This window comes from Gigantopelta aegis, chromosome 4 (assembly GCF_016097555.1).
Source record: "Gigantopelta aegis isolate Gae_Host chromosome 4, Gae_host_genome, whole genome shotgun sequence".
In the NCBI taxonomy this organism is placed as follows: Eukaryota; Metazoa; Mollusca; class Gastropoda; order Neomphalida; family Peltospiridae; genus Gigantopelta; species Gigantopelta aegis.
In genome coordinates this window covers 50,275,618-50,397,221 of record NC_054702.1, presented here as the reverse complement: position 1 = coordinate 50,397,221, position 121,604 = coordinate 50,275,618, and the positions used below count along the sequence as shown (strand labels likewise).

General features: G+C 35.8%; 3 protein-coding genes and 1 long non-coding RNA gene across 6 annotated transcripts; 2 read left to right on the top strand and 2 right to left on the bottom strand.

Annotated features, from left to right (window-relative positions):
- Positions 1 to 4,745: 4,745 nt before the first annotated feature.
- LOC121370670 (GDP-L-fucose synthase-like) lies at positions 4,746 to 50,734 on the bottom strand. Of its 3 annotated transcripts, none has more exons than XM_041496060.1 (10): positions 50,638 to 50,734; positions 22,070 to 22,223; positions 19,667 to 19,781; positions 19,129 to 19,257; positions 15,893 to 15,966; positions 12,220 to 12,353; positions 10,681 to 10,812; positions 9,999 to 10,078; positions 7,018 to 7,117; positions 4,746 to 5,572 (listed from the first exon to the last, which is right to left on the bottom strand). In XM_041496060.1, the coding sequence occupies exons 2-10, from the start codon at positions 22,204 to 22,206 to the stop codon at positions 5,517 to 5,519; spliced, it is 957 nt and encodes a 318-aa protein (XP_041351994.1). In that variant the 5' UTR covers positions 22,207 to 22,223; positions 50,638 to 50,734; the 3' UTR covers positions 4,746 to 5,516. The 3 variants fall into 3 exon arrangements, with proteins under 3 accessions (XP_041351994.1, XP_041351992.1, XP_041351993.1); XM_041496058.1 differs by lacking the exon at positions 50,638 to 50,734 and adding an exon at positions 38,407 to 38,530; XM_041496059.1 differs by lacking the exon at positions 50,638 to 50,734 and adding an exon at positions 26,847 to 26,929.
- On the top strand, positions 41,256 to 44,963 carry LOC121370671. The gene is made up of 3 exons (XR_005957717.1): positions 41,256 to 41,488; positions 43,335 to 43,485; positions 43,950 to 44,963. It is a non-coding gene; the product is annotated as an uncharacterized LOC121370671 (long non-coding RNA).
- A 15,886-nt stretch (positions 50,735 to 66,620) lies between the features above and the next one.
- On the bottom strand, positions 66,621 to 80,430 carry LOC121370668. Its single transcript, XM_041496057.1, has 4 exons — positions 78,851 to 80,430; positions 74,407 to 74,811; positions 71,309 to 71,422; positions 66,621 to 70,120 (listed from the first exon to the last, which is right to left on the bottom strand). The coding sequence occupies exons 1-4, from the start codon at positions 79,557 to 79,559 to the stop codon at positions 69,126 to 69,128; spliced, it is 2,223 nt and encodes a 740-aa protein (XP_041351991.1). The 5' UTR covers positions 79,560 to 80,430; the 3' UTR covers positions 66,621 to 69,125.
- Positions 80,431 to 85,281: 4,851 nt separating this feature from the next.
- Positions 85,282 to 117,787, top strand: LOC121370667 (G patch domain-containing protein 11-like). Its single transcript, XM_041496056.1, has 6 exons — positions 85,282 to 85,437; positions 89,802 to 90,031; positions 95,411 to 95,664; positions 104,294 to 104,485; positions 105,039 to 105,120; positions 115,091 to 117,787. Exons 1-6 carry the CDS (start codon positions 85,379 to 85,381, stop codon positions 115,147 to 115,149), a joined length of 876 nt encoding a protein of 291 aa, XP_041351990.1. The 5' UTR covers positions 85,282 to 85,378; the 3' UTR covers positions 115,150 to 117,787.
- The last annotated feature ends 3,817 nt before the right edge of the window (positions 117,788 to 121,604 follow it).

Genomic DNA, 121,604 nt, shown 5'->3' with positions numbered 1-121,604 from the left:
AGACACAATTTAACCGATACGCCATGGACATTTCTTGACTACATGGGTACTAGTATCCGTAAAGGTGTGAAGATTGCTCATTTGCTGAAACTTGTCGCTGTTCTTTAAAATAACCTTTTAATAGAATCCAGTTTAGGCGACTGCTGGTTGCATTAGACAGACGACCGCTTATTACATTAAAATCTTTTGGTAGGGAAAAAGTGGCCGCTTATATAGGAGACCGCTAGGACAGGTTTACCTGTATTATTTTATGATCCTCACCAGTGTACAATTTCGATTACACATGCCTGACAATAGAATTAAAGTTATATGCATCAGCAGTCAGCTGTTCATGTGGGCCTACTTTTAGTGCCAGACACTGGTGTTATCCGAGCTAAACTGTCTGTCCGTGAGCCTGTCGCTTCAAACTCTGACATTTATGGAAATATTTATTATCTATGAATAGGTGTTCCCAAGAGTTCATCTGTGATTGTGTACAATGCAAGTGGTCACTATAAGGTGATACAGATTTCGCCTTACAGCGACAGGCACAGAGAAATCAACCTGGTCAAAGCAAAGTTTTGGCTCACTTTGCCCACTCGCGTGAGCCCTGTCAATTTATTCACAAAATAGGGCTGGGATCTAGCTCAGTCTGCAAAGCACTCACAGGAGGTGCTTTGGTCATGAGATCTGGAAGTGCAGATTAAAAACATTGGTTGATTTGGTCGACATAAAATGTTACAGATCACTTCCATCCTAAATTTCAAAATTCACATGCCTTTTGTATTATTGTGAATTAGAGTGAATAAGTACATATTTTTTATTACTGGGTATACATGTAATCTTTACAAACAAATTTAGACATTTAAAAAGTTCCATGCTAATTTGCAGCACGAGTGGGGAAAATGTCGCCAACATAAGTAAGACATTTATCATAATATAGGCAAAGGATGCAAACTTTTGGGAACAAAACCGGCTTTTCATTAATTATTACAAATATCACATTTCATATTGAATATAATTTTTATTGATGAAAAAAAAAAGAAGAAGCTCTAACTAGAACAGTTGTTTTGGATTTGGATGTACATGATTTGGGAGTATATATTGGGAAGAATTAAATTATCCTGTCATCAATTTAAGTATCTATGCCAAAAAAGAGATTTTACAGCCCTGGAGCTACATGATTATAACTTCATTCAGAGTAAACAAAAAGGAAAACACAGTATCACCAAAAATATATTTATTTTATCCCACAGTTAATAAAGTGAACTATAAAGTGATAAATCCTTGTCAGAAAAATAGAGTAGGGCATTAAAATAGCAATGTTTGGTATGAAAATGATACACAATCAAATTTAAACCAATACCTCTTCAAGCACTCGATTCCCTACTTGCCAAGTAATGCCATGAACATGTTAACACTGAAGTACATGTGGAGATGTGACAGAAAATGGCAGCACATGTAGGTAATTTCTAACCATTTCACAAACTGAAATAAACTGATGTGTCATTGGACTGGACATGTTGAGCATTTGTCCAGAAATCAAATGATGGATATTACAATGTCCACTTTGGCAATACTCGGTTAATAGGTTATTAGATACAGGATGTTCTAAAAATCCTCTAGAAAATTTTGAATGCAAACAATCTAATTAAAATTAGCTCCACTATTACATGTGGATCTAAAACCAGCCAGCTGGAACTCATGTCCACCAATCAAAACCTTACTTGCAGAATCCTGCCAGTGAATTAAAAATAATTTGAAAACATTCCGAATTATCCTGATGTTATACGACATGTTTCGTGTGAATTACGAATGCCTTAAAACATGTTTTATTTTATAACATAAATAATTTGTAATGTAAAACTGAAGACTGATTTAGTTAGGTTTTTTTATAAATAAATAAATAATTTTTAATGTAAAATTGAAGACTGATAACCCACACCGTACGCATTGGTATGGTTCGCTGTACTGCGGCCACTAAAATAGACTCGCCCGATATTTTTAGAATTTGTATGCTCCCAAATAACGTTATAAAAGGCGAAGTGTGATTGGTCAATATTTAAATTATTATTTACAGACGAAATGTTACCTGGACATTGGGGACTACGCAGTGTTGTTAGCAATCCGATTAAAATTAGTTCTACTGGTCTAAATAAGGCATTCGTAATTCACATGAAACATATCGTATACCCTCAGGATAATTCGGAATGTTTTCAAATTATTTTTAAATCACTGGCAGAATTCTGCAAGTAAGGTTTTGATTGGTGGACATGAGCTCCAACTGGCTGGTGTTAGATCCACATGTAATAGTGGAGCTAATTTTAATTAGATTGGAATGCAAAAACCCATACAACCAAAAGGTTGCCAGGGAGCTTTGGGAGGATAATGCCATGTGCATCTAGTTCTACAAAGATTATACACCCCAAACAAAAAAACAACCCCTCCCCCCACCCCCAGCTGGATATGGATTTTACATTACATTAAGTTATAGTTCTCCATCCATCCATCCATCATCAGTATTAGATTTAAAATGCACAAAGTGGAGATTTCATAAACTGCAATTTTCATTTGATAGTCATTAGACACCCAGTAAAAAGGAATAAAAGAAAACAAATGAAAGGATGTTTAACGACACCACAGCACAGCACAAAAATAAAATGCTTCTTGGGCATCAAGAAAAAATAACCCAAAAAACAAAACATGACAATTACAACACCAAAAAAAAAGAAGTGATGGACCAATCATATCTAATACTAGCTTTTACACGTGTATTAATGACAATACAGAATTTATAATAGGTGGTTTCTAAATCTAAATGGAACTTTAATCACATTTTAAATGCCGAATAAAGCTTTAACACATTGTTACAAGTACAAATGTTTGTTCTGAATGCAGCATACTACATGTGTGACACAAACTATTTAAATAAAAATTACTGTGATTTAGTAAAGGAATGAAACTCAGCACGAATAATAGTACATGATGTACATGATGACGTGTACTAAAGAATGCAATTGCTGTAAATCGATTATCACTTGGGTTACAATGATTTCACAAGCACATGCAAAAATCTTGTTTATAGAATGTTCTTGTACACTGGCATATTTTACAATCATAATGGCCATCGTTCACGTATACATTTTAGCCTGTAAACTAACAAATAAATGAGTCGCCTATGCATTTTTACAGGAGATAAATGCTTCGAATACTGGTCCACAGTATTAGAATCAAAAAGGCCTTTAATGAAACAAAAATAATTAGACTGAATACCTGTACACAAACAATACATTCAGAAAAATTAGTTTAAACCTAATATTAATATTAATATTGGTATGCATTTTCCCAAAGATCACAGATTAGGTATCTGTAACATGCATAAAAAAAAAGGTTCAATAAAATAATCTTTGTTAAAAAAAAAAAAATCTTACAATTTGGTTGCAAGTAAACATTTTTTTCTCCAAAATGCTAACCACTGTTTATAAACATTATCCAATACCTAAAGAGGAGTACTCATGAACCCACAAATTCAGCTTTTGCACATGATATATATACATGTAGATCATCCACTACAGACCATATTTTTGCACATGATATATATACATGTAGATCATCCACTACAGACCATATTTTTGCACATGATATATATACATGTAGATCATCCACTACAGACCATATTTCTGAAGCAATCTTAGCACTATGAAATCATAAAACCATTGTACGCTATCATGTCACTATGGCATGTGCTAAAGTGACATTATTGCCTATGATGGTTTTGTGATATTGTAGCACTAACATAGCTTCAAAAAATCCCTAGCCAGTATTACATTTCAATAATTAAATGATCAAATTGTCTGCTGCAAAAACACAACAATCGATCGATGGATATAAACCTGAATAAAACTACTACAAACTACCTTTGTTCTGCGCCAAAAATTATATATTATGCAATATTTTTACTTCCATGAACATTTATAACAATAAACAACAAATATATGTAGATTATATATTAAGCATAAATAATTAAAAAAACCCAACATTTATTAATCACATTTTATAATGTAATATACGTGTGACCAATGTAGACATGGTTTGATCAGTTTGAAAAAAAAAACCCATACATATTAATACTTAAAACATTATTATTTATAATGGTATATATATTTTTAAAGACTATATATATTTTTAAAGACAAAATTATCTGTTTCTTAAAGTACGTACCTATTACCTATTTAATTTTTTATACCCATTACAGATTTTATGTTTAATACCCATTACATATTTTATTTCATGAATATAATTTAAATTTTAAAAAAAATGCAGTTGGACTTCATGCTACAATAACTTGCCAAGTGAGTTGGAAGATGTGGCAATTTGTATGTGCCATTAGTTTATCAGTAAGTAAACACAAAATAATAATAATAATTGGTACAAGTCTTTTTGATACACATGCATTATCATATTGCTTTGCTGAAAATAACCTTCAAAACCGGTCATTAACAAGCAAGTCCAATGACTTTCATGGAAGCAAATTAAACTAAAAGGTTTAATGTTAAGTTTAGTTGTCCCACAAACCCATACAATATTAGTAACACTAAAACACAATCCACACAATAAAGCTATGTCCAGGAATGTAACTGTTTTAATTTTGTCTGACAAATGAGAATTTTTTTCCCTCTTAACTCTTTGTCTTATATAAAGGATATTATCTTATTTAACACTTTTAGAAAATTCATAATTAATATTTGCATTGGTTTTATTTTCAATGATTTAATCAAGAATAAAAGGGGGAAAAAAGCTATTTTTTTGTCTGTGTACAGACCATGATCATGTGGTAACGATGTTCCAGTGATCAAGACAACTGAAAACTGATAGGTGGAGCTCTGTCCTTGTGATGATTGATTATAAAATTCATTATTCAACTGTCACGAAAAATGTTAACGGTAATTGTTCCTCCAGTTTAGATGTAAATACAATGGGACTGACGTTTGTTTTCATATGTACATACACAAAAAAGGTACCAAATAGTGATTATAGGTAGACTTATCAATTTGTAGGGTCAATCCTAATAAACAAGACAATAGGGTCATGGTCATTATAATTAAATATCATGTCAGAACTATCACATTCCTTCATTACCATATACATGTAGGTAAATAACCTTTTTCCTCTGCATGAGGACATTGTAAATAATTTAACACATTTAAGTACAATAGCTCATTAAATTAATAAAACTTCTTTCTGAGTAACAACAGTGCTGAATATCATGACACATTAATTAGGAACTCTGTCACAACACATGAGCTATGGCACACAGGCTAAGAAGCAATAGCTCGAGTATCCGGAGAATCCACCTGGTATCTCCTGGTACAAACAAAATCCTAACAATACAACATACTAACAGTAATTCATTAACTACAGTCTGTCAATGGATTTCCAAATACAGTGATTGTACTACAGTCTACACCGGTGCATAGAAAACAGGAAACCAAGCACAAGTAACACATAGTAGTCCCACAGAACTCATTCTAGCAAATTTACTTCCTTGCTATATCGTAGTTCTTTACAAACCAGTCAACTGTCTCTTTCAGGGCTGGAAAAAAAACCCAAAAGAAAAACAGTGAAATAAATTGTAGACAAAACAATATACATATACTGAGCAAATGATAGATATTATGTTCTTTAAACTGGCATGGCTATTCATAAAGCATGGAACATAATGAATGAACAAACAAAGGAATTAATATTAAATGACATCCCAACTCAAAGATAAATCGGCTGTTGTGTGTTGACAAGTGTATATGAATGAACGAAAGTCAATCCCAAACATTTTGCCAAAACAGTATATGGAGACTTTTAAGATGTATTTTCATTTTATTTTAAAATTTTATCATTAAAAATAGTTTATTTGTTAATACTAAGCACAAAGTTAACAAGTTAACATCAATGAAAGAACCAACAATCCACAACATATAACAAATATTGAATGAAAAACATTAAATTTTATAGTCAAATTTAGAAACGGTGCATAGATAAATCTGTCATTTCAAACAATTAAGTAATGATCACACTAAGAAAAACACCTCTGTAGAATGACATCCAATAGCTAATGATTAATAAATCAATGTGCTCTAGCGGTGTCATTAAACAAAACACACTATAGAATGAAAATATATATATAGTGTGTGTTTTGGTATCGTCACTATTATATAAACAAGGAATAAAAATTGTAATATGCTCTGACAAGCATAATACATTATTTTTTATGATACTGAAGCACATGAGGGTAATAATCTCTTTATGATACATGTATAATCTCAAGCTTAATATGTCTTTTTTGTAAACATGATACTTAACTATAATTCCAGTCAGCCATTACTCGATATTCAAATGACATATGAATATGTGATGCAGTGTCTTTTTGAATGGAAATGTCAAACTTAAATAAAGTCATTTCAAATATTCTTACATAAAATTAAAGTAGTGTTTGACATTTTTTATGTTCAGAACACTGGACAACTTTCGATGTAAACTAGCTATTGAATTTTTTTTGGGAGAAGACTATTAATGCATTCGGCAATTTTGGAGTGTCGCCGTAGTACGTTCGCTTATGTCAATAAACATAGTACCGTGACCCAATTGTTTTACATCTAATTTGCTAATTTATTAAATTCTGAGATCTGAAAAACATCATACATATATTTATTACATTGGATAGGCTATCTATTATATGATAAATATAAAATGCCTTTAATAAACACATTTTAAAACCCTCATTTGACACCGATGATTGTGTGCTGTATTAGCCATTCTCAAAAGGAAAAATCTCCACAAGAATGTTACCAACCCTGCACCACTGTGAGAAACAGAACCTGCAGGAGAGCACAGAACATAAGAGGTACAATCATTTAGCAAATCACAAAGCAGGAATAACCAGACTCCCAATCAAACGTTACAGTGTTTTGTATTTTCTTCATAAATTCAAATCTGGCAACATCTTCCAGTAAACACTTATCACAGCTAGTAAACTGAACTTACCTTGTTTTATTGGTGTAAACTTGAAGTCGGGATTCAGTTTCATCAGTTTTGCATTGCTTGCCGTTTTCTTGAACTGACCATCGGATTTAGTGGTATCCATCTGAGCAACATGTTAAAGAAAAACTAAAAACGACACACTCAACACATTTTATTTACAGTTATATGGTGTCAGACATATGGTTAAGGACCACACAGATATTGAGAGAGAAAACCTGCTGTTGCCACTTCATGAACTACTCTTTTCGATTAGCAGCAAGGGATCTTTTATATGCACCATCCCACGGCATTTGATATACCAGTCGTGGTGCACTGGCTGGAACGAGAAATAGCCCAATGGGGATCAATCCCAGACCAACCATGCATCATTTCATATTCAATGGTGTTAACAAACTATTAATTTGTTGTAGTATTAGTCTATTTTAAACAGCAATAAAACTCGCTTATTAGTCTATCTCGCCTGTAAGTCGACTCCCCCAATTTCAAGCAATAAAATGTAAAAAAATTATTGACCAGCTTATATGTCAACATAAGATTTTGCCAAAAACAGTGAAAAACGTCTTACAAGCATTTTCTGGTTATGCATATATTTTCATCTATACACACATACATATATATACTTTCTTCTTCATGTCCAAACATAGCCAACGATCTATGAATGATTCATCCATCGCTACTGCCCGAGTACTGGTACACATGAACTACATTGTTAGTTTGCCGTTTCCTTTATTATTCTTGGGAGCACTTTCCATACTAGGGCTGCACTTTGTAATAACAGCAAATACTGCCCAAAAAAAAGAAGTAAAGTTTGTTTTATTTAACGACGCCACTAGAGCACATTGATTTTTTATCTCATCATTGGCTATTGGACCTCAAACATATGGTCATTCTGACACTTGTTTTTAAGAGGAAACCTGCTGTCGCCACATAGGCTACTCTTTTACGACAGGCAGCAAGGGATCTTTTATTTGCTCTTCCCACAGGTAGGATAGCACAAACCATGGCCTTTGTTGAATCAGTTATGGATCACTGGTCTGTGTAAGTGGTTTACACCTACCCATTGAGCCTTGCGGAGCACTCACTCAGGGTTTGGAGTCGGTATCTGGATTAAAAATCCCATGCCTCGACTGGGATCCGAACCCAGTACCTACCAGCCTGTAGACCGATGGCCTAACCACGACGCCTAACCGGTCAAATACCGCCAATGTCAGTTATATTTATAATTTAATTGTTGAAACTGAATTAGTGTCAAGACTTCAACTGCCATCCCACCCCCCCTAAAATATTTTGCTAATACCGTATGTAACAATGCGTTTTATTCAGTCAGTATATTAGTGATATGGCTATTATGGGGGTGGGGATGAATAGATCAAGTTTAAGCATTATGACAGTACTGCTAAAGCAATACATGTCCCATACCAAACTCAAATGTTTTTCTATCGCCTAAATTCAAGGCCATAATTCTGTGAAAAGTGGGTAAATCACCATAAAAGTAAAACTTGATCAGTATTAGTACAAGATAAAGGTATATACAAAATTCATATCATTATCTTCAGACGTTGCAAAACAAAAGTCTGGAAAACTAACTTTTATATCTTCTAAGTTCAAGGGGTCATAACTCCATCGAAAACAGCTACGGTCTCACTACACAGATCACTTCCAGGTGAGAGTTCATTCATCACGGTCCGTTATAGTTCCTAATTGTGACACATGTTATGGTTCACGTATTCACTTCTAGGAAATGGTGAAGAACTAAAACAATATGTATGTTTAATGATAAGCCTTCTGGCTGTATTTTGCCCATATCATTTTGTAATATTGTGCATCGACCTTTTGGGACATGGGTATATAGCGCAAGAGACAGCCGGAGTGAATCGGTTAATGAACCACCTGTTCGGACCGGTACTACAGCCAGATGCGGTCATATAGCAAAAAACTGAGACGGAAATGTTCTCAATTTTGGAGTGAAAATAAATGCTTATATAAGTTTGTTCACAATGGTGTATGTTGTTAGTGCCAACGAGAACCCATTCTATTGGCAATGTTCATTTGAAGTTGGGCAATTTAACATGGGTTTCAATGGCAGATGACATCTGTGTAGTGAGACCTAAATTGCCATGAAAGTCAAACTTGATCTGTAACAGTACATGATAAAGCAATACACAAAATTTCAGCTCAATATCTCAAGGCTTTCTAAAAACACCATCTGAAAAACTATATGTGAGACAGACAGACGGCGATGAAACCTATAGTCTCCTCTGGTTAGACCGGTAGGGACTAATAAAATGGTAAAGATGTTAACCCAAAACTCGCACTTTGCAGCAGTTATTATTTACTTCTGCAAAGGCTATTACTTTCAGTTTAAACACTGCATCGTACAAACTGTGTTTACATTTCAGCATTAAATACCCATGTTTGACAGAGTTATGGTCCCTGAACTTAGGAGATACAAATATTTGTTTTCTAGACTTTTTTTTCCGCAATGCTTCAAGGTATTGAGCTGAAATTTTGTGTATAGCGTTTATCATGTACTGTTACAGATCGAATGTGACTTTCATTATGATTACGACTCTTTGATTGAAACTTTTTTCCTAACAATAGCTAGTTCCGAATTAAAGGGTTTTTTCATTTCACGCTAATATAGATTTAAATCCCCCCATGTATTTATTTATTTATTTTATTTGTTTATTTATCATTTTATTATGTGTTTTAACCATTATATCTTCTTTCTTCTCTCCTATATTTCCCAGTCCTTTCCATTATACGAGTCATAGCAATTTGTTTTGTTTTTTGCCAATCTTTATACAGAAACATTACAAATGCATTTATGTATTAAATTGATATATATGACTGTATAACATTATTATACCACAAATTAGACATATGTACTTTGATGTAAGGCCATGAATTCAAGGCTCCCCAACCTAGACATGGTTATTCTGTATATAATATGTTTCCATTATCCAATCACAAGACAAGGATACAACCACTTCTCCCTTGAAGTCCATGGCCTCAATAACCATATCAGCAGCTTCTTTGATCGACACTTCGTCTTCTTCACCCACTTTAACATACAACATATATTTTCAAATTAACAATTTCAAAAATATTTCTACAATCTGACAACTGACTTACCTCCCTTTACACTCAACACATAACAAGCCAACTATTTTAGGATGCTTTTCTCCAAATGTTAACATTTAAAAAGATAAAGAATCAACCCAATAAGGTAGCCAAAATATAGAAAGAGTGGCATCTTGTATTTAAACAATAATTTTCCTACATTTTTGTGGTTTCATATATTCAGGTTCAAGCTGTTGTCCTGGGCATCTTGGCTATCTGTTCAAGACAGGAGTTAAATTAAAGTAGTTGTTAGTCAGAAGGAAGTCGGTATATTGGCATTATACTTTCTAACACTGAACTGTGAACTTATTGTGGAGTGAAGTCTGTAATGGAATAAAACAACTGAGTTTTAAAGATGAGGAATTTGCATTTAACATTTTAGTGAGTGAGAAAATGGAGCATCACCTGGCATTTCAAATATTAAAGAATGTTGGCAACCCTCCTCGTTGCTCAAGTAGGTGATCAGTGGGACCCAACAGACAATAATGATGCTCTAAAATGGATGAAGCAACATGAAGAATAATTTTTATCTATTTCACTTACCTGACAGAATGATGGGATCTATTTCTTGGTACTCCCTTAGAACCCAGAGAAAAAGCCGTGCTAAGTCTAGGGAGTAAATAAACTGCCGTCTTGGAGATCCGGTGCCCCATATTACAAATGGAGTCCCATTTTCTGGAGAAAAACAAAATCAGAATGTTTACGGTTCTCTCTAACATGCAGTTTGTATATTATACTAGACATAAATAATTTACAAATGTGTAAATTTTACTACAGTATTTTTTGTTTTTCTAATGCTAATTCAGTATAGGTGGGGGTTTTTTGTTTGGGGGTGGTGGGGGGTGTTGTTTTTACCCTTCAATAATATAACCAAAGAATAGATTATAAACAAATAATAAAACCAAAAACCAAACTAGATGAATTGTCTAATTAGGCTTTTAAAAAATAGAGGGTTGTTTGAATCCACTTTTTCTAATCCTCCTCCATTTACAAAACAAAAACACAGCCACATGCCTTAAAACTCTACCTCAATACAAGCAGATATTACCAATATCGATAGTATTTGCTTGCTGTAACCCAACAAGCTCATAAAAATAGCTTCAAATCTTTTTTTAAAGCCTTAAATTCTTCATTTATTAAAAAACAGTCACCAATTGACCCAACAGTATTGCAAACCAAATTTCGTTTCAAGGAAAGAAAGAAAGAAATGTTTTATTTAACGACGCACTCAACACATTTTATTCACGGTTATATGGCGTCAGATATATGGTTAAGGACCACACAGATTTTGAGAGGAAACCCACTGTCGCCACTACATGGGCTACTCTTTCCGATTAGCAGCAAGGGATCTTTTATTTGTGCTTCCCACAGGCAGGATAGCACAAACCATGGCCTTTGTTGAACCAGTTATGAATCACTGGTCGGTGCAAGTGGTGTACACCTACCCACTGAGCCTTGTGGAGCACTCACTCGGGGTTTGGAGTCGGTATCTGGATTAAAAATCCCATGCCTCGACTGGTATCCGAACCCAGTACCTACCAGCCTGTAGACCGATGGCCTACAACGACGCCACCGAGGTGGTGTAACATTCAGGATTAATTTAGTTTAAAAAATTAAGTACAGTATTTAATTTTACAAATAAAATACATTGAAAATTAAGTATTTTATTTAAAAATTAAATTATTTTTAATATTTAAATATGTATTGAGATAATCATTCATAGTTTGTTTGTTTTATTAAATGACACCACTCACTAGAGCACACTGATTTATTAATCATCAGCTATTGGATGTCAAACATTTGGTATATATGACATATTGTCTTACAGAGAGAAAACACTGCATGTTTTTAATTTTCACATATATCATGACCTTTGATATAACAGCCGTGGTGCACTGGCTGGAACAAGAAATAGCCCAATAAGCCATCCGACTGATCATTCATAAATGCAACTATAAGCTTACAGTTTGTAAAAAATGAAACAAAATGCAAAAACATGTCATTTGGAAAAGCAATACTTATATGTTGCCTTTTGACTTTGTCAAAATGAGAAAATAAATGATTTAATCTAAATATACCCACTCTTTGATTCATACACTTTGTGTATTAAACCAGGGAGCACATGTCCATCCTCCAGATTGAAGTTGTCATGGGGACCAAACACATTGGTGGGTATAACAGCAGTGAAGTGACAACCATGTTGTTGATGGTAGCCTCTGAAAACAGAACCTCAATGTTAAATTCTAGGTATTAATGTTCAGTTAATGTTTTACGACACCTCAGGACAAACAAAATAAAGGTTAATGCCATTGATAAATAAATATCATTAAAACTCTAAAGTCTTAATTAAAACATATTTGGAAACAATGATAAAAACTTTAAGTAGCCCTAAAACCCAAAATTCCAGAAAACTAATTAGTATAAAAAAATAAATCCCTCGTGCCCTATAAAGACAGGTAGTTGATATATACAGGTACCGGCCTTGGTGGCATCATGGTTAGGCCATCAGTCTACAGGCTGGTAGGTACTGGGGTTGGATCCCAGTCGAGACATGAGATTTTTAATCCAGATACAAACTCCAAACCCTGCGAGTGCTCCGCAAGGCTCAATGGGTAGGTGTAAACCAGCCTCGGTGGCGTCGTGGCAGGCAATCGGTCTACAGGCTGGTAGGTATTGGGTTCGGATCCCAGTCGAGGCATGGGATTTTTAATCGAGATACCGACTCCAAACCCTGAGTGAGTGCTCCGCAAGGCTCAATGGGTAGGTGTAAACCACTTGCACCGACCAGTGATCCATAACTGGTTCAACAAAGGCCATGGTTTGTGCTATCCTGCCTGTGGGAAGCGCAAATAAAAGATCCCTTGCTGCCTGTCGTAAAAAGAGTAGCCTATGTGGCGACAGCGGGTTTCCTCTAAAAACAGTGTCAGAATGACCATATGTTTGACGTCCAATAGCCAATGATAAGATAAAAAATCAATGTGCTCTAGCGGCGTCGTTAAATAAAACAAACTTTACTTTACCATTTGCACCGACCAGTGTTCCATAACTGGTTCAACAAAGGCCATGGTTTGTGCTATCCTGCCTGTGGGAAGTGCAAATAAAAGATCCCTTGCTGCCTGTCATAAAAGAGTAGCCTATGTGGCAACAGCAGGTTTCCTCTAAAAACAATATCAGAATGACCATATGTTTGACGTCCGATGATAAGATAAAAAATCAATGTGCTCTAGTGGCGTCGTTAAATAAAACAAACTTTACTTTGATATATACAGGATGTCATTCTGTAAGTTTGAAAAGAAGCTTGCAAGCTAGGAGAATGGGATTTGTTAGTATTGCCAGGCCTCTATGTTAACTTTTCCATCAGGCACATACTTCTATTTTTTATGTAGATACAGTCGAATCCACTTTATTGCATATCGGTTTATAGCATAAATCAGTTATTTGCACAGAACCATTTAGCATTAAATCAATACAAATTATGTCGCATATTTGAATAGCTTTACAAAGACAAACATCGGTTAATTGCATATGAAAACTCGTAGTGCTTATAGCAATGTGTTCAAGTGTTTATTGCAGTAATCCTGGGACCATTATTGCATCATTTCAGGATTTCAGGTGTGATTGGTTCTTTGTTACAAAATTACTAAAAACAATACTGACAAAGGAACTCTGGTGACAGAAAACAGAAACTTCCCTGCAGTAGTGGAATAATCCTTTGTTATTTTTATGTGCCCATGCCTTAGCGTAAAGCCTTTGATAAGGCTGAAAGATAGACTTGGCCAAGGCAATTGTGTCCTAGAATAAATTTAATAAAGATAATTAAATAGGATTAGTTTTTATTGTATTTTGTATGTCACATTTGAACCACCGTATTTTAAATTTTTAAAAATAAAAACTGCAACTAACCCATCACTGGCATTGTTTTCAACAGAAAGAAACTTACCATGTCTGAGGTAAAACGTTCACAACTATGAACTAATCCAATTGTCCACCCTTCTCAGTGTATTACTAGTTGTCAATTAATTCATTGTTACAGCCACTCAACAGTTTACAGTCAGTCTATGTGATAGCAAGTGGCTTGCTCCATGAAAGAAATAAACATCATTTTTGTTTTTCACTTGGGAAGGCTACATCAAAGAAACTACCAGCCAGAGTGAAATTGACAAGTGTTACAATGTTTTAATCTGTTACACTGCATTGAGGGAGAACTTTGATTTGATTTCATGTTATTACATTGATGTTGAATCTTTGTATTTTTCTTTCAAGAGGTTTGACCCTTCTGAACTTAGCAGAACAAAATATTTTTAACTCAAAGCCAAATAAATTATTTTTACAACATTCATATTGGGTCTTTGTTTCTAGAGTGGGGAAGGCAGTCTAGTTTGGGGGGAGAGGAGGGGATAAGCCAGAGTCTAGTTTGGGGGGAGGGGAGGGGATAAGCCAGATTTTAATCTGTATATGGAATAGAAAAAAAGGCTTGCGTTCATTGCCCCCCCCCCCCCGACATTTGCCCCTTTTAATATGAAACAACATTAAAACATATTCAATAAAACAATATTTTATTCAATACTACATGACATAATTACAAAGCACTTTTTCACAATGGCCTATGCCCTTCAGGGTGGTTTTCACTTCAGTCTGATACAATGGCCTATGCCCTTCAGTGTGGTTTGCAGACACTTATCACCAGCAACATACTGGTTACACATGGTGACCAACCGCTCCTGTAGCCGTTTGGTGTGGCGACGTACTCTCTTTTTGGGGGGCTGGCCAATATCACTCAGTTGCAGTGTTCCCTCTACAGTGGAAAAGTCCTTGCGCAGACATTCAATTAAGAGTCCATATTGTGGGATGAGCATGGAAAAAAACCCCACATACATTTGTGGGGGGAGGGGGGAAACAGGCTTCTCCCCCGGTTCCTACAGAGGATAGGAGGGGCGGTCACAGGCCTGGCTTACATCGTGTTAATAATTTAATTCATTATTAAATATTTTACATTTTTTAATTAATTAATGAAATAAGCAAAATAAACACTACACTTCTTATATTTTGTTCAATGCACAATAGCATCTCTAACAAAATATACTGTAACACTGAAGCTGAAATTGGTTGACAATTAACAGTTGCTAATTTAAGCTATTTATTTCGCCTGCATGTGGAAATTGCACTCTGCCAACTGCAACGTGAATATTAGTAGCTAGACATAGCATCAATAAACACAACCGCAGATTTGTAACAATGCAAAATTAAAAATATTTGATCTTACATTTATATTGTTATATGTATAAACAAATGAAACGCATACATGTATCGGCATTCAGACAATGTTCTGCAGTTAAGAGTAAGATAGACTGTCCACAAGGCATTTGTAAAGTTTACCGTTGGTTATAATCTGGAAGTGGTGCTCTATTGGATAATCGGTTATACCGGATATTGGCATAAATTTGACACGCACCAGGGCTATGCAATTAAGCGGATTTGACTGTAGTATGAAATGTTTTAGTCTCCAAATAAAAACAACTGGACGCAATGTAGTTAGCAACACTTGGTATAGAATGTGAGAGAATTTTTTTTTAGCACTTCAGAATTACTAATTTTCCATTACTATCAATGCATCTAATATATACACTTTCATACAAAAGATCATGATGCAATGCGTGGAATGAGAAATCATTCAATAATTTAACTAAATGTGAACACTGGTAATTAGTTAAAACTTTGTTTTGTAATTGTGGTACACATTAGAAATAAAAAATACCTGTTCTGAACATCAATCAAGCGTTTTGCATAGGAGTAGCCAAAATTGCTGCTATGAGGGGGTCCATTGTGTATCTAGAAAAACAAAATAAAAGACAGAATATAATTGTAAAAATAGTTATTAATTTACTATTTTCAGGATGTTTAGAACATTTATGAAAAGCCTAACAGAATAGCAGGAGAAAAACCAAGATAATACTATTTTAAGATAGGACTAATATTTATAATTTGCAATAAATGGTCTGTTACCTATACTTTACAAGCAGAATAATATATATCACTTAGCACTTTAGCTGCTTTCACAAAATCACCAAATCTGAATTTATGTTGAAGTTGACAAATGTATTCCATGATATTTCCCATTAGTAGCAAGGTATAGTTTATATGTGTTTTCTCAGACAGGACAGCACATATTGTGGCCTTTGACATACACATCACTAGGGTCTCCACGAGTACTCTAGTACTCGGGCACGGGTCGAGTCTAGCAAGACTCGAGTCCGTTCACAGGACTCGAGTACCCGTACAAGGTGGAATCAATTATAATACACTGGACAATGTAGGACAATAATTTCAGGCTTAGATAATCAACGATATAAGTGACACAATAATTATAAGATCATGCGCTAGTTTCTTTTTTTAAACTGGCCGTCCATACATCATAACACTAAATATATCAATCGGTTTCTAAATGCAATACAATGACATGATTTGGCATCCATGTTCAGCCCTGGAATTAAAATGCATAATTCTATTTAACTTTATTCTTTAATCTCATCATCATCTAGTGTAAATGTCGGGTACTCGGGTCCAGGTCGAGTTTGACCCTCGAGTACTCGAGTCCCATATTTTGGATTCGTGGAGGCCCTACACATCACTGAGAATTTTCCCATTAGTAGCAAGGTATCTTTTGTATGTGTTTTCTCAGACAGGACAGCACATGTTGTGGCCTTTGACATACACATCAATCAGGCTGCAAAATTACCGTGTTCGCATCGCAAAAAGCGATGCAGAATCTTGCGATCGCGATGCAATATTGTAACAATGACTAGCAGTTTGCGATGCATGTTTTTTGTAACCAAATTGATCTTTGAATTGAGATCGCTGGATAAGAACGCACTTAGGGGTGTCGATTTTCCGTGATCGCAGCCAAGGTAACTGATTCGCCAATGATAAACATTTTAAAAATTTATCTCAGTGTACAACCGTCTCGCGTGTGTTAGTATTTCAAATAGAAAATAGTCGGAATACGCGGAGGATGTTTGACGTTTTAACAAGAACAGTGACGTAACGTACTAGTTGCTACGTCATCGTGGTAACCTAATTTGCAAGCAGCTATGACCTTGTACACTGAACTTGTAGCCTACCGTGCACGTAAATATATTATGTTCACGAATTAAATATACCGCAAAAATTGCGAACATGCTGATAGCTCCGCAAATTTAATTACGCATTAACTTATTTCCGATTTAGCGTTGAATAATGCCTATAGATACAACACACATAGCGCGCACTTTATTTTTATCGTCAAATTACCTGCCACATGGTTTTATACTACAAGTGACACTCGGTGCTATGCATGATCTGCGTTCAGCGATAGCCAGTAGTCAAAATGTCTGATAATTATTCTGACCGGTTTAACTTGTTGCGTAAAAAACAGTCTGGCAAACATTAGCGACAAACGGCTGGTTGAACTCACGTCTGGTATCTCGTGACTATGAGATTTCAGTTTGTTGTTTTTACACTGATTATTCTTATATTCGATACATACTTGTGGCTTTCGTTATTTGTAAACCTGAATGCTACCTATGAATACTACTAATAAATAGTATTTGGTCTAGTTTGTGATTTTTCAAGTTTTCTGCATCATGTATTATCAGACATACATGCGGACAAGACTAACAGCATGCAGACCGCATAACGAGAATGTCTCGAGTATAATTATATCGTAAGTGAAACTGTCATTGAAAGGAGTTCAGTTGATATTGGTCGTTTTTATTTTATTATTGGCAAAAACTATTGTGAAAATGTAAAATGAAAGCTTGATCGCAAATTATTTCAGCGGCGAAAATGTTTGCGTATACATACGGTATTATCGACTAATTAACAGCTTGGCGTTTTTAATTTTCGAACTGCCTCGGCAAATAATGTTCCGGTAAAATACGTATATATATCGTTTAAGAATTGTCAATTTTCATAACAAAAATGAACACCGAATACGTGGGAATGATCAGCCAAATGAGGAATTTTTCTCGGGCTACAATTGCACTTTGGATCAGACATACAAATCAACTCAGGAAAGACTAAAAAATCACTTTGAACAAGTTAGATGACCAAGCTGCTTAGCATAACCATTGACATACATTATTCAGAAATATGTTGTACTATAAAAATTAAACCCTGACATTTCTATGCTATTTTCTATATAGCCAAAAGAAACCAAAGTGAGATTCTCTGGGTGTGTGTGTGGAGGGGGAGGGGGGGGGGGGGGAAGGCAACTGCCCCCCTTGACCTCCAGAGGATACGGCCTTGTAAACAAGTGACAGTGATGACCCTTCACATGTACTGTTCTGTACTTGTTTTATTTTGGGGTAAGCAGCCCACAATACAGATACATATATAAGAAATATGCAATATTATTGAAAAGAATGTTTTTTATTCATGTTTACTCATTTTATTAAAGTGCTAATCAAATTCAATAGTTGCTAATCAATTCTCCATCCAGTAGGGAAAACTGCTAATCAAAATTTTAAAAACATATTGCACCCTGTCAATGAGCATTTTCCCATTAGTAGCAAGGTATCTTTTGTATGTGTTTTCTCAGACAGGACAGCACATATTGTGGCCTTTGACATACACATCAATGAGCACTGGCTGAGGACACTCAATGGGTCTTCTGATGAGGGTTGATCATATAACCCAAGCACTTTAGGCAAGTGTTCTACCAGGTGAACCAAGTGAAGAAAATGATGTAGCACAGGATGGAACAATGAAAAAAAAGAAGAAGTTTTAAATTCCTAAGATGAAAATGAATTACCCAAATTTTATGCAAATCTAGCAACAACAATTTTTTTTTTTTAAATCCAATTTAATATTTTGGACACTAGAATAAAAATCAATCATATGTGCAATGATACTAAATATCAAAAAGTCACTACCACCAAGTCAGGTTCCAGGAAAACTATGACTAATTAATGTATGTTATGTTTTTAGTTTTACAATTGCTAAATCAAAGCATACCATTGTTTCATCAATAGGGTATGTTGTTTTGTCTGGAAAAATGCAGGTCGACAAGCAGGACACAACTTTCTTGACATTGTGTTCAAACGCAGTCTGTAGAACATTGTCATTGATCTGGATATTGGTTCTCTGAAAAAAAAACATATTAAAAGAGAATTGTTTAAAGATGAAGGGTCAGTGTGCTAGCTCATTTAAATATATTTAAAAAACAAAGAATTAATTAATGATTTAACTCATGATAACAATAGTGGGTTTCTATTCTTTACACAATGAAGGGATAAGCATGACAAATAAAAACAGATGAAAGTTTTATGAATTTTGTGTGCCTCAGAGAGTATCACAATCACTTTTTAGTTGTTTGGTGACCGGCCAATAAACAAAATCTATTCTGCATAAAACAGTGCATCATTATTAATCATGTTTAAGATTCTAATTCATCTTTAAAGTTTTCATGGTGACTCGATGGTTTTGTTTAAACCACACAGGATGGTAAACTGTTGAGAAGGGGTATGTGTAAACTTGTATATATGGTACTCACGAGAAAATCCAAGTTGTATTTGAGATTTCTGAACAGTCCTCCCACCATGGCAGCCAAATGAATCACATGGGTGGGTTTGTATTTAGCAAACAAAGCTTTTGTTTGTTCTTTATTTCTGAAATTTAAAATAATAATAGTAATAATATTAATGTCATTCTATTTGAAAAAAACGTATTGCATATTTAATAACTATGGACAACTTCCATTTCTTTTTTCTTTCTTTCCTTCCTTCTGTTCATATTTTAAATTGCATATTGTCATCGATACATGTGCTATAAAATGTCTAGTAAGATGGAAAACTTGTATCTACTGCATTTGTCTTTCAATAGCAAAACAATATACATATACTTCAATCAACAAAATTTAACTAAAAAGCCAATTTCGGAATTAGCACTTCTAAATTAATTTTACTTGACAGTTAAAATAAAAATATTCCTAATCAAATACCATATGTGTAGTTCAGCATCATAAATGTATAAATTTGTATATGTTTAATCTTAATAAATATTTTATGCATATTAGTGATTGTAATTCATATTGCATGCAAACATTTCTGTTAGCTGGCCTACATGCAAGCCTAATAGAAAAGTTTTAAGAAAAAGTTGAATCAGCCTGCATTTATCAGTGCTATTCGTACTATGGTCATTTTATACCATCATTCAGTCATTTTGTATTGTAACATAAAAATTAAATTTATGAAGGTAAATTGCTACATGTATATAAAGAAATGTTTATTAAATTTTTTTGCTGTGGTATATTATTATTCTCCATTTTTATTTTGTGATAAATTGATGTATGACAATATAAATTTGCTAAAATTGTGACTTAATACACAAGATAAAGTGAGAATTTAAAAAAGTAATTAATAGAAAACATTGTTTTCTTCATTCAGTTATATTGAGGGGTGGGATGTAGCCCAGTTACAGTCAGTGTACCACTACTGGTATATCAAAGGATGTGGCATGTGCTATCCTGTCCATGGAAAAATGTAGTGGGTTTCCTCTCTAGACTATATGTCAAAATTACCAAATGTCAAACATTCACTAGCTGATGATTAATAAATCAATGTACTCTATTGGTGTCGTTAAACAAAACAAAACGCTAAAAGGACTCAAATAGATTTACGGCACCCATCCATTACTTGGACAGTGCTAAGTGACAACTAGTACGACTTTTTACAGTGGTACGAAACGACCAGGCAGTATGGTACAAATGGTACAAAATGACAATGGTACGAAATGACCATGGTATGAAACAGATGGTACAAAATGACAATGGTACGAAATGGATGGTACAAAATGACCATGATATGAAGTGGATGGTACAAAATGACCATGGTATGAAATGACTGATTAATTTTTATGATTCCATCTAATAATCTCACATTTAAAGATCTTACTGGGATTTGCGAAAGCATGGAATCCTACAAAAGTTGCAGACTGCAAACTGTGCTACTCTCATTAAACAAGCATACATGTCCCCTATGCACCCCACAAATGTTCTCATACCTTTAAGTTTAAGGGCCACATAACTGTCTAACAATGAAAATTCCATTTCTTGAATATGTGTAGTTATGGCCCTATAAACAAATAAACATGACCAGGCCACAGAGTCAAAAATAACAGGCCTCCCAGCCTCTTGTACATATTAAAATATAGGAAATATAGGAATTTGCATACCAAAATATAGGAGTTTTATAGGAATTTTGAGGTCAAATATAGGAGTTTTATAGGACAATTGGGACCGATTATCATAATTATAGGCATTTTACATGGATTTCTAAAGACATTTACATTACTAATGGTATGTACACAAGATACCATCTACTACTTCAACAAATATATACCAAGGCTTACCAGCAGTCCATGCCGATATCCAGGATACTTTGAAAGTTGGTATATTTTGTATCAGTAATACATCCTCCTCACCTTATCAGGTGAGCAGGATCTTGATACAGATCTCCCACATTCAAAGCATCTTCTGAATTTCTGACAGGCTGGCTGCCTTTTACTGCGAATATAACTCAGTAAAATACTTTATTCATCAACATTTTGGCAAAGCAACTGAGTCAAATATAGGAAATGAATCTCAATATAGGAGTTTTATAGGATCCTATAAAAAATATAGGAAACATAGGAGGTCTGGGAGGCCTGAAATAAGTAAATCATTATGAAATTCAAACTTGATCTGTAATTCAACATGATAAAGCTATGTAAATTACATTCTAGCTCCATATCTTGAGGCATTGTGAAAAAAAAGTCTGGGAAAACTGTACGTAGGACTGTTGGACAGGCTGAATGACAGACAAATAGAAAGATGAAGATAAAACCTATAGTCCCCTCTGGTTACATCATCATCAAATTGTAACAGCAATGTATAAATCTATAACACATGTATACATACGCCAAGTCTGCCTCTTTGGATGACACAAAGACCCATTCTTCATTAGGCTTACGACCTTCCCTTTCAACAATGGTCTTTATAGCCTCTCCAATCAGCCCTGTTCCACCAGTGACGAGAATCACTTTCTTTTCTGCCATTGTGTTAATAACTAAATCTGAATAAAAATAAAGGTACATAAACCAATATGTTTAGTAAAAAACATTTCTGTCTTGCACATTGTCAGTTATATGAAAAGTTTATGCTTATCATGACATAAGTATATGTAGATTATGTCTTTGATATGATATACATACATGTGTATGTACGTGCAGGGCTCGAACTTAATGACTTCACTGACGGCTATTGCCATAGTGAATATGAATTACCGATGGTCAGGAGCTTTACTAATTGCTTTACTAATTTACTTTAAAATTGCAGTAGGTAAAAAATTCTTAAATTCGAGCCCTGTACATTTACTAGGATGCTGTTTTGTAGCTGCCCAAACTACACAGTGCACTACTTACAGGACACATGTAGAATGGTGCACCTTACAGACAGACTATGCAATTTTAGCATTTACTATAGGGCTACAAGGAACATGTTGTTCAGTATCGCTTAGCGATTCGCTACACAAGTTTCAGAGATCGCTACACAATTATAAAACATTAAACAGTAGTTGCTAATCAATTTTCAACTGACTAGAAATATCGCTAATCAAGAATGTTTGCTGGACTAGCTCTGTCACTCGCCAAAATCACCAACTGGGCAAGATAAAGCAGTAACAGAGGGACATTTTAACTACTTTTATACATAAAATTGTTCATAATTACATTTTTGTCATAACAACTTACTTTTGGATTGGTTTTGTTGGCTATAGGTTCCTTTACACTGCTGCATAAACATATTTAATGCAACTCTATTTTAAATGGCATAAATGGGTTTTTATTTTTATTTTTTTAAATCTGCTGTGCTAGGCATCCAATATTGGAACTAATATAACAGAAATCAAGCTAACATATGTATAAAACAATAATATAAATCTGAAATACATCCCTCATTAATTACATTTTTAATAAAAAATAAATTCATAGTAATGGGATACATTTTGTGGTATAGCATTTTTTATTTATATATGACCCATTCCATGAGTCCAAACTGACTTACTAGTATATATCATTAAATATACAGTAAAAATATAGTTTAACATTTTGTTTTGGATCAACTGAACACTATATCGAAGTACAAATGTATGTGAATTGCTAAATTTACTTAGAAGATCAAGCGGCAACAGAGGTACATTTTAGCTAGCTACTTTCATACATAAAATTGTTTACCGTATATTATAGGGGCCTTTCAAATATTACGTAACGCTATTTTTGTTAAAATTAGACACCCACCCACCCCTTGTAACGCCTCGTAACACTATACCATACACTCCCCAAAATATTACATAACGCTCGGATATACTCCCCTCCAACACACAGACAAAGCAACATGGCAATGTTTATTTATACTCATGTGTACTACGATGACGTCTTTAAACTGACATATTGCTGTACGATGGAATGGACGAGCTCACACAGAGTTCTTGTTGTCATGACACGACACGTTTAAGAGAAAACAAAATTGTGTTACGTAACGCTGTTCAATACACCCCCACCCCTTGTAATGCCACATATTGCTTGGACTTACACCCCAACCCACTTAAGCGTTACATAATATTTGAATGACCCCATATCAACAACGGCACCAATGGCAATTGCCGTCATTGAGATATAAATTGCCGTACGTCGAGAACATGATAATGGTAAAATGTTTACACCTGGTGTACATTAGCTGCCAGTATATAGTATACAGTATATATTAGTATATTTAAAATAGGTCTACATACAGTAAAATAACCCTTCAGTTTTATTTATTTGCTGAAAGTCTTCTTTTCTTTTTTCACAACAGCCATGCATGGGCAGGCTTTAAATTGCCATATATATATATACTTACTCAGGGAAAAAAGTTCCTGTGCATCATCAAAATTTCAGTGAGACTTACATTTTTAATATTTTAAAATATTGTTTTACATAGATATACTATTTATCTGTTAAAAGTACAGTGACCCTCTCCTGCCTTCTGAACCTGAAGTACGGTCTACACAATGCTTGGTGTGCCGTCAGTGATGATTTAACAGAACAACGTATTGATGTACGGTCATGGTCGTACTTTGTGATCACTTAATCGGTTGCATACAGTTCTTCTACTGATTGGCCTTAACTCATGGATGTATTGGGATGTTAACCTTGCCATTTCCAAATGATTCCATATGTGAACCCACTTGATATTAACGATTTGTCAACATGACTCCCTAAACATGGAAGATCCTTAGTATCCCTAAACTGTTGAGAACATCTCTGCAGACATTGCATAGTGTTCTGATGAACACCAATGAACATCAAAATGACTTGCAATAATGTTTGTGCCATTCTAACCTCAATCATATCCATCGTTTGAAGAAGTTCATTTTCTTGGGAGGTGTGGCATCACACTGATGATGATCAGATGCCAACAAAACTATTTTTCTGAGTGATGATAATTCATACAATAGTTTTAGAGTCCAATGATAAGAAAAATGACGTCAAAAAAGTAGCTAGTAATGCAACTTGTGATCACAAAGTATGAACAGCTCGTGCAATTGACAGGACATAGCTGGAATATCGAAGGGAGCTAGCTAGTGGTTACACGTTTATTTACTGAAATTTTAATGACCAGATTTCAAGTAAACTTTTTTCCGCGAGTATATATATATATATATATATATATATATATATCTATGTTATTACCAGTGTTTTTCAGTATCGTCAATATCATATATCAGGAATAAAAGTTGTATTATGCTCTGGTGAGCATAATACATTATTTTTATTCCTAATATTTGATATTGACGATACCGAAACACATGAGGGTAATAATCTCTTTATCATATAATCTCAAGCTTAATACGTCTTTTTATAAACTGTACATGCAACTTTAATTCCAGTCCACCATTATTAGATATTCAAATGACATAACAATATGCGGCGCGGTGTCAACTTGAATGGAAATGACGTCAAACTCTATGGGTGCCCATGCTGCCCTGTAAAGAAATGTTTGTTTTTATTCGTTTTATTGTCCCCCAGCTCATTTTGACAGTGTTAGGGTTGGACTGCCCTGATTCATCGCCACACAAAATATTAATTAGAATATAAAAGTTAAATATTAAAAGTTCATGACTTGTACCTATAGTAGTATAGCAAGAAAAATGCTAATAACAGTATTACTACTACTAATAAATTTTGTAGTAAAAAAAAAATTTGGTTCCTGTTAAAAAATTAGGGTACTATAGGTAGGAAGCGAAAACTTTACTTTTTAAATCCTTTTTTCCCCATCTGGAGCTAATATTTGCTGAATAGTATTCCAGATCATTATTTTAAAAGCTGTTTCTGTGTTACAATACATACTCTAATCAGAATCTGCAATTTAAATACCACCCAAGTCTAATATTATACTGTAATATTATTAATTAAAAGAACATTATAATTCGTTCACTGAAAAAAACAGTTTAATATCATATCGGACAACGGCAGTGCTTAAAATAAGGAAGTAAATTTTTTTTTTAAATAGCAGGCCAAATGTGTGCTAAGAAATAAAATATGGCCTTCTGGAAATAGAAAGGTTGGTTTGTGAAAAGTTAGGACCTCTAAGATGTATTTCAGAACATTATAGAATTAAAATATTATAGAATTATTTAAATTCTTATTTTTTTTAATCATATAACTTTTTAAAAATCATTCTATTAGTAGCTAGACTCGGCTAGTAGTCCTGAAATTGTTTTAAATTCTACTTCTGTTTATGTTTTATAACTGCAATCAATGAATTTTATGAATTATTATAAGTACATGTTTTGTTGAACAACATACATGTTTTGATAAAACACTTATGTAAACTTCACTGATACATATGTCGTGTAACAATGCAAATGTTCATTCACTATTATTTGAATCAGGTGATTGTTTGTGCAAATGACGTAGTTTTGATAAGCAACACCATTTCCTCTAGCTGCTGTGCATTTTTATGGATCATATTTTATGAAAGTGAATGAAGGGAATATGTCTAACATTTATGCTGTCGGTGGAAATGTTTAATTTTCGCCAACAGCTGTAGAACATCACTTACAAGTAAGCTACTGGCATGAAGTTTCCTATACGGTTTCTTTGGCCACCGACCGAGTCTCATGTCATGATTAGCGAAGATTTTTTTTTAAAATCAATGTATGCAACAAAAATCGTACGTTGTTGCATCGTGTGTGCTAGCCTGCATGTTGTATGCAACTGAAATTGCTCCAATCAAACATGTTTGATTTTATTGCATGGAATTGCATCTAATTGCACACTGTCGCAGTCTTCGACAGGAAAGGCGAGTGATCACTCCCGCTCTCCTCCACACTCGCCTGGAAGGTTTTGGGAGAGTGGCAAACTGATCACCTCTCACTAAAATATTTAATGCATTTTATTTGACACATCATGCGATTGCTCCACTAGAACAATTTCAGGAGAGTAATCTTCAGCTCGCCTTGATTTTGCTATTGCGAGAACACCTGCCGAAATTAGGTCCCCAACGAATACTGGAATTACTGACATAATATATATAAATACTTATCTAATAATGAAACCTAGGCTTATTCTAATGAAAGCTACGCTCGCTTTTAAATTTTACTTAATTAATATTATAACATTAAAAACGATATGTTGACATTTCACTTAGGTCATACCTTAACTGTTAGCAAACCGATGCGTTGTGATATCTCCAACACAACAAAGGTAAATGACGCCAAATGCCACGCGATGAAATTACTAGACTGGTTTTATATCACTTTTAGGGTGTTGACGATCACGATTTACCGTAAATACTTCTCTCTTTTTTTCTTTTTTTTTAAATTTTATTGTCCCCAGAAATATAAGGCAGTGTCAGGGTTGAGGTGCCCTGGGCTCACTGACGTACACATATTTTAATTATATTTCATACATATATATATATATATATATATATATATATATATATACACACACACACTGTATATACAGACTATTTACATGTACACAATGTCCATGTTTAAAACATATACTGCATTAAAAAAACTCTCTCATCCATTCACCTACTCACCCCCCCCCCCCCCCCAACATACACACACACACACAAATATCCATGTACATCAGTTTTCATACATGTCGGTAATTAGTTTTAATTATTTCTGGGAGCAAGAAAGAAGAGAAAGAAGAAAGGGGAAAAACGAAATATCAAAGTGAAAGAAAAGAATAACGGGTTGCAAATTTTATCTTTTAATGTTTGTCTCTAAACCAGTATGTTAAACTACAGTTGAAAAAGTTCATGTAAAATTGTCAATAAATAAATTATACCATTTCTTCCAATATGTTTCAAAATATTCGTATTCACAGTTTTTAAGCAGAATACCCCTTTGAATTTCTAATTTGTTTTTAATTGTCCGTTGTAATGATCGTAAGTTCAATTTTTGTGTTTGCAGTTTTATAGAACAAATATAATATTTTATATTAATAATCATCCAATTTACTACACTTCTATTTCTTTCATTAGGCAAACCAAAGATAACGATATGTTTATCAAACGTAATATGTTCACCCATAGTATTTGTTATCCAATTTGCAACAGATTACCGTAAATACTCGATTACAAGCCGGGTCATCATTTTATTATTATTATTTTTTAAATTATTATTTTATTTTATTTTATTTGGAAAATATTCCGTATCCTGCTCCGTGGTTTCGCCACCACTCCTTTACTGGTCCGGATAATTACAATGGGAAATAGTCTAACTACATACGTTTACAAGGATTAAACACCTGCGGGGGGGGGGGGGGGGGGGGGGGGAGGTTCCATCTGGTCTCCTATCTGGGATCCGCCTTTGAAATACACGTTAAATGCATTGTTATGTACTGTCCTATCTATTGGTAAAGAGCATAATACAAAATCACTCTCTGCTTTTCGAATAATGACAAATTTATATGGCAACAAATATTATCAAACATTTATTTGTGGAGGAAAGACAGCTAACACTTTTTTTCTTTTTTTTGTCGCCCCATTTCGGCTGTAGTACGAGCATAAAAATCTTAAACTATTTTAGTAAGTGTTTCCCGATTTTTAAAATTAATTTTTTTTTTTTTTTTATTATTTATTTAATATATATATATATATATATATATATATATATATATATATATATATATATATATATATATGTACATCTCTCTCTCGCTCCTCGCTCTCTCTCTCTCTCTCTCTCTCTCTCTCTCTCTCTCTCTCTCTGTGTGTGTGTGTGTGTGTGTGTGTGTGTGTGTATGTATATGTATATATACTCGTCAAAAAAAAGTATATTAGCTGTGGGGAATGGTTATAATATACAATGTATATGATAATAGTGAATTAATTGGGCAAATGTATTTGGGTTTTATGACCACCAAAGATCTTGAAGGACCATTGGGTCAGAAGTGAAATTTGAAAGTTGACGGGTTTTTTTTTTAATCAATAAATTGCAAATTTAAACAATAAAAATGACTTAAAACAATAACAACTGTTTGATCAACAGAATGAAAAAGATTGACAGAAATAATGTTCCACAGTGGTTAATGGACCTTCCTGGAAATTGTCAAAATTGAGAATGATACCCCACGCACGTGTACGGGGCAACTGCGTGATGAATGTGCAAACTATGGAATGTGTTTCGGTGTGTTGATAAACAGATCTGAACGTTCTTTACTAGGATGTCTGTGGTCAAAACGTATGTTCGGTCTAATAGTTGATATTAACATTAATATTTCAGGTTCCCTACTTTTTTTTGAATAGTATATACATATGTATATGTATATGTATATGTGTATATATATATATATATATATATATATATATATATATATATATATATAAAATAGACACACCTGTGTTGTATGTAGGTACTACGGGTAAATGAATAGTTAATTTCCAGATTCGGCGGCTCTAACCTGTTACTCTGCTTCGTTATACTTGTCAAAACATTCGTCTCTCCTATTTTTCAGACTTTGCAGCTTGCAAGCCTTATATCTGTTATACAAGAAAACGATTATTTCAACTATTACTAGAAATGCGATCATGGTTTCTATGGTCATTATTTCAATTACTTCAGTTTAATTAATACTTTTTGCTCACGATTAGACTAATAATGCGTTCGAGTGAATGGCTAACGCTTTTCCGCCGTGAATTAAGTTCAAATTTCGAACAGTAACCAATCTAATTAAAATTAGCTCCACTGGTTAATTACTATTTATAAACGGAAGATATATAGGAGAAAATATAAAGTTCATATATGAAATTATGCAATACACAGAAACATATAAAATACCAGGTCAGCTATAATTAGTCGATTTTGAAAAGGCGTTTGACTCCTTATCCTGGAAATTTATTCAAAAACCTTTAAATTGTTTTAATTTTATGTGTTCAATAAAAACCTGAATACAAACACTGTATAAAAATTCAGTTTCAGCTGTAATCGAAAATGGACATCTATCAGAAAGTTTTAAGTTATACACAGGCTTGCTGACAAGGCGATCCGTTATCGTCCCACATGTTTATAATATGTGCTAGCCATTTTAACACGCAATAACACGAATATTAAGGGAATTTATATTGATGGAGAAGAATATCTTATTTCACACTATGCAGATTAGGGCCTCCACGAGTCCAAAATATGGGACTCGAGTACTCGAGGGTCAAACTCGACCCAGACCCGAGTACCCGACATTTACACTAGATGATGATGAGATTAAAGAATAAAGTTAAATAGAATTATGCATTTTAATTCCAGGGCTGAACATGGATGCCAAATCATGTCATTGTATTGCATTTAGAAACCGATTGATATATTTAGTGTTATGATGGATGGACGGCCAGTTTAAAAAAAGAAACTAGCGCATGATCTTATAATTATTGTGTCACTTATATCGTTGATTATCTAAGCCTGAAATTATTGTCCTACATTGTCCAGTGTATTATAATTGATTCCACCTTGTACGGGTACTCGAGTCCTGTGAACGGACTCGAGTCTTGCTAGACTCGACCCGTGCCCGAGTACTCGAGTACTCGTGGAGACCCTAATGCAGATGATACTACTTTTATTTTGGATGGATCTCCCGAGTACGGCACACTTACTACTTTAGACTGCTTTGCAAAAATGTCAGGTTTGAAGCTAAATTATTCTAAATCAAAGACAATATGGATTGGCAGAAAAACGTTCTCAAATTAAGTCTTTCATCAAACAAGATGGATATAAGAATGGGGTTCAACTAAGTTTACTTTATTGGGAATTCGCTTCTCTTTAAATTTAAAAGATATAGTTAAAGATAACTTTGAACCAAAAGTATTAGAAATGGAAAGTACAATGAAAATCTGGAGTGCACAAAAATTGACGTTATTAGGCAGACTCACTGTTTTAAAAACATTAATAATACCTAAAATAATAAATTTACTAATTTACTAATATAGTTTTATATGGGAAAATAAATCAGAAAAAATAAAACGTGAAACTATAATTCAATATTATCAAAACAGAGGATTAAGAATGATTAATATTTCAATATATATAACAGCTTTAAAATCAACATAGATAAGAAGACTATTTACAAATGATTCAAAATGGATACATCTTTTTTCATCTATTACAAATGTATCAATACATGATTTAATTATATATCTGGGGATCAATTTGTTAGCAAGAAAATGCAAAATATAAATAATCCTTTTTGGAAAGATGTTCTTGAAAGCTGGAGAAAAATTCAATGTGAAGAAATCATTGAAAGTATAGACAACATAGTTGGTATCAATATTTGGCACAACAGTAAAATATTAAAAAATAAAAAACTAATTTATGGTGAAGTATAATATAATAACGATTTTTTTTAGATTATACGTCTTTAATTAAAGCAGAAAAATGTTTCACTGAAAAATATGGAAAATTAAATTATCAAATTGTTTTCCCTAATTATAAACCAGTTTATCCCCCAAAGTTAAAGCAGATTTTAAAAGAGAAACAAGATTGCAAGGAACAATGTAAACTGCTACGCAAAACATTACAAATTCCAAAATCACAATTAATTCATTAAGGGAATGGAAAATATATTATAGCATACCCTTTAAATGTACCAGAGATACAAGTTTGCGGTGGTTTCAGTACAGAATATTACATCGAATATTGCATAGATACCAATAAATGTACTTTCTGTAATCTGCTGCCAGAGACAATGGAACACTTATTTTGTGATTGTCATTTTGTTAAAGAACTATGTAATTTTATTGCAAATTAGATAACAAATACTGTGGGTGAACATATTACTTTTGATAAACATATCGTTATCTTAGGTTTGCCTAATGAAACAAATAGAAGTGTAGTAAATTGGATGATTATTAATATAAAATATTATATTAGTTCTATAAAACTGCAAAAATAAAAATTGAACTTACGATCACTACAACGGTCAATTAAACACAAATTAGAAATTCAAAGGTGTATTCTGCTTAAAAACTGTGAATGGTATAATTTATTTATTAACAATTTTACATGAACTTTTTCAACCGTAGTTTAACATACTGGCTTAAAAGAAAATTGCTGCACCGTTATTCTTTTCTATCTCTTCTGATATTTCGTTTTTCCCCTTTCTTCTTTCTCTTCTTTCTTGCTCCCAGAAATATTTAAAACTAATTACCGACATGTATGAAAACTGATGTACATGAATATTTGGGGGGAGGGGGGGGGGGGGGGGGGGGGGGTGGGGGAGGGGGGGGGGGGGGGGGGGGGGGGCAGGGGGAGTAAGTGAGTGGGTGAGATATTGTTTTGAATGCAGTATATGTTTTAAACATGAACATTGTGTACATCTAAATAGTCTGTATATATATATATATATATATATATATATATATATATAACATATATATAATATATTTAAAATATTTGTAAGTCAGTGAGCTCTTGGGACAATAATAATATTAAAAACAGTAGACAGTAGACCTTACAGTTGATCCACTTATAGAAATAGAGCTAGTACAATCCGAAGTAGAAGATATCTTAAACACCCTTAATACATCCAAATCATCCGGCCCCGACTTTATTAGCAATAGATTACTTAAGTTACTAGCTAAAGAACTTTCATACCCTCTAACACGCTTGTTTAATCTATCATTACACCATTCCATTTTCCCCTCAGATTGGAAACTTGCTAACGTAAATCCTATTCATAAAAAGGGTAGTATTCATGAACCAAGTAATTATAGACCCATTTCACTTACAAGTAATCTCTCCAAACTTTTCGAAAAATGCATTTTTAAGCACATTTTCAATTTCTTTAGAATAAATAACACCATAACAAAATTCCAGTCTGGCTTTATTCCTGGCGATTCAACTGTGAACTAACTAATTGATTTTTATCATTTTATTTGTCATTCTATGGATGAAGGGAAAGAAGTTAGAGCAGTATTTTGTGATATAAGCAAAGCATTTGATCGAGTTTGGCATAAGGGTCTGATCTATAAATTAGAAACTGTTGGGATTTCGGGAAAACTCTTATTATGGTTTGAAAGCTATTTATCTGATCGAAGACAATGTGTAGTACTACAAAACCATTTCTCTCATACTAAACCCATTTCCGCAGGTGTTCCGCAAGGTTCTGTTCTTGGTCCTATTTTGTTTTTGGTATATATAAATGATATTGTTAATGGGATTACTTCAAATATTAGATTGTTCGCTGATGATACCTCATTATTTATTACTGTTGAAAATCCTGAACTATGTTATAATATTTTAAACTCTGACTTAGAGCATATTAACAAGTGGGCTAAACGGTGGCTTGTTAAGTTCAGTCCCGAAAAAACCGAAACCTTGTTGTTTAGCCGAAAAATTAAAACCCCCAGCAATCCTAAGTTATTTTTAGACAACGTACAAGTATCAGAGGTTGATGTCCATAAACACTTGGGCCTTACATTCCAGAAATCTGCGGAATGGGATTTCCATATACAAAATATTGTAAGTAAGGCCAGTAAAATGGTAAATTGTCTTCGATCCTTTAAATATAGATTATCTAGAAAATCATTAGTAAAAATCTATAGATCATTTATTCTTCCCATTTTTGATTATGCCGATATTCTTTGGGATAATTGTAGTCTCCAACAGGCATACAATCTTGAAAATATACACTTGGACGCTTTGCGTACAATTTGTGGTTCTGTCCGGGGAACATCTCACGAGTTACTATATAGCGAAACTGGTTTTATATCTTTATCAGAAAGGAGAAGTCGCCATAAACTATGTATGATGTATAAACTTTCTAATAACTTGCTCCCCACATTCTTGACATTACAATTACCACGCCCCATTTCTGCAAAAAACCCATATTACACTCGTAATGTAGATCGCCTCCTTACATACTTTTGTCGAACTAAACTTTTCGCGAATTCCTTTTTTCCTTCCGCAGTTAAATTATGGAATAATATAACGTCCGATATTAGGAATTCTTCATCGTTAAATAGATTTAAATCAGAATTAAATAAATCAGACCCAATTGTACCGTGCTACTTTTACGATGGTGATAGAAGGCAACAGATATTACATAGTCGACTCCGCTTGGGAACTAGCGATCTAAATGGTCATAAATTTGCAAGACACGTAAGTGACAGTCCATTTTGTACTTGTGGACATCTTATTGAAGATGCAGAACATTTTTTATGTTATTGTCCACTATATAATGTAATTCGTAATACTCACCTGTCAAAATATCACAATCTTAATTGCAAGACTTTATTATTTGGTGACCCAAATTGTAGTACCCACGAAAATAGTGTTATATTTAAATCTGTTCAAGACTTTATAATTAATAGCAAACGTTTCGATAACTAACCATTAATTATTCCTCCTTCTCCCTTCCCAACTGTGACTAAATAATATCATATCAACTACCTATTTTTATTTTTCCTTTCTTCTCTCTCTCTTCCATTCTTCTCATCTTAGCTAATTTGAATTTATTAAAATTATTATACTATTTCTGTCATCTTGATGTATCAAACTTGTATTTAAAAATGTAGGGAGAGGCCTTAATATAGGCTCTTGCCTGTTGGCCAATCCCAAACCGCATTTTGACGGCAATAAATATTGTTTAAACTAATATTAAAATAAATAAATAATAATAATAATAAAATAAAAAAAATAAAAATAAAAATGAAATAATAATAATAATTAATACGCACTCAAAAAACCCACAATTACCTGTAGATCTAACAGCACCCCGTTGGAGCTCATGTCCAGATGACCTTTCATTCGACTAATCAAAACCTTACTTGCAAAACCATGCCAGTGATTTGAAAAGAATTTGAAAACATTCGGGATTATGCCAAGAGTATACGAAATGATTCGGAAACTAATTTCAATATAAAATTTTATATAAAGTTCGTTTCAAGACGAAAAAAAAACAAAAAAACGTGATGGTATAGATATAAAATCTGTTTATACTAGTATACAATCCTGAGTTTATTACTGCACTTTTCCCCCAGTTTTTTAATGTTGAAATAGACCAACAAGTTCGCCTATTGCATAAATAGTCTCATCCGATATTTTTAGAATTTGTATGCTCCCAAATAACGCTATAAAAGGCGAAGTGTAATTGGTCGATATTTAAATTGTTATTACCCCCCCCCCCCCCATTATCTTTTGGACTATGGTCATACCATCAAAATTTCTAAATCATATCAACTGCCCCCCCCCCCCCCCCCCTCATCCAACCCCCAGACTGAACAGTAACTAGAATTCATGGATCACTTGGGGAAAGCCGTTTTTACTTATAGGCTACACCACTAGAAAGCAAAAATGGGCATTCCCAGTGACGTATAAGTAGAAATATATGTATGGTGTATGTAGGCCTACACATATCGGTTTCCATCCCCGCACCCCCCCCCCAAAAAAAAAAAAAAACCAAAAAAAAAACCCCAAAACCCCACAACCCCCCCCCCAAAAAAAAAACCCCCACAGAAAACCATCAACAACAAAAAAACAACACCCCCCCCCCCCCCCCCCTTAAAACACCATGTATCCCTCTTTACTTATTATAACGTGGTATTTACAACAGAATAATACTATTTTGCACCTAATATGGGTATTACCCATTGAAAATAAGGTCGAATGCCTTTGACGTAGCGACATGGGGTGGGATTTAGCTCAGACGATAGAGCGCTCGCCTGAGGTGGTTGCTTGTAGGATCGAACCACCCATGTCGACCCATTCTCTAATTGTTTTTCACCAGTGCCCACGATGGTAAATCAAAACCCGTGGTATTTGCTGTCTTGTCTGTTGGAAAGTGCATGCAAAAGATCTAAATCAATGTGCTCTGGTGGTGTAGCTTCACAACTGGTGTAACAAAGGCCATGGCATGTACTATCCTGTCTGTGGGATGGCGCATATAAAAGATCCCTTGCTGCTAATCGAAAAGAGTAGCCCATGCAGTGGGGACAACGAGTTTCCTCTCTCAATACCTGTGTGGTCCTTAACCATATGTCTGACGCCATATAACCGTAAATAAAATGTGTTGAGGGCGTCGTTAAATAAAACATTTCCTTCCTTTCTGTGTGATGACATCTGTTAATCAAATATTACCTGTCAGGTAGCCTGTCAAATTATCACTTAGTATCACTGACAAGTATCTGATAGTATCTGACAAAACTACCATGGTCACTTAATCTTGTTTTACTGAAAAGGAATGGGGAGCAAAACGAATATTGCAGGAATTTTCTAGAAAACATTGGGATGTTAGTCTGTACATACACTATCAAGAAAATTAAAAATACGCGATACCTGATTAGATGGCGGAAGATTAATTAAAGCTGCTGCCGCTAAATTGATACAGAAAAACAGTTATGATTTTTGTCACAATTAAAAATATTTGAATGAGTAGTACACACGTTTTGAAATAAGATTTAAAAGTGCGAAATTAATTTATGGTCATTTAGTAAAACCCCACAAAAACCCCTATATTTAACACAAGAAATGGAAAGTTGGCATTTACATTAACGGTTGTGATATATACATACATATGCCAGGACTAAGAAAACAAATAGGGTTATTCACTTACGTAAAGAAACATTAAAACAAAATGTATCCAAAAAATTCCGAAATACATCACTAGAAAGGGAAAATGGGCATTTCCAGTTTTCACTGAAGTTAAAATGTAACGCATGCATGAACTAACAAAACAAAACAAAAAGGGTTTTTTTACGTATGCGAAGAAAAGAAATCTCATTTTGAAAAACCCGTCCGATATACATCTCTAAAAAAAGGTAAATGGGAATTTCCACTGACATTGAGATCTACATAATTATGTATATCAACTATGAAAAAAACAGGATTATTAACTCGGAAACATTTTTCAAATATTTAACTACACAGCACATTTTAAAACTATGGCTAATTAACTTATGTGGTTATTACAAAACATGTAAATAGAAACAGAAAGCAACGATCCTGACCACATAGGCTACTGCTATCGTTTAGCAGCAAGTGCTCGTTTATATCACTTTGCTTTAATAGCACTCCAGTAGGCCTACATAGCAGGTACTGTTCTAAAGGTGTCAAATTTGATCTAGAATAGCCTTTGAGATAAAAGGCTACGTTATTATGTATTTTTACAAACAGTACTCTGGCATATCAAAGGCCGTGGTATGTGCTATCCTGTCTGTGGGATAGTGCATAGGCCTATAAAAGATCACTTGCTACTAATGATAAAGTGTAGCGGGTTTCCTCTCTAACACTGATAAAATTACCAAATATTTGACATCCAGTAGCCGATGATTAATGAATCAATGTGCTCTAGTGGTGTCGTTACACAAAACAAACTTCTGGGGTTTTTTGTGATTGTCGGGCACTTGTCGTTTTGAGACGGCCCCTGGAAGACGGAATGGCTGAGAGGGCGATCATGTGACGCAACGTCACGATATAGGTCGGCGAACTTAGAATTTCAGGGCCCGGTTGTTCGAAACCTGGGTTAGCGTTAACCCTGGGTTAAGTGCCTAACCCAGAGTTAAATTTAATCACCGATTGAAAAATGCGTTGTTCGAACGTTGGTTAGCGCTAACCATGAGTTAAATATACCCTAACCCTGGGTTAAAGTTAAAGCAGCTCTGACCTGCAGTTAAATGTCTAACCAGTGATTAAGAGTGGCGAATTTTATTCCATTTGTATGTTTAGATGCGTTTTAAATGTAAAATTGTGCTGAAATAAGAGTATCGGCATAAATTACAGTGACGTCAAATTCCCGGGTAAAAATAATGAATGACGTAGAATAGCAGGTTCATTGATTTTATTTTTGGATTGTGAGGGTGGAAGGTGATCAGTATCGGGAAACACATCGATCTGTATTAAGCGTCTCTTATCATTAAATTGTCCATTAAATAACAGTATGAAGAATTAAAACACATGATCCAAGTCATTCGTCAAAGGTACCAGACGTTTCGTACCAAAGCCAGTTCACCCCAAGTCAGTTCGCTCCTAGTTTTCCCAGGCGGGATCTAGCTCAGTCGGTTGAGCGCTAGCCTGAGGTAGTTGCGTCATAGGATCGAATCACCTCAGTAGACCCATTCTCCGATTTTTAAAATATATGTTTTGCTGTCTCAACTATTTCTGAGTTCGCCCCCCACCCCCTCCCCCGTTAATATGTCCAATATTAAATAAAGATGATTTTGGTGAAAGTTGTTTGTTCGTTTCACCAAGAGGATCAGGAAATTAGGTTGCTGCTTTGATGATAACACTATTATGCATGCCTCACGCGAGGTCCAAATAGAGCGACGTCACTTCTCTCACAAATTTTGAGATGCGGAATTTTTTTAACAAGAGGGAGCCTTGATTTAAAGATAACAACAAAATACAGTAGAATCTCGTTTGCTCGACCTCAGAAGGGTCGATCACACCGCAACGCTCGAACCAAAAACGAAGTCCCGAGTTTTTTATCCGGTAAACCCGTATATTAACTGATGATTGGTCGAATACGTCCAGAGTCGACTATAAGGCTTCGCTCGAACTAAATTATCGGTCCCTTCTGTGTTGTGTTATTAGCTATATTTCCCTCGAACTGGTGATACATCAAATATCAAATGGAAAACCACCGAAAAGGACCAACAATTGCCGCGCTTGCGCAGTTGGTTATTACAACCAGGATTATAATAATTTAGGCGGAACGAGTTATATAGATGGATCGGAGAATCACGACATTAGCCAATCAATCCTTTCTTTGCCATACCTGTCATGTTGTGTGTTCAGCCAGCGGCTGTCGGTAAAAATCTTTCAAGTACAGCTAGTGTCACGGTGCCTTTTCGATGAACCGTGATACCAATCAAACAATTCTCGGAACCGGCGTGACGTCACACGGCCTAGTTACCGATCATCCGGGTCTTTGGGGGTGAAGCAAAGCCTTAGTGATTACTGGTTTACATAGAATAAAGTTATCGTATTAAGTTTTTACATGCCTTACATATTGTCATTTATTTTCTGTAGCTAACACATAGTTGCAATACGTCTTATGTGTATTATAACAGCTTGGGTTGCCATATAAGAGAAACGAACAACGAGAATCTGAATTAGTATAATCTATATTTAGTACCGATGTGTTTCCGTGTACTTTGAATGTCGTGGGGACAGGGCAGGTTGGGCAGAATATAATTTTTGTTGATGCAATTTTCAGGTAATGTTAATTATAAATTTTAACAATTTTGAAATGATAAGATAATTATTAATATAATAATTATGATGTGGGCTACAATATATATAATTTGTATTTATAATAAAATTTGTATGCATGATTAAGTTAATTATTTTTATGATTTAATAATTATTTTATTTCCAAATAATATGTAATAATTAAACAATGGCAAAATTGTTACTTTACAAGTTCAAAATTACCATAGTATTATTGTCATATCTTATTATATAGATGTATTGGCAACAGTATAATGTTCCACTGAATACATTCTTTTATTCTTAAAACAAAATACAGTTTCTTGAAATAATGAAATGCTTTTGTTTTTACAGATTGCAAAATTACCACATGATGTTGCCCTTCCTTACCGGTTGAATGCAGGCAACAAAAAATAGCAATAATAAAATGTAGCCATCCTCAGACCTTGACATCTAGGGGGAGCAATATCTCTCTCTACTTACCCATCACACCTGAGATTAGTTTCAAGGAGAATAATATATAGTTTCCTTTGGCATGTGAATTTATATGCATGTAGTATCAATATGGTAATATTTTAAATTGCACCCCATAAACTACATTAGTGAGCAAATAATCAGTTCCTTCAGTTATTTTCATGTCGAGGTCTACAACCTAATAAAACATAAGTGTTACCTCGTGGACCAAACATGGAAATGTTTTAATAATAGGGTTTAACCTGGTATATTTAGTAATAAAACACAAAAACTTACCTGAGTAAATAATGGTTAATATATATATGTATAATATTGGTGTTGTTTTATATCTAGTCACAATGGATATTGCAGATATTTTCTTGTTCAGTCTTGTGCTGTATTGGAATTGTTATTGCAGTTCAATTTAAGTAATATCTACAAAACTAATTTTTAATAGTATACAGCTGAAGAAAGGAAGCAAATATGGTTGTTAATAAACTGATCTATATCGGTATGCCTTCTACTAGACTACACATATTTAACCCAAGTTGCTTTTAACCCGGGTTAAATTACCTCATGTAAATGCACTTATGTAGCATATTCAAGGAAAATATATAAATGAGATAGTTAAATGCTGTATTCTCCATGTCAAACAGTGTTCTCAAAATGGAAAACAAATATCAGATATGGCAGTTGACCATGCATTTTATTGTAGGTAATTTCTAAAGCAGATTACACACACACACAAACACACACTGAACTGAGAATACCATGAAACTACATATATATGTAAAAAGGTAAGTCCTCGAACTTGAACAAGTAAAATTTACAAATGTACCACAACCACCAAATTACATTGATCCACAATAGAATAGATTTTTATGTATTTTTAGATTTATGTATATGTATGTGTATTGTTTTCCCTAGCTTGTTTTAGCACGGTGCAGCACCATGCCTCAATAGTCTAGCACCATCTTGCCTTAATCAGTAATTTTTCACTAATTAATTCTAAAATTGCCTTTATGAAACACCCAAAAAGGTATTATTAATTAATAAAATATGCCTTTTACATCTTTTGCCATTCATTTATTAAAGCAAGCACATAAATTACATTAATGTTTATTTCAATTAATTTTTGTGTATTTTTAATTTTAAAAAAAGTGCCCCTAAAATGGTGAAAATGCCCCAAAAGTGTTTGGTCTACCATGCCTTTACACATTTTAGTGATTTCCCTAGAAATGTGGCATATATATATATATACTGAAACAAAGGCACATACATTATTTACCCTCTGCACCAAAGTAAATACTAAACGCACGGAGAGGGGTGTAGGGGTGGGGATGACCTATATTTTCTTACTGCAGGCCTGCTACAGACACATTTGCAAAAAAAATAATAATAATAAAGTTTAAAAAAGAATTTAGGCCTATATTATAATTATTATATGTGTGTAATTTAGCAGTATAAACTTTTATTTTAAAATTAAAAAATAAATAAGATGTAGTAGCTGTGGTATAGCAAAATAAATACAAGTATAGATAATATCCAAGCAACTAAGATTAAATGAAAAATAAAGACCACACAAATTTAATGATAAAGGAATATACTCTTTATTCAAGAACTGGATGCATCGTTTTGTTGGGGGGTTTTCATGGAAGACGATGGAATTGTGTATTTTATTTACAGTATAATGTGGGATTTTTATCACTGCACATGCTTTAACCATTTTGTTTGCTAAATTAATCTCTGTTGGTGTCAACAAGCAACAACATTAAAGTCAACGTAGTCGCATTCTGTGAGGGAAGCCATGGAATTCCATCAGGTTTGTCGTTTTAATGACCCTACCCACAAGCGGCGAAATTTGTAAAACGATATTTTTTTTAACATCATGTTATGGTTTATGCAGCCAACTGCACAACATGTGTTGGGCATCGTGACCGTTAACTGTTGTAAATGATCGACCAAAGTTGCCTCATTTCACTATCAAACCATACGTAACTAAGGAGAAGCTTCACCGCGTCACGTGATAAACAATGGCGGCCAGGGGTCGAAGTACCCGTATGTTCGGTTCCGAGAATTGGCCTCGGCGGGAACGTTACTCTGAACACGTCTACCAGACCAGTTTTCAATGAAACCAGGGGCGAGGTACTCGGGTATCATCACTTCGGCAAGGGCTTCTGCATCACACAATCGGAGTAATTTCTAATAAATCCTTTGACTCTGATATTTCGTTATATAACACATTGATGAAATGTTTACGTTTGCAGTTACCAAAATAATATGGTAACATGTCGTTTCGCCCTTATTACTAGTTCACCCGAGTCGTTTTGAATAGGGTTGATTCGTACCTCTAACCGAGTCGTTTCGCCCCATGTTTCGATTCGCACTAATTTTTATTTTGTTAATAAAGTACATTTATTTATTGATTTGTCCTATATCCATTGATTTTTAGATGTCACACATTGCGTGTTTATATTTACAGATAAATATAATATTATAATTTTGTTTATTTCCAGTATCATTTACTCAAGCCATATACATGAAATACGTACAGGCCTTAGATAATATACAGACAATGTATAATTAATTTATGAACAGTCACACTGCATACTACTATATGTGCTGTGGTTTCTTATTAAATATACTACATACACAGCTGAGGTTAAACGACTCGGTACGAATGAGATTTAGGGCGAACCAACTCTGGGTGAATAGGACTAAGGGCGAAACAACGCAGAGTTCGAAATGGTTTTAGGGCGAAACGACCGGATTCGAATAATACTAGTATGTATCTAATGCTTTCGAGACGTTTCGGCCCCGCTACACATTCGACCCCAGACGTTTCGGCCCCGGTTATTGTTGTTTTATAAATCAAATTATTCAGTCACTTGTGTTTTGTTATTAAATTTTATCGTAAGTATTGTAATTTCTTTCTCTCGTTCTCTTTCTTTTTTTCTTTCTTTCTCTCTTTTTGTGATTATTATTATTATTTTTAATTGAACATAATATCCGAGTGTTAAAGAATAAATAAGAGCCAACCAACCAAAACTGTATTTAGCTTTGATAATCCAAAAATGAAAATGAACAGGTTTTCTTGTTTGTGTAAATACAATTTAATAAATTGCAATAAATTATTTTGCGTTTGTTCTACTTAATTATATTATGTAGACCCTTCCCATAATAGGGGCGCTTTACATGTGGCTAGAATTGGAACCACTGATGTTTGACGTCAGTAGGGGTTACATGTGTACAGAAATTAAGTACGATCACAAAGAATGTTTTCCATGCGGAGCACTCACTCTGGAGTCAGTATCTGGATTAAAAATCCCTTTCCTCGATTGGGATCCGAACCAAGTACCCACCAGCCTGGAGACCGATGGCTTAACCACTGCGCCACTGAGGCCGGTAGGTAAATTGAAAGTAGCATCATTAAGACATGTTCTAGTTCAGTTCAGTTCAACTTTATTTTCGTGCTTATATCCCATTAAAGTTCAACCAAGCTATCCTGGACACACATCTCAGTGTTCTAGCATTTAAAAGAAACAGCAAAAACACATGGATGCACAATTCCTGAACCTAGTCTGAGTTGTTTGTGATGGCATCGTGGGTTAGGTAAGTTCTGTCTTGTATCACTCTCTACCGCTTGAATCGTTAAGCGTAAGTTTCGCTTCCTTATTTTATCACCATATCATTTATCAGTGATATTCTACATGAACGTGCTGACGTACATGTTTATGTGTGTATGTGTGTGCGTGTCACGGTGTATAATATGCATGTAGACCTGTTGTATGTATGCGCGCGCGCGTATGTGTGTGTGTGTGCGCGCGCAATGAATGTTATTCGACAAATTAATGTTATGTAGGATAGTGAAATATATATGCTGTATTATTTCTTATATCTTGAAGGTCGGGATTTGCCTGCTTCATATGGTGGTGGAAATGCACTATCATTGTTTCATTTACTGCATGTATAGTTCCTCCCTTTCTATAAAAAGAACACAACCAACCAATCTCTAAGTGCTTACATTATTATGTTTGGAAGGTTGGTGCCAGAGGGGACAGCTTTCGTGGTCATGTGACATGACCATATGTGGAAAAGGGCCAAAGTTCCTTGTTCTTGGTGTGGATCTCACACAAGGCATTCTACTCTGGTCACCGAGCAATCAACACCGAGTTACTCGAGCCATCTTAAGGTAAGCATCGTATTGCATTTAGTTACAAGGAAGTATATTTGCTATTTTAGGAATCAAGTTATTGATAATTTTTATAAGATTGAATGCATAGTTATAGTATTTTATAAAGTTGGTTTCTCTCCCGAACGTATATTAACGATTAGTAAGTGATCATTTTATTACCTGTTAGTACTGTTGCCATAATGCTTAAGAAAGAAAGAACAAAGATGTCATAAGGTTCCATATCATGATGTATCATAATTATCGACATTTTCTTGCACTGTATAGTTTGGAAGCTTTTATTTGACATTAAATATGTTGGCGCCGTTTTATTAAATATGTTAGCTCAAAAGAGATAAACCGCTGCTTTAGCAATTTATATTAACTCTTGGTGAGAGGGAATCTTAAAAAGATCCAATTAATGCCTTATTGCTTTCATTTATTTATCTGTAAAACGCGACTGATAATTGCTTGTTTTTGTTCAGGTTTGGACTCTGGTCGTGTGGGGTAAGTGATACTGGCATCATTACATATTAGTTTGTTCATTCATATTATACTTTTACAGATATGTATATTATAATTTTCATAATTTGTACTTAAATGGTACATATGTGATCAGTCATTTTTATAAACGAATGTCCAAGTAGACAGTACAAAACCTGTATTTAGTGGACACATATTTAGTATGCTTTTAAATAGAGGTGACCTTTTTAGTAAAAGTCTCATCTCTGTACTTATTTGAATAATTAATATTAGAATATTGCATACATATTAACGAGGTTAATGGTTTAATTATTGTAAATGTTTATGCTGGGATAAAATATATTAAAGACATTGTTAGTATTGAAAGGAAAGAGCTGAGTTAGTGAGCAAAATATATTTTATCACCAAATGATCACACATGTAAACGATTACTGCAAGGGAACAGTTGGTATTTAGCCTCTCTCTCTCAGTAGGGGATTATGGTGTGTGTCCTAATTAGCACCAACAGCTCTAACTCTAAGAGACCAAAGCACTTGGAATTTTGGGAAATAGTCAGAATGACCGGGGGTCATTCCTTTAGCAGACGACCAGTTTGACACCGATATCTATTAAATCCTCAGCTGCAACATAAACATTGGTCTCAGCTTGAAATTAATTGACTTAAGCTGAATAACCTTTGGTAATGTGTTTGTATTTGTTTGAGAATGGCTTTCTCACTTTGTTTTTATGTGAAGGATATACATGTACACTAGAGAAGAAACGTATACAACTTTACATAATTAGAATAGGAAAACATGTTTATCAGGATAATATTAAAGTAAAAATGCTTTTCTAATAATAGAGTGACAGTTCTTATTAAGTGTTTAGAAATAATCTATTTTGTATTGTTAACTTGTTGCATTAGTGCCGGCCAAATTTATATGGGTTGAGGATGATTACAAATGTCTTATTCATGTTACTTCTTCTTGAAGCCATGATTTAATGATATTGTGGAAAAATTTGTATTTTATTTATATTATTACCGGTGTTACTATACCAATTACAGCATATATCTGTATACACGAACACGTCCTGACACCTATCTAATTCAACTTTCTAACTTATGTTACGGAAATATCCGATGTTGACCGAATGGTTCGGTCGAACTACCCGATGGGTCGAACACTTTCTCGAGCACCGACGGGGTTCGAGCCAACGATATTTAACTGTAACTCAATATTATTTTATAATTTCGACATTTTGATATGTTGAATTTATTCATCATGAGAAAGGGCGCAGGGCTTCTAGAAAATTACACGAATGCGTAACTATTTGACTGACGTAAAAATCAAAGCTTATAATCGGCCATTTAGCTATGGGTCACGAAAGGATACTCATCGTGATCAAGTAACAGTTTTAGAATTAACAGTGCAAAATTTATTTGTATTTCTACGCCTTTTCCTTACTGGTGAGATTAACGAATGGGGTAATTTGCGGTTATTAGAAATAAAGTATCAAAAAGATAAACGCCATCAGGAAATGCACGTAGGCCTAATGATTAATTTACAGTTAACTAGTAATTACCAGCACGGCAGTTTCGTCGGTGTATATCGAAGGGCTTTTGACTTAGTAACACCTGTCGTGTCACGGCCGTAATGGGCAATCTCTCATTCCAGCTTATTAAAATCTGAATTACATATATACGTGTACTAATATATGAATATTATACATTTTATTTAAAGTAAGGACCAAAATATAATTTGATTTGTTTTTCTACGTGACATTAAACTTATTTTACCTAGCTGTATAATACACGTAGTGTGTTTCATGTTTGTTTATTCTTATTGTCGTTCAAGAACAGATACACCAAACCCCAAGTGGAGGCGAACAGAACTTTGTTTTGTTGGGCTAACTGGTAATGTGTATGGGTCGAACTAACTTGGGGGTGAAATATCAGACATTCCTAGCTCACGGTCAGCCTTTTTTACACACAATATCAAACATTTCACTTAAGGTCGATTTTTACCAAACGGTATAATTTCCTAAATTATTGCAGCTTTTTAATTACAGCCATATGTTTTCATAACTATTAACCGGCCTCGGTAGCGTCGTGGCAGGCCATCGGTCTACAGGCTGGTAGGTACTGGGTTCGGATCCCAGACGAGGCATGGGATTTTTAATCCAGAGACCGACTCCAAACCCTGAGTGAGTGCTCCGCAAGGCTCAATGGGTAGGTGTAAACCACTTGCACCGACCAGTGATCCATAACTGGTTCAACAAAGGCCATGGTTTGTGTTATCCTGCCTGTGGGAAGCGCAAATAAAAGATCCCTTGCTGCTAATCGGAAGAGTAGCCCATGTAGTGGCGACAGCAGGTTTCCTCTCAAAATCTGTGTGGTCCTTAACCATATGTCTGACGCCATATAAACGTAAATAAAATGTGTTGAGTGCGTCGTTAAATAAAACATTTCTTTCTTTCATAACTATTAAACATACATACAAAAAGCAATTTTACACTGAAAGATTTTGAGCCTTTTAAAAATTGAAATATCTAGATTAGTTTATTATTATTATTGCAGGAACATGTAAAGTAATGTCATTTAAATACTGACGTCATTGAAATTAAAACATTTGTGAACGATGGGACATAGCTTTCTAGGTAATCTTCACCCCTGTCAAAACAATTGTCTGTTCCACATGGATCAGACAAGGACACTAAGTATATTTATATTTTTTCATAATATATAGAAAAGCTTAAATGATGAAAGCTAAAAACTATACAAGCTGTAAACATGACATATAAAATATTACAGTAATATGTGATTGATTTATTGTGTGCGAAACCAAAACGATGATGCCGCAATGTCCTGTCATCAACTCTAATGTGGCATGTTTTTGCAACTGCCTTCTCCCGCTAGTTTTGTCTTATTGTTTTCACTAATTGTCTCAATATTTTACGCATCATAATCTACAGTTATCTAACGTTATCAGCAAATCGTATTGCTCACCTTTCCTGTTTATTGCTGTTCATTTTTGAAAATTACTGAAGCACTAGCAGTACGGACAGGCATATTTAATGTTGACAACAGGAAGTACATTTACTTTACACTGATTGGTTAACTGCACTTAACCCTGAGTTATTGAAGACTAACCCTGGGTTAGTGAAAACTAATCCTGAGTTTACTAACCCAGAGTTAAAAGTGTGTTTCAACAACGTTTTTTTAACCAGTGATTAGCCAACCCTGGGTTAAGGAATTTAACTCACAGTTAGTGTTAATCAGTGATTAAGTTAACCCAGGCTTCGAACAACCGGGCCCTGGCTGTCCGGAGTTTGCCGAAGCTTAGCTGAATGTGGGTGCTGTCAGGTTTCTTTCTGTAGTATGTGTATTAGTGATTAATATCTGAATTTCTTTTAATCAATTAACTCGAAAATGATCGATGTAAAGGCATTTGACGTCAAACATAGGATTGTTGTGGTATTAGAGCGGAAATTTTTGCCAACTTTTTGGTTGTCGGGAATTGCCAAAAATGTACATAGCTATGGGCTATGGGCAACTATATTTACGTGCCCCTATCCACAAAGGTTCAGGCACGCCCACTACGGATTTAGCCTCTGACTTCGCCAGTGACTAACTCCGGAGCAGGGGGGGGGGGGGGTGGGGGGGGGGGGGTAAGTTTGAGGTGGGCGGAATTTGGAAAAAAGCCATTTAGTAAAGTCAACGCGAGCGCGGACCAAATAGCAGACACTTCGCAAACTTGAAGTAACACCGAGTGGGAGCCGTGCTCTGATTGGCTGAATTTCGATTCCTCGGTGAAGCCTGACAATTACCTAAGTCTACAAAGAGTAACTGCATCCAAAAACATGTCTGGACTCTAACATTTGATCCAAAATAGTTAAGACTGCTCAGCCAAAAGGTTTTTAAGGTGATTTTGAGCAATTGAACGGGCGCCGAAATAAAATGCGTTAGACTACTTATAAAAAAATAAACATAAGAATTTTGAACTGCTTCGAAAACGTTTAAAGTCTAACTAGCCCAAAAAAGGAGGTTGATACCTGTCCTAGCAAAGGTTGGCGTCTATGGCGATCCGATGAAGTCGGTGGTGTCCAGATGTGGAAGATCAGGCCGGTAGGGGGAGGCTGCTAAACTCTTGGTGATGAAGCGGTAATCATCCCCCGCTATGGTTTTGAGGACGCGGTGTAGGGTGGGGTTGTCCATCTCCTTGAGTAGTAGCGCTTGGTTGTATCTCCCCCTCCGGCGGATGGTGACGCAGACTGCGTTGATATCCACATCAATTTGGACGCGGTAGACGGCGAAGTCCCCTTCATCGGGGTTGGCTGGCAGTGGGTGGTACGCCTTGTGTTTGGGCTCGCTGATGAGCTGGCGAACGTCCTCCAGGTTGGATTTGATGAGCTGATGGAATCGCGGATGTAACTTGCTGGCCTTAGTGTCCGTTGTCTAGTTGGCTGTTGTTCTGGCTTCGGCGGTTGAGTAGGGCGACATGGCCTGTCTGGGGTGGCACTCGGGGGAGTGGTCGCCATCCTCTTCACCACTGCCGTCTTCCGGGCCGGGACCTCTACGGGAGTCGCCGGTTTAATTGGCGACACATCCGGAGGTCCAGAAGTAAAGGCCGGTGGATCGGGCCTGTTGTATGGAGTGACACAGATCGCTGTGTCGAACTCGTTCAGATCCTCGTTCTCCATCGAAGAGACTGCGTCGGATGGAGCCGGGGCCACTTCCTTCTTCGTCTTCTTCTTTGGGGGGTCGGCGTTGGGCGGTCCAGCAGACGGAGTCACTGCCGGCGGTTTAGCCGCCGGTTTTGGCTCCCCCTGCGCCGCCGCTGGCGCACGTCTCCTCTTCCTCCACCTTCCTTTCTTCGGAACTCTGTCTCCGTACACCAAGGTCACGGTTGCCCGTGACCCGGTGTACGAGATTCGATACTCCAGTAGAGCGCCGTATGTTGCGATAAGTCCCCCCAGGTGGGGGGGGGGGGGGGGGGGGGTAATCGCACAGCACAGTCAATCACGTCTGTATCCAAGGGCTGCATGACTGGGAATGTGTACATAGCTTGGTCTCTGACTGTAATGAGAGCGTATTTATGTCCAAATGTCCGTCTAGCTCTCTTACAGTCAGAGTACTCTGGCTACGTTTCTCGTTACCGGTCGCGAGATCGCTATTATGCTAATTGAATATTTTGTATTATTATGTTTGAGGTGTCGAATAGATTATGTAACCGTTTGTTCACATCAGAAGATAGAAAATGGCTCAGGAAATTTTTTAGCCACTTGCAAATTTTATTAGCCATTTTTTTGTAAAAATAATTTTTAATTAGCCGATTAGCTAAATTGGTTACCGACAGCGCGAGCCCTGGATGTTTTCAGTATGTGTTTTGGCAAGGGGGTGTTAGGATAGAAATTACTGATTGCCAACTTAACTGTACTATTAAAAAGTGCTTCACCTAATGTTTATTGAGTCAAATAGTACAGTTGATTCTGTCAATGGGCATCTTCTTTGATCGGCCTTGAAGCTTGATTGCCTGAGGTGTGGTGGGTCGTAGGATCGATCTCATTCAGTGGTTCAAGGTTTTTCCATCCACTACGACTGTTACATCAGTGGTCGTGAAATATCAGGCCTTTAGGAACGATAACTGAAGTGATAGTAGAATCTCTAGTAAAGGGAGGCAATCTTAAGAGGGGGAAACACAAGATGGTCCCCCCCCCCCCCCCCCCCCCCTCCCGATTCCTACAGGCTTGAATATATAGTCCTGTCTATGGGTATGTGCATATAACATATTTCTTGTTGCGTTGTAGGTAAAAGTAACTTATGTGGCGACAGAGGGCTTCTTCCGCCTCTTCCCCTCTTATCTCCCTTTAGGCCTATCTCTCCTTCCCTTTCTCCGCCAAATGTGAAGATAACCACGTTAGACATCAAATAACCACAGTTTTAAACAGGCTGACGTGTCGTTAAACATACATTCCTTTTCTTTCTTTGAAATAATTGTAAGTTTGTTTTGTTTAACGACACCACTAGAACACATTGATTTATTAATCATCGGCTATTGGATATTAAACATTGGGTAATTCTGACAGTCTTCGAGAGTATACCCGCTATATTTCTTCCTCTATATTCCGCTGCTAACAATGAATAGTATCACACTTTTGGGATATGAAAACGAAGCAGCTTAAGCGGGGGATAAGGTGTCATTAGCTAATATTCAATTTGACATATACTAGTAGTCTTAGAAAAGAAACCCGGTATATTTTCCTATTAGTAGCAAGGAAGGAAATGTTTTATTTAACGACGCACTCAACACATTTTATTTACGGTTATATGGCGTCAGACCAAACAGATACTGAGAGAGGAAACCCCTGTCGCCACTTCATGGGCTACTCTTTTCGATTAACAGCAAGGGATCTTTTATATGCACCATCCCACAGACAGAATAATACATATCAGTCTTTGATGTACTAGTCGTAGTGCACTGGCTGGAGCGAGAAATAGCCAGCGGGGATCAATCCCTGTATAGTCGGGGATGGTGCATATAAAAGATCCCTTGCTACTGATGAAAAAAAATGTAGCAGGTTTTCTTTCTAAGACTATATGTTAAAAATACTAAATGTTTGACATCTAGTAGCCCATGATTAATAAATCAATGTGCTCTAGTGGTGTCGTTAAACAAAACAAACTTTATTCATAAGCAAAATGGTACTTACTGATAAGCTAGGCCATTTTCAAAGCAAGTTCCAGCAACTGATCCTCGACTTGCTTCAGTTCTTTACGAAGTTTGTCTCTCTTGTTTATCAAACGTTGAAAGTTCCAAGTATTGTACTTCCTCTGAGCTGAATTCCTTATACATTTAACACAGGCTATTATTAGTATTATTACTACTAGTAGTACAAATGCTACTATAACATCTTCATCTGACATTTTTTAAGTTAAGTTTATATGCAATTAAATTGTTTATACTATATCTCATAACTAGTACATCCCCAGTCAAACAATTTTAAAATGTGCAAATAGTATTACGTGTCATTTGGAAAAATCACAACCTATATACAGCAAAATTAGAAAAGGAAAGTGGGCATTTTCATTATTAAAACGTCATCAGGAAAACCCCGACATACTTTACTTCAAAGGAAGAATTGGCATTTCCCGTTTCCACTAACATTAAATATATAGACCTAATGAACTAACAAAAAAAGAAAGAAAAGTTTTAGTCACTTATGTAAATAAAAAAGAAATTCATGCCTCATCTCCAGTTGGAGTTGAATGAAAATTTAGGTTTTTCTTACTCCGATAATTCACAAGATGCAGCTCATAATTATCTATGTTATTAAAAACTATTTTAATACGATCCGTATTGATTATACACATTCTAAATTGTTTAGTATAACAAATGTGTGCGTGCGTTTGTGTGTGTGTGTGTGTGCCTGTTTATGTATTTATTTATCATATAATAGTTGGAGTATCCAATGCAATAAAAGTATGTGATATTTTACAGAATTTGTTTTCTGCAAATTAGATGTAAATTAATCCTGTCACGTCACTATATGACATGTAGCAACAGGTACTATACTCCAAGAGGCAGATGGCTTTAATCAGAACTTTTGTTAAGGAATGTTTGACAAGTCTACTTTATTAACCAAGTGGTGAAGATTCCAAATAATTTTAGCTAATTATACGGAGTCTACTAATGTACCTAATAAGCTTCCAAAAAATTTACATTACTATTTTGTGATCAATCAATGTCGAACCAAAGAATAACAATCTCATCAATAGGGCCAACTTTTGGCCACATTTAGCCAATATTTGGCCAAAACCAGTTATTTTCCATAGGAATAGTAATGGAATTATACTCAATATGAAAAGCAGTAACATGTCTCGAATAAATCAAATTTATGAAGCCAAATACAGACGAAATGGCATTTTATGGTTTTCAAAATTTAGTTTTAACCAAAATAATGTGCAAAGAGTACACAGAAAGCCCCAGATATGAACTACATCGTCATCACAATGCACTGCCAAAATGCTTACCGCCACTGTTCTGTTCAGTGGTATGAGATAACACATTTGGTATCTGACTGCTGATAAACCAGTGGTAGAAAAACTGCATTAACTAAAACCAACTCTAGCCATGATCTGTGTCTGTGTGTTGAAAGTGGTCTATGAATGAAAGGAAACATGATTTTTTCTTAAGCGTGTGAGGAACATTGCATGACGACGACTTATATATTGGCTACATACATATAAGAATGTCTTTGCTTTGGGGATTTCCATTCTATATTCCAGCATCTGTCAGCAGTTGGCTACCTCTTAGCCAGTTCAGAAACAGCCCTTAATGCCTTTCTGTTAGTCACATTTCTGCTGCTATGTGCAGGGTTTTATACCTCACTAATTTGTGCACAACAGCTTTTTGTTTGAGATCTTTTTAGTTCAGTATTGTTAATAATAGCTGGTAAAGAGTTGTATAAATTCAGAAATGCATTTCAAGTTATTTTAATCTAATTACAGCTTAACATTCCATTGATTTTGAGGTAAAATGTTTTGTTGTTGGCATGTTTGTACTTAATTGTGGCTTGCCTATTTTTGACATATCCTTTATTGCCACAGCTTTGGTGCAGTTTAAAGCCCTGTGTGTGTGTCGAGAATATGGAATTGCTCTTGCTACTGGAAGACACAAAATTAATGATAGCTATGTATGTGGTTTAACCCCTGAATTCTGTCCAAACATCATTGTCACCAGAGTGGATGAAATATTTGGAATATTTAGCATCCATGATGACCTATGGAAGTTTCTGTAATGACAGCAGTGCTGGCAAGTACGTCATTAATACACAGCTTTGGAGGAACTAACTTGATATGAATAGTATCTACGTCCTTTCATTAATAGGACTGTAGGAACAAAATATGTGGAAATTGTTTAGTTTTATACTTGGTGAAATTAATGACATTTTCTTAACTTCAAACGACTACAGTTATATACACACTGTGACTGTGAGCTTGTACTATCTGAGATATGTTAATCTAAATGTCACCCATGTTCGCATTGGTCAACTCCTGTGGCCAAAACCACGGTAAACTGGAAAGTTAAATACACATTTTCTGTTAGTTAGGATTTGGACAAAGAAACAAAACAATAACAACCCCCCCCAAAAAACACAAAAAAACAACAACAACAACAACAAACAAACCAACAACAAAAACAAACCAACAACAAAAACAGTCATTATAGGTTAAAGGCATAAAACCAAATATTACATTCACAATGGTTGACGCAGTATGTCCAAAACAATTCAGATTGTTTATTATTATTTATTAATACTTGTAATTCGGTACCTATTGTAGCACAAAAACAGTTATTTTTTTCCTCAAGATCAATGTCTTCTCTATAAAACAGCTGTATTGGGATATGTAGAACGCAATGGGGAACCTGAGTATATAGTGTCACACGCAGAGGCTGATGCTCACCAGATGTAATCATCTCAAAACCACCACCAGGACATAATAATTTATTATTATAGTCCGTCTTCTATGTTAATCCTGCCAGTATGTGGATGGACTTCGGATATTTGCGATATCATTACAATAGAAAACTATTGTTTCCGATGCAATGCCAGATTTTAATGATATGACAGAATGTGCCTACATGACACTTTCTTCATTCTTCAAAAGAAAAAGGTGAATGACTCGGCAGTCTTGGAGAGAACACCATTTGTGTTGGTGGCAAGCTTAAGACTGTTGTAGAAAGAAGATACGAGTTCACGTCTTGCTTTTGTGAACGAGACCAGGTTAAAATATCTTCCTACAGAAATACAAACCCACTTACCCAATCAGGCAAATTTCCGACATGCAACTTAGTGTAAATTTTAACAAGTGCAATTATGTGCACATCTACGTGGTCTAACTCAGGACGTTCAAATTACATATCATGGTTAGAAAGAGACTAATAGAGTTTTTCTACCGCTAGGGTTTACTGACAACCAGATATATGTTTTTGATATGAAACCTGAAACTGTTGCAGATAGAGATGATGATGATGATGATGATGATAACAGTACTGATGTTGATTCAAACACTGAAGATGATACTAATGATACTGATACTGACAGTTCTGATAATGTATAACTAAAAACTGTTGTTTTAACATGTTTTACTTTAAAATATAGGATTTTGTTACTGTAGATATAAGTTATTTTGAATAATCTATGCACAGTATGTTGGTTAAAATTTAACAGTGATAGTTAAAAAAAAAGTCAGATTGTAATTTGTATTTGTATTTCGTTTTATAAATGATATTGTTTTGTGAGTTTTTACATATTATTCATATCGAGTACAAAAATTGACCACATTGATGAGATTGTTATTCTTTGGCGAGATCTAGACCACAAAATAGTACTACAAAATATTTAGAGGCTTATTAGATACAATATGGTAACACCAGACTAATCATATAACAAATCTCTTATTTTGGCCCATCCCATCCCATTCACCTATGGATCAGATTATGCGTAATGGTACTTACTGGTAAGCTAGACTGTTTGAGCAAGTTCTAGCAACTCATCGTCCGTTTGTTTTAACTGTTCACGAAGTTTCTCCCTCTTGCTTTTCAAATGTTGAAAGTTCCAATCCCTACACTTCTTAAGAACAGCATTCTTCATCCAAATAATTAAACCGAATATTACTGCTATAACTAGAAATGTTGCTAATACAGCTGTTATTGTTGCATCTTTATCAGCCATGGTGTTAAATAAGACTATGTATACATGCAATTAAATTGTTTACACGATCTTCATTGAAGTCCAAAGTACATGACATCAGCCGATCTGCGGCTTGTTGTCGAACATATATTTAACAATAATTCCTCACTTTATAAATTGTGAAACAAAAATATTGTTTCTAAATAAAGACGGACTTTTCACAAATATTAGGCTACACACACATATATAAATATGTATATCTTTACCAACACGTTTCTTAAATGACGTTTTACTTATGATATGTTTCATTATATATATATCCCACGATTCGTGTATTGATCAGTACTATATATATATATATATATATATATAGCGAATCGTGGGGATTTCCATTACTGTCATTATGTAGCCGTTTCAATAAACCAACAAGCGTTTCTCATTTCGGGGAAATCCGTCCGCCATTTATACCGTATTTCCTCTAATTGTCGCCGTGGCCTCATAAAAGGGTATATCATTGTCTTATAATAAACGCACCGGCCTCGGTGGTGTCGTTGTTAATCCATTGGAATTAAGGGTGGTAGGTACAAGGTTCGCAGCCCGGTACCGGCTCCCACACAGAGCGAGTTTTAACGATTCAGTGGGTAGGTGTAAGACCACTAGGGCCTACTCCCTTTTCTCTCTCACTAACAACTAATCCACTGTCCTGAACAGACAGCCTATATAGCTGAGGTGTGTGCCCAGGACAGCGTGTTTGAACCTTAATTGGATATAAGCACGAAAATAAGTTGAAATAAAACGCAAAATACCCCCCCCCCCCCCCTCCCCGTCCAACACACACACTTATATATGTTAATGTTATAGAAAGTTTACCAGTATCAGGGGCAGATACTAAACAATATTTAGGGTTCAATGTTAGGATATTCATATAAGTGTCCCCTGAGAAGAGTTTTAAAAATTGTCTTAATTTTTCCTGATCAGAATGACCAAATTAAAAAAAAAAAAAATTCTCGATGTGCCAAGGACGCTTCTACAAATGTTTATTGGAATTGGTAAAGTAGTTGTAAAGAATAAGTTGAAGAAATAACCGTTAAATGCATTTCTCTATGTGACTGTAGCAAACTGCACCTCCTCTCAGGGACAAACGGAGGACCTAACATTAATGACATTAACAAATTATTGACCTATATGAAGACTATTTCTGGAAGTAGAGATTTTAAAAAATTGGTCCCTGAAGTGGAGGCGGCAGGGGTTGGGGGAGAGTGGGATCAGAATTACAAAATTCATAAATTTGTTTTTTTGTATGCTAATGAAGCTTCCCATGAAATGTTTCGGTTTGGTTGGAATTGCTGAAGTAGTTTTAAAAGAAGTAAAAAATATGAAAGGTTTATGAACGACGGACGACAGATGAAAACAGATCGCAATAGGTCATTTGAGTCTACATTAACCGCTTAGGATCCAAATAAAACTTTATGCATGTACTCCATTGATCTACATAATTTAAAAATTTATTAATTAAAAATACGTGGATATGAATCAGCAAAACAAAATGTGTGTCGGCCCTTTTTCCTAGGTATGGCAGTGTTTCCGGGAATACACATTTTATAAAGGTATATTGCAGAAGAAAAAAAATTAATTAATTAAAAACGATAACTTTAAATAAGAAATAACTAATAGGCCTACACACAAAGTGCCCACCATATTCTCTGTTCTGCTGCTTATGAAAGGAAATAGTCAAATAGTTGGGAAGGAAGTTTGGATGAAACTAGTCTGAGACTAGATGATACACACATGTAACCTTGACCACAACTAATTTAGCATCAAACATTTTCACAATACCATTTATTACTATTGTGTTAACTGATGCCCAGTGAAAATAGTACGGCCAATTAAAAATACTACAGACACAGTCAAATTTCAGCCTATGGGTTATGATATTTAAACACATCCATTGTTTTGTGTTTTGCCATAAACTATTTTACTATATACGGTAACAGAGACCTATTCAGAATACACAATGATTATAACAAAAGATGAAAACCAGAACAAACACATAATATTGCAAATATGAACAAGGGAAGGAAGGAAGGAAATATTTTATTTAACGACACACTCAACATATTTAATTTACGGTTATATGGCGTCAGACATATGGTTAAGGACAACACAGATATTGAGAGAGAAAACCCGCTGTCGCCACTTCATGGGCTACTCTTTTCGATTAGCAGCAAGGGATCTTTTATATGCACTATCCCACAGACAGGATAATACATACCACGGCCTTTATTACACCAGTTGTGGAGCACTGGCTGGAACGAGAAATAGCCCAATGGGTCCACCGACGAGGATCGATCCTAGACCGACCGCGCATCAAGCGAACGCTTTACCACTGGACTACGTCCCGATAGGAACAAGGGAGCCACCAACAAACATATTTACTGGTCATGAATGCACACAAACTGTTAAATAATTATACGTAAAATGTTTTATCAGCCACGTCACTTCAGGCATAGCAGTTATTAAATGAGTAGCACACATTTTTTGAAATAAGATTTTAAAGCCTGAATAGAATGTATGTGTCATCTGGAAACAAAACAAAACTATATACAACACTAGATAGGGAAAGTTTATTTTTCCATTGACGTGTAAGATGTATATATGTCAGGACTAAGAAAACAAATACGGTTATTTACATCTGGAAAAACCTGAAATTCATTACTAGAAAGGGAAAATGGGCATTCCCAGTTTCTATGCACTGACGTATGCATGGAACTGACAAAAAAGGTTTATTCACTTAGATGTACCTGAAGAAAAGAAAAGGCATGAATGCCCGTTCGATATATACAACATACACATGTAGAAAAGAAACAAAATGGCCATTTCCACTGACAGAGATCTATATAAGCATGTATATCAACCAAGAAGGAAAAAACAAAGGCTTATTCACTTGGGTAAAGAAAACGAATGTTTAACGACACAGCACATTTTAAAACAATGGCAAATTTGAATCTAACGTGGTTATTACTAAACATGTAGATAAAAAGAAAAGAAAACTTCTACCCACACATACGCTACTCCTACCGTTTCGTGGCTTAGCAGCAATGACACTCCAGGAGGATTTCCTGCCCCCCTCCTGCATCTCTCTCCCTCACCCTCACATTCCTCCCCCCCCCCCCCTCTCTCTCTCTCTCTCTCTCTCTCTCTCTCTCTCTCTCTCTCTCTCTCTCTCTCTCTCTCTCTCTCTCTCTCTCTTGGGGGTCAACCTAGGCAAATGGAATACGCATTACCACAAACCGGCCGTCTGGATCTAGTTCAGTGGGTAGAGCGTTCACCTAAGGTTGTTTGATCACATGATCGAATCTCCCCAGTGGACCATTCTCTGAAATGAGTTTTCCCCTCCCCATACCAGAGCACCACGACTAGTATATCAAAAGCCGTGGTATGTGCTGTTGTCCGTGAGAAAGTGCATATAAAAGATTCCTTGTTGCTAATGGGAAAATGTAGTGAGTTTCTTCCAAGACTATATTATATCAGAATTACCAGTATTTGATGTACAATCAAAAGAACTGAAATATATATTTTCTTGTTATTTATTCATATGAAATAAGAATTTATGAAGAATCTCTCGTATTGGAATGTTATTAAGCATTGTGATGAAATCTTTTTCACGCATTTTTTATTTCAGAATATCAGTGAAGTGTTAGTATCGCTTTAATTGTAAGTTTTCTTTCTTGTTCTCGATCTACACAACTCTGGGATTACTTTAAACTTGCACGATTGTGAAGATGTACAATCTGGATGATGTGAACAATTTATGTGGATCTCTTCATGTCCATCACTAAGATGAAATATACCGTCGGGACGTGGTAATAATTAAATCTGCTTCGACAATATTGGCAGCTGTACCATACCATCCTGAAAATAGAAGAAAATTTTCATAAAATAATGTAACATAGTTTATGTCTATTTCATTGGTTTATCTGTTGTTTTTCAACATCACCGTATCGGCATGGCTGAATTACTTAATACATTTCTTGTAGGAACTTTCATATGTGCTCTTTCATTGTCCTGAAGTTCAGTGAAATGCCAATACGTTTCTAGAAGCCGTAAAATTTCAATACGGAGGAATACCAAGCAGTCGTACAATCTACATTCAAGGCGCCGTACACCTTCGAAAACGTTAATATCTTTGCGATTTTGACTTTGATTGAAAATAAAATTAAAAAGTTTGTTTTGTTTAACAGCAATTCTGACGTATAGTCTTAGAGTGGAAACCCGCTACATGTTTTCATTAGTAGCAAGGAACCTTTTATATGCACTATCCCACTGACAATATAGCATATACCACGGTCCTTGGTATACCAGTAGGAGAAATAGCCCAAAAGGCCCACCGACGGGGATCGATCATAGACCGACCACGCATCAGGCGAGCACTTTAACACTGGGCTCCGTCCCGCCCATTGATTGAAAATAAATCCAAGTTTAATGTAAATACGTTAATAGATGAAAATAATGGAAAAGAAATGACGCAACAGGTATGAACCTAACTCGTTAGACACTGGTTTAACTGGATATGCAGCTGACCGATTCAATGTTTTGCCGGTAGGCTACTAGATGGAATGTTATAAAGAGTGATATTAAAAAGAATTGCCAATGAATCAGTATACTTTTAGGTTTAGTTGATGGCGAAAAATGTTATAAATGAATGTGTAAATTCTGGTTCATGTATAATTATATAAAATGTAATAATTTTGAGAAATCTTACCTATCAAATAACCTCCTTCCACATTATTGTGTATCGATTCGCTACCAATGCCCGGTGTCTCTCCCATACAGTGGGACTGTTTGAGCAAGTTCTAGTAACTGGTCCTCAGTTTGCTTCAGTTCATCACGAAGTTTGTCTCTCTTGGTTTTCAAACGTTGAAAGTTCCAAGCGTTTTATTTCTTACAACCTCGAATCATTATACGTACCACGCATAAAACAAAACCGGCTACCACTACTAGTATGCCTACACCACCTTCCACAGACATTGTTTTAGTTACGATAAGTCTATATGCAGTTAAAATTGTTTACACAGTCTCATAGTATAAAGACTTCACTATGTCCAGTATGCATGTCATCGACCAATCAGCGACTTGTCGTCAAAACAATAATCCATGTTTATAAATTATGAAACATAAATGTTGTTTAAACGTTAAGACCGACTTTAAAAAAAAATACACCTGTATAACTTTGTCCATACTTTTCTTAAATGAAATATTTCTTCGGATGTCTATTTCTGTATGCAATTTCTAAATACTCGAATCGTGGGGATTTCCAGTTTTGTGACCCTTTCAATATGCCTTCGTCTTATTACAATTTCGGGAAAATCCGTCAGACAATTTTTTTTTACAGTATTTCCTATAGTAACTAAGGGATAGGAAACCAGACAAGTTTGTTCAACATAATACATAATGTAATAGCACTGGTTCTGAGAGAAAAAACAACAACAAATTCTTGGGAGGGGGTTCTGATTCATCATAATGGACCCGCCCATGTAGGCCTAATTTACCATTCCTTATTATACGGTTAGAATTTAACACAGAAGAATGGTTACTGTCACAATTGTTTTATTTTTCTTACACAATGAATATAACAAAAGATGAAAACCGGAACAAACACATAATATTGCAAATATGAACAAGTGAGCCAACAAAAATAATTATTGGTCATGAATGCATACAAAACATCAATACATAACTATTAAATAATCATACGTAAAATATTTTATCAGCCACTTCAGGCATAGCAGTTATTAAAACAATTGCACACTGTTTGCAATGCAGCCAATATAAAAATCAAAGCTTCACTGGTACATATGCCACCATTTAAAAAAATTAATTTGTTTAAATACAATGAAAATATTTTAATGATCCATGGATGCAAGTGCCTCTGACATTGACCTAACTAAGGGACGAAGAGAGATGAGATTGTCAGGCATATGATGAAGATGATGAAAAACACAACAAAAACATTGACCTCTTTTAAATGCTGGAGGTGTGTGTGTGTGTGGGTGTATGTATCTATCTATATATGTGTGTGTGTGTGTGTCTAAACATTGTGTTTATGTGTGCGGGCATTTTTAAAATTAATTATTATTTATTTTAACTTATTGTTTTTTTATGTGTGTAATGTTTTTAAAGCGATAGGATAGGATAAGAAATGAAAAGATTAAGAGAAAAGCTAAAAAAATTAATAAATGTTACGAGGTAGAAAAATTAAATAAACAGATGGGACCTGGTTCTCATAAAACTTTTACAGCTTAAAACTTTAATGTCAACATGCCAACAATATACAAATTGAATACATGCAACATTGTTAAACATTTACGTCCAGATTCTAATAGTTTTAAAAGACTGGGCCCAGAAAATGATACACCCATAGGTTAAACAATTTTAGTTTTTCATGATTAATGTACAAATTTATTCATTTTCTGGTAACAATGATGTTAATTTTGAAAATTAAAATTATTTTGATAAACATTTCCAGTTAGAACACATAAATGACTACAAGAATTCTTCAGCAGTATGTCAATATTCATCTACAACATAAAATATTTATACACTAACCAAACAATTAATGTATGAAATTGGCATTGATTGAAAAATGTAGCTATTTACATAATGGAAGATGGCAAGAGAATATTGTAAACAACGACAATTTTATCACATGATTGCGAATATGCAAATTCAAACTGTCAAAAATCTACAAAACAGTGATGAAAATGATATGGTCTAAATGGAAAAAAACCCTAACTAATGAACAATTTCTTTTTTGTTCATGCATATTAACCACCGGAAAGAAGATTGCACTTTCACAAGATATATTTGTGTATTTTAGTTATGATTATTATTATCTCAGACAACATGGCTATACAAGACATTTATTATAATCATGCACTACACATGATCAAAAACAATAAATTAAATTAAATAATAAAAAAACAAAAACAAACTCAAAACATTCCATTCACGTCAACATTTATCAATTCATTGTTCTTTGTTACTGTATGTCTTGTTTTCAAATTAAATACTGTGAAAAGTATTTATTGTTTACAACAATACAATACATGTGTCAAACCTGATCTGGCAACTGAACAGTACAGTATTTTTTTACAAAACTTGTTAAGTCTGAGATGTCAATTTGAGACAAAATATATTTCAAACACTTATAACTTCATGTACACCACCGATTTATATAAATCATATAATGGGATTTAATCTACTCTGGGATTATGTTAAAACAAGAAGTTTCATCTTCCTCAGTTTTGGACATAACATGTTTTGTAATTTACAAAACACTGTTTAAACATTTATTTTCATTTACTGATTTCCATGTGTACATTTTCAGAATCTACAAATGTCCCAGCCTTAGTGATAACTGATCCAAAGATATATAAAAAAAAAAAGTCAAAGAGCTTAAAAAAAAAAAATAAAAAAAAAAAAATAAAAATAAAAATAACCTATAAAAATTAATAATAAATACAACCACCAATCTTATTTCGCCAAAGAAAAAATGACAACAAAAACAACAAAAACAAACAAACAAACAAACCCAACCAAACTGTCAAAGGAGTTCTTTTCCATTAAAACTGTCATATCAAAGTTTGATCTAAAGCATGTAATAGTTAATTCAGGTATCAAAAACATCATTGAACAGTATCCAAACACTATATACATTATATTTTTATACATTATATTATACAGGATTAAAAAATCACATTAAAAAAAAAAAAAATCATTGAATTCAAAGTTTAACACATGTAATATTACATCCGGGAAAAAAACATTGTATTCTAAATGTGCTGTAAATTTGCTACATGATATATTATATAGGTGCTTTCTCTAGAAACTGTTCTAAACCCATTAATAGTTTTTTTTACCATGGTATATTTAATAAACATCAACATACTCGGCATTAAGCAAGACTAGCAACATGGAATTTATTATATAATTTGGGTCCTGATAAATAATTGACGAATCCTACACACTCATGCAATCTTGCAATTTTAGAATGCAATAAATTACAAATGCCAATTTAAGGCCCCCAAATGTTAGAATATATGTAAAATCAAGACTGATCTGTGCTATGTAGTAACCTAGATTTTAATTTTAAAAACCTCCACATAATATCAGTGTTTTTAAAGTCATGATTTAAGTAAACCTAATCATATAAGCACCCGGTAATGATTCACTTTCTAAACTGTAATGCCCATTCCTGGATTACTGTTATTTTACCCGTTTTCATTTGGCTTTTCTACAAGAATCATGTATTCAAATAAAAAATATGAAATACCAAAATAAAATAATAAAAAACATGTTTCACAATAATTTTACAGACAGTTTTGTTTTGTTTTATTTATGTATGTTTTAAAAGAGAAACACTATTCTTAAGTTTTAGAAATAAAGGACATATCTATTAAGGCAATATACCGGCCTCGGTGGCGTCGTGGCAGGCCATCGGTCTACAGGCTGGTAGGTACTGGGTTCGGATCCCAGTCGAGGCATGGGATTTTTAATCCAGATACCGACTCCAAACCCTGAGTGAGTGCTCCGCAAGGCTCATTGGGTAGGTGTAAACCACTTGCACCGACCAGTGATCCATAACTGGTTCAACAAAGGCCATGGTTTGTGCTATCCTGCCTGTGGGAAGCGCAAATAAAAGATCCCTTGCTGCCAATCGGAAGAGTAGCCCATGTAATGGCGACAGCGGGTTTCCTCTCAAAATCTGTGTGGTCCTTAACCATATGTCTGACGCCATATAACCGTAAATAAAATGTGTTGAGTGCGTCGTTAAATAAAACATTTCTTTCTTTCTTTCTATTAAGGCAATAAGAAATAAAGTTATTATAATGTTTTGATTATAAACAAGTGGCCTATAAACATCCACTATTTAATTTTAAATTTTGTCAGTAGTAAATAATTTATTCATTTGTAAAGACCACCTTAGAATACCTGTGTGTCAAGTTTAAGAATTAATGTTAAATATCTTTTCAAAATGTTAAAATTTAATACCAATTCACAAATTAAAAATTTCCAAAATATCTCTCTATTAGTTTGTGAAGACTGCTGTAAGTGAATCCTAGTACCAAGTTTCAGGACTATTAATCAGAACTTTAGAAGAAGAGAGACTTTCAAATTTTAAAAAGTGAATGCAAGGATGAATACCAGATAAATTGGTATTAGAAAAGCTTCGATAATGAGCTGAGCTAAAAACATAAAACAAAAGTATATTTTATACAATGTTTAAAAATTGAAATTTAAATGGATGCAAAACATACACCTAAAAGTCAAACTGGATAAAATAACTTATACTTAATAAACAATAATACAAAGCTATTTTAACATATAGTGGCAATCGTGAGGATATTTGTAATATTGAAACATTTTTGATAACTGTCACACAAACTGTGACATGCTATTTCTCAAATTATGTTGGCTATAGTCACCAATCTAAGTCACAGAAATGCACAGTTTGTCATATTTAAAGACTTACAGTAACCCATTTCCAAATTGTTTAGCTATACACAAGGTGTGAAAAAAAAAGGGGGGGGGGGTGGTGGGGGGGTGGGGGGGGGGGGGGGGGGGGGGGGGGGGGGGGGAGGGAAAGGACTTGAATGACAAAGCCATAATGGTTTCTCAAACTATATAACTGAGCAGAATTATTTTTTTCTTCTTGTTGAAAAAGTGGTTATGGAACATTAGTCCAACACCAGACTCCTTTAAACTTTTACATTACTACAGTAGTTTAAAACTATTTCAAATAATACAGTTCCTTTCTATTTCAGTTTGACACCCAATAGCTGATGTGTGTTTTGTTTTCTGGGGTGTCATTAAACATTCATTCATTCATTCATTCATGCTCTGATATTACACTTATGAACACAGAGTTTAACGACTATCATTTGCTAAAATGTTACACCATGTATTAAAGCTGATAGTGAAAACATGAGTTTATTAAAACTCTAGATGTGTTTGAGTTTTGCATTAATAAACAACTATACTGGAAGGGGAAAAGAAATTGCAGTTTTAAAATACAAACTATTTCCTATTGTTTAAATAAGAAAAATGTGACAAATTTGAAAGTAAAGCAAGTCACTAAGAATAAAAAATAACATGCATACAAAAATTTTAAACAAAATTTTAACTCCAACAATAAACTACAAGACTAATTTGTCTTAAAAACTGTAATACAAATTTCTTGCAAAAATACCTCAACACTTAAAATGTGCAAAAAATATTATAAAAACTCCCAAATATACATGTACATGTAACCAGGGTACATTAAAATTTTTTAATAACAACTTGAAGGTTTATAAAAACTTTGATATATATACATTCACAATTTTTTGCATCATATACAGTTAACACTGTATGAAGCTAATGACAATAGGTTCAAACTAAATCTCTAATGAAAATAACACCCAATAATTCATTACAGTCTATTTAATGTAAACCTGAAAACCGTACCGCCAAACAAGACATGATAAATTTGTTAAAAGTTGGGTTTTTTAGAAGAATTTTCATTCTGACCACATACAGATTAAACAGTGATAATATGCAACTCTAGTGATAGTATTACACATATATGGACTGACAGGTATGATTCTTTGTCAGTTACAATTGGTTTCAATCTGTATTTTGATTAAATATTTTGCAATGATTAAAGTTTTTAATCTATAAAAGATAACTTTGTGGCATTTATTATACCTGTTGTTTGTTAAAGTGATACTAAATACTGTTTTTGGGTTTGCAATTCAGAAAGTTTAGGTTTTTTAAAAGTTAAGACTACAAACCTGTAACACACTTAGATCACGTTTTTATCAAATGGAGTGAAAAAGCAGGTTTTATAAAAATAAATACCATGGGAATCCCTATGTCCCAATTGCTTGAAATAATTTTGAAAGTTAGTATTCTGATGTCACCGGTAGATGTCGCTCGAAGCACAACAATGCCTACGTCACGACAAATTTCACAGACTTGGGGTGTATTCGTTTCACCTCTCCTGGACATGTTCCAACTGTTCTGTCCTGGTTGTATCGCCTCTCCAGATATCGTAAGACATAGCAAAATTATTGGTTTTAAGGGTTTGTAACGTTTTGTATTGAGACACTTACTTGTCTGAACTTTATTGTTACTGAAAATGTTCACGAACTGTGAAGAAAAATCTCACAAATGAACAACAACAAATCGGATGTTGATTGCGCGAACCATGCACGAGAAAACAAACCGAACCAAAATGATAACGGTCACGTGATATACCAACTTCTGTGACATTGAAATGGAAATATCCCCTCTAAAAATAGATTGGACCTCGCTTGCTTAACGTTTTTTTCTTGACAGAACGTCTTGTGAAAAAATGCAAAAAATGCATTTCGTGGTTTTACAAAAATCAGGATTACCAAAAAGCAGTTCAGGTGAATGGAAATGTGTATTCTAAATAATAAAATGCAAGTAAAGTGCAATTTTATTTGTGAAAAATGGGGTTTAATAGCAAAAAACAACGCCGTAATGGTTAACAAATAGCCGTAACTAGGGTGTGTCCCTTTAATATAGATGAACCTGTATTACAAGGGATCTTTGAAACCATTATTGGAAAAAGAAAACACCTCATAATTCAGAGCAAACTACATGAGCTGTTCATTGCCAAATTAGCCAATTGCTAATTTTTATACAAAGTGGCTACACTTAGTCTTTGGCTAATAAAATATTCCAATATTTTAATAATTTTTTAAGGAAATATCTACATACATGTATCTGAAAATTGGCTAAAGCAACATTTGTTCTAGTGTGAGCCCTGCATGAGTGGCCTTCATATCTACCAATGAGATTAAACATTGTTTAATGTATCTAACAACTGAAAGTAAGTTATATGCTTTAAAATGAATTGTCAGAAACATGTGACTGGTGTCTAATAGGCATGAGTATAGTATTCTATTTCTTACATATTCTGAAAAACAAGGTTTTAAAATAAAACATCTTTTCTTTATTTATGCTGAATACTCCTGTACAATTATTGTACATCTAACTTGTACATTATTGGTAGACGGTTTTAGGTTAGTTTGACATGTAGATTTTCACCACGGAGCAGTCATTCTGATTTCTTTAAATTGATCTCTAACATAGCTATTGTGTTGGATATAGTCATCTGATAGCACAAGTCTCCAATAGTGTTATCCTGAATAGGTGTGTAAGAAAAAGTCCCTTTAACATACAAATATGTGATGACATTGTAAAGATGTAACCTGTATATAAAGGCCACCAGCAAACATTATGTAGAGTCCTGGTTGGGGTTTTTTATAAGATAGGTTTCACTGTAATATTTATACAATTACATTTTCGAAATTCACATGTATGCTGAGGGTATAACAATAGAAGTTTTGTGTAGAAAAAATATCACATTCACTTGACACATTAAACTTCTTGGTCCAAAGAAAAACAATCACAAATGAAAAGTTGAAAGTAATTTAACAATTTCAACCAACTTTGATGGCTAAGCAAACACAATATGACACTTCATAAAGTTTTCTTAAAATGTATTATTGTGTTTACTGGTATATCAGTTTATGAACATTCAAGAATGCTGTCCTGGATACCAACAGAGGCTGGTGACTAGTCAGTGCATGACACTTAGTCACTGAGCTGAGGGTTGGAGCTGGTACTGGGATTTGAAGGCAGCACCTACCAGCTTCAAACCTAATGACGTAACTGCTACACCATTGAGGCTGATGTTACAAAATCTATAATTATATACATAATACATATTAAAGGTGGATCTTCCTCTCTTCAACATTGTACAGAAACTGTTATAGAATCTAAATGTTTACACTTTATTTTGTGTTGGATTACTTGTAATATTAATTTATATGCACAGGAGCATATGCTAGTAAACGTTTAATGTCTACACTCAAGACTTAACTAAAATCTATTTGCACAGGCAAAACTGTATTATTAAAGGACTTGAGACTAGACTTAAAGTTTTATAACAACAGAGCCAGATGTCATTCTAATGCTTGTAGGATCCCAAAACAGTGTTGTGTTTTCAATTAACAGCATGCACTACATTGTAAACAGTCAAACCTTGCAAGTGGAATTGTATCAATATTGTGCTTTCTGCTGTATGTTAATTATCAAATATTAAATGGCACTATTTATGATGAGAAGATTAATAAATGTTTTAACTGTCACAGTCTTGAGGTGTCTATGTAATTTCTGCAACAGATGAACATGCACCTTTAAAATTCAAAATTCAAAATATCAGTGAAGATTTGCATATACAAATGTACATGTATGCAACACAAATGTGAAAGAAAATATGATAAAACCAGCCTAAAACATCTTAGTTTCCTATCATCCATATCACCGTAATAGCAGATGGCCAGATGGTTTGTATTATTATTACATCAAGTTTTGTTCAATCCACTGAACACATTCGCAACTGGATGTATGTTCTCTACAACTACTACTACTTGACATATCTGTTAATTCCTTGATTAAAAAGATTGCCCTGAGTTTGCTGTCACTGTAGCATGGTTCCAACTAACAGAGCCTTTTCTATTACTAAATTACATATTACAGTAAATGCATTTCCTTGTTTAAAATATCAGTGTTTGTACAATTATATTGAATATGTTGCTGGTTGTCTCAATGTTTGTAGTAGCCCAAACTGTATTTTCCCTTCCAATAATTTCAAATGTGTATATTAAGAAATAAAATGAAGTTTGAGCTGCTATAAACACTAGGCCAATCAAAAGCACATTAAACAGACAGACACTGATAGTTCAAGAAACAAAATGTATTAATTTAAATCTAATGTTAGTCATTAAAAAGGCTATTACTTGGAAACATCTTACAATGACAGCATTGACAGTCTTTAAAATAAAAAGATTCGTGCAAGAAATAAGCTCTCTACTACATGTGTCTATCATACTACTTTACTCAGCTGATTTAATAAACATAATCACTGTAATCTGTCACTTCATTACAGTGTAATTTACACTGACCCTAAACTTTCTACTACCATACCAGATAGGAACTGGCATTCACAGCCATGCATGAAATACCAGTAACCAGGGGCAGATCCAGAAAATTTGAAAAGCAGTTGCCACATTGAAGTTGGTTTGAAAGGGGACCCTTTTTACAAGTTTGTTTTTTTACTTTGAGGCTTTTTATTATTATTTTTATCATGATTAGCTCAACAGCAAATAGTTTGTGAATCTACTGCAATATTTGTTTAAACCAAACAGAGTGGGGTGAGGGCACCCAGTGGGTATCCTGAATCTGTCATTGGCAACCTGTATTTATATACATTTGTAGCTGTCGCTAAAAATATTCAACAATATGGAAATAGGTATTCATTTCCTCAATAAATAGAGATCATAGTGATTGTCTGATTTATGTGGATTACAGTAAACAAGATAAGTGAAAGGATGAATTAAATTTATAGTGGTCATGCTCATTCACATTAGTCACAACACAGATTCTCTTTTCACAGTCATGTTATGTGCATCATTGCCAAATGTGACTCTCTTTTTTTTCATCAATGGCGATGACATTATAGACTCATCATTGAAATCAAAAGAACGTGTGTAGTTTGGTGTATCCAGTGAGCCTGTGGGCACGGACTGAATACGACTGCTTCCAAACCCTGTCGTTACGTCACTGTTGCTCTTGCAAAACCGCTTCGGCAGTGGAATGTCAGTGTGATTGTCTGCACCTTCAACTCTAGCCTGTCTTTTTAAACAGGGGCTCAGTTTTATGGTTGAATGACCCATCTTCTTTTCACTGACTTGAGGCACTTTCTGGGCCCCAACATCCAGCTTGATGCATGTGTCGTATTTTGCACCTATTTTTTGCATTACAGTAGTCTTGTGTATGGCATGTTTAGCCTGGATTTGCGTTTGCTGCACGGGCATCTGCTGCTGGGTTGTTGCCAAGTCTTTCTCGCATCTGCTTTTCAAGTTATCACAGGAACCTAACATGGCAACAACACCCACTTCATTTTCCGAACAAAATATGCGATTAGAGAGTGAATCTTTTTCCGATGTATGACCCAGTCTGTTGTGTAGTAGCACTTGCGTTCTGTCACTGATGCCTGTCACGAGAATAGTGTCCTGCGATGGAATGGTGACCTTGAATGGAGACGAGTCGCTCGTTGAGCATGAGGTACCCGCAACTGTATCAAATTCGACCTTCTTCACCAAAATGCCCGGCTTAAAGGACACAGAATCTTGTTTCTCAATCAAAAAGTTGTTTCCGCCAATATCCATGCTCGAACATGAGCCAGATGATGTGGATGACGAAAAGCTTCCACTTTTCCCATTCTGTCGGATTTTGTCTCGCATTCCAGCCAGACTACAAACATTCTTCGTTGATAAAGAGTGATCTGCTTTATCAGATGATCCATGTTCATCTGTCAGGTCAACAGAAGTCTGGTCCACCGGACTGCACAGGACAATCAGCTCTGAAAACAGCAGTAGTTCTCATTAATATTATATGTAACATTTTTTGGGGGTGGTGGTGGGGTAAAGATAGCAAAATAATACATTTTAAAAGCAAAATTAGATCCAGATCCATTGGAAGAGTGCTGAGAGTGCACCGACCCAGCTACCTCTCCCGACACATCAAAGTGCCTCCCAAAACATTGATGAATATTATAGTAAATCAAGGATCACCCTGTACATTGCCAAATTAGCCAATTACTAATTTTTATATATGCATGGCTACAATATTTAATCCTTGGCTAATAAAATATTCCTTAAATTAACCACATTTTAATTGTTTTCAAGGAAATACTATATTATATATATCTGAAAATTGGCTGAACAAAAATTCCTGCCAGAGTGAGTATTAGAGACAATCCTGATTTTTCAGTGATCGTTAAGAAGATGTCGACCAACACACTTTTTAATTATTGTAAAATTGTAATTACTGTATTAAATATATTTTTCTAAAAAACAATAGTAGTGGTTTTATATCAAGTGTTTTTGATCGTACTAGTGTTCATACTAGGTAAAATTTTATATGAACGTAGCAAATTATTGGGATACCAAATCCAGTTTAGGCTATTTATAAATATAAGGACAATCGGAAACACATTGAATATGATATTCAACAAAAGAATATATATTTAATATGTAATACTAGCCTTTACAAAATTTTATTAGTTGAAAACATTTTACAATGCAGCAAACTGAGGGGTATAGTCCCTTTAAAGCCACAATATTGACTATTTAACCGATTAGCACTAGGCCAGATTTAAGTTCCATGAAAATGCATTTTTGCCATGTTGCAACTCTGAAGTTGGATGCATATCCTTGACTGAAGAATAAATATCTTTCATAAATTCAGCCATTGTAAACTGCACCAAAAGCATCTAACATGTCCATTTATAGAGAAAACAGGCTTATTTAAAGCCATAGTTGGATTTGTGCCCTGCGGCGTTTTGGCTACCGAAATCCACTTCGGGCTACCAGATTATCAAAGTTCACCTAGACTGGCCATTTTCCCACCTATGTACCAATTTTGACTGAGGGCTACCAGATTTTATAAACTAGTAGCCTGGCAGGCTACCACTGGAAAGTTTTAAGGTCAAGGCCTGCATACAAATGAGGCTTTAAAGGTCTACCGGTAGTGTTCTGAACTGTCTCACCTCCCGAGCGATGTTCCACGCGAACTGTTTTGAGCCAGTCTGCAAACTTCTGAATATCTTTAACCAGAAGGCTTCGTAAAAGCTGAAGTACTTTGAGTTTTGCTGCCTGTAAACCTGTAAATAGATATCACCATTTTAATATAACAAACAACAGTCTATTATCTCCATACTAATGAATACTGCTAAATAAATACTAAATAAATGGGCCCACTAACAAGCTTGAAGGATCGATCCCAGACCGACCCTGCATCAGGCGAGCATTTTGCCACTGGGCTACATTCTGCCCCTTTTAACATGAATTACAACTAATAATTGTGAGTAGAATGATAGAAATACATGGTGATCATTTTGCCCGAATATCTCTATCTTTTCTGTCAGAATCTGAGGATTTGCTTTAATCTTGGTGGGGCAGGGCAGTTGTCCCCCCTCACCCCCGTCCTGTACGTTTATGAAACAACACATCAGCTATTGGGTGTCAAACAAAGTTATATGATGATCAACATTAATGTAAAATTTTAAAATGGTATAGACATCAATGAAAAAGTTACATAAATTTGTCAAAGACACAATGAAGCATATTAGTAAATTATTAGCATTAAATACCAAAAAATTAAATCTTTAAAAAGACACACATAATTTTGTTTAATAATAAACTCTATGGTCAGACTTAAAAGCATCTGGAGCTTTGGTAAACAAACCAATATTGAATCAAATTATCAAGACAAAAAAAAAGACAAAACAAAACAGATATAAAAGTACAATTTTTTTTATTTTAAAACATTATCACTGAGCTATGCTTGATACTGAATACATGTTAAGTGTGCTGTTTTCGCCACTCTCAAGGAAACCTATGAGAATGTTGTCATCTTTGCATCATAATGAATTAGCACCTGTCAGATAATTAGAAAATGACAGATATACTATGATTGGTGTATTCAAGTCTATGTTAGCTGCTATCCAATCTGTGGGGAAAAGTGTTTTCACAAACTTCAATTTATCTCCTTAGACAAATAAATGTTAATTAGTATTTTTCATAATGATTTTTTTTTTAAATGGTCATGTCCATCGTATTGTGGAATTGCCTTTCTTAACCATTTTAACCTGCATTAAAACTCCACCTGTGTCGAATAATAATAAATGTGAAATCAGCATTTTACTTAGTAAAGTTTTGGTTCAAATCTTATGGCATCACTACTGATTAATTAATCATCAGCTATTGTATGACTCGTATAGTTGTAAGAGAAAACATGCACATGTATACACGTACATGTATCATGGATTTTGATACATATTCAGGGCACAATATTTCACGTGAACCGCCGTTCTGTTCGCGTGTCGGTTACGCAAAATTAAACTTACGCGAACCGCAAATCGGTTACGTCGTGACCTGTAGACGTTCAGAAATTAAAACTTGCAGACTTCACGATTACAGTAAGTTTATTCATGCAGACACAGCTAGTATTCCAACAAATGTTTTAGACTGATTTTTAGATACTTGATGTAGTAGATGACAGTAGACAACGGTATATTGCAACGGTTGTAACTTGCGACCAAAGGCTCAGTATAGAGTCGAGGCAAAAGTTTTAAAGAAATGTGCACGGACCGCTAAGGCACTTAAATTATATGCTGCTATTCTATCTCTAAAGGAATATATGTAGACATAATATTGGATTGCCTATAATTTTACAAAGGTTGAAAACGGTTTTAACGTAAACAAAAATGAAATTTTTTCACAAATACTAACATCGCATAATGAGCTTTAAATAACAAACATTTGGAACATCACTGTAGTACTGAAGTGCCAGCAATAAAGTGAAAGTAGCATCGCCACCACAAAATATCAGTATCAAATTGTGATCTTTCTTTTTATGTTATTTTAAGATTTATTCATGCACCAATGAGTAGCCTGTTTTATAGTTCAGAGGAACTGGACATTTGTTGTTTGGGTTTTTGGTGGGCTTTTCTAATCTGCTGTATATTAAATTTTACATATCAGTGACACATGGTAGCCTAATTATTAGTCTAATCATGCACCAGGGAATGGGCATTTTTCCTCCAAATGTATCTATTTTGTTTCAGTACTGGGCTGATATTTAGTTCTTTTACAATAGTATTAACTTCCGCAAGCTGCACAGAGGTTCTAGAATACAGTGGCCCGATGCCCGAGGACAGTGGGTTTTAGATTCGGGCAACTAAAAATTACTTTTTGCGATCCCGATGGCAAGTGGTGAATACGATCGTACGAAAACAAAAGAAACATCTACAAGTCACTTCTTTCGATTTGCAAGCATTAAAGAAACTTTTATAAAACGTTTTGTTTTTTGTTGTATTTTGTTTTAACTTTATGTTTGAGCTAAAAATTGTGTATTTAAAATATAATTTCAACGTAACTTTGAGGTAACCGATCAGGTAATCCACAGATTACGCAAATATAATTCACGTAACCGAACAATTGGTTACCTAGGTAAAAACCACGTGAACAGACTTCCGGTTACCTCAGATTTTGAAATATTGTCCCCTGCATATTCTAGCCACATGTTGATGGGGCGGGGGGACAATGAGTTCGCAAACAGGAATCAATCCCCAGGTGCACAAAAACCTCTCCCTACTCAAGCAAATGTTTGACTCTCTATAAACTTCAGTCACCACAATCTAGACCGCCTCTGCTAAAATTATTCCTGCGCCACGCCTGATCCTATGACACAAGCACCTCAGGCGAGTGATCTACTAACCGGAAGCATGGAAGAAGTTGACGCACTCAACACATTTTAATTATGGTTATATCATGTCAGACATATGGTTACGGACCACACAGTTGATAGAGGAAACCTGTTGCCGCCATGCAGTGGGGATCAATTCTAGATACTTTACCACAGGGCTATATCTCACCTCTTCTACCGACTGAGCAATATTTCTAGGCAACTGAAAATTGATTAGCAACTATTGTTTAATGTTTTAAAATTGTGTAGTGATCTCTGAAACTAGCCTAGTAAATCATGTGATACTGAAAAAAATGTTCTCTTTGTTTGTTCCCAGTAGGTAACTGGCAAACAGACATTTTGCAACGTAAGTACATGTAGTAAGTCTATACATCTTACCAACAGATCGGTCATCACCCGTTTCTTCTTCGTGGTCACCGTCACGTGATTCTGTTTCATTAGATGACCCATCATCGTCAGCCACCGAGTTGGCTTGAGTCATCACTAAAGGAGGCGGCATAGTTGATGACTTCCCCGCGTTCAAAATGTCCTGACAGATCGTCTCGATTAATGGAATGTAAGAAGATCGAATTGAGTGATTCGTATAGTTCTCTTTCAGCCCAGCATGGATGCACATCCTCTGCATTATTTTGCTAAGTGTTGAATTACCGAGGGATGTGTTGTCATACCAGACATAGTCTGCATCACTGACGTTTCTCTTTGGTCTCTGCCAAAAGGCATCGGTCATTGGGTGAAGATGAGTCAAGTACTTTAGAAATGATAAAACAGGACACCTGGGATCACCTGTAACAAATAAAGTGTCATTAGTAGTTGTAGATAAAGAATTAAAAACATTTCTGCAAACACTTAATTTGCTGAATTGACTGGCAATGTTCAACATTTTTAACCGTACACACTATTTACTTTGTTAAATTATTTGTACTGAACTGCTAAATAATTTGCTATAATCATGGAAGAGGTTACAGTACACACATAATAAGAGAATGATATAACTGGTAGAGCTGTAACGATATGGGAGGTTGCGATATGATACGTATCCCGATACTTGGGTCGCAATACGATACGTATCCCGGTACTTTTCTTTTCAGATCAATCATCGATAATTAAACTGTTTAGTTCAAGTTTATGAAACATGATAACCTAATGCTCAGGAATTCCAGCAACTGAATGTCAAAACTATGTTTTCATTCCTCCACTGTGCATGTTTGTAAGTTTGTAAATGTTTGCTTCAACTTTTTTACCAAAGTTTATCAAAACATGAATGTATCATACAGTATCGTGATACACTGTTCTGAATTGATGTATCGTATCATGGCCCTCGTATCGCGATATGCCATGTCATTACAGCTCTAATAACTGGTAAAAAAATTACTTTATATTTATATTAAATTAATAAGAACATTGTTACATGCTCATTAGGGCAACTAACCTCGTCATATATATAAAAATATATATATACCCGTAGGTATAACCACTTCAAGGACAAATATGCCCATACATGTACATGTATATGTATATACTCTTTGGCCATTAATGTTATTTATACTGACATTAGCTCTTAAATACATGTATACAAGACTATGTTACATACATGTATATGTACAACAAGACATGTACTCGACAACCTTATCCGAAACCGGTTCACCTTGTGTTGGATTTCTTCCTGTCGCATTTTTGTACTAGGCTGAATATGTTCAATGTCATAAGTAAACTCCAAAATAATAAAATTAAAACTCTACGGCATCAAATTTAACAAAAGTGTACGGTATATATATATATATATATATATATATATATATATATATATATATATATATATATATATATATATATATATATATGTATATATATATGTATATATGTATATATATATGTATATATATATATATGTATATATATATATATATATATAAATATTATCTAGCATATCCAGTGTAATCAAAGTATGCAAATAATAGAATTACAGGGACGGCACAGTGTAAAAAGTAGTGGTACGGCTCGAGGTTGCCAGACTCTCTTTTCAAATTTACCTGTAAAGGACAAATTCAGAGACACAACAAATATAATCCACACAAAAAAAAGAAGCGGCCTTACAAATTGCTAATTTTACCTTTAATAACTATTTAATATCTTTTTCTTTATACATATGAAAACAAATACCAACACCAACAAATTTACATTAATTCCATCACGTGAACTAGAGAAAATTACAGGAAATATTTTCCCACACAATCTATTATGAATTTTTATAACTGATCATCACACAGGCATGTGATTCTTCCGCTAATTGGCAGAATTCCGGGTTTTTTTTCCATTTTTTCCTTTCATTCATTTTCCTTGCATTCTGCACTCAATTACGTGCCTTTGGCACGCATGTATCATTGTCAGCTTTTTTAGAAATGTTTCAATCACATCAATATATTCAAATTGTTCATTTTTAAAAATTATAATCAATGATTGACTAATCTGATCCATAGTACAGTCAAGTACTGTTATAATGAACCGGAAGGGATCATGAGTTACTTCGTTATAGCAGTAGTTTGCTGTACACATTTGCATAAGTTGGTTGTTAATGTATAGGGAGATAAAATGGGACTTTATGTTCAGTTCATTCTAATCATGTTCCTTTATAAGTGTACTTTACTGTATTACAAAAACACTAGAAAGAACAAATAGATTTAATTGTTTGGGTTTTTTTTAAAAGCAACAATCATTCACAATTTATTAGCAATTACCACTGAACATTTTAGAATTGCTTAGTGATCTCTGAAAGGGGCCGTTCAAATATTACGTAACGCTATTTTGGTAAAAATTAGACAACCACCCACCCCCTTGTAACACCCCGTAATCCTAGACCATACACCCTCCAAAATATTACGTAACACTCAGAGATACCCCCCACCCCTCAACACACTGACAAAGCAATGTGGCAATGTTTATTTATACCCATCATCCATGTGTACTACGATGACATCATTAAAATGACATATTGCTGTACGATGGGGGAAAAACCAGTTGTCAACGGCACACCTCTGCTTTTACCTGAATCCCAAGAATCTCCTTGGGAAAACATATAAATACAATATTAAAATGTCTGGTGTATTAAAGCATTTCAGCTTGATTTTTGGGGGTTTACATTTACCTCTAAAAACCTACATTATATAGTGTTGTCATGGCATGGCATGTTTAAGAGAAAACAAAATTGTGTTACGAAATGCTGTTCAATATACCCCCCACCCCTTGTAACGCCACATTAACACTTGGGACTTACACCCCCCCACTACCTAAGCGTTACATAATATTTGAATAGCCCCAAACTTTGTGATGTGATACAGGACAAAATGGTCTTTGACTATAGCTTGGTTTTAGTGCTAATGTTAACTGTTAAATTAATGTGATCTGGCAGTAACCAATCTAATAATTAGGGGATCTTTCAGGGGGCGGGGGGCGTGATGTAGCCTAGTGGTAAAGCACTCGCTTGATGTGTGGTCGGTGTGGGATCGATCTCTGTCAGTGGACTATTTCTCATTCTAGCCAGTGCAATACAACTGGTATATGACAGGACGTGGTATGTGCTATCCTATTTGTGGGATGGTGCATATAAAAGATCCCTCACTCTTCGCACCCTGATTTTAGCTTCATTGACAATTAATATAACATACATGTATCTTAACGTAATAGAACTTGAAATCCATATTTCGTAAAAGGTACCGGTACAAATTGGTAATGTATAAAACAAAAATTCAATAGCAATTTTGTATTGGAATTTTTCCAGCGTTCTTAAAATGGAAACGTCATGGTTTTTGTAAGGAGATGCAATGTGACTTAATTGGAATACTAACGTCATTCAAATTCAAAATTAGCTATATTAAAAAATGTTTACAATGCTTTGCCACATTAAACTAAAAACTGGTCTACCAACCTGTCAAAATTCTATAACGAGCAGATAAACATTGTTTACAGGTCGATATATTTTTTTCCCCATTAAATTCTGGACAAAATATTAAGTTTATGTTTTAAAAGAAGAAAGAAATAAAAAGTACCGTTTGTCAAATATATGATATAAAAAAATTACCGTCACATATATGTTATTTACTGTGTACGAAGCCATAACAAGGGTGCGAAAAGTGACTGTTGTCGACCTTAGTATTTGCGATAAAATCTACTGGTACATGTACTACTTTTAAATACAACCCTGGTAACAAAATTTAAGTTTATGTACAGTACCCTGTCAGCAACCCCACTTCCCCTCTTGTAAACTCATTGTATGTTCTGTCCTGTTTATGGGAAGGTGACAATAAAATGGACTTGCTGGGTACAGCACTAATTGGCAGGAATATAACTTATGCTCTAAATAGGAAAATATTGGGGGGGGGGGGGGGGTGTCCATCATTAAGTACACATTTTAAAATCATATAATACATACAAATATATAAAAAATTATGTACAGTCATCGATATAATATGATAACCAATTTTTAAAACTACATTGTAGTTGATTCTGAGAAGTCACAGCATATAGTTACATCGTTAAAATAAAATTTGAGCCATATTTATCTTGAGATATTGAAGTTGCATACAACCAAAGAAATACTATTTCTACTATAATGTACCCTAAGTTTATAATACCTGGTCGTTCAAACATTTCTACTATAATGTACCCTAAGTTTATAATACCTGGTCGTTCAAACATTTCTACTATAATGTACCCTAAGTTTATATAATACCTGGTCGTTCAAACATTTCTACTATAATGTACCCTAAGTTTATAATACCTGGTCGTTCAAACATTTCTACTATAATGTACCCTAAGTTTATAATACCTGGTCGTTCAAACATTTTCTCTCCAAGTTGTTTTCCTTTGACATCACCATAGCCTCCTTTTTCGTGTAAGTTAAATTTCGGGTCATACTTGAGCCAAACAAACTTGGTTCCAGACTCATCTGTGGTGATTTCAAAATCCGTTTTGGTCATGACACGCAAACATTCTTTACCCCTGTTCAGAATGTACAGATTTATATCGAAAAACACCTTATTCTGTAAGCACTCTGGGTTGTTTACATTCATTGCGTCACTCAAATAAAGTTGTTGCAAGTCATCCATTTCGATTCTAAGACGATGGCATTTCCTGGGTCCCATTCTGACTGCCATTTCGTAACTGGCATTGGCACTAAGGAACGTTCGATCCTTAATAATATCGAATCCTGCTTCTTTCAGGAAATATTTGTGAAGACCGGCGCGTATTTCGCGTAAACCGGGTGAGTTATCGTCAAGTTTGGCTCTGACTTTTCCGTAGAATTCACGAAGAATCTCTGCCAGCTGAGCCGGGGGCATACGCGTCAGCGAGGACATGGTGTGTCCCTTGGTCATCGAAAACAGGACAAGATGGTGAGTCGCAGACCCAACCAAAACGTCATTCTCGCCATCGAAACTGGTTTCGGAAAAATCTTCGGACGATCTACTGCTAAATGACCCAGATTTTTGCCGTGACTCCATTTTTTGTTCACATTTACTTGTCGCAGCTTGAGACATGTCGTGGGATAGCAATGACGTCAGTCGTAAATGAGTTAGCCTGACTGACGTAGCTGATATGATTACGAACGTATTGACCCTCCGAGTGCATCACGACGAAACAAGCGCTCTACAACTCGTCACGCACAAAATGTTATTTTAAAAACAACCGTTTCACAAAGTTGAAACCTAGCTGAGAGATGTCATTGCTCAGCACAGTGTATATAATGTATGTACTGTTAGAAATAGCAAACATTCTCGGCTACCTCCTATGAAAAATGGTTTGTTCCAAAGAAGATACGTAAGGTTTTCATCAATTCGTCACAGCCAGTGAGTCAGCGCGCGTCGACTTCCGTGAATAACAGTTTCACAAATAACAGTGTGACGTCAGAGCTACGCTACGCAAGCTGCTTTGGAATGGCCAAAGAAAGCTGATCAGGCATTCTTGACAGCGATCAGTGTTATTATTTCATATAACGGAACGATTGAGAAAAAAAAAAGTGAGAGAAAAAAACAAAAGAATATTACGAGCCCTAACAAATATAACTAATAACATTCCACATAATATTATGTCCATTGCGTAGGGTCCGTAGGCGCATAACATTATGATTAAGTTTGCGTAGGGGGAGGGGGTGGCGCTTGGAAATTGAGCAATGAGGTATCTAAAGAGCTCTATTAAACACTGTGAGAGAAGTATCCGCTCTTCACCATCTGAAATCCAAGAATCTTATGATAATCCTAGTCATAGGTATACTGGCTTCCATATTTGCGGGGGTGGGGTACGTGGAGGGGGCTGATAAAATGTCCCAATCTGGATAACAATGTTTATTCATATTTGCATTAGGCCTACTCCCAAACAGCTATATTTAGGGTTCCAAACACATTTTTACTTGTAACTAATCACTGGCGTAGGAAGCGCGGGGGGGGGGGGGGGGGGGAGGGGGCATGTGCCCCTAACGTTTCAGATATTTTGCTTTATAATATAGTGTAAAAGTGTGTAAATATAAAAGTGTGCCCCCCCCCCCCCCACACACACATACTTTTTGGCACCTTCCTACGCTACTGCTAATATTTCAACAAAATGCCAGAATGTCTCATTGTTTTTGCTCGAATGCGAAGGTTTTCTCCAGCACTGGTGTGTGTGTGTGTGGAAGGGGGAGGGTGATGCAGTTGACCGCCTCCCCCGACACCCCATCTTGTTTGCTTAAATGTGAGCCTAATACTATTTTTTGTGACGTAGCCTAGTAGTATGTCAGTAACAAAACATTCAGTTATTATAAGTAATGGAGGAATACCTTAGAGGACATTCATTCATTCATTCATTCATTCATTCATTCATTCATCATTTTGATACATTAGTTAATTATTGAGACAACCTGCCCATGGGCGTCGGAAGGTGGCAGCAACTGGGAGGGGGGGGGAGAGGGCGGGGGGCACTTATTAAATGCGAGTTCATATTGTGCATATTGTGCCTCCCCCCCCCCCCCAGTTTCAGAGTTAGGGGGCTAGTGCCCCTTCCCCTGTTTCCGACGCCTATGCTGCCTTGCAGTGGCGTAGGAAGGTGCCAAAAAGTGTGTGTGTGGGGGGGGGGGGGGGGGGGGACACTTTTATAATTACATATAAAGTGCCTTGTTACATGATCTAAACCAAATTTGTCAAGTCTGTAAATTTTGATTTGTTTAACAATATCACTAGAGCACATTGATGTATTAATCATCGGCTATTGAATGTCAAACATTTGGTAATTCTAACATAGTCTTAGAGAGGAAATCCGCTACATTTCCCCATTATTAGCAAGGGATCTTTCATATGCACCATCCTACAGATAGGATAGTACATACCACAGTTTGTGTGTGTGTGTGTATGTGTGTGTGTGCGCGCGCGCACGAATGTATGCATGCATGCAGGTATGTAAATTGCACTTTATCATGCTTTTGCGTTACTGGGGTTGGTTGTCATGTTTTATTATATGTGACAACCAACCCCCGACACCGTGTGGCAATCTGCCCCCACACCTCACATTCACAATAGGCCTAATTACTGTCCGTCTGCTTTTACATGTTTACACAATAGGAAACGAGCAGAAACGATCAGCTAAGACCCACCCAGAGAGGATATTGTGTAGACCTGCATTTTTGTATTCCTTATTATGTATGTAAGTAAAAACGTTTTGGTAAACGGGCTTCTTTTTATGAGTGTCATATCAATGTATCGCAAATATAGGGATCATATTATGACACGCTTCTCAAATTGGTCAACTACTAACAGCACAACTGACAGAGCAGATATCACTAAGAGCCTTTAAAATAGTGGCACAAGCATGGAACGTGGCACAGGTGATCTCATTGGGCAGTTTTTCAGTTTTCAATCAAGGAACAAATTGAAATTTCAATATGTTAACCATGTGTTATTTATTAATAGAGTTGTCTGATTTTATTCATCTCATTGCTGTTTCGTCTCTAAGACTACATGTCAGAATTACCAAATGTTTGGCATTCAATAGCCGATGATTAATAAATCAATGTGCTCTAGTGGTGTTGCTAAACAAAACAAACTTTTAAGTTATTTTGTTCCTCACGCAACATCTCAAGTAAATATTATTTTTTTCCAGGTCTACTGGCCCAGTAATAATATAGCCCTAGCTAGCACTTTTTTCCTCAAGGCCCGAAAAGAAAATTTAAGATGACCGCCACACATTAAGAAATTCATAATTTTTACCATAATTATAACGATATAACACACACACACACACACACACACACACACACACACACACACACACACACACAATAAAGTTCCATCATATACACTTCTAACTAAATTATTCTAGCCCATACCCTGTTGTTAACATACATTTTGATGCAGTTTTCACTTTTTAAAAGAGCTGGACGTACATATAGCCCAGTGGTAAAGCGGTCGCTTGATGTGCGGTCGGTTTGGGGTCGATCCCCATCGGTGGGCCCATTGGGCTATTTCTCGTTCCAGTTAGTGCACTACGACTGTAAAGGCCGTGGTATATGCTATCCTGTTTGTGGGATGGTGCATATAAAAGATCCCTTGCTACTAATGGAAACATGTAGTTGGTTTCCTCTCTAAGACTATATGCCATAATTACAAAATGATTGACATCCAATAGCCGATGGTTAATAAATCAATGTGCTCTAATGGTGTCGTTAAACAAAACAAACGTTTACTTTTAAAATGGCGCGCAGTGCAAGACGTCATAAGTGTACGAGACAGTGGGCGGGGAGAGGGGAGCAAAACCTCAAATTCGGGCAAAAATTATATAGATATTCGGGGAAAAAATGTGCTAACCTAAAACCTTTTTACCATGTATTTCCATCATTCTACCCTCAAAATTAGTTGTAATCCATGTAAAAATGCGTAGTGATTCGTTTGCAACACTGCATTTCAATCAATGAACAGCTATGAAAAATGATACTATATATTAACAACTGCCCTGCTGCCCATCTTGTAACAATAGCACAGCTCTGTTGGGACATGGATACAGCAAGAAATAGTTTGTTGAGTATTAAATAATAGCCTATGTGGCAAATCGTTATATCACTTATAATATAACTATACATTATTTTATTTTGTTTAATGTATATATTTAGTCGTTCATTATTCGTATCATTAGCTTTATTATTTCTGGGTCACCAGACTGTGTTTATATGTATATAATAATTATATGTATACATCATATGTAAAGACGGTAATAAAGCAGTTTGTATTGTATTGTATTGTATTGTATTGTATTGATGCTAAATGGAATTTTCATTTAATTCGGGTAAAAGCCAGCCTGTCCCTCCCCACCCCCACCACTCCGCTCGAAATGTGATATTTTCAATTTAAAAACAAAATGTAAAATTAAATTTTACTATGGCAGCAAACGTAGGACAGTCACTTTCTAAATTATACATATATCTCTAAAATATAATGCCACCTACTGTCCTGGGCAGAATATTAGATAGACGTGCTTGAACGTTTAGTTCACACAGGGCGACCAACGTAATAGGATTGCCCCCCCCCCCCCCCCTTCCCCCCGAAAGAAACATACTTGAGCTGGAAGGTTCTGAACGAGAGGTGTTTTGACATTCATTCATTTCATTTTAACTTATTTTCGTGCTTATATCCAATTAAGGTTCAAACACGCTGTCCTGGGCACACACCTCAACTATCTGGGCTGTCTGTCCAGGACAGTGGGTTAGTTGTTAATAGCAAGCGGTTAGTGAATGAATGAATATTTAACAACAAAATATATCGGCTATTTGGTGTCACACGATGGTAAATAGGGCCTACAAAAGTTAATTGATGATGCACATCAATACAATAAAAATTATAAATTCAAATTTAAAAACACAATGTAAAGAGCTGTGCAAAAGTACAAGTATCACAGGTAAGTATGTTAAAATTTCAAATAAAAATCAGTATCTCGTAAAAAAACAAAACCCTTCAAAATAAATTCAGGGTGGAATAGAAATAATTCTATCACATTTTGTCTACCAAATATATCTTCCCTTGTCGGTCCAAGATGATTAGGCCTACACTCCACCAGAATATGGTGAACCGTCGGTGTACACGGACAAAGCAGACTCTAACAACTAACTCTATACCAATATACACCCAGGAAGGTCAAAAACAAAACAAAAAAGTTTTATTTTGTTTTGTTTAAAGACACCACTAGAACACATTGATTTATTAATCACGCGGCTATTGGACGTCAAACATTTGGCAATTTCGACATATAATCTTAGGAAAGCCGCTACATTTTTCCATTAGTAGAAAGGTATCTTTTATATGCACCATCCCACAGACAGAATAGCACATACCACGACCTTTGGTATACTAGTCGTGGTGCACTGGATGGAGCTAGAAATAGCTCGATGGGCCCACCGACGGGCATCGATCCCAATAAAGAGAGAGAGAGAGAGAGAGAGAGAGAGAGAGAGAGAGAGAGAGAGAGAGAGAGAGAGAGAGAGAGAGAGCGAGCACTCTTCAGGTGGAGATAAAAGAGCATGTTCTCCTTAGAGCTGCCCCACGGGTGGTCTAGCAAATGCAATATACGTGCCAGATTTACCAAATGTTTGATATCCAATAGCCGGAGATTAATTAATCATTGTGCTCTAGTGTTGTCGTTAAACAAAAAAAATATCTTTTGGTCATGCATTGTACAGGTGTCGGGATTTAGTTCAGTCGATCGAGCGCTCGCATGAGCCTGAGGTGCTTACGTCGCACGATTGAACTACGTCGGTGAATCTATTCAACTGATTGGGGGTTTCTCGTTCCAACCACAACTGGTCAAAGGCTGTGGTATGTGCTTTTCTGTCTGTGGGAAAGTGCATATACAATTTACAATTTTATTTCTTTAGATATGAATAATACAAACAACATGGCACATTTTAAAACATAAGTAAGAATATTTAAATAAGAACATATATACAGTCATGTATGGATTTTAAGTGAATAATGTATATAATTTGTAGGGTTTAATTAATTAAACTATACTGCTTATACTGAGATCCCTTGCTGCTAATGAAAAATTGTAGCGGGTTTTCTCTGTTGACTACAAGTCAGAATTACCAAATATTTGACATCCAATAGTCGATGATTAATAAATATTTGTGCTCTAGTGATGTCATTAAACAAAACAAACTAAACTTGTTTTTGAATTGTACAGTTTCCACGGTGCTTCCAACAAACAGCGGAGGAAATTGTACTCAACAACAAATACTAATCGCAATGCAGTAGGATATCAGTCTAGTTTGATAAACAAATATGATATAAGTTTTCTCTCTATTAAAATTTTCCGTAAAAAGTTAAATTCGTAAGTTATTAAAATGTGTGATGAAGATAGCGAAGAAGATGATTATATGTCTGACAAAATTCTGCAGCAATGGTAAGACTATTAATGAAATGGGGAAGACGTTTTTTTTTTATAGACTTAAAGGTACACTTAAAGTTAAAGAATGAATGAATGAATGTTTAACGACACCCCAGCACAAAAATACACATCGGCTATTGGGTATCACAAATAAAACTATTCCGATTTCTCTGATTCAATGATTGTCACTCTTCCGAGTCTTCGGTCTCGCTACACATGTCATCTGCCATTGAAATCCATTCCATGTTAAGTTGCCCAGCTTCAAATGAAGATTACTAATACTAGGGCAATAGAACGGCTTCAACGGGTTCTCGTTGGCATTAATTTAACAACATACACTATTGGGAACATACATTTATTTTCACTCCAAAATTAAAAACATTTCTCAGCAAAATTTCTGTCACAATTTTTTTCTGTATTACCGCATCTGGCTGTAGCACCAGTCAGGGCATAAAATTTGGCACAAACTATTTTGTCGTTCATCTGTGGGATTATGCAAAACCAATATCAACAATATCAAACAAAAGCTGAAAACGTTGCTTGTGTGAGAAAGATACAACGCAGGTTTGAAAATTAGCAGTCACACATGGCAACCTTTATTAGCTAAGGGAGACTAAGGATTTTACAAAGGTAGTCTGTTGGGCAACCAGTGATTTTAGAGTCTGGCTAGTATAGTACCAGTTAAAAAAGAAACACACTGAAACTGAACCGAATATGACAAAACACACAGCATCTGTGCTGGCGCGAACTACAGCAGCAGAAGACATACTAGAAGATGCTCTATATTTTGACAGTGCCATGTGGTTTTGGGCCGGGTCTTTCTAAAAATAGAGCTCAAAATATATTGCAGACAGTGCATGCATTTTTAAAATCTGGAAGTCGTTGGCTTATTGGAATGGACTGGATATGTTTTGACAATTGTTATTCAATCATCAATGTTATTGTAAAAATTATTCATATTTAATTAGCTTATATTATTCTTGGACAAAATCAAATATTTGTTGTTTTAACACACACCAACATATATAAAAACAACAATGAAAATTTCCATTACTACAGGCATTCTTCCAAAGGTCAGTTAATTGATTTTTGTTGTTGGCATTGTTTTAAGTTTAAACTTAAAGGGACAGTCAACTCAAACAAGAGCCTTATGTGTTGGAAAGACGCATACCCGGACCACCAACACATACTGACATTTTAACAAATATGAAAAATGCGTAAATTTAGAGTGAATAAAAAACCTATGATTATTCCTGCTAACTGGGGCAGCCATTTTGTTCCGTTTTTGTGGCATCCGGTGGTATAGCTTGGGGTGAAGTGACTTCAGCTCCGTTCAACTCCTGTATGCACAGTGTAAACAAACGCTCTAATTTATGACACGGCGCTTCGCTTTCAGCAACTTGACTTGTAAAACAACATAATGACTTGATAGTATAATAAACTATTTAACTAACTATATTTCACTTTGCATCAATAGACAGTGTTCGAGATTAAAAATCAGTATCCCATTTGGATACTAACATTTCAAAATGTGATATGCAACCTGAGAATTTTGTATCCCACTTAAATGAAATTCTTAACAAACTTGGATGACACTGTTCTCATTCTCAGTCTATTGCTACGCCACAATCGAAATGGCAGAATTCATGAAATTCGCAATCAAAGGGCATTGGCAAAAAGATGTGCTGCATCTATTTTTGAGTAATACTGACATAAGTTAATATTTAGCAGTAATCTATAAATGTTTCTTACATTACTAATGATAAATCTACCTGTATCAATATCTTAAATAAAATTTGAAGGGAAGAAACATTGAACAAAAACAATAGCGATTTAGCAGTTTCCAGTCTATTGCTACGCCGCTATTGCTCCAGTGTAGCATTAGACTGCGTACAAGTTGGGTGACGGCATGAGACTGGGTACGAAGTCGAAAATACTGTTACTTAACTTCACCAGTAAATGACGACTTTAATTGTTTCAATGAAAAATAAAAATGCAGGATTGAAAAAACCCAACAACATTATATGGTATCCGGGTGGGATACTGGGTTATTGAAACCTGGTATCCAAAATTAACTTCTAGTATCCCCGGGATATCAAGATACCGTTAATCTCGAACACTGATAGAACAAAATGCAGTTATAGTATTTTTCTCTTTTAAAAAATCCAAAGAAAAAATGCATATTATTAGGCCTATTGGTGGGGTATGTGCGAGAAAAAACGACCACTCACGATACCCAAGTGATAATTTTCTTTTCTTTGGGACTATGTAATTGGTCAGTTTTGTGATTTTAGATGGGAACAAAACAAACTTCTTTTTTATCCCAGAAATATTTTGTGGCAACCATGCTGAATAAACATTTAAATTTACAAGTATTTTAGGTAAATCTGCAGGATTCCTGTGTCATCTGAAACCCTGTATAAAGTGCTTTGGCCATATATAGGTGGGGTTTTTTTTACTTTTAGTATTATTGGTACAAATGTACAGAAGTATAGCTAGTCGATTTTTAACCATGGCTAGTAAATTTTTATAAAATTCTAGAAACCATATTTAAAATTATATTGCAATCTTTTTTCAAGCACAAATTAAAGATGAAAACAAAACATTGTACATGTATACACTAATTATTAAAAAAAGTTACAATCCTTCAAATATAATATTAAAAAAAGTTGAAATTAAATTAAGTATGTACATGTATAGATCTATTTGCTTGCAAATTATTATTATTGATGCATTATAAATCAGTTATTATTACCCCTGCAGTTGTGCAATTGCTTTAAAACACCAGCCGAACTGTAAGTCTTTGGTATACCAGTCATGGTTGAAATGTAAGTCTCATGACCTTAGATAACTGACCAGTCAAAAAGAACTGATGTTTTTCCAATAGGTCTATTATTTTAGATAATATTATATAGGTAATTTACTTAAATCTGAACTTTTGTGGGTTTGCTCAGTTTTCTACCTTTTATGTTTTTTCATTTCAACTTATTTTCGTGCTTATATCCAATTAAGGTTCAAGCGTGCTGTCCTGGGCAAACACCTTGACTACCTGGGCTGTCTGTCCAGGACAGTGGGTTAGTTGGTTAGTGGTTAATGAGATACAAGAGGGTGTAGTCACTGTAGTGGCTATACACCTACTCATTTAGCCCTTAAGAACTCGCTCTGGGTTGGAGCCGGTACTAGCCTGTAGTCCGATGGCTTAACTACTGTGCCACCGAGGCCGGTCTACCTTTTATTACTTGTCATTATCAAAGGAAGAAAAGATAATGTAGAGGGGTTATCTCCCTTGTGCTGTTACCAGTCCATCTATTAAGACATAACTCCTGTACATATAGTTCTAAACCAACTGGTGTCAAACTTTAGCACACAGTTGTCCCAGGGATATGTGGGATGGATGTTTCTATGGAAAAACCTTGTCCATCATTTCTTCTTTTTGTCAGATTCTTCTACAAGTTGAAAGAAAGAAAGAAATGTTTTATTTAATGACGCACTCAACACATTTTATTTACGGTTATATGGCGTCAGACATATGGTTAAGGACCACACACATTTTTTGAGGAAACCGACTGTCGCCACTACATGGGCTACTCTTTCTGATTAGCAGCAAGGGATCTTTTATTTGCGCTTCCCACAGGCAGGATAGCACAAACCATGGCCTTTTTTGAACCAGTTATGGATCACTGGTCGGTGCAAGTGGTTTACACCTACCCATTGAGCCTTGCGGAGCACTCACTCAGGGTTTGGAGTCGGTATCTGGATTAAAAATCCCATGCCTCGACTGGGATCCGAACCCAGTACCTACCAGCCTATAGACCAATGGCCTAACCACGATGCCACCGAGGCCGGTTTCTACAAGTTGAGGTCTTTCAGTTGGTTCAAATAGTTGTCATAATTAACTCTGATCCATAACACAGTTTATATTACATGTATGTATGTATTATTATTAGTGCCCTACCAGTCCAACCGGATGGAACCATACATGTAGGTTTCATCTCTGTCCTTCTGTCTGTCCGTCCATACCATATAGTTTTTTGGATATTTTTTTTTTACAATGCCTCAAGATGATGTTGTTGTTGTTGTAACTGCATTTTAATCATGTTCAAGAAAATGCCCTACATATCTGAAAATTGTTGTTGTTATTATTATTACATACATGTGAATAACTGTACATGTATTAGGCCATTTAAAAAATAGTCGCGGGAGACGGTTGTTTTGTATACTTTCCGTCCACAATATAAAGCTCTCTTTGCTCAGAGAAAACCGAGCAGCAGGCAAACCTCCTGCCCCCATATGACAGCCCAAACTTTCATTAAAAAAAGTTGAGGTGATTTTCTTCTAATTTTGTATTATTATTATTATTATTGTTGTTGTTGTTGCAGCCCAAACACAAGGCCTGGGCTTGTACCAGACAGAATAGCATCCAAATACGGGCAGCAGAAGAAACAGAACAATGCTAATCAAAGCAATAAATCTGCATTTAAACCAGTCAGGGTTCTGGAAAAGGAGAAGCGAGAAGATGGCCTGAGGAAATCTCTAACCAGCAGTAACAAAGGCTTTGCTATGTTGCAGAAGATGGGCTACAAACCGGGAATGGCAATTGGCAAAACAGGTAACCAATGCTTGTTTAGTAAAATGGCTCAGTGGCTGCATGGTTAAACCCAACACTTTTCGTATCACTGTGAGTTTATTGCAGGTAACATTTTGTTATGTATTACATCTGATTTGCTAATCACATTCTAAAATGTTTAATAGAAATAGTACTTGCTAATTAATTTTCAAATACAGTCGAGCACCATTGTGTCGATATTGTGGTGACTGCATAAAAATATTGAGTTTACCAAAAATCAACTCAAATGTTCAATCAAATATGTAAACAAGAATGTACAAACAAGAAAAGTTAGGTTTTTTTTTTAAAATTATTATTGAATCATACATTTTAAAAATTATTTTAGCCAATGTCAATTGTTATCCAGTTAAGAATAAATTAACCAATTGATCAACCAATGAATCGTACCACTGTGCATGTACTGAGTAAAGTTAATCCTCTTTTGCAATATTGAGCCTGCTTATGGCATTTTTTTTAAAAGGTGACTTTTGCAGCAAATAAATATGTCTGAAAGTTATATTTCAAATGTACAAATGTCAAATACTTGTAGATAATGCAGGCCAGATATATTAATTTTGCTGTGGTTGACGAGTTTTACTGATGATAGTTACTGTAGTTTTTATCCAGCGGCACAAAGCACTCCAAACTCACAACAATTTATATCTCAGTGACATGTTCATATATAACAGTGACGCAGGCAGATAACATCTGTGACAAAAAGTTGCTGCCATATGACATGGGAGTATAGGTGGTAGGCCATCGGTGGCACATGCATATTTCACTTAAGTCACACTGTTGGTTACTAGGTGTGTCAATTTAACATTGTCGTCTAGGTCACTGTCAGATTCGAATCTCTTGAATTAGTTACGAGCATAGCTTCACTGAAGAAACAGCGAGATTGCTTGCTTCTTTGTTAAGAAGTATTTCAGCTATCAAAACAAAGTAATCCAATCTCTAGCAGTTGCATTCAGTAACAATCGTCATCTGCTAGTGTTTTCTTTTAATAATTCTTTCCAACAGAATAAATTTTAACACTATTTAATTATTTGATTGAGCAACTTTAACACTGATGAGGACAACTACGCAAGATATTACCACAGTAATTATTGTTTGCTTGCTTAACATAAAAGGCAAATTCTGTGGTTAGATTTGTGGGGTGAAAATGTGTTAAAAACAACCATTGGGTCAGACTTTGCCTGTCGTAATCCATAATAGCGGGGGGCATTTCATGGTATTTGGTCCACTACTATGAAAATATAAATCATTAAATTTTATTCAAAACTTTATATCATTTGAACATAAACACCATAAGGGTCCTGAATATGCAAAATTTGGACATATAAACTACATCAGGGAGACTTTGTAGGCATTTTGGGGGCAAAAAAAATAAATTGTGACGGACGTGACATTCTTTTTTTTTCAGTATTTTTATTAAAAATGTAGAATAAAAAAATTCTTTACCATATTCATAGAAACCTCCATACCCTTGTGAGATGTGCATACAATTTTTAGCAATAAATTATTTAATTAGTGATTTGAATTTTATATTTAATTTGAAATGTCACGTCCGTCACGTTTTTGATACAAAAGTTGGGTTTTTTTTCAAAGTAACAAAGTTAAAAATATAAACTCATATATTTTCCTTCTTCTTTGTGCATTTAAAAAGATGAAGAATTTGATTTTGAAAAATCTTATGTGAAATTGATGAAATTTGAAATTACATTTTGTGACGGACGTGACTTTTTTGTGACGGACGTGACACACGAATATAAATTTCCCAACATTTTGATTGATTAAATGGTGTTCTTCACATTATTCATTACAAAAGTAAGTGATCCATGCTAAGATACTATCTGAAGCACATGTTGTTAACAAGATTTAAGCTAGTCATAGTAGCCAGTTAATCCCTTTAATGTGGCTGTACTCATTAATTTTTACACTATGAGCCAAAGTAGAATATGTGAACATATTGTTTTCCCATTAACTGCAAATCTTGTTAAATAGTTACATGTATGCTCACCTGGACACCCTTAATGGGATTCTGCCACAAATTTGAGGTTTTATTTCATTACAGTCACTTGCTTTGTATAGTGTATAAAATATATGCATGTATGCACTGATTTCTGGGCTTACATGGGTTTGTTTACCAGTTTGAACTCCGTCTATACATGTAGTTAGGTTCATAAACATGATAACAACTAGCAACCAACCTGCTGTACATACTAGTTCAGTAGTTCTTGGCTACAGTCATCATGCCACAACCAGATGCAGAGAGACAACGAAAACACAGAGAAAAAGTAAGACATGATCCAGCAAAAAATGAGGAGGAAAAAAATAAAGACAGAGAGCGAAAAAAACTACAGAGACTGAACAAGAAATTGAATGAACCACAAAAGAAAGAAGAGATATGAAGAGATGCAAGATTCTCCCCAATCTTGAAAACATGGAGAATGATGAAGTCAATGATACAGCTGAAGAAAACTTTGAGGTACAGCCTTCAACATCATCCAGTGATGCAGCTGAGGAAACTTATGTGAACAGTATTAATACTGGTTCTTTTGCACTTGTAAGTTTTAAAAACCAGGAAGTCAGTCAACATTTGTGCTGGACTGATAACAGATACTGATGGTTCAGAAATAGAGGTCTCCTTTCTTCGTGCAAAAGAAAGCAGTAAACAGATTTTTGCCTTTCCAGAGAAAGAGGATAAAGCTTGGGTAATGAAGAATCAAGTTATGGAAGTACTCCCAACACCTTCTATGGATAATCGCAAAAGATACATATTCCCTCAGAGTGTAGCAGTGATAGAATGAACTTGACAAAAACCAGGATTTTTAAGTGAACAAGTGTTGTGAACAATGAAATTTGAAAGATTAATGTATGGAATCGTATTGCGTGCAGGAACATTGAACATTTTCATTTTAACTTGCTTTTAACTTAGATATTTCATTGGCTTAGGATTTTTTATTTTAATGTGCTTGGATTTTCTAGAGGAAATATGAGATACACATGTACATGTATGTTTTCATTTTAATTTTACTTTATTGTACAACATTTTCAAAAAATTAATTCACCATACGGGTAATACATTTCAGTCAGCTGTTGCCTTTATTCTACCAGTATATTATATACATGTATAGCTATGATTTTGTTTACATTAAATAGTTCAATCAGATATCATTACTGTGTTTTGTATCATTATTTCTGTAATTTTATGAAGTAACTTGGTTGATTGACAAAATGTCACGTCACGTCCGTCACAGTACCTTTCTTGATTAATTATTGATTATTAAATTATATCAACTGTCTGTTTATTTTCTTTGTATGTCATTGTAAAACAACCTGGTGACCTAACAAAATGATACTTGGGATTTAAAATAGAAGAAATAGGAGAGCAGAGTTTCTTGGTTGAATTTGAACAAAAATATTTTGTGTCCAAATGATGTCACGTCCGTCACACTCATTAATATGTAATTTATTCCAAAAATACTAGTACAAAATAAAAAAATTCTTGGGTGAAATAAACATCATGCATATGGTTTTTATTAACACAAAATATACAGAAAAGTACACACAAGTTTTTGTAGAAATGTAGTTTTATGGTGTCAAAATGTCACGTCCGTCACAAAAAATTACCATGAAATACCAGAGTATTTTTATTATTAAGTGAAAAGAATATATTCATGGCCTTTAAAATATTGGTGGGGCTTCACTGTAATATTATTATAGTAAGTTGATAATTGCAGAAACATTCTTTAAAAGGTCAGTGAAAATGTCTTTAAAAATCACATAGTTGCCATGGTCATTAATGAAGTATTTGAATCCTGTAGTCTTTGTTCAAAAGGTGTAAATCAAGCGAAGAAATATTTATTTAAGCTTTATTTGAGAGAGCATATTAAATAGACAAATTAAGTGATCAGTAAGGCATTTATAATACATATACTATACCTGCTAGATATTCCTTAGAAAAATATTTAGATACAAATCCTGAATCTAAAATTTAGAATTAAAAAATGAATATAATATTTACAACCACTCAACTATACAGGTGAGAATCAGGTAGTTTGAAATAGAAATGTATGCTCTGGGCATGAATAGTGATTTCATCCCAGATTACTGCTAAAGAAATCAACCCAAGTCCATAATCAACACTATGTAGCTACTAATTAAAACACTGGACTGCATGTAAGCTAATTAATCAATTTTGTTTGTGCCAATTTTGTTTATAAGTGTTTAATAACTTGCAATAGTAATTTGAAGCTCAACAATTTTTATGTGTTTAAATGTAAAACAAAATTTTCAAGCATGCCTCTGCCAAAATGTTTTTAAGGTGATTAGAGAATTTTGACAGGCTATCAAAATAAAGTACGTCATACTATTTTTTTAAAAATAACAAGTTTTTGACAGGTGCAGAACATTTTAAAATCTGACTAAGAGCTGTTGTTTGGTATCGCCATGTTACCTGATGATGTTGGGCGCCAGGATTTGTCATAGACTGACCCAATCAGCTGAGACACATTGGTGTAGTCACAGCGCACGTTATACCAGTACTTGGCAGGTAGTTTCTCGCAGATGATTGTCCAAGGGGAGGTCTTGCTTACCAGCGGGTCCTTATCTGGGACAGAAACCTTCCTCCTCTTGAGGTCTCACTGTGTCTCCACTACCGGGGGAACAACAACAGGTGGAGGCGATGATGGGCTGGCCGGTGTGTCAGTGACGATCACCTGGCTTGTCTCCATCGATGTAGGTGCTGATTTAGGTGGGATCACCGCTGGCAGTTTACCTGTCAGTTTTGGTCCCCATTCTGCTCCTGTTGCTAGTCGCACTTGATGTCGACGGAGGTGACAATGCAGAAGGGACCACCCCTGACAGTTTAGCTGCTGGCTTTGGTCCCCCCTGAGGTGCCCCTGTCTGTACTCTTGACTTTGTTGGTCGCAGTCCAGGTGGGACCACCCCTGACGGTTGAGCCGTCTATTTTGGTCACCCTGTGCTGCCTTCATGATGCAACGTCTTCTCAGCTTATTCTGGCGACGTGGCCTATTGTCCCTGTAAACAAGGGTTACAATAGCCGCATTCCTGTCATGTTGAACTCGAAACTTGATGACAGTGATGTTCTCAACAGACAACTTCATCCTGTTAGAGCTAGAGTAGAAGTGAAATAGTAATCAGCTTGTCACCAATGGATTAACAAGATTTCTCCCTTGAGGTTTTGGCAATAGGTAGTTATCTCCCTTGCATTGAGATTTGGGCCTGCTTCATATTCATTTGTGTTTAAAAACCAAAATATATACAGACAAATCAAATTCATATTGAGAGATCATGTTTAAATACTGTCATAAATGACTTCTTAATGGCGATTCGACTGTATAATATTTAATTTTCCAGGCAGCGGCCGCATGGAGCCAGTTCCTATTGAGGTAAAGTTTGGTCGAGGTGGTTTGGGTAAAGAAGCAGACCTAAAGAGAAAGCAGACTAACAGAATTATGATGGCCACTGTGAGACGGGACAAGAGACAGAAGTTTGAGGTTGAGCAGCATGACCAGTTCATACAGAGGCGGAGAGAGGTGCAGGTCGACCGCAGAACGGAAAATGATCTCTGCAAGAGCCAGAAAGTGTGTGAGCAGTTAGATTCTCAGAAGGTGTGTAGCTCATCTTTACAAAATCCATGTTTGTCAACAAGGGCATAGGCTGGGGGGTTGGATGACCCTCTTCAACAATCCTCCTCTTTTTTTTTTTAAATGCTATTCATAAAGGAAAAATGTAGACAAAAGGCAAGGAACATTTTGTTGAGTATCGCCTTACAATTTGCTATACATGTTTCAGAGATTGCTACACAATTTTAAAATATTAAACATCATCCATTAAAGGCTTTTGTAGGAGATATCGCTGGCACTATAATCTTGATTGGTCAAATTTTAATCACAAGACAATGTTTTGTTATGTCACTGTTTGTTTCAGCGCTAAACCTACCATTAGTGATGTCACACCACTGCCTTTCTTCTAGTTAACGAGTCTACCGCTGATATTCAACCCACATTCTGACATTGTTTACAACTGTCGCAAATGAAAAGAATGATAATGGATGATAAAAAGAATACCCCCCTCATGTCTTGTGATATCATAATTTATCAGCATACTTTTATCAATAATAAATTATGATATCACAAGACACTCGGGGAGTATCCTCCATGTAGTTGCTAATCAATTTTCAATTGACTACAAATATCACTAATTAAGATTTTGAAGAGAAAATGTTCCCTGAAAGGGTCTGTTAGGTTCACATTCGAACCTCCCTAGGTGCAGACCATGCTGCACCCCTGATCAACACTTAGGACTTTGTCTAATCTCTGCTTACACACCTCCCAGATGTTATTTAATACTTCAAGTTTTCTCTTTTTTAAGTGTTTTCTCTTTTTTAAGTGTTTTCTCTATTATACTCTGATTTAGGATATATACTCTTGTGCCTTCCCCGTCTATTTTGACTATAAATGACAAATTGCAATAATTTTTATCTGTCATCATCATATTACTTATCTAATAATGAGGTTTCATTACAATTCAGGATTAGAATAAAGCTAACTGTTTTTTAAACTACAGTACTTAAATGTGAATCTCCTCGTTTTGACAACCAAATCAAATTCTTTACTTACATTTGGTAACTAGAAAGTTGCTTGTAGTATTATTTACATTTGAAACTACAGTGATAGAACTGTTAACATTTCTGGTGGTATGTGCTCTAAAGCTGCAACAATTCACTGCTGCACGGAATACAGGCTATCCGTGATACATATTCGTTATTAGCTATCCAAAGAACAGAATATATTTGTTGTTTTTAGTTGTTGTTGTTGTTGTTTTCAGGTTCCGCTGTGTTTTGAATAGATTGTTCTGTTAAATACTTGCTGGATGTCACTTGAATTTTGTAAATCTATATGAAAGAAATGTGATAACATTTATATTAGAATATTAAAAAAATGTATTGATTTGTCAATCAACAGCTTGATTCCATTTGCCACATGATGTTTATCACTTACCAAGGGTACTTAATAATATGGACCTGGAAATTAATTAACAACCACCCTGACTTTGGGAAGTAACTTATATTTCACAACGAACTGTGACTATTTAATTGACCCATTCCATGTAAATTGCTATTTTTTGTGGAGATATAGCATGTAACATGATCACACAAAAGTTAAGACATAATTTTATCCTAATTTAATGTGTAATGTTAAAAGGGAAATGAAATGTGTCAATGTGGGTGAAAATGTAGGTAAATTAACTATGGGACTGGCGATAATTTGAAATGATTTGCAGAAGTGTTTTGTTGTTGTCATGCTCGAACAAGGTCCAGAGTGTTAGAAAATCTTCAAAACTTCAGTATCTGGTGTAATCCCCACCGACGCAGATGACCACTTCAATATGTCTTCTCATACCCTGGCCCAGACGTTGGATCTGACGTGAGATCGCCCGCCATTCCTGTTGCAATGCTGCTGACAATTCTGCAAAATTTTGGACTGGAGGATCTTTCTGACGTATTCTTTGACCCAGAATATCCCACAAGTTCTCAATCGGATTGAGATCGGGGCTTCCTGCCGGCCAAGTGTCAGAATGACCATATTTTTTATGTCCAATAGCTGATGATAAGATAAAAAATCAATGTGCTCTAGTGGCGTTGTTAAATAAAACAAACTTTACTTTTTTTTGTGCCGACCAAGCAGTGGTAGTAATTGCATTTCGCTGTAGGAAATCCATTACTGCACACGTTCGATAGGATCTAGCATTGTTATCCATAAACACTGGTCCCGTGGCCAAAGCATGGTTGTCAGAGTGAGGGACGACAATGGCTTCCAGGATGTCCCTCTGATATCTTGGCCCATTAAGATTGCCTGCAACAGTGACCAGATCCAACTTACAATTATGTGAAACACATCCTCAGTCACAGAACCACCGCCAAATGGAATGGTTTTCTGGAGGTTTTTGGTGGCATAGGCGTTATTTGGTTACCTCCAGACACAAGTTCTTCCATCAGTCATATGCAGAAGAAAGTGGCTTTCATCAGACCAATGAATCTTTCTCCAGGATGCAAGATTCCATCTATGGCATACCTGACACCATGCTAAACGTTCTGCTTTGTGTGCTGGTGTCAGAAGGGGACGTTTGATAAGCCTCCTGGCTCGGTACCCAGCGGTCTTCAGCCGATTCCTTACGGTCCTCGTTGACATTGCCCTGTTGGGAATCCAGTTATCTCTCAAGATCTTGCTGCTGGAAAAAGGAAGATGTCGAACAAGTCTTAACAACGCTCTGTCTTCTCGTGGAGATATTTTACGAGGTTGTCCTGGATGGTTCCTGTCCTTGACATCATTGGTTTGTTGGTGTTTTCGTACAAGTCAACTATGTAATTACAGTATGATTCTGACCCAACTGACGCCAAATTTGCCTGCATGACAATCCCGCATTATTCATCCCATAATCTGCCACCTAGTGGCAATGGACAGTTTTCGGTGAACTGTTAGACGCTTATTAAGCACAAAAGGAAAATTATTTTCCGAAAACAAGCATAAAACTTAATTGAACAAAAACTTGGTTTTCCCACATGTGAGGGTAGTTTTCTGCATGTGCTATTTGTGTGGGTTCTTGACTGGAAACGACAGTATGGAGCGTGGGAAGGGACATCACATTTACAGTATTAATATTGCCTGGCTACCACCCGTAATTATAATTTGGTGACAATATAAATTGGGTGGCACTTAATTAATTTTCAGGTGTATATATAATTTGAAGTGGAGACAGTGTATATTATAATATTGTTAAACAGTAATATTGTTCTATAAGCTGGCAGACTAGTAGAAATTTTCGTGGGCTAGTAAAGTTTAGTTGGTTCTGGTCTGGCAGGCTAGTGAAATATTTTCTATTTCTGCACCCCTGTATGTCTGAGTAATAGGTGACAGTGTGTGCATGTATATCGGTTGTGGGGAGGGGATTGTTGCTGTAATTTGGATGTTCCAGAGTTGCTGTTGGTAACCTGATAACTCGATACCAACAGACAGGTCGGACATCGGACAGGCCAAGAACGGGTAGACCACGTGTCACAACTCAACAGGATGACCGATACCTACAAACATTACACCTATGTAATCGTTTTCTGGCGGTGATGCCATCAGCAGCAATGGCATTCGGCCACCGTGTGAGTAGACACACCGTGTCAAGAAGATTACGTGCTGCTGGTATCAGAGCCTACAGACCCTACCATGGGACCACATTGACAGACCAACACTGTCAGCTTAGACTACGATGGGCCAGGCATGTGATTCGTGATTGGTGAAGGGTTCTCTTTTCTGATGAGAGTAGGTTCTGCTTGTTCCGTGGGGATGGGAGAATAAGAGTGTATCAGCGTAGAGGAGAATGTACAGCCCGTTGTTGCGTTAATGAAGTCGAACCTTTCGGAGGTGGTAGTGTGATGGTGTGGGGAGACATCTGTGGCGAACAGACCACTGAACTTGTCATCATTGATGGCCATCTGAAGGCTCAACGTTACAGGGATGAAGTGCTAAGACCAGTTGTTATGCCATTCCTACAGCAACAGCCTCAAGGGATCATGTTCCAGCAGGATAATGCGAGACCTCACATTGCTCGCATTGTTCAGGACTTCCTCTATCAGAACAACGTTAACGTCTTGCCATGGCCTGCACGCTCTTCAGACATGACACCTATATAGAACATCTTTGGGACTACCTTGATCACCAGATTCGACAGAGACAACAGCCCCCACTCAACAGACAACAACTGCAACAATCCCTAGTTGAGGAATGGCGACGCATCCCGAATGATGTAATCAGAAGGCTGACTACATCTATGCAAAGACGTGTGCATGCATGTATCCAAGCTCACATGGGGTCACACACGTTATTAGAGACATTATCGAGTCTGAAATACCTCATTTTGCTCGATTTCATTGGGTGACATTTCAGTGTAAATTTGGTTTTTGACCCCACGTGTAACTTTCACGTTATGACATAATTGTTACCTGCAGTCACGTTGCTTTTGTTGATGATTTACATTTGGTATTGAACTATTAAATAATATCACAAATAATGTTATTCTTATTATTTGCCGTTTCCCCACAAATTCAAATATAATACTTGTAAAGTTTCTTTTGGCCATGAGTATATATATATATTAACAGATGGGACTGGTTAATATGTGTAGCCTACATGTATATAAAGACCTTTCCCTACATTATACAATTGAAATAATAACTGGTCAACATGGACATAATGAGAAAAATGGAAGAAGTTCATTTAGTGTTGAGAAAAGAAAAACTATTGCATTTTTAACCTGTCAAAATATAAATATTTGTATATAACTTAGAACCAGAGAAGTAAGAAGAATAAAGTAGAGGGTGAATGGTTTTATCAGTCAAAATGTTTGCTTTCAGTAATGAAATGTTGGACTGCTTTGAAAATGAGACTATTTTCAAGTAGTATTAGGTTGGGGATCGCCAAATATTAATGTGTTGATATTTACATTTAAATTCTTTATATGATTTAACCTATAGTCCTCACAGGGAATTTCATTTTTCATACTATGGAATTTACTACAAGTTATTTATTTTTTAGGCAATTGTTTTCTAAATGGCATTCACAAATAGGTTTTATTTTATTTTATTTCCAAAACACTTTTACATTTCTTCTTACATAAAACCACACTGAAATTGTTTACAAAACATATTTTTGTAGGAGGATGGGACGGACTATAGATAATTACATGTATAGAATGTGTTGAATGCGTCGTTAAATAAAACATTTCCTTCCTCTCTTGTATAGGGGGCAAAATAACAGGAATTGTTAAGAATCTTCTACATAATGACCACTGTGCAGGTACAATACAGATTTAAATGATAAACAATATAGATGTAAATTTGTGGCCATTTAGATTACTTAGTCTACAGTGCACTATTTGTAGCTTACTTTCGCTGTCATAAAAAAAAATTCTTTGAATTTTTTTCTTGAAAGAGCTTTGTCATGGCATCTCATTAATAGCTCTGGGCTAATGATGCCTGTGCAAGAAAGCAAGCCCTGTATTAAAAAGGAAAACCACAGGTTCCTATAGCTCCCTTAAGACATGCTAAGGAACCATACGCGAGTAAAAACTACTTATTCTTAAAAACTAGCCACCTTGGTTTTTAACTTAGCAGCAACTATTATGTATGAAAATGTGGGGGGAATACCAGGCTGTAATTTATATTAAAAATGTTGTTATGTATGTGTTATGTTGTTGAGTAAATTAACCAAAGTTGTGGTGATAAAAGTAAATATAGCTAATTTAATAAGGTTTTTGAATTATCCTAAATTACACTGACTGCTGTGAGAGGTTATGTGCATTACTACATTAGTTTCAGTGCCTCAAGATCCAGCTAGAGCACCAAATTAACTAGGTGTAACTGTTCACTAGTTAACCCTAGGTGTGAAAAACTGTACTTGACACACACAGAGATAGGGTTGGAACCAGTCTTCCAGTCTATAGGAGCCGTAGATATAATATAAGTGAGTTCCATGAGGTCCGCTATGAGCAGATATAAGCCGGTAGGCAAATGTATGTGGGCAGAGACAAAAGAACACTGGTAATGCATCACGCTTCAGGTATCTCCAGTTATGTATACTGGTGATTCCATACTCTTTGCTGGACTTTGGTGAGATGAATTGTTTTGTTGTGTCGTTTAAGATTTGTTATATGTGATTGAAGGAAGTTTAGTATATGTCTATTTGGTGTGTTTATTATTGGTTATCATTATTGCCTTCTTTGAGTATAAGTAGAGAGAGAGATGGCATTAGTCTTTAATATAATGTCGCTAGGCATAACTCTTTAGGCAAAGTGACAAATATTAATCCTAAAGATAAGTACAGTAGATGTTCTACACATTGTAACTTAATTAACCCCATGTGTGTATAGAATATTACACATACCATATAACAGTAGTATCTATCTGTGTATAAGATATAATACGGGTAGCCTTTAGCTTGTGTTAAGCATATCTATTAGTGCAGAGTAAAATAATGGTAATGGTATTTAGATGTAGGTTAGATATTTATCTGCTTAGTGCAAAAATATTGAAATTAAAAGATAACCTATGTGTTGAATTACTTTCTGCGGGTCCAGAATAAAAACAGTATTGAACATAGCTCTTATTGTGTTTTTCTTGAGTGGATACTAATTAGCTTTACTGATCTAATACTGATTGTCCGTAATCCTTTAATTACTCCCTGGGGGCCAAAAATATTGTCTGGCGCCCCTCGACCGGATGAGCCAGTTAAGCTATTTAGAATACCGTTCAAATGAAAGCTTATAATGTGGAATTTTTAATATTCATTGATAAATTGTTCCATAAATTAATGCTACATAGAAAGAAAGATTCAGAATATTATTTTGATCGACACCGATATATGATTGAAATTGTTCAGTATTCCGCAAGGAATATCTGCTTGTTTGACTGACAGTTCGCTATAGTTGTACAGCGATTGGTGAGATGTCCCATGAACAGCCCCACAGATGGTGCATAGAGCATCATGCTGGATATTTTCTAACTGCTCTAATAGATAAAGGGTATAGTTATCCCAAATTATGTCGGCATAATCAAAGGCTGGAAGAATAAATGAACAATATATTTTTGATAGAAATGTAGCCCAGTGGTAAAGCACCCGCTTGATGTGTGGTCGGTCTAGGATTGATCCCCATCGGTGGGCCCATTGGACTATTTCTCATTCCAGCCAGTGCACCACGACTGGTATATCAAAGGCCGTGGTATGTGCTATCCTGTCTGTGGGATGGTGCATATAAAAGATTCCTTGCTACTAATGAAAAAATGTAGCAGGTTTCCTCTCTATGACTGTCAAAAAATGACTGTATGTTTGACATCCAATAGCCAATGATTACTAAATCAGTGTGCTCTAGTGGTGATGTTAAACAAAAACAAACCTAGCAACTTATTAGGGAGCCAGTAATTCAGCGAATGGGAGAAATTTGGTCGTTTTTTCTGTAATGTTCTCGATATGAAGATACCATTTGCCACTCTTTTGAAAAGTTAGTTCTATATGTTTTTGATGGTCAGTTTCTTTCACAGTAGTGTTGTCTGGGTAAAATTTATATTTTATAAATGGGATATTTTTTCTAGTAAAGTTTTTGAAGTGAAATCTTAATTCCAGGGTTCATATCTTTTTTGTTTTGCATAAATATCATTTGGAGTCATTACAAACAAGATGATCCAGACACATTAGATTTGAGTTCAAAGTAATGTGTAATTAAATAGTAAGGCAAAAGGCTGTGATAGCCAAAAATATGGGATCAATGTATTTAATGGAATCCATTTGAATTATTGCAGGGTATAGAATGACCATCAGAGGACATTTGTTTTTGCAATATTTCAATTGTTATTGCAAAATATGGACCAAGAAGCTTTGTAATACTTCACAAGTTCCAATTTGGCAAATTAGAAAACAAAAATGTATACATATGTACCAACTGTTTTTAAAAGACTCGACCTTCGTGTAGTCGAAATACTAGTATAATGACCTAACTGTGAAGTAGACTACAGAAATGTATTAAAATGGCGATAATTCATTATCACACATATCCAGGTTACACAGTAAAGTAGGTTATATGTATATGGGTTTAAAAACAATTCTTCTAGCATCTGAGTGGGCAGGTGGGTAATTGTCCTATCTGAAATGTTCTTGTCGAACCCAAATGTTTCTGTTGAATAAGTTGAGCAAAATTTAGGTGGTCTATCAATAAGCAGCAAAACATCATTCAACTGAAAAAAAACCCTACCAACTGCAGCATCAAAATATACTTTAATGTTGAATAATAAATAATAACTCTGAAGTGCTTCCCAGAAGTGTAATGTGTCCAAGCATTGATTCTTCCCCATTGGAGTTAGGTTCTCCCATCCCAACCAGTCTGGCATTGCTCTTCAGCTACAATCAAAGTCCATGGTATGTGCTTTCCTGTTTGTAAGAAAGTGCATATAAAAGATTATGAGCATTTCCACTAATTTAAATAAGTGTAGCCTATTCAGTGTTCTCGCACCCTCAGTTGGCACCTTTTTTGCGTAAAATGCATTTGGAGCCATGAAAAAAATTGAAACGATCCAAAACACATTAAGTTTGAAGTAATGTGTAATTGAAAGGTAAAAAAAAAAAAGAAGCTGTAATAGCCAAAAATATACGGTCACTGACTCGGTGTATTTAATAGAATTCATTTGAATTATTACAGGATATAGAACGACCATTAGAGAATTTTTTCTGGCCTAAGGAATTGTTGCCAACAACAAAGAAACCATGTACAACAGAACTGAATGAAGATACGTCTGAGCTCAGGTCAACTGCTTGGGAAAGTGATGACGATGACAATGATGATGATGATGATGTGAATGAAGAGGCAGATGATGAGTCTTCTCACCTCAGTGTAAGACTTGTCGAGTTTCCAAAGGAGTTACGTATTTTATGAAGTTTAATTGAAACAAACAAACGATACAGTTATATCATTTCAATATCATTTAGTTGAAAAATAGTCATTGATGCCAACCAAAGGAAAGTTGAAATTTCATGTAGTTTTTATTTTTTTATTTAACTATTTAGAAAAAATCATCTGCCTTATGTTTTCTTTCTGTGACACACCATTCTTTGATTTTCAGATGCTGTTGCAAATCTACTTATATATACACATCAGTTACAGAAAAAAATATATATTAAAATTTATATTTATGATCAAAACACAGAATGCCTTTTCAACTGTTCATTGTAACAATGTATTAAACATGGAGACAATCTTGTATGAAGGCAGTTGACCATATAAATACATGTGTATGTTGTAAAATATAACTGTATTAAAATGGTTATATTGGAGATAAACCTATATTTAAAATTCATATTTAGTCTTTTATTATTTTCATACTTTTATTTTGTGGTGAAAAAAGTTTATAGTTTATCAGTTGATGAGTATGTGTTTTATTATTCAGAGTTTGGAAAAACTACAGCTTTTAACCTCATACCTAAGACGTTCTCACAAGTACTGTCTGTGGTGTGGCACTAATTTCACAGGTAGGCTTCTTGTAATGGACAAATGTTTCAAATTTGAGAAAATCTGACAACTGTCTCGCATGAAATTCAATAATATATTCACTATGGTTTGTGATTGGTTACCTTTTAAGTTGCATAATTCAGGACTAGCTACCAGATTTTATCAGATTGGTTCCAATTTTTGGTAAAACCTTAATAATTTAACTTTTTGTCCATCTATCCATTAACGTTTTCTTGAAGTCGGTCTTCTGGAGTTTTGATTGAATACTTCTGAAACTTAGTACAGTTACTTATGTCTTCACAAAGTAATTAGTCAGGGAGCCACAAGTGACAAAGTGCTCAAAAACAGGTTCACGGTGAACCTCCTGCTATGCTTTTTATTTTGGTATTTTTAAATAGCTTAGATATTCTGGATAAAGGATTGATTGGTCTGCAAGGCAATTTCTATTGTGAAAAAAGTTATCCTATAGCAACTGAAGGCATGTAGATTTTTTCATAATGAACCGAATAGTGATTATTTTAAAACTTGACAAAAATTAGTATTATTTTAATATTACGATGAAACTTAGCACACACATACACGTAGCATGTATAATAGGGAGCATTTTAAAATTAAATTTAATATTTTGTGCTAGAACCTGCGGCCATTTTTCAAGATGGCCATTATTAATATGTTAAAAATATAATATTATGCTTGTTTGTGTTTAGTTATAAATATGAAATTTATAAAAACATGTTATAGCAGAGATGCATGCAGTCAGTTTATCTCATGAATGCAGAATAAAATGAGATAAGAGGACCAACACAAAAGCACCCCTACACAGTCCTTCCTATAGTTTTCATGCATTATCATTAGCAGGTTTCCATGCATTATGCCAAGTCTTTACACTTAAAATATTTTAATATTATTTTAACCCTCTATGTTTAATGCAGGTTTTCTCTATTTAAAATAAATATTATAAAAACAACCCTGACAGTTGATCATGGCAATAAGCAATGCCGTGGTGTTTTCATTTGTCAATGGCATTTGCTGTGAAATGTTTAAGACATTTTTAATGCCACTTTTCTTAATTAATATATATTTATTTAAGAGCCGTTTGCTAAAATAAACAACACAAACCAGGACTTTTGATGGAATAAAAATTAGCCACAGCTTTGTTAACAAACTAAATAAGTGATTAACCAAAGCATGTGGACCACAAACCATTGTTGGACACCCAACCTGGTACCAATAGCTGACTAGCCCATACACTTAGCACTATCAGGGAAGCCAGCCCAGTAGCAAACATTTCTTTCCAACATTACCTGTCCTCAAACAAGTGCACTCCCCCCCCCCCCCCCAGTAATCTGGTCCAAACATCCCAAAAGCCAATGGGATGGCCTAAATTCTTCTACTGTATGCTCCCTCTAGTTCCAGTCACGTGACTGTAACTTCCTTCTTTTTTCCTTCGCTGTTAGGTTTGGACTTCTTTTTATTTGGCTCTGATTTATTCGAAGTCATTTATCTTTTTCTTTTTTTTTATCTTTATTGCTTGTATTATGTGGGGATTTATTCCTACATATTATTACAACCTTACAGTGTATTTATTTTGGTGTAATTCGCTTGGTTAACAGGTGTTTTTTCCAAATTGTTTTTTTACTTGTTGTGTGTGCTGGTTAACAAGGTGTGGCTTCCATTTGCAATATGGTGACTTTTGTTTACCGGACTTGTTCAGACTTATGGTTTTTTCTTTCTATTTCATAGTTTGAAATTATCATGTCAGTTTCTAGCTCGGATGAGACTTGTTAAATTGTGTCTTTGATGCAAGACGTTCTAGGCTGGGGAGACCTGCATACACTTTGTCCAGGATGTCGAGTCCCTTGTGAAGAAAACACGAGCTGTGAATTGTTGGGTCTTTCGTCAATGGAATTGCTGCTTACCTGCGAGTGGTGGCTACCCGCACACAGAAAACACAGACGTTGACAGCGCCGGTTTCAGCAATTCCACCATCCATTTCTGACTCAGTTGCTGAAATCCTGAAGACAATGTTACCAACGATGCTGCAAAAGACTTTTGCTTCTTGGCAGCCTCTACGGTAACCACGGCTCCAGTCCAGTGCCAGTTGCAGTGCCACCTGTTCAGTCACAGCCCAGCCTTCATCTGCTCCATTGATTCCTGATTGGCGACTTGCTGTCTACGGTGCCTGCAGCTACTGTATCAGGGTTCCAGCGGCTACACTGGTTCAACGCTCTTTCTATTTGTCTCGTGATATTGAAGGGTTCCTTGTCTCATTGGAGCCGGGACCACAGCCGGTCATCAAGGCTTCCCACGGACCACACAGATCGTCGACACTGATCCCCAACTGATACTGGTTCTATGGCTTCCGACAGGTCCCAAGGGGATCGTACATTGTCTGGATCACCACGGGCAGCCAGTACTTCCAGCGTAACAGATCAGCATGCCTGTTCACTGCTTTCCACAGGCTGCTTAGAGAGTAGACAACACTCACGCAGTCTTGATAATCAAGACTTCATGGGGACTGATAGGACCATCCACTCAATCCTGTTTACGATGTCAAAAGTTCAAGGCAGAGGGATAAACTTTGTCCAGGTTGTTGTGTGCCATGTGAGGAGGCCACCATATTTACTTCGGGCCTTTCTTCTGCCGAGTTTACTGCTCCTTGAAGGTTGTGGCCTCACCATTGATTGCTGACATCCTCCAGATGTTGCTACCAGCGATGTTGCAGGAGATGATTGCTTCCATGGCTGCCGCTATATGTTTCCTGCAGGGAGGGTCCAGTGGTAGTTCCAGAGACACCTGTTTCCAGCCTTGTCCAGACTTCACCTGCCTTGTTAGTTCCTGATGTGCTTTATCCTGCGGCTTCGACTTTGTCATTTACTTCACCTGCGACTACCGTGGAAGGGACTTCAGTGGCTTCACCAGGTGTTCTTCATACTCCGGCAGGTCGATCACTACATCTGTTGGTGCTGCAAGTCAGTCGCTACTTCTGCTGGCTCCGGAAGTTTCCAGTTGCTGTCACACAGTTCAGGGTTTTTACTGCACCCGTTTTACTATGTTCCATTGTGGATTATCACCACACTGACGTTCACTGTTGTTACTGCCAGCGTTCTGTCTAATACTGAGAAAATTGTCTTTGCTGCTGCTTTGCATCGGGTGGTGTGACGGCCGTGGATCCTAGCCGGTTGCTGTTTGCATTGCTTCACATCCATGTATAATGGGAATATAGCGGAGTGGGCCACTGCACCATCGGTGGCTCTTGACTGTCTAACAGGATCACTGTTCCGATGTCCTGTTTCCTGCATCACTGCACTACTATTTCATGAAGTGCCATTGCAAGATGCCATTCGCTGTTCCCATTGACTCCATACTTCGTCAGATGAGACAAGGTTCAGTCTGCTGTATTCACAGTCCTGGCAGAACCTATGGTGTTCAAATTTTGACAATGCCTGTTGGGTTTCTTGCCATCAGCTCCTGCTATGATCCTTATGGCCATCTACATTGTCGCCATCCAGTCTTTATGTTGAACAATCCCAAATTGCTGATCAACCTTCCTCGTGACCTCCGGTCCAGTCTACATTGGTAGCTTGTTCCATCGAACATCTTAGCCAGTGAGTCTTTGAGGCCATTTAATGCAGCTCGCCATCAGTTTGTTGATGCGTCCCTAGAAGGTTGGGGAGTCCATCTCAGCAATCAGACTATGTCTGTGGTTTCCAGAAGAAACCAGTCTTCAAATCAACCTGTGGTCCTTCAATGGCGTCGGGCGTTTATTGAGCATCTCTAATGGTGGCGACAGACAGTATCACCACAGCTGCTTACATCAATCGCCAGGGCGGAACACACTCCAGCAGTCTCATTCAACTGCCGTATTGCATTTACAAACTGGTCGCCAGCATTCCTCTGCAACTTTGTGCTCACCACATCCCAGGGGTTTCCACTGTGCTCGTCGACTCGCTGTCTCGTCCGTCTGCACCTCAATCGACAGAATGGATGCTCCATCCCGAGGCCTTTTAGTGGGTTGCAACAGCCTGTGGTCACCAAACATCGACCTCTTTTCAACACGGTTCAACCACCATTTGCAAGTTTTCATGTATCTGGTACCTGATCCAGATGCCATAGATCTCGACGCCTTGTCCATTAGCTGGGATCACTGTCAGCTCCTGCTCATTGCTCCACTGTGGCCAACCAGAGTGTGGTTTCCGGACATCATCAGGCTCGCAAATCCAAATACATTTCCTCTGTCAGATTGGGATCATATATTGCTGCATCCCACATCAAGGTTATACCATCCACATCCGTGCCAGTTCCAACTGCACACGTGGACATTATCTCCAAGAATTTAAAGAAGAAAGGTCTTTTTTTCCCAGACCACGGATGCCATCTTGTAAGCTCACCAATTGTCCACTACTGCGGCTTACAATGTTCAATGGCAGTGGTTCCACCGATGGTGTGTCCAGCACAAGATCAAGCCAAAGACTATTTGAGTGCCTCGACTGGCTGATTTTTTAATATATCTGCATACATCTTTGAGGTTCAAGGGGTCAAACCATTGCAGGCTACATTTCTGTGATTGCCACTGTTCGTGATGCTGCTACTGGAACAAAGTTGTCTGCTATCCCTGAGATTCACAAGATCATCAAGGGATTCAAGCTTGAAGATCAAGTTCAGCATTTTTGACCACCGACATGGGACTTGAATCTTGTTCTATGGTCCTTGACTACAGCACCATATGAGCCTATAGAATCGGCTTCCTTAGAAGTTTTGACACGGAAGGCAGTCTTCTTGCTGGGATTGCCACAGCTGCTCGTGTTTCTGAAATCCATGCTCTAGATGTTGATTTGGTTCGGTTTCATTGAGATTGCAGTTCCGTTACCTTGGGGTTGCTTGTGCTGTGCGAGCCCTGCACTACATTGAGAGGACTAGATCTTTTCGTCAACGTCGCAAGAGACTTTTCCTCTCCTGTAACCAGAGTCACTTGAAGGATATTATGAAGAATGCTGTGTTCACATGGATTCGCTCTACTATTCTGTGTGCTTGTTAGAGGGAAGGTTTGCCTGCTCCTTCAGCTACTAACCCGCATGAGTTACGTGTCTTGGCTGCCATGATGTCCCTGCACTGCCACACACCCATTCACCACATTATCACTGGTTGTTTCTGGGCTACGGATTCCATGTTTGCAAACTACTATCTGAGGGATGTCTCTACCAAGGATGTCATAGGGTTTCATCATCTGGGTTCTGTTGTTGCTGCGCAGACTCTAGTGAATGCTGGCCGTCCTTGTCGCTGTTGAAGTGTCTGTCGGGTTCTGAACTGCACACCAAGATGTCCATCGAACCGACAGTTGAGGACTGCTTAGACTTTTGTTCCTTGCATTTATCATGCACTGGTGCCGGAACTTTTGTCTGGATAACGTTTACCTTGCACTGTACATGGTCATATGTTTCCTTATTGGGCTAACAGTTCTTTGATGTACTGGACAGAAAACACTCAGGGGCCTGTTTAGTTTAGTTAATGCACCCATAACGTTGTTGCTTGTTTTTATTAACACTCCAGTGCATTGGGAGGTTACCTAACACCTGCATCCCTGGTGGCTATGTCTTCTCACCCCGTCAGAACCTGCATGAGATGTGGCTATGGTTTCTTGGAGCCGTGCCTGCCACTGCTGATGGATGCCACCTTTCCAGTTGTTGTTACTAACATCACCTGCATTGGTCTTGTACGGGCATCCCTTGGAGGGGAGCTTACCATGGTTGGCCTATTCTTCCACTTGTCAGACTCTATCTGGTCCTTGGGGAGATAACAGGTGCATCTTTGGATTCCAGAACCCACTGCCTTCTGTTGAATGCTGCACTTGTTTGAGGAGTTTTTTCCATTTCCCTGGGAAAGATCAGGGAAATACCCATAGTAAAGCAATGCCCCAGCACACCATTGGGGGACTCCACAGGAGAGCAAATAGAGTACTCTGCCAATGGAGAAGCTACCCTAAATATCACCAATTAAACCCGCATGATCTGGCCATACGGAAAGTTCAAACATACTGGCATCAGTTGTCATTCATATGCAATGGTTATGTTCATTAAGTGTACTTCATTTGAATGAGGGGCGAGGCGTAGCTATTTCTCGCTCCAGCCAGTTCACCACGACTGGTATATCAAAGGCTGTGGTATGTACTACCCTGTCTGTGGGATGGTGCATATAAAAGATCCCTTGCTGCTAATCGAAAAGAGTAGCCCATGAAGTGGTGACAGTGGGTTTCCTCTCTCAATATCTGTGTGGTCCTTAACCATTTGTCCGACGCCATATAACTGTAAATAAAATGTGTTGAGTGTGTCGTTAAATAAAACATTTCTTTCTTTCTTTTCATTTGAATGAACCATATCATATGTATCACTGATTACTCACAAACTATAAGCTGTGACTGCATATTCAACAGGAAAGCAACAACCTGCAATAAAGAACACACTCGGTAGAAGTATCATTAACAAGTTAACAAATTCAATAACAATATAGGTAATATCTAATTGTCTGATAAAGCTAAAAAAGAAAAAGACTAAGCTTAACAAATTTGGCATATATGTATGTTGATGACGGGAGGGTGGGTGGGATTTTAGTGTTTTTTCCTTACTAAAATCAAACTCTTATAAATGTTTGAAATAATTTTCTGTTTGAAAGAACGCGCCTACATCACAGGTTTCAAAGTTTAACAGAAAGTGACGTCACAGGTTTCAAAGTTTAATAGAAACTGACGTTGCAAGGTGCATTACAGGAAGCATTAGCTCATTATGGGTTGCAAGCCTTCCTTAAATAAAAATTTTTGTTTTCGATAATGGAAAACCCCCCACATATATTTGTAATACTGACACATTAAACTGCTGTCTTACACATTAGCCGTAAACCTGCCATAGACAATGCTGTGGAGCCTATTTTTCTACGGCATATTTTTGCATTTACCATTTTCTTAATTGCCAAATTGTATTAAAATATTTTAATAATTTGTGGTCTATTGGTCTGTGCATGAGCATAAACATTTATAACAATAAATATGTAAATATATAATAAAAATACAATTATTAAAAATAAAAAATGTTTATTAAATATAGTATGATGAATATATTGTGACACATTTTATTTTTAAACTAATTTTTCATTCCAGTTGGGAACACCATTCTCATATTCACCAAAAACTGTGATTTTGTTGATTTTAAACTTAATATCTCTTCTTTTTTTTGGAGGTATATATAATAATAAACCCAAACCCAAATAAATTTCATATTTAATTAATCATCTAAAATATCTAAATAAAGTCTTGTTGTTTTAGTGTAACCACATTAGCCGTGGCCATTTATCAGCAAATTTAAATAATTGAATTTTTAAGCCACTTATTTTCATTCATTTCATTTCAACTTATTTCCGTGCTTATATCCAATTAAGGTTCAAGCATGCTGTCCTGGGCAGACACCTCAGCTATCTAGGCTGTCTGTCCAGGACAGTAGGTTAGTTGTTAATTGTTAGTGGTTAGTGAGAGAGAAGAGGGTGTAGTGGCCCTCCAATGAGTCATTAATACTCGCTCTGGGTGGGAGCCGATACTGAGCTGCGAACCCTGTACTACCAGCCTTATGTCTGATGGCTTATGTCCGATCACGACGCCACTGAGGCCAGTAGTTTTAACATGCCCCTATACCACTAAGGCCGGTAACAACTTGGGTTTTCATTAGAGCATAAAATATGTGGTGGAAAATTTCCATGTTTTACACACCTGGCTAGGAATTTTCAAAGCTATCTTAGCGCTACGAAATCAAAAAACCATCGTAGGTTGTGACATTACTACACCACATGATATAGTGACGTCATAGCTTACGATTGTTTTACAATTTCGTAGATTACGATTGCTTTAAAAATATGGACCCCGATGACAAATGTGATATGGCTATTGAAATTGGTTATTGCACTTGCCACTCACTTTGTCATACTTCCTTCTAATGTAAAGCAGCAGGCCATTCACTATCTGCTAGTCCATTGCCACATATTTTACTACCAGAAATTATACCAACAGCCTGGATACTTTATAGCATTTAATGAAGATAGCTCTCACGTAGATTATATATGGTCATGATTTGGAATTTACACCTTCAACATGAAGTTTATTAATCAGGTTTTTTTTTATACCGAAGCAACAGTAAAAGCGTTTGAGCTAATTATTTCTCAAATTGCTTATCCCGAGGTTGTGACAACATGACTGAATTACTGCCTTAGATATCAAAGAAAGTTGAGTAAGACAAAGTTGTTATGACGTGTGACCAAGCCATTTATGAAATAGTATTATCACTTCGGAATACATATCTTGAACACTTATACTATATTACCTTCAAACAAACTTTTCAGTGTGCAGTAGGATTCTTCATGTGATTAAGCAATATAGAATATATTCTTGCTCAGACTCCAGTTTGCCTTCCATGATCTTCTAAAAGGAATCTTTCTGGGAAAACTTATTACTTAATACTGAAGGCACAGAGTATGGTTTACACAGCAATATTTAGTTATTCTGATTATATTGCCAGAAATGTATTAATAATATTATTGATATTTTTGTGAAGAATTGTAAAGTAAAGAGCACAGATGTGTTCCAAAGATATGATATTTCTTAATTTGTCCATAGTGTATGACCTCTCCTTCAACTGTATAGTTCAAATATATATGTTGTAACAACCCAATGGCAGACTTCTTGGTTAAGATGCACACACAAGGTTACCAATCTGATGGTGCTCATCTACTTTGAGAGCAGATATCTGGCAATATCATGTTATTTAAACAGAAAACATGTTAACACACTTAGTCATGTCATGTCATGTCATGTCATAGGGTTTTACGTGCACATTCAGAACAAGCTGTTGTAGCGCACACCTGTCGTGGGCGCAAGACACTTAGTTGCAGCTGGACAGTCACTATGTGATGGAATGTGTATGTGATTTGGTATTGCAGACTACCAACAAAGAAGCATTTAGTAGGTACTATAGTGTCCAGACTGGCCTCGGTGGCGTCGTGGTTAGGCCATCGGTCTACAGGCTGGTAGGTACTGGGTTCGGATCCCAGTCAAGGCATGGGATTTTTAATCCAGATACTGACTCCAAACCCAAGGCTCAATGGGTAGGTGTAAACCACTTGCACCGACCAGTGATCCATAACTGGTTCAGCAAAGGCCATGGTTTGTGCTATCCTGCCGTTGGGAAGCACAAATAAAAGATCCCTTGCTGCTAATCGGAAAGAGTAGCCCATGTAGTGGCGACAGCGGGTTTCCTCTCAAAAACTGTGTAGTCCGTAACCATATGTCTGATGCCATATAACCGTAAATAAAATGTGTTGAGTGCGTCGTTAAATAAAACATTTCTTTCTTTCTTTCAATAGTGTCCAGATACCAGGCCCCAAAGAACTGGTTTTAATCACTTGATAAATGCATGCCTATTCACAGTATTGTTGCTTGTACCCTGTGGATACACTATTTTTTGTATTGAAAATACAATGTAGTAGGTGTTAAGTGAGTTACAGTTTATCCTTGTAAGATGGATACAAATTTACCATTGCAACTCTTAAAATAACTCAGCACTTGTTATATAATATTGTTTCATCTGGCCAGTAAATTCCTGTAAATTAGTATGACAGTTTGAGTGGAACTACCAGTAGATTAGTCAAATATTCTTCACATTAACCTGGTATATATGTTAGGTAACATATCTGATTATTACTATTAATAAAATTGTATTAAGTAAAGTAGGACCAGTGAATTTTTAATCGTGGCTAGTAAATGTTTAAAATCACTGATCCCATGGCAAGTGGATTTTGTAAAAATTATACAAGCCCTGCCACTGACAGGGATCAGTTGAACACCGATATGTTAAGACATGAAATAGCCAGTGTGTAGCTTAGGTGTTGTTAAACAAATATTCCTTTCCTTCCCTTTCATTTAAGTTATTTGTAAAACTACATTTTGTTTTGCAGACGATGCAGACATGGAAGCCAATTGTCCAGGAGACACTGCTGAGGCTCATGATGATTAAACTTTGACCACACACAGCTCCATGCCGAGTGGTGTTGAAAAATAACCTGGTGCATAGCACCCTCACAAACAGCTCAACAGGTCATGGCAACCTGTAAACACAGAGTACAAAGACCTATGCTGACATATATGTAAAAAAACAACCCCACCTGTTCTGTTTGTTTGCTGTACAGAGTGGAATGGCCTCTGTCACAAGAAGACATTACAGCATATATTGGCGTAATTGGAACATGGCATCCAAACCTGAGTGGCATCCTGAGTGGCATAAACCATGTGACATCCAGGCATATGGTATACAGTGGCATAAATTATATGATATCTTGGCATAATGCACACAGTGGCATAGACCATGTAACATCCAGGCATTTGGCACACAATGGCATAAATAATATGATATCCAGACATATTGCAGAGTGGCATAGATCATGCAATATCCAGGCATATGGCACACGATGGTATAAACAATATGATGTCCAGACATATTGCAGAGTGGCATAGACCATGTAATATCCAGGTATATGGCACACAGTGGCATAGACCATGTAACATCCAGGCATATGGCACACAGTGGCATAGACCATGTAGCATCCAGACACATTGCACACAGTGGCATAAACCATGTGATATCTAGATATATGAATAAACCATGCAATATCCAGACATATTGCACACAGTGGCATAAACCATGTGATGTCCAGATATAGGAATAAACCATATGATATCCAGACAACAGCATATGCAGTGGCATAAACCATGTGAATATCCAGATCATATGTGTGAGAATAGGGGTTGGGTCAGAGAGAGAGAGAGAGAGAGAGGTTTGGGCAGAGACAGAGAGAGACAGAGAGAGAGAGAGAGGGAGGGAGGGAGTTGTGAGTGACATCCAAACTGTATGGCATATAGAGTGGGCTTTAATCTAGACAGCAAAATAGTGCTTTTTCTCGCAGACAATCGTCTAAAGTTAACTAGTTGTAGTGAAAAGTCAAAGTCGCTGTAATATTGGACGAATCCAGGTCAAAACCCCCTTCGGTCAAAACCCCCTTAGTCAAAAAAACCTGCGATAAATAGTCAAATGGTCAAAACCCCCTCTTATTGTTTTTTTTTGTATTTATGGTGGTAAAATTAGTATAATGTTGATATAGATGGATAATTGTTTTAATTTTTTATAAATAATTCTCTGAAATATATTTAGTTATGTTGTTATTTAGTGTATGTTACACGACATAGACTTCAAGGCTTTAAATAAAGCTACTCATTGACTTGAATTATAATTTTTGTAAAATGTTTGATCTTGGAGCCATGTTTGATCTTAGAGATTAATGTAATTGGGAAGCCTTGGAAAAATCCTTAAATAATAAAATAATATAATGAAAGAACTTGATAGTAATTAGCAATATTTATAAATTGTTTGATCTTAGCTACTGAAGGAAAAAAACTGTGACCTATGCAATTATATGAAATTCTATGCAATTAAATTATATCCTATGCAAGCGTGAATAAACTCCAATACTTTATATTTTTGGTATCAATTATTTGCATAATTTATTGTTATTTCTTATAACATAACAGTTATAAGGAACTCGGGTTTATTTTCTAAATAGGGAGTTTTGACTGGAGGGGGTTTTGACTGGAGGGGGTTTAGACTGGAGGGGGTTTTGACCGGAGGGGGTTTTGACCGTTTACCATATTGGACATATTCAATTTCAATTTTTTTTTCACACAAACAGATGTGAAGACACTGACATGTTAAGTCAATCACTCACTTAACACTGCATCAGTCTGTGGTGTTGCTTTGACACCAACAAACTTTGTCTTTTAAGGTGCGCGAGTGCGATTGCGCTCGTACAGCGCACATAATTTCAATCTGGCGAGTGAAAAATAACACACATTACACTTAACAAACAGCGCACATAAAACAGCTGATAGAAAGACCTGTTTAATAATAGCAGAAAAAACATTGACGTGAACGGTAGCCTCCATGCAAGCTTTTAATATATAACCGGTACTTATCTTTACTATACAAATGGGGAAAATCTTTACTATACAAATGGGGAAAACACTGGTTTAATAAACATCTTCGATTCGATCAGTCCAATCAAAACTCTTGCCTATTTAATTTATTATTAATTAGAAACAGGCCTGTAACTGTATTTTTAAAAGTATTTATATCCCAAAGAAACATAAATCCATTGTTGGTATTTTTTCCGTCACAATTTTGGCGGTCATCTTAATTCAAGATGGCGGCTAAGCTAAATCCACATGGGTCAATATCCGAACTTGTTTCTAAGTTATATATTCCTCAGCCTATCACTGTGTGGTATTAAATTAAAGGTATGTTGCCATCAAAACCATATATAACATAATAGCAGCTATAAAGAAGTTATTATATTTATAAAGCCTTTTTTCGTCAAAAACAAATGATGAATTTTCTTGATAATTTGCAAAATTTAATAATAAACGTGATATCCAGTTTCAGTACAACATTAAGTCAATTGTATGGATCCAAATATCTCTTCATACCTCTCATGCAGTAAGACATACTGCCAGTGGTTATACAAACTGGATTGTCATACACGTTACGTGCATAATGCCACCTCTACCCCTCATTTTAGCCAACTTATTAAAAATGTGACATCGCCTTTTATTGTTTTATGCAGGTACACCAAAATGTTGGTAGCTTAGCAATATATTCATATTACATTCAAGGTGTTCATGCAGGAAAGGGTTTTAGGAGGTGGAAACCCCCTACGTAAGCTAAACTATTGGGGGTTTTGGAGGGCCCGCTGGACCCACACTATGGTTTCTCCTGTCGAGAGTCGAGAAGCCACCACCCCTGTATAAATACTTGCACAAGTGCCAGTATTTTAAACTTATTTAATTTCCCTAAGAATGTAAAAATTTTAAGTTTATTATTTGTACTAGCCCGTGATACTTCAGTAGGACCAGATGAAATTCATTATCAATTATTAAAACATTTACCTGAATCATCTTTGTTGGTTCTATTGAATATTTTTAATGACATCTGGATTTCTGGTGACTTTCCTTCTGATTGGAGGAAAGCTATTATCAGTCCTATTCCCAAGCCTGGTAATGATCCAACTAATCCTACTAGTTATCACCCTATCGCTTTGACAAGTTGCATTTGTAAAACCATGGAACGAATGATCAATCGTAGACTTGTCTGGTATCTTGAATCCCAGAAATTGATTACTAATGTGCATTGTGGGTTCAGATCTAGATGTACCACGATTATCATCTTGTTAGATTTGAAACGTTTTGTAGGGAGGCTTTTATCCATAATCAGCACTTGGTTTCAGTGTTTTGTTTTTAATTTGGAGAATGCTTACGATATCATATGGAAGTATGGGATTTTAAAAGACCCCCATGTCATGGGCCTTAGAGGTCGACTTCCTGTTTTTATTTCTTAATTTTTAAAAGATAGATCTTTTAAAGTCTGGGTGGGGTCGACTTTGTCCGATATTCACCCACAAAAGATGGGGTGTGCCTCAAGGTAGTATCCTGTCTGTAACTTTATTTTCTGTGAAAATTAACAGCATCACTCTGTGTTTAAAACCTAGTGTGGATTGCTCGTTATATGTTAGTGATTTTCACATTTGCTACAGATAGTCCAATATGAGTATCATTGAAAGTAAGTTGCAGCTTGGTTTGAATAAACTTCATCAATGGGCAACTGACAGTGGCTTTAGATTCTCAAAGTCAGACTGTTTGTATGCATATCTGCCAGAAAAGAGGTCTCTACTTAGATCCACAGTTGTTTTGTGGCAAGAATCCGATTCCGGTTGTGGAGGAGACTAAATTTCTGGGGGTTATCTTTGACAGGAAACTATTTTTTGTGCCCCATCTTAAATATGTTAAAAAGAAGGGCTTAAAAACTCGATATTTTAAACATTATTGGTAATACGGAATGGAGAGCAGACCTCACGGTTATGCTCCGTCTGTATAGATCTCTCGTGAGGTCAAAACGATTATGGATGCATTGCGTATGGGTCGGCACGCAAGTCTTACTTGCAGATGCTAGATCCTATACACAACCAAGGACTTAGGCTTTGTCTTAGTTCATTTAGAACATCTACTGTAGACGGCCTGTACGTTGATGCACACGAACCTAGTTTGGGTGCTAGACGTGCAAAGCGTTCTCTGCAGTATGCTTTGAAGACACTTTGAAAACTTATTCACATTTTGTTTTACCACCTTGTATTACACCACCTAAAATTGTGTTTGATCTTGCGCATCTGAAGAAAGATCGTACAGATGCTGTTGTATACAAACAATTTTTCATGGAAATGCAAGACAGGTACCGTGATTACATTCCTGTTTATACCACGCCATCTACAGTGCGACTATCGTTATTATGCCTATGACCATACTGTGGCTACCTTTATCTCCATACTAGCTCTCCCTTGATTGCATGTCGTTTAGTGCTAAATATGTGAATTACAATTACCACTGGGACAAAAATACAGTACTGTTACACAAGAAACAGATAAACAATTTTCTATTAATTGAATAAAGCAAAATTGTGCAAATGTTGATGTTTGTTACCATTGGATTGTATCAAAATACACCAAAAAAGGAAACTTCATTTCACCCGCGACATTTTTCCATTAGTAGCAAGGGATCTTTTATAATATATGCATCATCCCACAGACACGATAGCACATGCCACGACCTTTTATATACCATTCGTGGTGCACTGGCTGGAACGAGAAATAGCCCTATTGGCCCACCGACTGCGCATCATGCGGACGCTTTACCACTGGGCTACGTCCCGCCTTCAAAAATGTTTCAAGTCGTGAGGCTACCGGATAAATGCAACGTGACTGATGTTCGATGATGCACTGAACTTAAGTCGTTGCTTAGCAACGTCCAGTGACCATCCCCGAATGTTTTAGAAATGAACCCAGAAGTCTCACTAGGCCAACCACCTGATGTATTAATTATCTGATCATTCCCATGCATCTTTTGCAAAAGCATTCTTGCTACCTCATTCTTACCTTCGCCGCCGTACATCATATAATGTGTGTGGTGGGTGGGGGGTGGGGGGGGGGGGTGGACATGGACCTCACAAGTTTGAAAATTGTTCCTCACTCCCCCCATTCAGCTGAAAGACATTAATATATAACTCCCACCCCATTCAAGCATACATAAAATCTAATACATGTATATAAATGAAGAATCATGGGCAAAATAATGAACATTTATAATATAAACAACTCGCAATATACAAACAACAATGAACAGTGAGTTGAATATGTATATCTATTTTCCCCCAGGCGTTTCGTCTCCATTTCACAAGTGAAGTCACCCAAATTAATCCTTCTCATCCTTATCCTTCGTTCATAAAGGAATAATCCTTGAAACATTGCATTGTATTTAAATACAAATGAAGAATAACAAGAATGATGTTTTTATATTTAAATACGTTGGCTGTGTTTGGTACATAGCATTCTCAGTTGAATCAGAAAGTCTGGGTTTTCACTCGGCTTACGATATATGAGAAAGCGCACATACAGTTTTCGTTTGCCATTATTACCGTGTATCACTGTACACGGGGTATTGTGAGCTCTGAAGCGAGAGAAAGGCAAAATACCAATGCATCGTTTGTTTTGAGTTTGGTGCTAATTTATATTGCACAGTAGTGTGCGGTTAATGTACTTGCTAGATAATCTGCCAATACAATTATTTCGTCGGAAAGCAGTATTAAATGATAGATCTTCAAATAAAACAAAATCTATCACTTTTGCTCTTCATCAGTTTCACAATACCTGACCAAAAATGTTCATTTATTAAAGAATTAGTTTTGACATTGATGTAAATATACTGAAGGCCAAAAGAAACTTTACCATAGTTTTAAAGCACTGTGGTGTAAAAACAACAAAAGATAGTCGCATGAGGTAAAATATATTGACTAGATCAATATGTCAACATTAACATAACTAAAAATGAGTGTCATTCAGCATCTGATAATGACGTCACATTTCCCCAAAGCGAGGTGGTGTACACAAATCGAGCTTTCAACTTATGGACGACATGCAAAGCATACAGACAATCACTCAAGTCCAGCAACAAGTCACATTAATAGCGTGTGTGACCACCCCTTGCCCCAATACAAGCAATAATTCTCCGACGCATAGAAAAAGTCAGTCGTCTGATGAGGTCACGTGGGACACGTTGCCATTCTTTTTGAAGGGCCTAGATCAGTTCCTGTTGGTTGGCTGGAGGGTGTGGTCGTTGTCGAACACGGCGATCCAAAACATCCCAGAGGTGTTCTATGGGGGACATGTCTGGGGAGCGTGCAGGCCACGGCAATACGTTTACGTTGTTGGCTCTAAGGACGTTCTGTACGATTCTGGCTGTATGAGGTCTGGCGTTGTCTTGCTGAAAAATGACACCACGTGGCTGCCGTTGGAGAAATGGTATTGCAGTTGGACGAAG

Coding starts and splice junctions, on each gene's coding strand:
- LOC121370668 (XM_041496057.1), bottom strand. CDS start 79,559: ATGTCTCAAGCTGCGACAAGTAAATGTGAACAAAAAATGGAGTCACGG. Junction 71,423..74,406: donor GGGTGATGACCGATCTGTTG/GTAAGATGTATA, acceptor ATCTATTTACAG/GTTTACAGGCAGCAAAACTC. Junction 70,121..71,308: donor CGTGGAACATCGCTCGGGAG/GTGAGACAGTTC, acceptor TGCTGTTTTCAG/AGCTGATTGTCCTGTGCAGT.
- LOC121370667 (XM_041496056.1), top strand. CDS start 85,379: ATGTGTGATGAAGATAGCGAAGAAGATGATTATATGTCTGACAAAATT. Junction 90,032..95,410: donor AATGGCAATTGGCAAAACAG/GTAACCAATGCT, acceptor TTAATTTTCCAG/GCAGCGGCCGCATGGAGCCA. Junction 105,121..115,090: donor GTGTGGCACTAATTTCACAG/GTAGGCTTCTTG, acceptor TTTGTTTTGCAG/ACGATGCAGACATGGAAGCC.
- LOC121370670 (XM_041496058.1), bottom strand. Junction 12,354..15,892: donor TTGATTGATGTTCAGAACAG/GTATTTTTTATT, acceptor TTCTGTTTTCAG/AGGCTACCATCAACAACATG. Junction 5,573..7,017: donor GTTTACACCAATAAAACAAG/GTAAGTTCAGTT, acceptor TTTTTTTTCCAG/CCCTGAAAGAGACAGTTGAC.